Source organism: Nerophis lumbriciformis, linkage group LG11 (assembly GCF_033978685.3).
Source record: "Nerophis lumbriciformis linkage group LG11, RoL_Nlum_v2.1, whole genome shotgun sequence".
NCBI lineage: Eukaryota > Metazoa > Chordata > Actinopteri > Syngnathiformes > Syngnathidae > Nerophis > Nerophis lumbriciformis.
In genome coordinates, this window is record NC_084558.2 from 47,078,201 (window position 1) to 47,222,379 (window position 144,179).

At 38.5% G+C, this 144,179-nt stretch overlaps 5 protein-coding genes across 8 annotated transcripts in view; 2 read left to right on the forward strand and 3 right to left on the reverse strand.

Annotated features, from left to right (window-relative positions):
• rai14 (retinoic acid induced 14) overlaps positions 1–15,749 on the reverse strand; it is a 67,777-nt gene extending 52,028 nt beyond the window's left edge. Inside the window, exons 1-3 of one of the 2 annotated variants that reach the window (XM_061966478.2) lie at positions 15,675–15,749; positions 15,439–15,480; positions 10,216–10,287 (exon numbers count right to left, since the gene is read on the reverse strand). In XM_061966478.2, the coding sequence (XP_061822462.1) occupies positions 10,216–10,251 (36 nt within the window). In that variant the 5' untranslated portion in view covers positions 10,252–10,287; positions 15,439–15,480; positions 15,675–15,749. Of the gene's footprint in view, positions 1–10,215; positions 10,288–15,438; positions 15,481–15,655 lie in introns of both variants that reach the window. The other variant, XM_061966476.1, reaches the window with a different exon arrangement.
• Positions 15,750–22,611: 6,862 nt separating this feature from the next.
• On the forward strand, positions 22,612–55,039 carry scarb2c (scavenger receptor class B, member 2c). The gene is made up of 12 exons (XM_061966475.1): positions 22,612–22,796; positions 25,072–25,229; positions 30,327–30,471; positions 30,554–30,745; positions 36,773–36,864; positions 39,264–39,383; positions 39,703–39,881; positions 47,775–47,893; positions 49,777–49,850; positions 52,129–52,180; positions 52,307–52,459; positions 54,569–55,039. Exons 1-12 carry the CDS (start codon positions 22,677–22,679, stop codon positions 54,605–54,607), a joined length of 1,443 nt encoding a protein of 480 aa, XP_061822459.1. The 5' UTR covers positions 22,612–22,676; the 3' UTR covers positions 54,608–55,039.
• noc4l (nucleolar complex associated 4 homolog) lies at positions 52,341–93,290 on the reverse strand. Of its 2 annotated transcripts, XM_061966474.2 has the most exons (16): positions 93,082–93,290; positions 85,203–85,323; positions 85,031–85,137; positions 78,552–78,659; positions 78,326–78,475; positions 78,155–78,257; positions 78,044–78,078; positions 77,894–77,944; positions 74,320–74,431; positions 74,090–74,150; positions 71,494–71,604; positions 67,049–67,212; positions 66,815–66,897; positions 66,635–66,748; positions 63,522–63,649; positions 52,341–52,488 (listed from the first exon to the last, which is right to left on the reverse strand). In XM_061966474.2, the coding sequence occupies exons 1-15, from the start codon at positions 93,232–93,234 to the stop codon at positions 63,533–63,535; spliced, it is 1,590 nt and encodes a 529-aa protein (XP_061822458.1). In that variant the 5' UTR covers positions 93,235–93,290; the 3' UTR covers positions 52,341–52,488; positions 63,522–63,532. The 2 variants fall into 2 exon arrangements, with proteins under 2 accessions (XP_061822458.1, XP_061822457.1); XM_061966473.2 differs by lacking the exon at positions 52,341–52,488 and having other exon boundaries at positions 63,222–63,649.
• Positions 93,291–95,711: 2,421 nt separating this feature from the next.
• pus1 (pseudouridine synthase 1) lies at positions 95,712–108,884 on the reverse strand. 2 transcript variants are annotated; one of them, XM_061966472.1, is made up of 7 exons: positions 108,536–108,884; positions 104,185–104,276; positions 103,901–104,118; positions 103,702–103,839; positions 103,543–103,645; positions 95,941–96,638; positions 95,712–95,872 (listed from the first exon to the last, which is right to left on the reverse strand). In XM_061966472.1, the coding sequence occupies exons 3-7, from the start codon at positions 104,087–104,089 to the stop codon at positions 95,849–95,851; spliced, it is 1,152 nt and encodes a 383-aa protein (XP_061822456.1). In that variant the 5' UTR covers positions 104,090–104,118; positions 104,185–104,276; positions 108,536–108,884; the 3' UTR covers positions 95,712–95,848. The 2 variants fall into 2 exon arrangements, with proteins under 2 accessions (XP_061822456.1, XP_061822455.1); XM_061966471.1 differs by lacking the exon at positions 104,185–104,276.
• Positions 108,885–114,804: 5,920 nt separating this feature from the next.
• atp2a2b (ATPase sarcoplasmic/endoplasmic reticulum Ca2+ transporting 2b) overlaps positions 114,805–144,179 on the forward strand; it is a 48,526-nt gene continuing 19,151 nt past the window's right edge. The window contains exons 1-9 of the mRNA XM_061966470.1: positions 114,805–115,349; positions 115,548–115,565; positions 115,653–115,735; positions 128,480–128,584; positions 136,121–136,259; positions 138,927–139,007; positions 143,481–143,566; positions 143,636–143,791; positions 143,872–144,013. Of these exons, the coding sequence (XP_061822454.1) occupies positions 115,232–115,349; positions 115,548–115,565; positions 115,653–115,735; positions 128,480–128,584; positions 136,121–136,259; positions 138,927–139,007; positions 143,481–143,566; positions 143,636–143,791; positions 143,872–144,013 (928 nt within the window). The 5' untranslated portion in view covers positions 114,805–115,231. The remainder of the gene's footprint in view (positions 115,350–115,547; positions 115,566–115,652; positions 115,736–128,479; positions 128,585–136,120; positions 136,260–138,926; positions 139,008–143,480; positions 143,567–143,635; positions 143,792–143,871; positions 144,014–144,179) is intronic.

The following is a 144,179-nucleotide window of genomic DNA, read 5'->3' on the forward strand; positions in this document are numbered from 1 at the left end:
TAAAAACTGTTATCGCGCGCTAATTCTCCACTTCGTGCGCGCGCGCGACACCCTTTTGCGCGCGCGCGGTGCCTTTCTGCGCGCGTGCCGTCTCGGTCTGTGCGCTCTCTGTGTACTCCTGGCATCTCTCCTCGCGCTGTCATGTTTCTTTTTGGCACTTTGGGGGCGGGTATGCTTAGACGGCCCCTCCTTTCTGATTGGCTCTGAGCATTTTTCAAATGACCAATCATTCTCCAGCGTAGAAACGTTGTTGCCATCTTACCTCGGACATCTAGCCTCAATCATTACATTGATGTCAATGGTACATGTACTAATTAAATTACCATAACTTGCTCGATTTTCAACCAATTTACAAATGGTTTGCCTTGTTACAAATCTTATTACATGTAGATATGACATAGGATGCTGTACCTGTTGAAATGACCTATTTCGCTTTTTTTTTAAATGACTTAATTGTGCAACATAGTTGTGTAGGGTCAGTGTTAGTCAGTTCTCTGATTATTTTAAACTGTTTCAGAATACATTATTAAAAGGCTATTTTTAACATTTTAAAAACAAAATTCAAAGATTATTTCATTAATTTTATGGCTGAATCAAAAGAAATTCCATAAATTAGAAAACAAATGTTCAAGAAGAAGTGAAAATATAAAATAATGTTATGGTTGGATGTTATTGCTGGTGGACCAGTTCTGGCTGAAAGATGTGATTATGGTGTTTGTTGTCTTATTATTTATTTGGGTCACATTTTGTATTACCCTGCATTGTATTTATGTGGTATGAAATAACCTTCATCAGCACGCGATATTTTTTTATCCACTTCTTCCTCCGTAAATCTTGATACATATTGACGATGACCCGCTCTGCTATATTTCTGATTGGCTCTGAGCATTTTTTGCCTGACCAATCAGAAAGAAGGGGCCGTCTAAGCATACCCGCCCCCAAAGTGCCAAAACGAAACATGACAGCGCACAGACCGAGACGGCGCGCGCGCAGAAAGTCACCACGCACGCGCAAAAGGGTGTCGCGCGCGTGGACAAAGTGGAGAATCAGCGCGCGATAACAGTTTTTATGCGCTCGGATTTTTGGCACTAATGTGACGCCATATTTAACTTTTAACTTTATATTGGCTTTTTTGCCGATATACGATATAACTCTTAATTACCGATACCGATATCAACCGATACCGATATACACAGTCGTGGAATTAACATATTATTATGCCTCATTTGGACAACCAGGTATGGTGAAGATAAGGTCCTTTTTTTTAATTAATAAAATAAGATAAATAAATTAAAAACATTTTCTTGAATCAAAAAGAAAGTAAAACAATATAAAAACAGTTACCGTATTTTTCGGAGTATAAGTCGCACCGGAGAATAAGTCGCACCTGCCAAAAATGCATAATAAAAAAGGAAAAAAACATATATAAGTCGCACTGGAGCCCGGCCAAACTATGAAAAAAACTGCGACTTATAGTCCGAAAAATACGGTATATAGAAACTAGTAATTAATGAAAATGAATAAAATTAACTGTTAAAGGTTAGTACTATTAGTGGACCAGCAGCACGCACAATCATGTGTGCTTACGGACTGTATCCCTTGCAGACTGTATTGATATATATTGATATGTAATGTAGGAACCAGAATATTAATAACAGAAATAAACAACCCTTTTGTGTGAATGAGGGAGGTTTTTTGGGTTGGTGCACTAATTGTAAGTGTATCTTGTATTTTTTATGTCGATTTAATAAAAATTTAAAAAATTTTTAAAAATTAAAAAAAAAAAACGATACCGATACCGATACCGATAATAAAAAAAAACTATACCGATAATTTCCGATATTACATTTTAAAGCATTTATGGGCCGATAATATCGGCAGGCCGATATTATCGGACATCTCTATTAAAATGTAATGTTGGCATGCAGTTAACATAGCTATGCCAGTTTTGCGAACCTAGCATGATGTTAAAATGTAATGTTGGCATGTAGCTAACATAGCTATGTTAGTGTTGCTAACTTACCATTGTGTTAAAATGTAATGTTACCATGTAGCTAACATAGCTATGTTAGTGTTGCTAACTTACCATTATGTTAAAATGTAATGCTACCATGTAGCTAACATAGCTATGCCAGTGTTGCTAACCTAGCGTGATGTTCAAGTGTAATGTTAGCATGTAGCTAACATAGCCATGTTAGTGTTGCTAACGTCGCATGATGCTAAAATGGAATATTAGCAAGTAGCTCAAATAGCTACATGCTAATAAATCTGTTTGTCCGAAATACAATAACCGGTGGCCTTTGCAAATTGTGTAACCAGGCTATTATATTTTATATCCATATATATCAGCACCCCAAAAGGGACAAGCAGTAGAAAATGGATGGATGGATATATATTCAGTGTTACATGCGGCCTTCATAAGTGTGACGTTTGACATCCCTGATGTATTATTATAATAATCCATGGCTGCAGCCCTACTTCATTTCCACTGAAGATCTGTGGAACGTTTTAATACCAAAAGAGGATAAACGAACAGTAAACATGTCCTGGAAAAGAAAGGGGAAGCCATATTTGTGAAGAAAGAAACAAAGTTGGTGTTAAAGTGCTGGCTGTGGGAGCGAGAACATTCCTCAGTACGTGGTCACCAACAAGCCAAAATAGAATTCTATTGTGGTTGTTTCACGCTGCCTGTGACTTCTCTTCAACTCGTGTTCCTCACGTCAACATTTAACTTAGCCTGCTGTAGATACACATGTAGGACACAACCTGGTGTAGATACACATGTAGGACACAACCTGGTGTAGACACACATGTAGGACACAACCTGGTGTAGATACACATGTAAGACACAACCTGGTGTAGACGCACATGTAGGACACAACCTGGTGTAGACACACATGTAGGACACAACCTGGTGTAGACACACATGTAGGACACAACCTAGTGTAGATACACATGTAGGACACAACCTGGTGTAGACGCACATGTAGGATACAACCTGGTGTAGATACACATGTAGGACACAACCTGGTGTAGATACACATGTAAGACACAACCTGGTGTAGATGCACTTGTAGGACACAACCTGGTGTAGATACACATGTAGGACACAACCTGGTGTAGACGCACATGTAGGATACAACCTGGTGTAGATACACATGTAGGACACAACCTGGTGTAGATACACATGTAAGACACAACCTGGTGTAGACGCACATGTAGGATACAATCTGGTGTAGATACACATGAAAGACACAACCTGGTGTAGATACACATGTAGGACACAACCTGGTGTAGATACACATGTAGGACACAACCTGGTGTAGATACAGCTGTAGAGCAAGTCCTGGTGTTGATACACATGTTGGACAAGTACTGGTGTAGATACAGTGTAGGACAAGTCCTGGTGTGGATACACATGTACGACAAGTACTGGTGTAGATACACATGTAGGACAAGTCCTGGTGTAGCTACACATGTAGGACAAGTCCTGCTGTTGATACACATGTAGGACAAGTCTTGGTGTATATACAGCTGTAGAACAAGTCCTGGTGTCGATACACATGTACGACAAGTACTGGTGTAGATACAGTGTAGGACAAGTCCTGGTGTAGATACACATGTAGGACAAGTCCTGGTGTCGTTACAGCTGTAGGGCAAGTCCTGGTGTCGATACACATGTTGGACAAGTACTGGTGTAGATACAGTGTAGGACAAGTCCTGGTGTGGATACACATGTAGGACAAGTACTGCTGTAGATACAGACGTAGGACAAGTCCTGGTGTAGATACACATGTAGGACAAGTCCTGGTGTATATACAGATGTAGAACAAGCCCTAGTGTAGATACAGATGTAGGAAAAGTCCTGGTGTAGATACACATGTCGGACAAGTACTGGTGTAGTTACAGCTGTAGGACAAGTACTGGTGTAGATTCAGCTGTCGGACAAGTCCAGGTGTAGATACAGTGTAGGACAAGTCCTTGTGTAGATACACATGTAGGACCAGTCCTGGTGTAGATACAGTGTAGGACAAGTCCTGGTGTAGCTACAGATGTAGGACAAGTCCTGGTGTCGATACACATGTTGGACAAGTCCTGGTGTAGATACAGTGTAGGACAAGTCCTGGTGTGGATACACATGTAGGACAAGTACTGCTGTAGATACAGACGTAGGACAAGTCCTGGTGTAGATACACATGTAGGACAAGTCCTGGTGTATATACAGATGTAGAACAAGTCCTGGTGTAGATACAGATGTAGGAAAAGTCCTGGTGTGGATACACATGTAGGACAAGTACTGGTGTAGATACACATGTATGACAAGTCCTGGTGTAGATACACATATAGGACAAGTCCTGGTGTATATACAGAAGTAGAACAAGTCCTGGTGTAGATACAGATGTAGGAAAAGTCGTGGTTTGGATACACATGTAGGACAAGTACTGGTGTAGTTACAGCTGTAGGACAAGTCCTGGTGTAGATACAGTGTAGGACAAGTCCTGGTGTAGCTACAGCTGTAGGGCAAGTCCTGGTGTCGATACACATGTTGGACAAGTACTGGTGTAGATACAGTGTGGGACAAGTCCTGGTGTGGATACACATGTAGGACAAGTACTGCTGTAGATACAGACGTAGGACAAGTCCTGGTGTAGATACACATGTAGGACAAGTCCTGGTGTATATACAGATGTAGAACAAGTCCTGGTGAAGATACAGATGTAGGAAAAGTCCTGGTGTGGATACACATGTAGGACAAGTACTGGTGTAGATACACATGTATGACAAGTCCTGGTGTAGATACACATGTAGGACAAGTCCTGGTGTATATACAGAAGTAGAACAAGTCCTGGTGTAGATACAGATGTAGGAAAAGTCCTGGTGTGGATACACATGTAGGACAAGTACTGGTGTAGTTACAGCTGTAGGACAAGTCCTGGTGTAGATACAGTGTAGGACAAGTCCTGGTGTAGCTACAGCTGTAGGGCAAGTCCTGGTGTCGATACACATGTTGGACAAGTACTGGTGTAGATACAGTGTAGGACAAGTCCTGGTGTGGATACACATGTAGGACAAGTACTGCTGTAGATACAGACGTAGGACAAGTCCTGGTGTAGATACACATGTAGGACAAGTCCTGGTGTATATACAGATGTAGAACAAATACTGCTGTAGATACAGACGTAGGACAAGTCCTGGTGTAGATACACATGTAGGGCAAGTCCTGGTGTATATACAGATGTAGAACAAGTCCTGGTGTAGATACAGATGTAGGAAAAGTCCTGGTGTGGATACACATGTAGGATAAGTACTGGTGTAGATTCAGCTGTCGGACAAGTCCAGATGTAGATACAGTGTAGGACAAGTCCTTGTGTAGATACAGTGTAGGACAAGTCCTTGTGTAGATACACATGTAGGACCAGTCCTGGTGTATATACAGCTGTAGGACAAGTCTTGGTGTAGATACAGTGTAGGACATGACCTTGTGTAGATACAGTATAGGACAAGTCATTGTGTAGATACACATGTAGAACAAGTCCTGGTGTAGATACAGATGTAGGACACAACTTGGTGTAGATACAGTGGTAGAAAACAACCTGGTGTAGTTACGGATGTAGGACAAGTCCTTGGTAGATACATATGTAGGACAAGTACTGGTGTAGTTACAGATGTAGGACCAGTGCTGGTGTAGTTACAGATGTAGGACAAGTCCCGGTGTAGATACATAAGTAGGACAAGTCCCGGTGTGGATACAGATGTAGGACAAGTCTTGATGTAGATACAGATGTAGGACAAGTCCTAGTGTAGATACAGATGAAGGACCGGTCCTGGTGTAGTTACAGATGTAAGACACAACCTGGTGTAGATACAGATGTAGGACACAACCTGGTGTAAATACAGATGTAGGACAAGTCCTGGTGTAGCTACAGATGTAGAAGCTGGTGAAAGGTGGTCTCTATTGAGAGGTTGCAGCTTTTCTCAACAATGGAGGTGCTTGTTCTCCCCTCACATAGCAGGCTGAATCAGCAATGATTGACTTTCATTGGACAACATTCCAGGCTGAAGTCACAGTCATGAATATTAGCAACATGAACATGTGTTATGGTTTATATCAAAGTGCCCAACTGACCTACACTACAATTTAAACAATCACTGGAACACTCTGTGCTCTTTCCTCCCAGGCGTCATCCATTACCTGATCTATGACTTCCTGTTTGGGATTGTTACTTCTGATTAAGACCAACTGCTGGCAAAAATAAACACGTGGAACCTCCAGCATTTGATTTGTGACTCAGGAACATCTTTGTCACCGACAATCTACTCTGATGCTGGAATTTACACAGCAAAGGAGATTTTTGGAAGCCCTGCTCGAAACACATTGTTCAGGGTGTGTGTGTGCATGTGTGTGTGTGTGTGTGTGTGTGTGTGTGTGTGTGTGTGTGTGTGTGTGTGTGTGTGTGTGTGTGTGTGTGTATTGTTATGCTAATGAGCTGTGTTGGAACTTGTCAAACATAATATATGTCATATATTATCACATACAACAATGTAATAGATGTCATATATCACATACAACAACGTAATATATGTCATATATCACATACAACAACGTAATAGATGTCATATATCACATACAACAATGTAATAGATGTCATATATCACATACAACAATGTAATAGATGTCATTTATCACATACAGCAATGTAATACATGTCATATATCACATACAGCAATGTAATACATGTCATATATCACATACAACAATGTAATAGATGTCATATATCACATACAACAACGTAATATATGTCATATATCACATACAACAACGTAATAGATGTCATATATCACATACAACAATGTAATAGATGTCATATATCACATACAACAATGTAATAGATGTCATTTATCACATACAACAACATAATACATGTCATATAGCACATACAACAATGTAATACATGTCATATATCACAACAACGTAATATGTGTCATATGTCACATATAACAATGTAATAGATGTCATATATCACATCCAACAATGTAATAGATGTAATATATCACATACAACAATGTAATAGATGTCATATATCACACACAACAATGTAATAGATGTCATATATCACATCCAACAATGTAATAGATGTCATATATCACATCCAACAATGTAATATATGTAATATATCACATACAACAATGTAATAGATGTCATATATCACACACAACAATGTATGTCATATATCACATACAGCAATGTAATACATGTCATATATCACATACAGCAATGTAATACATGTCATATATCACATACAACAATGTAATAGATGTCATATAACACATACAACAATGTAATATATCACATACAACAATGTAATAGATGTCATATATCACATACAACAATGTAATAGATGTCATGTATCACATACAACAACATAATACATGTCATATATCACATATAACAATGTAATAGATGATATATATCACATAAAACAATGTAATAGATGTCATAAATCACATATAGCAATGTAATATAAGTCTTATATCACATACAACAATGTAATAGATGTCATATAACACATACAACAATGTAATAGATGTCATGTATCACATACAACAATGTAATACATGTCGTATATCATATACAACAATGTAGTAGATGTCATATATCACATACAACAATGTAATAGATGTCATATATCACATACAACAATGTAATAGATGTCATATAACACATACAACAATGTAATAGATGTCATATATCACATACAACAATGTAATAGATGTCATATATCACATACAACAATGTAATAGATGTCATATATCACATATAGCAATGTAATAGATGTCATATAACACATACAACAATGTAATAGATGTCATATATCACATACAACAATGTAATAGATGTCATATAACACATACAACAATGTAATAGATGTCATATATCACATACAACAATGTAATAGATGTCATATATCACATACAACAATGTAATAGATGTCATATATCACATATAGCAATGTAATAGATGTCATATAACACATACAACAATGTAATAGATGTCATATATCACATACAACAAAGTAATAGATGTCATATAACACATACAACAATGTAATAGATGTCATATATCACATACAACAATGTAATAGATGTCATATATCACATACAACAATGTAATAGATGTCATATATCACATATAGCAATGTAATAGATGTCATATAACACATACAACAATGTAATAGATGTCATATATCACATACAACAATGTAATAGATGTCATATAACACATACAACAATGTAATAGATGTCATATATCACATACAACAATGTAATAGATGTCATATATCACATACAACAATGTAATAGATGTCATATATCACATACAACAATGTAATAGATGTCATATCACATACAAAAATGTAATATATGTCATTTATCACATACAACAATGCAATAGATGGTATATATCACATACAACAATGTAATAGATGTCATATATCACATAGCAAAGTAATATAAGTCATATATCACATACAACAATGTAATAGATGTCATATATCACATACAACAATGTAATAGATGTCATATAACACATACAACAATGTAATAGATGTCATATATCACATACAACAATGTAATAGATGTCATATATCACATACAACAATGTAATAGATGTCATATATCACATATAGCAATGTAATAGATGTCATATAACACATACAACAATGTAATAGATGTCATATATCACATACAACAATGTAATAGATGTCATATAACACATACAACAATGTAATAGATGTCATATATCACATACAACAACATAATACATGTCATATATCACATACAACAATGTAATACATGTCATATATCACAACAACGTAATATGTGTCATATGTCACATATAACAATGTAATAGATGTCATATATCACATCCAACAATGTAATAGATGTAATATATCACATACAACAATGTAATAGATGTCATATATCACATAGCAAAGTAATATAAGTCATATATCACATACAACAATGTAATAGATGTCATATAACACATATAACAATGTAATAGATGTCATATATCACATACAACAATGTAATAGATGTCATATATCACATACAACAATGTAATATATGTCATATATCACATACAACAATGTAATAGATGTCATATATCACATCCAACAATGTAATAGATGTCATATATCACACACAACAATGTAATATATGTCATATATCACATACAGCAATGTAATACACGTCATATATCACATATAACAACATAATAGACGTCATATATCACATACAACAACGTAACATTAAGGAGGACAGGACACAAATGTACCTATGTGAGCTACATGCTAGCGTTACACAGGTTAACATCATGCCAGTTAAGTTTATCCACAGAAGAAAAACATAATGATCAAACTTACAACTCATACTACGTTTATAACTGACTGACAGATAGTTGGCTGCATTTGAGGAAGTGTAGCAAAGCCTGCTTTTTACACACACCGTTCAAGCCTCATCTGAAGACATAGTGTAAGAAGTGGAGAGTGTCGATTACAAGGAAGTGGTTGATGAGTATAATACATGACATCATGTAAAATGATGTCCCACAGGGGAGTCTTAAGATGGTTGTCATGACTACCGCTGAGTAAAAGAGTTCAAGTACTGCTAACAAGCCTCAAGAAGGTGATGTGATCACGTCCTGTAAACACGCTCGACTCTAATCCTCCACTTAAACTCCCTCTTCAAGCCTCAATCCGCCGGAAACTTCCAGACCGTTCCTGTCATGGCGGTGACAGCAGATGAGTCCCACTTCCTGTGCGTGTACAAAACGTCGCACCCTGAAACAAGACGGCTTCCTCCTCTGCAGGATACTAAATGTCCAACTGCTGCAGACCTCCAGCACAGCCACAGTGTGGTTATTGTTAAGTGCGAGACAGAAAGTATGGTTTGTGTGCTGGCCGCGCTCACGCCATAAATCACGGCTTCTCCGACCTCGTCTGTCAACCCTGACCTCAACTTTGTGGAGGTGCGAACCTTCTCATGGCAGCCACCGACAAGGCACGCCATCTTTCCCCAGCATGCAGCCTACTGGGATTGTTATTATTATGATTCAAAAGCCTCTGGCTTCATTTGCAAAAGATCAATCATCGGCGAGGGAGGGCGTGTCATCAATCCGCCTGCTGAGTCAGCAGCATGTGTTTTAGTACTTACATCAGTTTTCCTGAACTTGGCTTTTAGGCTCTTCATGTTCGGTCTAGTCCATGTAGTCGCTCACGCTCACAGCTGGAGAAGGAGACAAATGAAAACCCACGTTGAAGCGCGACACGACTTTCTGCAACATACTTTTATCAAGTCAAACCAGGTCAATGAGGGAACGTCGCAATGTCACACTTACAAGCAGGAAGAACAATCTGAAAATGACTTTTAAAACCTAATCAATCACAGTTACTTGTTACTTTACCAAAAAAAGTATTTGAATTACTCGCGGAATTACTCTTTAATACATGTAATTAATTACTAGAGAAAGTAATGAATGTGTCGCTTAAAAAAAAACCCTGAAACAACAAAAAGAGTCGTTTCATGAGAGCAGAGCGTGTGTTTGCCTTTAAAATGCAGCGAGAGAGCATGTTTGTTAGCTTAGCAGCGGACGTTTGATTCTGTTGAGTCGGATTGTGTCCCCTCTGGTAAAGAACGAGATTAAAAAATGGGACCCATTACCTCCCTGCTTGGCACTCAGCATCAAGGGTTGGAATTGGGGGTTAAATCCCCATAAATGATTCCCGGGCGCGGCCACCGCTGCCGCCCACTGCTCCCCTCACCTCCCAGAGGGTGATCAAGGGTGATGGGTCAAATGCAGAGAATAATTTCGCCACACATAGTGTGTGTGTGACAATCATTGATACTTTAACTTTAACTTAACTTTAAATGTGCTCCCAGGGCTCCTTGTCCACAAACGGGGTATTGTAGGATTGCGCTTTAATCATTGATGTTTTGATTGATTGATTGAAACTTGTATTAGTAGATTGCACAGTACGGTACATATTCCGTACAATTGACCACTAAATGGTAACACCCGAATAAGATTATCAACTTGTTTAAGTCGGAGTCCACGTTAATCAATTCATGGTGTTGTTCATTATTCCTTCACAGTAGTAGCAGTGTGTGCATGTTGTTTGCTGTGGGATGTTGCCTTCTTCTATTTGATATCAAGTTCAATTTAGTGTGCTGCTTGTTGCTTTCATTAAGAAAAAGTTACTTCCTGTATTGTGCTTCTGACGCTGTCATGTTGACATACAACCACGTCAAAAGTAGAGTGCCACGTTTGTGTATATATATATATATATGTATATCCATCCATCCATCCATCCATCTTCTTCCGCTTATCCGAGGTCGGGTCGCGGGGGCAGCAGCCTAAGCAGGGAAGCCCAGACTTCCCTCTCCCCAGCCACTTCGTCCAGCTCTTCCTGTGGGACCCCGAGGCGTTCCCAGGCCAGCCGGGAGACATAGTCTTCCCAACGTGTCCTGGGTCTTCCCCGCGGCCTCCTACAGGTCGGACGTGCCCTAAACACCTCCCTAGGGAGGCGTTCGGGTGGCATCCTGACCAGATGCCCGAACCACCTCATCTGGCTCCTCTCGCTGTGGAGGAGCAGCGGCTTTACTTTGAGCTCCTCCCGGATGGCAGAGCTTCTCACCCTATCTCTAAGGGAGAGCCCCGCCACCCGGCGGAGGAAACTCATTTCGGCCGCTTGTACCCGTGATCTTGTCCTTTCGGTCATAACCCAAAGCTCATGACCATAGGTGAGGATGGGAACGTAGATCGACCGGTAAATTGAGAGCTTTGCCTTCCGGCTCAGCTCCTTCTTCACCACAACGGATCGATACAGCGTCCGCATTACTGAAGACGCCGCACCGATCCGCCTGTCGATCTCACGATCCACTCTTCCCTCACTCGTGAACAAGACTCCGAGGTACTTGAACTCCTCCACTTGGGGCAAGATCTTTTCCAAATATATATATATATATATATATATATATATATATATATATATATATATATATATATATATATATATATATATATGCACCAAATGAAAATATAAATACATTTAATAAAGTCAAATACAAAGAAGGCAACAAGAGAAGTATCCCGCACTTCTCTTTTGTAAAGTAAATTTGTACAGCCGATATGGGCATCTACATCAACTATATGATTTGCCTGAGAAGCTGGACAGGACAAAAACAAATAAATACATTTAAAAAATTTAAAAATCTAAATAATTATCGATACCGGCTAATATAAGACGGAAATGCATATTCCTTTTTAAAATTTAAACAGAAAAATATATTTAATTGTTTTCTATTTAGACTGGAAAATATATTATTTTTTCCATTTAGACAGAAAAACATATTCCTTTTTTTTACATTTAGACAGAAAAATGTTTTCTTTTTTTCTATTCAAACAGAAAAATATATTCCTTTTTTTCATTTCGACAGAAAAATATATTCTTTTTTTTACATTCAGACAGAAAAATATATTCATTTTTTCCAATTATACAGAAAAATACACTGATGTTTTCTATTCAGACAGAAAAATACATTCTTTTTTTCCATTAAAAAAAATAAATAAATAAAAATAATTATCGATACCGGCTGATGTAAGACAGAAATACATATTCCTTTTTAAAATGTAGACAGAAAAATATATTTAATTGTTTTCTATTTAGACTGAAAAATATATTATTTTTTCCATTTAGACAGAAAAACATATTCCTTTTTTTTACATTTCAACAGAAAAATATTTTCCTTTTTTCTATTCAAACAGAAAAATATATTCCTTTTTTTAATTTCGACAGAAAAATATATTCTTTTTTTTACATTCAGACAGAAAAATATATACATTTTTCCAATTAGGCAGAAAAATATATTGATGTTTTCTATTTAGACAGAAAAATACATTATTTTTTTTTTCCATAAGAAAAATTAAAAAATCTAAATAATTATAGATACCGGCTGATAAAAAACGGAAATACATATTCATTTTTAAAATTTAGACAGAAAAATATATTTAATTGTTTTCTATTCAGACGGAAAAATATGTTATTTTTTCCATTTAGACAGAAAAACATATTCCTTTTTTTTACATTTAGACAGAAAAATATTTTCCTTTTTTCTATTCAAACAGAAAAATATATTCCTTTTTTTAATTTCGACAGAAAAATATATTCTTTTTTTTACATTCAGACAGAAAAATATATTATTTTTTTCCAATTAGACAGAAAAATATATTGATGTTTTCTATTTAGACAGAAAAATATATTATTTTTATTTTTCATTAAAAAAAAAAAAAAAAATCTAAATAATTATTGATACCGGCTGATATAAGACGGAAATACATAGTCGTTTTTAAAATTTAGACAGAAAAACATATTTAATTGTTTTCTATTTAGATGGAAAAATATATTATTTTTTCCATTTAGACAGAAAAACATACTCCTTTTTTTTTACATTTATACAGAAAAACATTTTCCTTTTTTCTATTCAAATAGAAAAATATATTCCTTTTTTTCCATTTCAACAGAAAAATATATATATTTTTTTTATATTCAGACAGAAAAATATATACATTTTTTCCAATTAGGCAGAAAAATATATTGATGTTTTCTATTTAGACAGAAAAATACATTCTTTTTTTTCCATAAAAAAAATTAAAAAATCTAAATAATTATAGATACCGGCTGATAAAAGACGGAAATACATATTCATTTTTAAAATTTAGACAGAAAAATATATTTAATTGTTTTCTATTCAGACGGAAATATATGTTATTTTTTTCCACTTAGACAGAAAAACATGCTCCTTTTTTGTCCATTTAGACAGAAAAATATTTTTCTTTTTTCTATTCAAACAGAAAAATATGTTCCTTTTTTTCATTTCGACAGAAAAATATATTCTTTTTTTTACATTTCGACAGAAAAATATATTAATTTTTTCCAATTCGCCAGAAAAATATATTGATGTTTTCTATTTAGACAGAAAAATACATTATTTTTTTTCCATTAAAAAAATCTGAATAATTATTGATACCGGCTGATATAAGACGGAAATACATATTCCTTTGTCAAATTTAGACAGAAAAATATATTTAATTGTTTTCTATTTAGACGGAAAAATATATTATTTTTTCCATTTAGACAGAAAAACATATTCCTTTTTTTTCCATTTAGACAGAAAAATATTTTCCTTTTTTCTATTAAAACAGAAAAATATATTCCTTTTTTTAATTTCGACTGAAAAATATATTCTTTTTTTACATTCAGACAGAAAAATATATTATTTTTTTCCAATTAGACAGAAAAATACATTGATGTTTTCTATTTAGACAGAAAAATATATTCTTTTTATTTTTCATTAAAAAAATAAAAAAATCTAAATAATTATCGATACCGGCTGATATAAGACGGAAATACATATTCATTTTTAAAATTTAGACAGAAAAACATATTTAATTGTTTTCTATTGAGACGGAATAATAAATTATTTTTTTCATTTAAACAGAAAAACATATTCCTTTTTTTTACATTTAGACAGAAAAATATTTTCCATTTTTCTATTCAAACAGAAAAATATATTCTTTTTTTAACATTCCGACAGAAAAATATATTAAATGTTTCCAATTAGACAGAAAAATATATTGATGTTTTCTATTCAGACAGAAAAATACATTCTTTTTTTTCCATAAAAAAATTTTTTTAATCTGAATAATTATCAATGCCGGCTGATATAAGACGGAAATACATACCGGTATTAATTTTTAAAATTTAGACAGAAAAATATATTTAATTGTATTCTATTTAAACGGAAAAATATATAATTTTTTCCATTTAGACAGAAAACCATATTCCTTTTTTTTACATTTAGACAGAGAAATATATTCTTTTTTTTTACATTCCGACAGAAAAATATATTATTTTTTTCTAATCAGACAGAAAAATATATTGCTGTTTTCTATTTAGACAAAAAAATACATTCTTTTTTTTTCCATAAAAAAAATAAAAAAATCTAATTAATTATCGATACCGTATGATATAAAAACATTTACATCCTGATACGGTTTCCAGCCATATTGTCAGGCACCATGTTTGACCCTGGAACAGACCAATTTGACTATTTCTTTTGGAAAAACTTGCTTTCAAACTATTATTTGTATGGTTACTCCTGACTTGTTACAGCATTTAGAGACGTCATTTTGACATGGACATTTGCATTACTAGCAGACATGAAGGGCTGCAAACCAGTTAGTTAGTTAGTTAGTTAGTTAGTTAGTTAGTAGGTTGTTGCATGGTCCCAGCTAGCAGTGTCAATGAAGTGTTTATATGCTTGATGAGCAAGCAAATGCAGCAGACATTCCACATGTGAAATCATGTCCTTACTTACTTTGCCTCCTTTTGGACAGGAATCGCAGAAGGGCTGGAATCTCTTTTTGGAACCACACACACAAAAAAAGAAGCGGATTAGCCAACAAACAAAGCTGCTGCTTTGGGGCAGCGCTGATGTTGTTGTGCGGCGTGTGAAGATGCACAAAGAAAGAAAGCAAGAGGTGGAAAAAAAACAATAAAGAAAGGAGGAGGAAAAGAACAAAGTGCTAGCTTACATCAAGTCTGCTAGCTTACTTTACTAACTTATGCTGTTCATCATGCTCGCTCTCTCTCTCTCTCTCTCTCCCGCTCTCCTCGCTCCACCAACACTCCATCCCGCTGTGACGTCACAGCAGTGCCTGCAGCGGGTGAGCGATACTGCACATTTTGTTATCGATGCGATACCGAGTCAACACAGTACGTTCATACCATAACCGGCAGTGATATCGATACTCCTTACTTGAAATTTAATTTATGATTTCCATATATATATATATATATATATATATATATATATATATATATATATATATATATATATATATATATATCAGTGACGTGCGGTGAGGTTGATGGCTGGTGAGGCACTGACTTCATCACAGTCAGATTTACAAACATATGAACCCTAAAGAGTATCTTATTCACCATTTGATTGGAAACAGTTAACGGGTTATGTTTAAAAGCTCATACCAGCATTCTTCCCTGCTTGGCACTCAGCATCAAGGGTTGGAATTGGGGGTTGAATCACCAAAAATGATTCCCGGGCGCGGCGCCGCTGCTGCCCACTGCTCCCCTCACCTCCCAGGGGGTGATCAAGGGGATGGGTCAAATGCAGAGGACAAATTTCACCACACCTAGTGTGTGTGTGACAATCATTGGTACTTTAACTTAAAGGCCTACTACAGGGGTCGGCAACCCGCGGCTCTTTAGCGCCGCCCTACTGGAGCTTTTTCAAAAATGTATGAAAAATGGAAAAAGTTGAGGGGAAAAAAACAATTTTTTTGTTTTAATATGGTTTCTGTAGGAGGACAAACATGACACAAACCTCCCTAATTGTTATAAAGCACACTGTTTATATTAAACATGCTTCACTGATTCGAGTATTTGGCGAGCGCCGTTTTGTCCTACTAATTTTTGCAGTCCTTGAACTCACCTTGGTTTGTTTACATGTATATCTTTCTGCGACTTTCTAGGACGTGTTTTATGCCACTTCTTTTTCTGTCTCATGTTGTCCACCAAACTTTTAACGTTGTGCATGAAGCCACAAAGGTGAGTTTTGTTGATGTTATTGACTTGTGTGGAGTGCTAGACATATTTGGTCACTGCATGACTGCGAGCTAATCGATGCTAACAAATGCTATTTAGGCTAGCTATATGTACATATTGCATAATTATGCCTCATTTGTAGCTATAATTGAGGTCATTTAGTTTCCTTTAAGTCATATTAATTCAATTGATATCTCATGACACACTATCTGTATGTAATATGGCTTTTAATTTTTTGCGGCTCCAGACAGATTTGTTTTTGTATTTTTGGTCCAATAAGGCTCTTTCAACATTTTGGGTTGCCTACTGAAATGCGATTTTCTTATTTAAACGGGGATAGCAGGTCCATTCTATGTGTCATACTTGATCATTTCGCGATATTGCCATATTTTTGCTGAAAGGATTTAGTAGAGAACATTGACGATAAAGTTCGCAACTTTTGGTCGCTGATAAAAAAGCCTTGCCTGTACCGGAAGTAGCAGGCGATATGCACGTGACGTCACAGGTTGTGGAGCTCCTCACATCTGCACATTGTTTACAATCATGGCCACCAGCAGCGAGAGCGATTCGGACCGAGAAAGCGACGATTTCCCCATTAATTTAAACGAGGATGAAAGATTTGTGGATGAGGAAAGTGAGAGTGAAGGACTAGAGGGCAGTGGGAGCGATTCAGATAGGGAAGATGCTGTGAGAGGCGGGTGGGACCTGATATTCAGCTGGGAATGACTAAAACAGTAAATAAACACTAGACATATATATACTCTATTAGCCACAACACAACCAGGCTTATATTTAATATGCCACAAATTAATCCCGCATAACAAACACCTCCCACCTACCGTCCATATAACCCGCCAATACAACTCAAACACCTGCACAACACACTCAATCCCACAGCCCAAAGTACCGTTCACCTCCCCAAAGTTCATACAGCACATATATTTCCCCAAAGTTACGTACGTGACATGCACATAGTGGCACGCACGCACGGGCAAGCGATCAAATGTTTGGAAGCGTACTCACGGTACCGCGTCTGCATATCCAACTCAAAGTCCTCCTGGTAAGAGTCTCTGTTGTCCCAGTTCTCCACAGGCCAATGGTAAAGATTGACTGTCATCTTTCGGGAATGTAAACAGTGAAACACCGGGCGTGTTTGTGTTCCTGAAGTCGGCCGCAATACACCGCTTCCCACCTACAGCTTTCTTCTTTGCTGTCTCCATTGTTCATTGAACAAATTGCAAAGGATTCACCAACGCAGATGTCCAGAATACTGTGGAATTTTGCAATGAAAACAGACGACTTAATATGGCCACCATGCTGTCCCAAAATGTCCATCATCATACCGAGACGTTTTCAGCAGGATATGTCGCGCAAAATTTAAAATTGCACTTTAGTAAACAAACCAGGCCGTATTGGCATGTGTTGCAATGTTAAGATTTCATCATTGAAATATAAACTATCAAACTGCGTGGTCGGTAGTAGTGGGTTTCAGTAGGCCTTTAACTTTACTTTAACTGTAGCACACAAAAAAAGCACATTTAATTAAAAAAAACGTTATTATGGTCTTACGTTTACTTATAAATGAAGTCCATGCGCCGCTCCTTCTGAACAAAAGCATTGATAACTTGTTTATAGAAATCTTCCTTATCTTTCTTCAGTTTTAAAAGTCTGGAGATCTTCCTTTAATTATTACCTCCTGCTTCGATTGAAAGTCCAGTTTAGAAAACTGTTCTGCCCTAACTATATGTGTTGAGGTTATACAGCTTGGCAGACAGCTAACAACCAATCCAAGACGTTCTAATAAAGAATCCATTTAGGCTCTTTATTGTTGTTGATCTTGCTTTGTCTTGCACTGGACTTTTATTTTATTTTTTTTGTAAAACTGAAATACACAATGTATAAGCTATATGATTCAATCAACACACTGAAATGCAATACACAATATGTAAACATCAGCTCCACACAAATATACAGTACTATCATCAAACAAACACTGCTGAGTGTTGGAACTATTTCTATGGTGGAAATACATGACCGGCAGCTATTTTAAGTCCTCAAACATCCATTAAATTAGTGCACAAAAATAGTTTTTTCAATATGCATCTTACTATCAAATTTAGCCACTTTCCACCTTCATATAAACAAATTAAAAAGTTTACTTACAGACTTATCTTTTCCAAGGCTTGTAAGAGGTAACACAACTTGTCTACTTCTTATTGTCTCATGAACTGAACTAACATCGTAAACCGGAAGTGCCCAAACTGATGACGTGCAGCATTTTCCCATCGCCACAAGGTGTCAGTAATAGTCCAAAATCAAACGGGCGTAACAAAAACTGTTTTATTTTAGATATGTAATCCTCCATGTTAAAAATCCAGGCGAGAGGAAAAAATAAACGATCGCTAACTGTTGCTGCTTGTTGTCACTTATTCTGCGCCCTCTACCAGCATGAGGCGGGATTACCGCCAGCCTCAGCCAGTGCGTCTTCACAGCCGTTTTATGATTGCTCAGCACAATAAATACATTACACACATACAGTTGTTGACAAAATACACTGTACATTATATACCTCAGCTAACTAAACTATGAAAATGTATAATATAATTCATACAGCAATACGGTCTCACTGCACAGCAGGCCAGCAGTTAGCCGAGTCATTGCGCAATCCATGGTGAGGCTCAACTGGCTGGTGACTCACCGCAAGTCTCTTCTCAGTATTTGAACGGCAAATGTGAAAATTCTGCGATTTTGAATAAAAATAATCTAAAACTGGTGAAGTTAAATGGAAAATAACTTTATAGTATAATCATATATATATATATATATATATTATATATATATTTATAGTATAATACATATAACAATTTAATTAATTTTTTTTCTTTTTACATTTTTTTTTGTCTTTTGACAAAATTGGTGCAGTTCAGCTAAATTTGTGTCACGACGGGGTTTTCACTTACTGCGGGGTCATTCTCCCAGGAAGGCAAACGGACGACTCCGGACAGGACTTGCAGGTAGGAATATGATTTAATTTTAAGAAACACTCAACGAAGTACAAAACAGAGAACAACCCGAAGGCAAACGTGCCTATCGCACGCGGAAACTAAGGCAAAAACTTAGGACATGAAACAATAGACATGAACCTCACGAAACTGTGGCATGAAACAACTAGCATTAACTATGGCATAGAACAAACACGAAACTGTGGCATGAAACCAATGATGACGCCAGAACGACTGACTGGCAAAGGCAGGCTTGAATAGTTCTCTGATTAGAAGCAGGTGCGCGTCCCGAACACCAGAGGCAGGTGAAAATCATAAGTAGCCATGGTAACTAAAACAAACTCAGGTGTCAAACAGGAACTGAAAGAGTCCAAAACTAACAGAACATAACAAAAACATGATCCGGACCACGGATCATGACAATTTGTTGGTTTTCTGACATGGACTTGTTTCTTCAGCATTGTCCACACATTTAAGTCAGGATTTTGGGAAGGCCATTCTAAAACCTTAATTATAGCCTGATTTAGCCATTCCTTTACCACTTTTGATGTGTGTTTGGGGTCATTGTCCTGTTGGAACACCCAAATGTGCCCAATGCGCTTGTGCAGCCCTTTGAGACACTTGTGATTTAGGGCTATATAAATAAACATTGATTGATTGATTGATTGATTGATTGAAGACCCAACCTCCGGGCTGATGATTTTAGGTTGTCCTGAAGAATTTGGAGGTAATCCTCCTTTTTCATTGTCCCATTTACTCTCTGTAAAGCACCAGTTCCATTGGCAGCAAAACAGGCCCAGAGCATAATACTACCACCACCTTGCTTAACGGTAGGAATGGTGTTCCTGGGATTAAAGGCCTCACCTTCTCTCCTCCAAACATATTGCTGAGTATTGTGGCCAAACAGCTAAATTTTTGTTTCATCTGACCACAGAACTTTCCTCCAGAAGGTCTTATCTTTGTCCATGTGATGTCAGTACAGGCCAAAAGTTTGGACACACCTTCTCTTCATTCAATGTGTTTTCTTCATTTTCATGACTATTTACATTGTAGATTGTCACTGAAGGCACCACAACTATGAATGAACACGTGGAGTTGTGTACTTAACACAAAAAGGTGAAAAAACTGAAAACATGTTTTATATTCTAGTTTCTTCAAAATAGCCACCCTTTGCTCTAAAAAAAAACTGCCTTGCACACTCTTGGCATTCTCTGGATGAGCTTCAAGCACACCTGTGAAGTGAAAACAATTTCAGGTGACTACCTCTTGAAGCTCATCGAGAGAATGCCAAGCGTGTGCAAAGCAGTAATCAGAGCAAAGGGTGGCTATTTTGAAGAAACTAGAATATAAAACATGTTTTCAGTTATTTCACCTTTTTTTTTTGTTAAATCCACATGTGTTCATTCATAGTTTTGATGCCTTCAGTGACAATCTACAATGTAAATGTTAATGAAAATAAAGAAAACGCATTAAATGAGAAGGTGTGTCCAAACTTTCGGCCTGTACTGTACATGCAATATAACAATATGATATTCACGGTTCATAACGTTTTCTTGTATTTAAAAAAAACAACCAGAGATGTTGTCTTAATTTCTGCGCTTCAATTGCATCAACGTCGCGGTTCTGAGAGTTGTTTATAAAGATGAAGCTTAGTTAGTCATTTGGAGCGCAAATAAATATGTGACTATTAAAATGGTTTACTGTTTTAACAAAGTGTCTGCTCCGGTAAAGTTTTTGAGCCTTACTTTTTTCAAAGTTAACAGTCTCGTCTTGCTCTAACACGCCCACAGTCAAGAGCTCTCTTTTTCCCACCAGTCCCACACTTGTGGCCTTCACAATTACATTGCTACATGTCCAATGTCCAATTAGAATGTTGATTAATAATATTAATGACAGTAAAAGTGTTGGGATCAGCGAGGACCATTGTGTGGCTTTAATGTGCAGCTATCAATATGATAAATGACCATGTTGTTTTCGTTATGGCGGGGCCCCGATGACTAGTTTTGCCTCGGGCCCCCAAGTGACTAAATACACAAATAGGTTTGTACATGTTTATCTCTTAGCTTTTATGCTGCAACTGCAAACATGTTTTAATGCAAGCAGCAACGTGCCACAGCTGTAAGATTGTGTTGCTCTGATGTGGGAAGATAGTCTCAAAATATGTCATTAAAAAGATAAAATAACTATTAAGACACTGACATCTAGTGGAACCAATTTTTACTGCACATTAAAAAAAACTTTCACTATTAGCTTGTGAAGGTTCGCCCATGGAGCACTAATTATAAAATGTATTTAGCATATAATTTCATTAAATATTAAAAGCAACACAATTATTTGGGGTAAAAAACCCAGGGAAACAAAAAGGTATGTAACGGAAAATAATAGAGTGGAACCTATTTACAATAAGAGACACTTTTGGGAAAGTTCACAGCAGAAAATGATGTGAATAAATGACCAAAAATAAAATAAAATAAAATTAAATTTAGCTCGGCTACATTAGAAAGATGGAGACAAGGGCTCTAAAACAAACACCTGTGATGAAAAACGTAAATCCATAGATGGTAAATGATCAAAAATCTTATTTATACTAATTTGTTCGCTATAAGATTAGTGTAAGTTAAATTTAACACTTTTAAAGCTGATGTTTTTTTAGTCGAAAAAACAAATGGTCGCCGTTAGACGAAACCGGAAGTTAGTTGAAGAGAACTATCTGATTCCAGGCATGAGGAAAATAGGATTTGCAACAAAAGCACCGGCAAAATGTATTTATTTATCTATTTATTTTACTTCCATTTATTTTTTTCAATGTTTTATTTGTGTAGTCCCTTGTCTTTCCGGACTTCCACGTAAAGTTGTTTAAAATAAATAAACAAATTTAAAAAATCCGGAAGTCAACGTTCTACGTCACTTCCGGGAATAGCAAAACAAACAGGACGGTCACAGGGGCGTTGGTGACATTTTGGCGACTCTTGTCCTGCGTGGCTCCATCATGCTAAAGCCGTGTATTGTTTACGCCACGGGGTTCTTTTCCTTCGTCTTCCTCGTCGTGGGCATTTCACTGGCCTTGACCAACGTCTTTCCAGGTCTTGTGCAGTCAGAGGCGAAAAGGGTAAGCAAACAAACCTTTTCTTCATATGTTGGCTAACCAGATAAGATTTTGGATGACAGCTAGCTAATTTATGAATAAAAAACATTTTAGTTGGGGAATAAAGTTCAATACTGTACGAAAACAACAACAACAACACTGCACCATTTTCTAAAAGTAAACAAAGTGCAGCTCTTAACTCCTTTATTATTCGGCTATCTTTTTCTTTTTTCTTTTTTTTTTCCATTCATTTATTTATTTCAGGCAATGACATAAAAAAGTAAAAAGTTGACAACACATAATAATATAAATTAATATAGTGCAACATGTAATGTATTAATTGTCCAGTTTTGCCTGAAAGGGAGTGGGAAGAAGATAATTTATTTAATCTAGGGCTGCAACTAACAACTAATTTGATAATCGATTAATCTGTCGATTATTACTTCGATTAATCGATTAATAATCGGATAAAAGAGACAAACTACATTTCTATCCTTTCCAATATTTTATTGGGGAAAAAACAGCATACTGGCACCATACTTATTTTGATTATTGTTTCTCAGCTGTTTGTAAATGTTGCAGTTTATAAATAAAGGTTTATAAAAAAAAGAAAAAAAAGTAGCCTCTTCGCATGTGCATAGCATAGATCCAACGAATCCATGACTAAATTAATCGCCAACTATTTTTATAATCGATTTAATCGATTAGTTGTTGCAGCCCTAATTTAATCCCACCCCCAGTTCTCCATTCAGTGATTATTCACGTGAGTTTCACTCTTACTTTGTTCAGGATTATAATACAGGTGGTGTATCATAGTGGCATTACCACAGGTAACAATAGTTATTACACTAACAATAATTTGTATCAACGATGGTAATAGACAACATAGCAATAATGGTAAGGAAACATTGAGAACATGTTAACACTTTGAGACAGAGTATAGCAGCAGGTCAAATTAAAGACCCTCATCTCTATATTTGAACCAGACCCCATATTTGGACCAGAAGTGTTCAAAGTGCACCCCGGGGGTCATTTGCATATTTAAAAAATGCTATAATGCACACAAAAAAAATGGTTGAATTAATTACTGACCTATTTAAGGCTCTTTACATCAAATATTCCACTTAGAATTAAAAAATAAGTTTTCTATGACAAAGGGGCAGTACACAAAAAATCACGAATAAATAATTAGACTTAGACTTAGACTTCCTTTTTATTGTCATTCAAATTTGAACAGATAAGAACGAAATTTCGTTACATAAGCTCAGGATTTAAAAAAAGCAATAAGGTGCATATATAAATAAATAAATATATATATATATATATATATATATATATATATATATATATATATATATATATATAAATATACAATAAATACATATATATATAAATAAATAAATAGATTACTGTACAGATATATATTGCACTTTTTCACATGCGTCCACGTTTATGGATGTATGTTGTATTGTCTTTTTTATTCCAGCGAGTTAATCCATTTTGGGGGGAGTTGAGGGCATAATTTAATTATGATGCGTTCAAGAGTTTAATAATAACTTCTAATCGAGGGTTGATTGAAAGATTTAAATGTTGAAAGTAAAAAATCATTTTCAACACTTTTGTGAGTCTTTGGATCCCTCTGCAATTGCTCAAAAAATCATAATAAATCAAAACCAGCGTTGTTATGAATTATTGACCTACCGTATTTTTCGGAGTATAAGTCGCACCGGAGTATAAGTCGCACCTGCCGAAAATGCATAATAAAGAAGGAAAAAAACATATATAAATCGCACTGGAGCCCGGCCAAACTGTGAAAAAAACTGCGACTTATAGCCCGAAAAATACGGTATTTAAGGCTCCAATTACTCACATCAAATATTACACTTTGAAATCTGACTTATTTTGTGTGTTTGCCATAGAAGAAATGGTTTTCTTTGACAAAAAGGGCATTAAACGTGTATTTACCTTCATATCGACAGACCGATCTGAAGTTGAAATATATATATATAAGTTAGTTTTAACATTTTTATGGCTGAGACCCTTCCAGGTCCCAGGGGCCAAACTTGAGGGGAGCCCTAAAGGTAAAAAAAAATACATATCTTTTGAGTAAGAGACATATCAAAATGGCCCCTGAATGCTTACATTTTTCAGTGTGAGTGGATTGGAAAAGTTATTTTCTGAGCGGTGCAGGGCCCTACGTGGAACATGACCTGTAAATCACATGCTCCCACTTTCAGCTCAGTCAGCAGCAACCTGACTTCTTGCACATTTTTACACGCTTTTACTGCGCCGCAAACAGGAAGTGGTGTTGCGCAATGGCACGGTGGCGTTCGACGCCTGGGAGAATCCGCCGGCACCGATCTACATGCAGTTTTATTTCTTCAATCTGACCAACCCCCTGGAGGTGCTGGACGGGGACAGGCCTGCAGTGGTGGAGATTGGACCGTACACGTACAGGTGCAACTGCTCATTTGACTATTTGGGGGGGGTGGGGGGAAGACAAAAACACACATGCATTCTAACTTGTAAATAAAGGCTAGCAAAAGTCAGCTAACAATGTAGCTAATAGAAGTTCTCTAAATAACATCCACAAACTTCCATCAAGGTTTTATATTCAGTGGCCTAGTGGTTAGAGTGTCCGCCCTGAGATGGGTAGGTTGTGAGTTCAAACCCCGGCCGAGTCATACCAAAGACTATAAAAATGGGGCCCATTACCTCCCTGCTTGGCACTCAGCATCAGGGGTTGGAATTGGGGGTTAAATCACCAAAAATGATTCCCGGGCGCGGCCACTGCTGCTGGCCACTGCTCCCCTCACCTCCCAGGGGGTGAACAAGGGGATGGGTCAAATGCAGAGGACACATTTCACCACCCCTAGTGTGTGTGTGACAATCATTGGTACTTTAACTTTATATACACCCTGTGAATGTAGTAACATTCATGATAACATATAATATTTACATATTTTGATCATTTTTAGCATATGTGGCGTATTAATTTTTACAGACCCATCACAACGTTCACTATTCCAACAACAACACTAATAATAATATATTTTATTTGTAAAAAAAAAAAAACTACTTTACATTGAGTAAACAACCTCAAAGTGCTACAGTGTATTTAAAAAAAACTAAAAAAAAAAAAACTAGAACAGCCAAATAGCTAAAACTAGTATGCATGTATCTAAAAAAAAAAAGGCTTTTTTAAAAAGAAGGATTTTTAATTTTTTTTTAAAAGCATCCACAGTCTGTGGTGCCCTCAGGTGGTCAGGGAGAGCGTTCCACAGACTGGGAGCGGCGAAGCAGAAAGCCCGGTCTCCCATTGTGCGTAGCTTTTGTCCTCGGCGGTTGGAGAAGATTAGCCTGCTAACACTAAGCATCATGCAGCAGTATTATTGCGAGATATCGAGCGATGTGTTTTTTTCAGGGCCGATACCAATGATTCGATTATTTATGTTATATAATCAACATTGTGGAGGGAGATGTTGTCAGCGCTGCCTGCAGGAGCAAAGGCCACCGCCTCTGTCCTAGGTGCTGAGGACAGAGCACCATCAGACAGGGGGCGTGGCAGTGCTGACGGCGAGACACAGCCGGCAGGTGATTAGATTTCACAGGTGGTACGTGTTAATCTAATCATCTGTTGTCCTTAACAGTAAGCGGCCGGGAGCAGGAGGGGCGAGAGGATACGGACGTGACTGAAAGGTCGCGTTCTGCTGGAGAAAACTTTAGTTAAAAACCTACGTTTATTAAAACCTTGTGCCGTGTCTGACAGTGGAGCTGCTAGGAGGCAACCTCCACAAACATATAAAAAAATTGTTATATTGTATTGTGTGTTATATTTGTACATACCCAGCTACACAAATGTAAAAAAAAATATAAACTTATATAGATTTCACAGCTGGGTTATAATAGTCAAGGAGGCCAATATCGGGAGCCGATGTTTATTTCCTGGATGTTACAAAAAGTATGAGAATGTGTGAGCTGCTGCCTGCTCTTTTTTTTACGTATATAACAATCTCATATTTGTCAAGATATCTACACAAAGTTTGGATTTTTTTTAGCAGAGCTATGTTTTCTGTCGTCTTCAAGTCCGTCCGTCTCTAGTGACAATGCTGTTTGATTGAATGACGGAACATGAAACTCGTGGCGCTCCTATAATGAGCCCACGCTGCCAGTGTTGCGGACGGAGGCTCGTTGAGCGACTCCATCGCTGCAGTAGCCAAAACAGACAGAACGGGAGGAGGACGCCAAGAAAGAAGGACAAAAACTGGAATTCCCGGCTAAAAAAATTGAAGTTTTGATAAGTTAATTTAAGCAAAGGAGACACTAATTATCAATTTGTTTATACTAAATACTGGTATTATATGTGTATATACTGTATCTTCAAATTTAGTAAAATAAGGCAATATCGGCGCCGATAATCAGTTGTTCCCGACTAAGTATAATAAAACAATATCATACTGTACAATGTCTGCTCTCACTGGGATAAAGACTGATGGGATGTTTATATCTTCCCCTTTACATCAACAAGTCATCATCATCCTCACTAAGGGTTAAAAAAGCGAGCGTCTTTTCGTGTCTTGACCAACTTGCGGGTTTATGTCCACAACCTTCTACTATCCAGGTGAGAGGAATGATTTATCATTTAGAATTATATTTCACCAACTCGGAGGCCATGCAGCAGCTCAACATGTCAATATAGCAGCATAAGCCAGTTAGCGCCGCTAAAAGTAGTTCCTCTGCGCTAGCGCTTGTAATAACAATATATATAATACTCGTTAATATTCAGGTCATGACATGTAAATGGAGTATTGTTGGCGCTTTTTGGGTGTTTTTTAGTGGCTTCAAGGACACAATAGTGTGCTGCATTGTTAGCCACCTCTTACTTGCCATATTTCACGAATTAGAATGCATAAAAAAACATGTGTGTTCTTGTCTTACATAAGGATTGTGAATGATTGAAGTCCATGCTTTAGATCAGTGTTTCTCAACCTTTTTTTGAACCAAGGCAAATTTGTTGCGTTGAAAAAATGCGCAGGCACACCACCAGCAGAAATCATTAAAAAAAACGAAACTCAGTTGACAGTAAAAAGTCGTTGTCGCAATTGTTGGATATGACTTTAAACCATAACCAAGCATGCATCAATGTAGCTCTTGTCTCAAAGTAGGTGTACTGTCACCACCTGTCACATCACGCCTTGACTTTTTTTCTGTTTTCCTGTGTGTAGTGTTTTAGTTCTTGTCTTGCGCTCCTATTTTGGTGGCTTTTTGTCTTTTTTTGGTATTTTCCTGTGGCAGTTTCATGTCTTCCTTTGAGCGATATTTCCCGCATCTACTTTGTTTTAGCAATCAAGGATATTTCAGTTGTTTTTATCCTCCTTTGTGGGGACATTGTTGATTGTCATGTCATGTTCGGATGTACTTTGTGGACGCCGTCTTTGCTCCACAGTAAGTCTTTGCTGTCGTCCAGCATTCTGTTTTTGTTTACTTTGTAGCCAGTTCAGTTTTAGTTTCGTTCTGCATAGCCTTCCCTAAGCTTCAATGCCTTTTCTTAGGGGTGCTCACCTTTTGTTTATTTTTGGTTTAAGCATTCGACACCTTTTTACCTGCGCCCTGCCTCCCGCTGTTTCCGACATCTACAAAGAAATTAGCTACCGGCTGCCACCTACTGATATGGAAGAGTATTACACGGTTACTCTGCCGATCTCTAGACAGCACCGACACTCAACAACAACACATCATTTGCAGACTATAATTACTGGTTTGCAAAAAATATTTGTAACCCAAATAGGTGAAATTAGATAATCTCCCACGGCACGCCAGACTGTATCTCACGGCGCACTAGTGTGCTGCGGCACAGTGGTTGAAAAACACTGTTTTACAAACCCTGTTTCCATATGAGTTGGGAAATTGTGTTAGATGTAAATATAAACGGAATACAATGATTTGCAAATAATTTTCAACCCATATTCAATTGAATGCACTACAAAGACAACATATTTGATGTTCAAACTCATTAACTTTATTTTTTTTTTTGCAAATAATAATTAACTTAGAATTTCATGGCTGCCAACGTATTTGGGAAAGGGCATGTTCACCACTGTGTTACATGGCCTTTCCTTTTAACAACACTCAGTAAACGTTTGGGAACTGAGGAGACACATTTTTTAATCTTCTCAGGTGGAATTCTTTCCCATTCTTGCTTGATGTACAGCTTAAGTTGTTCAACAGTCCGGGGGTCTCCGTTGTGCTATTTTAAGCTTCAAAATGCGCCACACATTTTCAATGGGAGACAGGTCTGGACTACAGGCAGGCCAGTCTAGTACCCGCACTCTTTAACTATGAAGCCACGTTGATGTAACACGTGGCTTGGCATTGTCTTGCTGTAATAAGCAGGGGCGTCCATGGTAACGTTGCTTGGATGGCAACATATGTTGCTCCAAAACCTGTATGCGCCTTCACAGATGTGTAAGTTACCCATGTCTTGGGCACTAATACACCCCCATACCATCACACATGCTGGCTTTTCAACTTTGCGCCTATAACAATCCGGATGGTTCTTTTCCTCTTTGGTCCGGAGGACACGACGTCCACAGTTTCCAAAAACAATTTGAAATGTGGACTCGTCAGACCACAGAACACTTTTCCACTTTGTATCAGTCCATCTTAGATGAGCTCAGGCCCAGCGAAGCCGACGGCGTTTCTGGGTGTTGTTGATAAACGGTTTTCGCCTTGCATAGGAGAGTTTTAACTTGCACTTACAGATGTAGCGACCAACTGTAGTTACTGACAGTGGGTTTCTGAAGTGTTCCTGAGCCCATGTGGTGATATCCTTTACACACTGATGTCGCTTGTTGATGCAGTATAGCATGAGGGATCGAAGGTCACGGGCTTAGCAGCTTACGTGCAGTGATTTCTCCAGATTCTCTGAACCCTTTGATGATATTACCGTAGATGGTGAAATCCCTAAATTCCTTGCAATAGCTGGTTGAGAAAGGTTTTTCTTAAACTGTTCAACAATTTGCTCACGTAATTGTTGACAAAGTGGTGACCCTCGCCCCATCCTTGTTTGTGAATGACTGAGCATTTCATGGAATCGGCTTTTATACCCAATCATGGCACCCACCTGTTCCCAATTTGCCTGTTCACCTGTGGGATGTTCCAAATAAGTGTTTGATGAGCATTCCTCAACTTTATCAGTATTTATTGCCACCTTTCCCAACTTCTTTGTCACGTGTTGCTGGCATCAAATTCTAAAGTTAATGATTATTTGGAAAAAAAAATCAAATATGTTGTCTTTGTAGCATATTCAACTGAATATGGGTTGAAAATGATTTGCAAATCATTGTATTCCGTTTATATTTACATCTAACACAATTTCCCAACTCATATGGAAACGGGGTTTGTAGATCAACACCTGCTTCGTTCTGTAGCAGCTGGTGAAAAGTCTGGATGAGCACTTTTGATTTCTGATAGAAAAAAAACTGTATTTATTGAGGTGTAGGAGAAGAGAGGCAACAAGGAGGAAGGTGTTGTCATGTATTACTTGAAACACAGGGAGTACCGGCCTATGGAGGAAGTGAGCTTCGACGCTAACGGCACCACCGTAGCGGCCGTCAACACGAAGACCTACATATTCCAGGCCAACATGTCCCGAGGTCTGCAGACTGACCTGATCCGGACCGTCAACATCCCCGCCATGGTGAGTATACGCCCCCCCCCACCCCGTTGCCGCAGCTCATTTGTGCACTTCACCGCCTGCTTCTGTCCTCCCTGCACCACAGACGGTGATGGAGCGCTTCAAGGACCATCCTTCCCTCGCCCGCCTGATCTCGGACTTCATGAGGGACAAGGAGGAGGGTCTGTTCACCACGAGGACCGTGGGACAGCTCCTGTGGGGCTACCTGGACCCGCTGCTCCAAGCTGTCCATGTGTTCCAACCTGATGTGGATCCTGTTTTTGGACTCTTCTCCAAGGTTCACGCACACACACAGACACACACACTGGTTATCATTTGGAATGGGGACCAAGTTTTTGATCATGACTTGTGGGGACCACTACAGGTTGTGGAGGCATAAAAAAAATGGTGTAAAATAGTTAATATGGTTCATGGGGAATAAATTTAAATCATTTTGCATAATTCACACAAATTTGTACTTGACTTCTGAGGACCATTAAAAAAAAAAAACAACAACAAACAAACAAAAAAAGTTCAAATTAAATATGACATGATCCTCAGAATACAGCACTACAGCTGTCCTCTTATAGGAAGTTCCACCACTTAAATGTTAAAGCAAATCCTGTGCTCCTGCAGAGCAGCGAGTGCAGTACCAGCTACAGCCCGATGAGGGGGCTGCTGTGCAAATGTCTCACACTCAAACTAACCAGTAAACATGTTTTATGGGCCAAAGCTTAAAAATCACTTAGGCATCTTCAGAATGGATCTGACTATCATTTAAAGGAGAACATTATCACAATTTCAGAATGCTTAAAACCATTAAAAATCAGTTCCCAGTGGCTTATTATATTTTTCGAAGTTTTTTTCAAAATTTTACCCATCACGCAATATCCCTAAAAAAAGCTTCAAAGTGCCTGATTGCGTTTTGGACCAGTTGTTCCTCCCAGGGAATTCAAGTCACAAGTCGCTCCCAAGCTCTTTACGACACTTAAAGCTGAGTAGAAAAACCACCAGAGACAGAATAGGTATTTTGTAATATATTTGCAAAGCTTTGCATATATACATTGAGACCAGTCCAGCATAGAACATTCAATCGCGCCGCTAAGATGGTCTGCCCCCTTGACCAAACCCCCTCTCCTCTTAAGTCTCTCTTCCTCCCCCCCTGGCAGTCATGTCTCTCTAGCCAAAACACATGCTTATTATCTCTCTCTCTAACATTCCTCACTTCAAGGTTAAGCACACAGTTTTGCAGACAACCAAAAGACCACATTTGGAAGAAAAACACTAGCTGTTTTGTAATATGATTATGAAATAAAAAGAAGTAACACTTAAATTCGGATATATGTAAATATCTGCCTCGGACACCACCCGTCCATTTTCCTGTGACGTCACATAGTGAAGCCAACACAAACAAACATGGCGGAAAGAACAGCAAGCTATAGCGACATTAGCTCGGATTCAGACTCGGATTTCAGCAGCTTAAGCGATTCAACAGATTACGCATGTATTGAAACGGATGGTTGTAGTGTGGAGGCAGGTAGCGAAAACGAAATTGAAGAAGAAACTGAAGCTATTGAGCCATATCGGTTTGAACCGTATGCAAGCGAAAACGACACGACAGCCAGCGACACGGGAGAAAGCGAGGACAAATTCGGCGATCGCCTTCTAACCAACGATTGGTATGTGTTTGTTTGGCATTAAAGGAAACTAACAACTATGAGCTAGGTTTACAGCATATGAAATACATTTGGCAACAACATGCACTTTGAGAGTGCAGACAGCCCAATTTTCATCAATTAATATATTCTGTAGACATACCCTGATGTCAGCAGGCCAGGGAAGCTAGGGTCGATATTCTTCTCTTGATCATCTTCGGGACGGTGTGAGCCAAGACATCCAGGGGGTTTAGCTCGCTCGTCTGCGGGAACAAACTGCCGCCATTGCTTACCGTGCTACCGAGGTCCTTTGTCCCTGAATTGCTCACACACTCCGGCAGATTCAATGGGGATCTGGCGGCAGATTTCTTTGACTTTATGGTTGGAAATGCATCTGCTTTGAGTGTCGCAGGATATCCACACATTCTTGCCATCTCTGTCGTAGCATAGCTTTCGTCGGTAAAGTGTGCGGAACAAACGTCCAATTTCTTGCCACTTTCGCATCTTTGGGCCACTGGTGCAACTTGAATCCGTCCCTGTTCGTGTTGTTACACCTTCCGACAACACACCGACGAGGCATGATGTCTCCAAGGTACGGAAAACAGTCGAAAAAACGGAAAATAACAGAGCTGATTTGACTCGGTGTTTGAGAAAATGGCGGATTGCTTCCCGATGCGATGTCACATTGTGACGTCATCGCTCCGAGAGCGAATATTAGAAAGGCGTTAAATTCGCCAAAATTCACCCAATTAGAGTTCGGAAATCGGTTAAAAAAATATATGGTCTTTTTTCTGCAACATCAAGGTATATATTGACGCTTACATAGGTCTGGTGATAATGTTCCCCTTTAAAAAGGTTTCCCTTTAGGGCAGCCCTGGGCATTCTGCGGCCCGCGGGCCACATCCGGCCCTTTGTGCGTCCCTGTCCGGCCCGCCCGAGGCCAATCATAAATTACAAAATACATTTTAAAAAAGTATTTATGTCGAGTGTGCAATACAACGGTGCTGCTTTTATTTTGAAAAGTGTTATTTATGGACCTGTGTAACCTGTGAGTGAAGGTACACAGCGACAAGTGATGCCCGGTTAACACCGAGATGTCAGTTCACGCTAAAAAGAGAATAGTTGATGACGAATGGCGTGTTTTCAACAAGATGTGGACTGTCTAGTATTTCTTTACAGAAATTAAAGGTAAAGCCGTGTGCTTAATTTGTGGTACACGGGTTGCTGTGTTTAAAGAATATAATTTGAATCGCCACTACACGACGAAGCACGAGGAAAAATACACTGTAATCTGTCTAATGAAGAGCGCGCAAGGGAGGCTGATGCGTTGATGGTAAAACTGCAAACCCAACAAGGACTTTTTGCCATATTTCACACGCCCAGAAATGCAGCCGTCAGGACAAGTTTCGTAATTTCTCACAAAATCACCAGAAAAAGTAAGGCGTTTTCTGACGGAGTTTATTAAGGAGTGCTTATTGGACTCTGTTGCGCTGATGTGCCCGGAGAAGAGGGGCGCATTTGAGAACGTGTCACTCTCCCGACGCACTGTAACGAGGCGGGTTGAGACATTTGCTGGAAACTTGGAGCTTCAGCTGACTGACTGTTTTTCGCTGGCTTTGGATGAGAGCTGCGATGTACGTGACACCGCCCAGCTGCTCATCTTCTTACGTGGGATAACTGCAGACTTTCAAATCACAGAGGAGCTGGCAGCTATGCAGTCAATTACCGTATTTTTCGGACTATAAGTCGCAGTTTTTTTCATAGTTTGGCCGGGCTCTAGTGCGACTTATATATGTTTTTTCCCTTTTTTATTATGCATTTTCGGCAGGTGCGACTTATTCTCTGGTGCGACTTATACTCCGAAAAATACGGTAAAAGGACAACCACAGGTAATGACTTGTTCACATAGGTCAAATGCGTGTTTGGACATGTTAGGACTGAAATGGGACACGCTGGCAGGTGAGACAACAGATGGTTGTCCAAATGTGATGGGTTAAAAATGTTGGACTTTTAAAGAGGATGCAGGATAAAGGGACAGAAATTAACCCTGTGCGGAAATGGACATTTTTGCATTGTATTATACATCCGGAAGTGTTGTGGAAGACAGTGTTAAAAATAAAACCATCAAAAGCAATCTGCTTTTGTATAAAGTTAAGTTGGGTTAAATGAAATGATTATTATTATTATTATTAATTATTATTATTATTATTATTATTTATCTTACGGTACATCAAAAATAATATTGAGCAAAATTTAATTGAAATATTGTCGATGTGGCCCTTCCAACAGTGAAGTGAATTATATTTATATAGCACTATGTAAAGTGTTACAGTTTTCTTATAAAATTGGGACTTTTGGCGAGTAAAGTTACGACTCTTTTCATAAAATTGCCAAAAGCTTTTCTGGTAAAATTGCGACTGTTATTGAGTAAAATTCCAACTTTCAAAAATAATATTGCACAAATGTTCCGTTTTCTTGTCAAATTTGGTTTAATATTATAATATTGCCAACATTTTTAAGTTTTCTTGTAAATTTATGACTTTTGTCAAATTTTTGCCATGTAAAATTCCAATTATTATTATGATATTGCCAACATTTTAAAGTTTTCTTATAAAATTTTGACTTTTGTCGAGTAAAGTTACGACTCTTTTCATAAAATTGCCAAAATGTTAAGCTTTTCTGGCAAAATTGCGACTTTTGTCGAGTAAAGTTACGACTCTTTTCATAAAATTGCCAAAATGTTAAGCTTTTCTGGTAAAATTGCGACTGTTATTGAGAAAAATTCCAACTTTCAGCATAATATTGTACAAATGTTCTGTTTTTCTTGTAAAATTTAGATTATTATTATGATATTGCCAACATTTTTAAGTTTTCTTATAAAATTATGACTTTTGTCATATTTTTGCCAAGTAGAATTCCGATTATTATAATGATATTGCCAAAATGCTAAAGTTTTCTTTTAAAATTGTGACTTTTGTCGAGTAAAGTTACGACTGTTTTCAGAAAATTGCCAAAATGTTAAAGTTTTCTTATAAAATTGTGACTTTTGTCGAGTAAAGCTACGACTCCTTTTAGAAAATTGCCACAATGTTCGGCTTTTCTGGTTAAATTGCGACTGTTATTGAGTAAAATTCCAACTTTCAAAATAATATGGCACAAATGTTTTGTTTTTCTTGTCAAATTTGGATTATTATTGTAAAATTTCCAACATTTTTAAGTTTTCTTACAAAATGATAACTTTTGTCATAATTTTGCCAAGTAAAATTCCGATTATTATTATGATCTTGCCAAAATTTGACAGTTTTCTTATAAAATTGGGGCTTTTGTCGAGTAAAGTTACGACTCTTTTCATAAAATTGCCAAAATGTTAAGCTTTTCTGGTAAAATTGCGACTGTTATTGAGTAAAATTCCAATTTTCAACATAATATTGCACAAATTTTCAGTTTTTCTTGTACAATTTTGATTATTAATATAATATTGCCAACATTTTTAAGTTTTCTTATAAAATGAAGACTTCTGTCATAATTTTGCCAAGTAAAATTCCGATTATTATTATGATATTGCCAAAATGTTACAAGTTTTCTTATAAAATTGGGGCTTTTGTCGAGTAAATTTACGACTCTTTTCATAAAATTGCCAAAATGTTCAGCTTTTCTGGTAAAATTGCGACTGTTATTGAGTAAAATTCCAACTTTCAAAATAATATTGCACAAATGTTTTGTTTTTCTTGTCAAATTTGGATTATTATTATAACATTGCCAACATTTTTAAGTTTTCTTACAAAATGATAACTTTTGTCATAATTTTGCCAAGTAAAATTCCGATTATTATTATGATCTTGCCAAAATGTTACAAGTTTTCTTATAAAATTGGGGCTTTTGTCGAGTAAAGTTACGACTCTTTTCATAAAATTGCCAAAATGTTAAGCTTTTCTGGTAAAATTGCGACTGTTATTGAGTAAAATTCCAATTTTCAACATAATATTGCACACATTTTCCGTTTTTCTTGTAAAATTTTGATTATTAATATAATATTGCCAACATTTTTAAGTTTTCTTATAAAATGAAGACTTCTGTCATAATTTTGCCAAGTAAAATTCCGATTATTATTATGATATTGCCAAAATGTTACAAGTTTTCTTATAAAATTGTGACTTTTTTCGAGTAAAGTTACGACTCTTTTCAGAAAATTGCCAAAATGTTAAGCTTTTCTGGTAAAATTGCGACTGCTATTGAGTACAATTCCAACTTTCAACATGATATTGCACAAATGTTCCGTTTTTCTTGTCAAATGTTGACTTGCGTCGAGTAAAATGACGACTTTTATCATAATACTGCCAAAATTCCAAGTTTTTCTTGTGAAATTCCAACTCATTTTTCACAACAAGCTTTTTTATATTTGCATAGTATGTATATATTATTAATGTTGTAAATACAAATCTTTATATATCTTTACATAGTGCTCGGATTGCTCATGCGGCCCCCGGTAAAAATTAATTGCCCAACCCTGTTATAGGGGACCTGTTTTTTTGTCCCCATACCGTCAGAGGTCCCCTAAAGGTGACTGTGTAAACAGAGCCATGTCCCCATTAAGTAAGCATATCCAGAACACACACACACACACACACCAGGTTGATATCACCAGAACTAACGCGGTGGTTTGATTGCAGAGCAACGCTTCCAGTGACGGTCGCTACGTCTTCTTCACCGGCCAGCAGAACTACAAGGACTTTGCCCGGGTGGACACGTGGAACAATGAAAGGTAAACAAGATGCTTGATTGGTCCCACTGTAAACGTGATACCCGATTGATCCAATCAGCTGCCAGTCAATCAGCAATACAGCTCACTCACATGAGCTTTGATTAAAGAGGAACTGCACTTTGTTTGGCATCATTTCAATCTGTATGTAAGACAAGAACACATTTTTCTTTTTTTATGCATTCTAAGTCGTAAAATATGGCAAGTAAGAGGTGGCTAACAATGCAGCTAATGGGAGTACACTATTGCGCCCTTGAAGTCCTCTAAAAAAACATCCGACAATACTCCATTTACATATAAACAAGTATTAGTTGTTTATATACCTCAAAGAACTACTCACCCCCAAATCCTCCACACGACACCTCCGCTCCGTATAGGCTAACCTCCTCCAACCTCTGAGGACAAAGTTACGAACAATTGGAGATCGGGCTTTCTGCTCCGCCGCTCACAGTCTGTGGAACGCTCTCCCTGACCACCTGAGGGCACCACAGACTGTGGATGCTTTTAAAAAAGGCTTAAAACCCCTTCTTTTTTTTAAAACTTTTTTTAGATATATGCATACTAGTTCTAGCTATTAGACTGTTCTAGTTTTTATTTCTATTATCTTTTTTTTTTTTTTTTTTTTTTATACACTGTATTACTTTGAGGTTGTTTACGCAATGTAAAGTGCTTTTTACAAATAACATCTAGTATTATTGTTATTATTAGTGATATCGCTATTATAAGCGCTAACGCCGAGGAACTACTTTTAGCAAAGCTAACCAGCTCATGCTGCTATATTGACATATTGAGCTGCTGCATGGCCTCTGAGTTGGTGAAAGTTAATCCTAGGTGATAAATCATGCCTCTCACCTGGATAATAGATGGTTGTGGACATGAAAACCCCAAGTTGGTCTACTTTGACATCCAACCTAGACCCGGAGATGGCCAGAAAGACACGAAAAGAAACACTTGTTTTTGGTACGGATTATGATAAATTGTTGATGTAAAAGTTTTTATCCCAGTGAGAGCAGACATTGTACAGTAAGTGGTTGTTTTATTACGTTTGTATATATTGTTTTAGCACTTAGTGATACTGCTACACGATGCTTTGTGTTTGACTAAAGCTGCATCTGTTTAGTTTCAAAAACTTGCAGATCATCCTCCTTGTATTCAGACTCAAAAATAGAACTTTCCGGGTCATCATTTGTCCAAAAGTAGTCTTTGTTGTCTCTCATCAAGTCTGCCATGATTAGTAGTCTTGTTACAAATGTTTCTATGCTATGTAATGCTTCAAATTATGAATATATATAAATATTACATGTTGTTATGAATGTTACTAGATACTACATATATACTTAGTGTGTATATAAAACCGTGATGAAGGTTTTTTTAGAGCGTTTTATAGGTGCAATAGAGCGACTCCTACTACCTCTATTGTTAGCTGACTCTTGCTAGCATTTATTTACGATTTACAATGCACAAAAAAAAGAAAAACATGTCTTACATACATACTTGCCAACCCTCCCGAATTTTCCGGGAGACTCCCGAATTTCAGCGCCTCTCCCGAAAACCTCCCGGGATAAATATTCTCCCGAAAATCTCCCGATTTTCAGCCGGACCTGGAAGCCACGCCCCCTCCAGCTCCATGCGGACCTGAGTGAGGACAGCCTTTTTTCATGACGGGAGGACAACAGGGTGACAAGTACTAAATCATCCAGACTAGAGATAAATTGTATTATTATGTTTATCTTACCTAAAAATAAATATATTTGTTAATTAAAAAAATAAATAAATTTTTACTATATTTTGCTAAAAACATCAAAATTAATTGTATTTTTATTTGTATTTTTTCCTGACTCCTTATTACATCCAGCCATAGAATTATACATTAAAATAAACATATTTGAAACAATTTATTTTAAATTAAAATGACCATATTTAATTATTAAAACAATTGCTTGTTTATCAACAACTCTAGCATTTTATTCATTACATTTTAAAACTCTCAGAAGCCAAGTTATGTTATATTCCTTAATATTTATTTATGCAAGTTTGAAGTATCAATTATCTAAACACAGTTTTGTTTGCATATTTTCAGGATGTAGATATATATATATATATACATATGTGTGTATGAAATACTTGACTTGGTGAATTCTAGCTGTCAATATACTCCTTACCTCTTAACCACGCCCCACGCCCCACCCCCCACCTCCTGAAATCGGAGGTCTCAAGGTTGGCAAGTATGCTTACATAAGGATTGTGAATGATGTGCAAAACTAAAACAATAGTTCAGTTCCTCTTTAAGTCATTATCATATTTCAAATCGTCCAAAGCCTTTTATTATTCATCTGTTTAAATTTGGGTAAATAAAGTCATTTTTCCACGAATTGACATTTCCTCCCGCGTGTCACATGCAGCTCACTAAAGTGGTGGACGAGCGAGGAGTGCAACATGATCAACGGCACCAACGGGGCGTCCTTCCATCCCGTCATCACAAAGCAGGAAAGGCTCTACATGTTCTCCTCGGACCTCTGCAGGTGCGTTTCATCCTCCGGTGTGAAACATTCGTCATTGCACACAACAGTCAAAATATATTCAAATAAACCAGTCGTTTTTTTGTTTTTCAATGTCCATTTATAGAAAGAAAATTCCAATACCAAAACAAATAATGACCAAAAAGTGCCAGAAATAATTGATTTCCTTCCTTTGAGTTACTCCTCGGCGTGCTTTAGTAGCACATGCTCTGGAGCAGTTTTAGTAGTCATGTAGTCCTCAGGAGGTCACGTATGGTACGACTTGAGAGGCCGTTGTGTCTTAGTCAGTGAAGTGTTTCCCATCATGCCGCCTCTCCCCCAGGTCTATTTACGCCGTGTTTGAGGAGGACGTAGCGGTGAAAGGCATCCCCGCGTATCGCTTCTCCCCCCCCAGCCAGGTGTTCGCCAACCACACCGTCAACCCGGCCAACGCGGGCTTCTGTGTCCCCGCCTCCAACTGCCTGGGCTCAGGTGTGCTCAACGTGAGTCCGTGCAAGCAAGGTGACCTCTCTCACACACACACACACACACACACACACACACACACACACATATTCATGTATTTCTTACCTTCTTGAGACCTCAGAAAAATGCCTACCTCGTTAGGACCAGCCTTTCTAGATATATAAAGATTTGTATTTACAACATTAATAATATATACATACTATGTAAATATAAAAAAGCTTGTTGTGAAAAATGAGTTGGAATTTCACAAGAAAAACTTGGAATTTTGGCAGTATTATGATAAAAGTCGTCATTTTATTCGACGCAAGTCAACATTTTACAAGAAAAACGGAACATTTGTGCAATATTATGTTGAAAGTTGGAATTTTACTCAATAACAGTCGCAATTTTACCAGAAAAGCTTAACATTTTGGCAATTTTATGAAAACAGTCGTAACTTTACTCGACAAAAGTCACAATTTTATAAGAAAACTGTAACATTTTGGCAATATCATAATAATCTGAATTTTACTTGGCAAAATTATGACAAAAGTTATAATTTTGTAAGAAAACTTAAAAATGTTGGAAATGTTATAATAATAATCAAAATTTTACAAGAAAAACGGAACATTTGTGCAATATTATGTTGAAAGTTTACTCAATAACAGTCGCAATTTTACCAGAAAAGCTGAATATTTTGGCAATTGTATGAAAAGAGTCGTAATTTTACACAATAACAGTCGCAATTTTACCAGAAAAGCCGAACATTTTGGCAATTTTCTAAAAGGAGTCGTAGCTTTACTCGACAAAAGTCACAATTTTATAAGAAAACTTTAACATTTTGGCAATTTTCTGAAAAAAGTCGTAACTTTACTTGACAAAAGTCACAATTGTATAAGAAAACTTTAGCATTTTGGCAATATCATTATAATAATCGGAATTCTACTTGGCAAAAATATGACTAAAGTCATAATTTTATAAGAAAACTTAAAAAGTGTTGGCAATATTATAATAATAATCCAAATTTGACAAGAAAAACGGAACATTTGTGCAATATTATGTTGAAAGTTGGAATTGTACTCAATAGCAGTCGCAATTTTACCAGAAAAGCTTAACATTTTGGCAATTTTCTGAAAGGAGTCGTAACTTTACGCGACAAAAGACGCAATTTTACCAGAAAAGCTTAACATTTTGTCAATTTTCTAAAAAGAGTCGTATCTTTACTCGACAAAAGTCAAAAATTTATAAGAAAACTTTAAAATGTTGGCAATATCATAATAATAATTGGAATTTAATTGGCAAAAATATGACAAAAGTCATAAATTTACAAGAAAACTTAAAAATGTTGGCAATATTACAATAATAAACCAAATTTGACAAGAAAAACGGAACATTTGTGCAATATTATTTTTGAAAGTTGGAATTTTACTCAATAACAGTCGCAATTTTACCAGAAAAGCTTAACATTTTGTCAATTTTCTAAAAAGAGTCGTATCTTCACTCGACAAAAGTCAAAAATGTATAAGAAAACTTTAAAATGTTGGCAATATCATAATAATAATTGGAATTTAATTGGCAAAAATATGACAAAAGTCATAAATTTACAAGAAAACTTAAAAATGTTGGCAATATTACAATAATAAACCAAATTTGACAAGAAAAACGGAACATTTGTGCAATATTATTTTTGAAAGTTGGAATTTTACTCAATAACAGTCGCAATTTTACCAGAAAAGCTTAACATTTTGGCAATTTTCTGAAAAGAGTCATAACTTTACTCGACAAAAGTCACAATTTTATAAGAAAACTAACATTTTGGCAATATCATAATAATCTGAATTTTACTTGGCAAAATTATGACAAAAGTTATCACTTTGTAAGAAAACTTAAAAATGTTGGAAATGTTTTAATAATAATCCAAATTTGACAAGAAAAACGGAACATTTGTGCAATATTATGTTGAAAGTTGGAATTTTACTCAATAACAGTCGCAATTTAATCAGAAAAGTTTAACATTTTGGCAATTTTATGAAAAGAGTCGTAACTTTACTCGATAAAAGTCCAAATTTATAAGAAAACTTTAACATTTTGGCAATTTTCTGAAAAGAGTCGTGACTTTACTCGACAAAAGTCAAAATTTTATAAGAAAACTTTAAAATGTTGGCAATACCATAATAATAATTGGAATTTTACTTGGCAAAAATATGACAAAAGTCATAAATTTACAAGAAAACTTAAAAATGTTGGCAATATTATAATAATAAACCAAATTTGACAAGAAAAACGGAACATTTGTGCAATATTATTTTTGAAAGTTGGAATTTTACTCAATAACAGTCACAATTTTACCAGAAAAGCTTAACATTTTGGCAATTTTATGAAAAGAGTCGTAACTTTACTCGACAAAAGTCTCAATTTTATAAGAAAACTGTAACGTTTTGGCAATATCATAATATTAATCGGAATTTTACTTGGCAGAATTATGACAAAAGTTATCATTTTGTAAGAAAACTTAAAAATGTTGGCAATATTATAATAATAATCAAAATTTGACAAGAAAAACTGAACATTTGTGCAATATTATGTTGAAAGTTGGAATTTTACTCAATAACAGTCGCAATTTTACCAGAAAAGCTTAACATTTTGGCAATTTTATGAAAAGAGTCGTAACTTTACTCGACAAAAGTCACAATTTTATAAGAAAACTTTAACATTTTGGCAATATCATAATAATAATCGGAATTTTACTTGGCAAAATTATGACAAAAGTTATCATTTTGTAAGAAAACTTAAAAATGTTGGCAATATTATAATAATAATCAAAATTTGTGCAATATTTTGTTGAAAGTTGGAATTTTACTCAATAACAGTCGCAATTTTACCAGAAAAGCTTAACATTTTGGCAATTTTCTGAAGAGTCGTAACTTTACTCGATAAAAGTCACAATTTTATAAGAAAACTTTAACATTTTGGCAATATCTTAATAACAATCGGAATTTTACTTGGCAAAAATATGACAAAAGTCATAATTTTGTAAGAAAACTTACAAATGTTGGCAATATTATAATAATAATCAAAATTTTACAAGAAAAACGGAACATTTGTGCAATATTATGTTGAAAGTTGGAATTTTACTCAATAACAGTCACAATTTTACCAGAAAAGCTTAGCATTTTGGCAATTTTATGAAAAGAGTCGTAACTTTACTCGACAAAAGTCCCAATTTTATAAGAAAACTTTAACATTTTGGCAATTTTATGAAAAGAGTCGTAACTTTACTAGACAAAAGTCACAATTTTATAAGAAAACTTTAACATTTTGGCAATATCATAATAATAATCGGAATTTTACTTGGCAAAATTATGACAAAAGTCATCATTTTATAAGAAAACTTAAAAATGTTGGCAATATTATAATAATAATCAAAATTTGACAAGAAAAACTGAACATTTGTGCAATATTATGTTGAAAGTTGGAATTTTACTCAATAACAGTCGCAATTTTACCAGAAAAGCTTAACATTTTGGCAATTTTATGAAAAGAGTCGTAACTTTACTCGACAAAAGTCACAATTTTATAAGAAAACTTTAACATTTTGGCAATATCATACTAATAATCGGAATTTTACTTGGCAAAATTATGACAAAAGTTATCATTTTGTAAGAAAACTTAAAAATGTTGGCAATATTATAATAATAATCAAAATTTGTGCAATATTTTGTTGAAAGTTGGAATTTTACTCAATAACAGTCGCAATTTTACCAGAAAAGCTTAACATTTTGGCAATTTTCTGAAGAGCCGTAACTTTACTTGATAAAAGTCACAATTTTATAAGAAAACTTTAACATTTTGGCAATATCTTAATAACAATCGGAATTTTACTTGGCAAAATTATGACAAAAGTTATCACTTTGTAAGAAAACTTAAAAATGTTGGAAATGTTTTAATAATAATCCAAATTTGACAAGAAAAACGGAACATTTGTGCAATATTATGTTGAAAGTTGGAATTTTACTCAATAACAGTCGCAATTTAATCAGAAAAGTTTAACATTTTGGCAATTTTATGAAAAGAGTCGTAACTTTACTCGATAAAAGTCCAAATTTATAAGAAAACTTTAACATTTTGGCAATTTTCTGAAAAGAGTCGTGACTTTACTCGACAAAAGTCAAAATTTTATAAGAAAACTTTAAAATGTTGGCAATACCATAATAATAATTGGAATTTTACTTGGCAAAAATATGACAAAAGTCATAAATTTACAAGAAAACTTAAAAATGTTGGCAATATTATAATAATAAACCAAATTTGACAAGAAAAACGGAACATTTGTGCAATATTATTTTTGAAAGTTGGAATTTTACTCAATAACAGTCACAATTTTACCAGAAAAGCTTAACATTTTGGCAATTTTATGAAAAGAGTCGTAACTTTACTCGACAAAAGTCTCAATTTTATAAGAAAACTGTAACGTTTTGGCAATATCATAATATTAATCGGAATTTTACTTGGCAGAATTATGACAAAAGTTATCATTTTGTAAGAAAACTTAAAAATGTTGGCAATATTATAATAATAATCAAAATTTGACAAGAAAAACTGAACATTTGTGCAATATTATGTTGAAAGTTGGAATTTTACTCAATAACAGTCGCAATTTTACCAGAAAAGCTTAACATTTTGGCAATTTTATGAAAAGAGTCGTAACTTTACTCGACAAAAGTCACAATTTTATAAGAAAACTTTAACATTTTGGCAATATCATAATAATAATCGGAATTTTACTTGGCAAAATTATGACAAAAGTTATCATTTTGTAAGAAAACTTAAAAATGTTGGCAATATTATAATAATAATCAAAATTTGTGCAATATTTTGTTGAAAGTTGGAATTTTACTCAATAACAGTCGCAATTTTACCAGAAAAGCTTAACATTTTGGCAATTTTCTGAAGAGTCGTAACTTTACTCGATAAAAGTCACAATTTTATAAGAAAACTTTAACATTTTGGCAATATCTTAATAACAATCGGAATTTTACTTGGCAAAAATATGACAAAAGTCATAATTTTGTAAGAAAACTTACAAATGTTGGCAATATTATAATAATAATCAAAATTTTACAAGAAAAACGGAACATTTGTGCAATATTATGTTGAAAGTTGGAATTTTACTCAATAACAGTCACAATTTTACCAGAAAAGCTTAGCATTTTGGCAATTTTATGAAAAGAGTCGTAACTTTACTCGACAAAAGTCCCAATTTTATAAGAAAACTTTAACATTTTGGCAATTTTATGAAAAGAGTCGTAACTTTACTAGACAAAAGTCACAATTTTATAAGAAAACTTTAACATTTTGGCAATATCATAATAATAATCGGAATTTTACTTGGCAAAATTATGACAAAAGTCATCATTTTATAAGAAAACTTAAAAATGTTGGCAATATTATAATAATAATCAAAATTTGACAAGAAAAACTGAACATTTGTGCAATATTATGTTGAAAGTTGGAATTTTACTCAATAACAGTCGCAATTTTACCAGAAAAGCTTAACATTTTGGCAATTTTATGAAAAGAGTCGTAACTTTACTCGACAAAAGTCACAATTTTATAAGAAAACTTTAACATTTTGGCAATATCATACTAATAATCGGAATTTTACTTGGCAAAATTATGACAAAAGTTATCATTTTGTAAGAAAACTTAAAAATGTTGGCAATATTATAATAATAATCAAAATTTGTGCAATATTTTGTTGAAAGTTGGAATTTTACTCAATAACAGTCGCAATTTTACCAGAAAAGCTTAACATTTTGGCAATTTTCTGAAGAGCCGTAACTTTACTTGATAAAAGTCACAATTTTATAAGAAAACTTTAACATTTTGGCAATATCTTAATAACAATCGGCATTTTACTTGGCAAAAATATGACAAAAGTCATAATTTTGTAAGAAAACTTACAAATGTTGGCAATATTATAATAATAATCAAAATTTTACAAGAAAAACGGAACATTTGTGCAATATTATGTTGAAAGTTGGAATTTTACTCAATAACAGTCGCAATTTTACCAGAAAAGCTGAACATTTTGGCAATTTTCTGAAAAGAGTCGTAACTTTACTCGACAAAAGTCACAATTTTATAAGAAAACTTAAACATTTTGGCAATATCATAATAATAATCGGAATTCTACTTGGAAAAAATATGACAGAAGTCATAATTTTATAAGAAAACTTAAAAATGTTGCCAATATTATAGTAATAATCAAAGTTTTATTTGGCAAACTTTGGAAACTTGGAAAATATCATAATAGTAATCGGAATTTTACTCTCCAAAAATGTCACTATTTTACAAAAACAACAACAAAATTGGCAATACTATGATAAAAGTCTGAATTTTAGATGACAAATGTCACCATTTTGCATTAAAAAGTAATAATTTTACATAAAAAAAGTAATAATTTCATGAGAAAATATTGCAATATTACAGAAACTTCAAACTCAAAAATGTGTTTCACAAACTGAAAAGAATGTTTCACAAACTCTAAAAAATGTTTCGCAAACTCAAAAATGTTTCACAAATTCAATAAAAAATGTTTCACAAACTCAAAATTGTTTCACAAACTCAAAACAATGTCTCACAAACTGAAAAAATTGTTTCACAAACTCAAGTGTTTCACAAACTGAAAAAAATGTTTCACAAACTAAAAAAATGTTTCACAAACTCAAAAATGTTCCATAAACTCAAAATTGTTTCACAAACTCAAAAAAAAGTTTCACAAACTCAAAAATGTTCCACAAACTCAAAATTGTTTCACAAACTCAAAAAAAAGTTTCACAAACTCAAAAATGTTCCACAAACTGAAAATTGTTTCACAAACTCAAAAAAAAGTTTCAAAAACTCAAAAATGTTTCACAAACTCAAAAATATGTTTCACAAACTCAAAAATGTTTCATTAACTCAACAAAAATGTTCACAAAATGAAATATTTTTTTCACAAACTCAAAAATGTTTTTACAAACTCAAAACTGTTTCACAAACTCAAGTTTTTTTTTCCCGCAAACTCGAAAATGTTTCTTTAAAAACTTTAAAATGTTGGCAATATTATTATAATAATCGAAATTTTACTTGGCAAAAATATGACAAAAGTCATAATTTTGTAAGAAAACTTTAAAATGTTGGCGATGTCATAATAGTAATCGGAATTTTACTCTGCAAAATTATGACCAAAGTCATCATTTCACTCCAAAAATGTCACTATTATACAGGAACAACAACAAAAACTGGCAATGTTGTGATAAAAGTCTGAATTTTAGATGACACATGTCACCATAATTTTACATTAAAAAAAAGTGATAATTTCACGAGAAAATATTGCAATATTACAGAAACCGACAGAACATGAGAAATTGTTCCCAATTTTATAAGAAAAAAGTCGACACATTGTGAGAAAAAGACTTGTTTTGAATTTATTGATGGTAATTGATTTTTAATCTTCATTATTTACGTCGTTATTACAGTATGTCTCTATATACATATTTTTTTTGTTAATTTTGGCCAAAGGGGGGCATTTAAATTCTTACACACACTTATTACATATGTTGGCCAGAGGGGGAGCACTTCAATTTTTTACACACACTTGTTTTTTCATATGTTGACCAGAGGGGGAGCACTTGTAAAACCGACACACGGTCAATTTGAAAAAACCCTCCTTTTTGGGACCACCCTCATTTTGATAGATTTCACCACCAGGGGATGCAAATGAGACATTATCTATTAGATGCAATGGTTTTCCATAATGGGACCATGATTTATGTCATCACTTGTTCACATATGCAAGGTACTTTTCCTTCTTGATATCTCAAGAAGGATAGAAATAAAAGAACACACAAGTCAAACATTTGTCTGCTTGTTGTGGTGACGGAGATTGTCTTGTGCCTTGCTCAGGGGCGCCCATCATCATGTCCTCGCCACACTTCTACCAGGGAGACCCCAAGTTTGTCCAAGGCGTGTTTGGCATGAAGCCCAACAAGGACGATCACCAGACCCTCATAGACGTCCACCCGGTGAGACCTTCCTTTTCCTTCCATGCAACTCCTCAGTGTGACCACAAGATGGCGCACTACACGTCACAATCACCCCCTCCATTTTTGACCACTGAGTGTTAGTGTTAGTTAGTTCCCTAAACACCAACGTACACTAGATATTATGCTGACATGGATGACGTCATTGTCTAATTTGCATAATTGGCCATGTCGCATTTGAAAAGGTACGGTGGCTTGGAAGTGCAAAACACTTATGAAACAAATTACAATTACACAAAACACCTAAGAAAAGACAAAATAATTTAAAATGACACGAAACAAATAGACAAAACATTTTAAATTACATAAAACAAATTAAAAAAAATTACATTAAATAAACCAAAGACAAAATGATTTAAAGTTACATAAAACACATAACAAAAGACAAAGAATTTTAAATTACATAAAACAAAGAAAACAAACATTTTTAAATTACAGTAAATAAATAAAAGACAACATGATTTAAAATTACATAAAACAGATAACAAAAAACATTCAAAAATACACAAAACAATTTAAGATTTCATCAAGCAAATAACTGAAGACAAAATAATTTAAAATTATACCAAACACAACAAAAAAAGCATTAAACAAATAAAGGACAAAATCATTTAAAATTAAATAAAACAAAAGACAAAATCATTTAAAATTACACTAAACAACTAACAAGACACAATAATTTAGAATTACATAAAATAAATAAAAGACAAAATAATTTAAAATGACATAAAACAAAAACCAAAAGATTTTTAAATTACACAAAACACAAGTAAAAACGATGACATAAAATAACCAAAGACAAAACCATTTTAAATGACATAAAACAAATAACAAAAGATTTAAACTCACACAAAACAAATAAAAGACACAAATATTTAAAATGTCATAAAACGATTTAAAATGACAAAACAAATTAAATGACATAAAACAAATAAAAGACAGAACCATTTAAAATTACAGCAAACAAATACATCCCGGGCTCGGGATCTTTCTGTGTGGAGTTTGCATGTCCTCCCCGTGACTGCGTGGGTTCCCTCCGGGTACTCCGGCTTCCTCCCACCTCCAAAGACATGCACCTGGGGATAAGTTGATTGGCAACACTAAATTGGCCCTAGTGTGTGAATGTGAGTGTGAATGTTGTCTGTCTATCTGTGTTGGCCCTGCGATGAGGTGGCGACTTGTCCAGGGTGTACCCCGCCTTCCGCCCGATTGTAGCTGAGATAGGCTCCAGCGCCCCCCGCGACCCCAAAGGGAATAAGCGGTAGAAAATGGATGGATGGATATAAGAAAAGACAAAATACTACAAAATTACACAAAACAAATAAAAGACAAAACCATTTAAAATGACATGAAACGAGTAAAAAAAATAAACAAATAAGACAACATAACTACAAATTACATGAAACAAACTATTTGATTTAAAATGACAAACAAGACAAAATAATGTAATATTACACAAACAAATAAAAGACAAAAACATTCAAAGTTACACAAAACAGATAACAAAAGACATAACAAAGAGATAACAAATTACACAAAATAAGCCAATAAAAGACAAAATATTTTCAAATTACACAAAACAAATAAAAGACGAGACTATTAAAAAGAATCATGAAATGTTAAATTGTTTTGCGCTTTCATGCCAAAATAAAAAATGGGCAGGAAAAAAAGTTTGTTGCTTATTTATGTTGCTCATTAAATGTAATGAATTATATTTTAGAGGTGGGGAAGGAGTCAGGGGAAGCAGGTGTGCGTGCGTGCGTGTGTGTGCATCATAATGCAATTTGCAGCATGGAACAATATTGAAAGTAGCAGATACTTTTTTTGTTATGTGTAATAAAAAAAAATTACAACATATTTTGCAGCTTACTGGAACCATCTTGCAAGCTGCAAAACGTCTCCAAATCAATGTCTACGTCCAGCAAATACCCACATTCACGTAAGGCACCTTTTTTGTTTTTTATATCACATTATATTTGAATATATATACATACATACATATGTGTATATATATATGTGTATACTTGTATACATACACATATATACATACATATGTGTATATATATATGTGTATACTTATATACATACACATATATACATACATATGTGTATATATATATATATATATACATATAAGTTTATATACATACACATATAGATGTACAAACCCCGTTTCCATATGAGTTGGGAAATTGTGTTACATGTAAATATAAACGGAATACAATGATTTGCAAATCATTTTCAACCCATATTCAGTTGAATATGCGACAAAGACAACATATGTGATGTTCAAACTGATGAACTTTTTTTTTTGTTGCAAATCATTAACTTTAAACCGACATCAATCTCTAAAGGATATCACCACATGGGCTCAGGAACACTTCAGAAAACCCATCCATCCATCTTCTTCCGCTTATCCGAGGTCGGGTCGCGGGGGCAGCAGCCTAAGCAGGGAAGCCCAGACTTCCCTCTCCCCAGCCACTTCGTCCAGCTCCTCCCGGGGGATCCCGAGGCGTTCCCAGGCCAGCCGGGAGACATAGTCTTCCCAACGTGTCCTGGGTCTTCCTCGTGGCCTCCTACCGGTCGGACATGCCCTAAACACCTCCTTAGGGAGGCGCTCGGGTGGCATCCTGACCAGATGCCCGAACCACCTCATCTGGCTCCTCTCGATGCGGAGGAGCAGCGGCTTTACTTTGAGCTCCCCCCGGATGACAGAGCTTCTCACCCTATCTCTAAGGGAGAGCCCCGCCACCCGGCGGAGGAAACTCATTTCGGCCGCTTGTACCCGTGATCTTGTCCTTTCGGTCATAACCCAAAGCTCATGACCATAGGTGAGGATGGGAACGTAGATCGACCGGTAAATTGAGAGCTTTGCCTTCCGGCTCAGCTCCTTCTTCACCACAACGGATCGATACAGCGTCCGCATTACTGAAGACGCCGCACCGATCCGCCTGTCGATCTCACGATCCACTCTTCCCTCACTCGTGAACAAGACTCCGAGGTACTTGAACTCCTCCACTTGGGGCAAGATCTTCAGAAAACCACTGTCACTAAATACAGTTGGTCGCTACATCTGTAAGTGCAAGTTAAAGCTCTACTATGCAAAGCGAAAGCCATTTATCAACAACATCCAGAAACGCCGCCGGCTTCTCTGGGTCCGAGATCATCTAAGATGGACTCATGCAAAGTGGAAAAGTGTTCTGTGGTCTGACGAGTCCACATTTCAAATTGTTTTTGGAAACTGTTGACGTCGTGTCCTCCGGACCAAAGAGGAAAAGAACCATCCGGATTGTTATAGGCGCAAAGTGTAAAAGCCAGCATGTGTGATGGTATGGGGGTGTATTAGTGCCCAAGACATGGGTAACTTACACATCTGTGAAAGCACCATTAATGCTGAAAGGTACATACAGGTTTTGGAACAACATATGCTGCCATCTAAGCGCCGTCTTTTTCACGGATGCCCCTGCTTATTTCAGCAAAACAATGCCAAGCCACATTCAGCACGTGTTACAACAGCGTGGCTTCGTAAAAAAAAAAAAAAGAGTGCGGGTACTTTCCTGGCTCGCCTGCAGTCCAGACCTGTCTCCCATCGAAAATGTGTGGCGCATTATGAAGCGTAAAATACGACAGCGGAGACCCCGGACTGTTGAACGACTGAACCTCTACATAAAACAAGAATGGGAAAGAATTCCACTTTCAAAGCTTCAACAATTAGTTTTCCTCGGTTCCCAATCGTTTATTGAGTGTTGTTAAAAGAAAAGGTGATGTAACACAGTGGTGAACATGCCTACTTTGGCACGTGTTGCACCCATGAAATTCTAAAGTTAATTATTATTTGCAAAAAAAAATAAAGTTTGAGTTTGAACATCAAATATGTTGTCTTTGTAGTGCATTCAACTGAATATGGGTTGAAAAGGATTTGCAAATCATTGTATTCCGTTTATATTTACATCTAACACAATTTCCCAACTCATATGGAAACGGGGTTTGTATACGGTATATACCTATATGTATGTATGTATATATATATATATATATATATATATATATATATATATATATATGTGGTCAAAAGTTTACATACACTTGTAAAGAACATAATGTCAAAGCTGTTGTAGAATTTATTAGATTTTTTTTTTTTTAGGTTTCCTGCAATTTAGAACATTTCTGTCATTTTCTCACTGGATGGAAATGTATATTATGTTTCTTTTTTTTAGTCAGACGGGGAACGTGAGCACGGTGATCTTTCCTGTCCTTCACCTGAATGAGGTAATCCTATTGTAAAAAAACATTATTTTATTCACTATTTAATATGTTCCTGTCCTTTATTTGAATGAGAAAAGTGAATATCATCACTTGTATTCAATGTGACACAACTTTCCTCGTCTCCTAAAGAGCGTCGTCATCGACGACGTCTCCGTAAAGAAGGTGGCGGCCGCGGTCTTCCAGCAGAACTTGGTGCTAAACATTCCCTTCATGCTGATCGGGGTCGCCATCCTACTGGGCGGCGTCTTCATGTTGCTCGTGTGTCGCCAAAAGATCCCCGAGGTGAGTCGTTCCCCGTAACCTCACGTAACCTGATGTTTGTTACACAGCATGGCTTTATTGAGGAACTCAAAAACTTCAATGTCATAGCATAACATAACATGTTACTTGACGTCACATAGCTTAGCATTATGTAGCATAGCTTTATGTAGCATAACATAGCATAGTTTTATGTAGCATAGCATTATGTAACAGCATATAATTATGTAGCATAGCATTATGTAGCATACCATTTCATTACGTAACATAGCATTATGTAGCATAACATAGCATAGTATTATATTTTGTAACATAGCAAATAATTATGCAGCATAGCATAGCATTATGTAATATAGCATTATGTAGCATAGCATGGTATTATGTGACATAGCATTATGGATTATAGTGTAGCATTATGTAGCATAGCATTATATTACATAACATAGCATAGTATTATATTTTGTAACATAGCATATACCTATGTAGCATAGCATTATGTAATATAGCATTGTGTAGCATAGCATAGTATTAAGTGACATAGCATTATGGATTATAGCATAGCATAATGTAGTATAGCATTACATAATAGCACATAGCATTATGTAGCATAGCATTATTGATTATAGCATAGCATTACGTAATAGCGCATAGCATAGTATTATGTGACATAGCATTATGGATTATAGCACTGCATTATGTAGCATAACATAGCATAGTATTATATTTTGTAACATAGCATATCATTATGTAGCATAGCATAGCATTATGTAATATAGCATTATGTAGCATAGCATTATGTAACATATCATAGCATCATGGATTATAGCATAATATGTGATATAGCATTATAGCACTCCATTATGTATCATAGCATAACATTGGATTACGTAACATAGCATTATGTAGCATAACATAGCATAGTATTATATTTTGTAACATAGCAAATAATTATATAGCATAGCATTATGTGAGATAGCATTATGGATTATAGCATAGCATGGTATTACGTGACATAGCATAACGTAATAGAGCATAGCATTATATAGTATAGCATTATGTAACATATCATAGCATTGCATTATGTAGCATAGCATAGCATTGTGTAGCATAGCATTATGTAAGAGCATATAATTATGTAGCATAGCATTATGTAAGAGCATACAAGTATGTAGCATAGCATTATGTAAGAGCATATAATTATGTAGCATAGCATTATGTAGCATAGCATATAATTATGTAGCATAGCATTATGTAGCATAGCATTATGTAAGAGCATATAATTATGTAGCATAGCATTATGTAGCATAGCATTATGTAAGAGCATATAATTATGTAGCATAGCATAGCATTATGTAGCATAGCATTATGTAAGAGCATATAATTATGTAGCATAGCATAGCATTATGTAGCATAGCATTATGTAAGAGCATATAATTATGTAGCATAGCATAGTATTATGTGACATAGCATTATGGATTATAGCACTGCATTATGTAGCATAGCATTATGTAGCATAACAGCATAGTATTATATTTTGTAGCATAGCATAGCATTATGGATTTTAGCGTAGCATAGCATGGTATTAAGTGACATAGCATTATGGATTATAGCATAGCATTACATAATAGAGCATAGAATTATGTAGCATAGCATAGCATTATGTAACATCATAGCATCATGAAACGTAGCATAGCATAACATTGCATTACGTAACATAGCATTATGTAGCATAACATAGCATATAATTATGTAGCATAGCATTATGTAGCATAGCATGGTATTAAGTGACATAGCATTATGGATTATAGCATAGCATTACATAGCATTATGTAACATCATAGCATCATGAAACATAGCATAGCATTATGAATTATAGTGTAGCATTATGTAGCATAGCATTATATTACATAACATAGCATAGTATTATATTTTGTAGCATAGCATAGTATTATGTAATATAGCATTATGTAGCATAGCATAGTATTATATTTTGTAACATAGCATATAATTATGTAGCATAGCATAGCATAGTATTAGATAGATAGATAGTACTTTATTGATTCCCTCAGGATAAATCATAGCATTATGTAGCAAAGTATTATGTAGCCTAACATTGTAACATTTTTTCCCCAGAGTACTGCAGCAGAACGGCAGCCGCTGCTTGCATCCTAACAGCCCGAATAGGAAGTGACGTGTGAACCTCGGCCGTGCTTCCTGCACTACTCAAGTATTCATCTGCACGTCGGAGCTCCAAGTACAAGTTTCTTAGTTTTTTTTAAATACCCTCCCAGCTATCTGGAAACTTTTTAGAATGTGTGGACGAATGTTCATTTTTTAAACATGTTCTACGTCGGGTTGGACTGAAGTAAGTAAGAGTATTGCAGGCACTAACAACATGAAGGGAATTGAACACATCTCCTAAACAACTGGTGTGTTTCTCAATCCTGCTGACAACCACGCCCTTAAAGGGGACCTACTATATTGTTATGATTTTTATACAAGGGCTTTGGATTCTCCTACATTTCCCACAATGCTTTGCTGTTGGCCATATTACAAACCCCGTTTCCATATGAGTTGGGAAATTGTGTTAGATGTAAATATAAACGGAATACAATGATTTGTAAATCCTTTTCAACCCATATTCAATTGAATATGCTACAAAGACAACATATTTGATGTTCAAACTCATAAACATTGTTTTTTTGGCAAATAATCATTGACTTTAGAATTTGATGCCAGCAACACGTGACAAAAAAGTTGGGAAAGGTGGCAAAAAAGACTGATAAAGTTGAGGAATGCTCATCAAACACTTATTTGGAACATCCCACAGGTGAACAGGCAAATTGGGAACAGGTGGGTGCCATGATTGGGTATAAAAGTAGATTCCATGAAATGCTCAGTCATTCACAAACAAGGATGGGGCGAGGGTCACCACTTTGTCAACAAATGCGTGAGCAAATTGTTGAACAGTTTAAGAAAAACCTTTCTCAACCAGCTGTTGCAAGGAATTTAGGGATTTCACCATCTACGGTCCGTAATATCATCAAAGGGTTCAGAGAATCTGGAGAAATCACTGCACGTAAGCAGCTAAGCCCGTGACCTTCCATCCCTCAGGCTGTACTGCATCAACAAGCGACATCAGTGTGTAAAGGATATCACCACATGGGCTCAGGAACACTTCAGAAACCCACTGTCAGTAACTACAGTTGGTCGCTACATCTGTAAGTTCGAGTTAAAACACTCATATGCAAGGCGAAAACCGTTTATCAACAACACCCAGAAACGCCGTCGGCTTCGCTGGGCCTGAGCTCATCTAAGATGGACTGATGCAAAGTGTAAAAGTGTTCTGTGGTCTGACGAGTCCACATTTCAAATTGTTTTTGGAAACTGTGGACGTCGTGTTCTCCGGACCAAAGAGGAAAAGAACCATCCGGATTGTGGTAGGCGCAAGGTGTAAAAGGCAGCATGTGTGATGGTATGGGGGTGTATTAGTGCCCAAGACATGGGTAACTTACACATCTGTAAAGGCGCCATTAATGCTGAAAGGTACATACAGGTTTTGGAGCGACATATGTTGCCATCCAAGCAACGTTACCATGGACGCCCCTGCTTATTTCAGCAAGACAATGCCAAGCCACGTGTTACATCAACGTGGCTTCATAGTAAAAGAGTGCGGGTACTAGACTGGCCTGCCTGTAGTCCAGACCTGTCTCCCATTGAAAATGTGTGGCGCATTATGAAGCCTAAAATAGCACAACGGAGACCCCCGGACTGTTGAACAACTTAAGCTGTACATCAAGCAAGAATGGGAAAGAATTCCACATGAGAAGCTTCAAAAATGTGTCTCCTCAGTTCCCAAACGGTAACTGAGTGTTGTTAAAAGGAAAGGCCATGTAACACAGTGGTGAACATGCCCTTTCCCAACTACTTTGGCACATGTTGCAGCCATGAAATTCTAAGTTAATTATTATTTGAACATCAAATATGTTGTCTTTGTAGCATATTCAACTGAATATGGGTTGAAAATGATTTGCAAATCATTGTATTCCGTTTATATTTACATCTAACACAATTTCCCAACTCATATGGAAACGGGGTTTGTAGAAGTCTTTGTTTGTAAACACGCTCATTGTTGCTGGGCATTCATCCAGCGATACTCATGATATCCACGACATGTGCGGGTGTTAACTGCCACAATGGAGGTGGGAGGGAAAGAAGTAGCTTTTATCTTGTCCATAAGCCTATTTCTGGACAAACGGAAGTGGCGGAAACGAGGAGTTAAGAGGCTAAGACGCGCATGGATTGCAGCAATCAACCGAGACCATTTCATTTCAGGTAACTAAGAATATTTTGTAAGTAGAAATGACAGCCCCGACTTTGCAGGGACTTGATAATGGCTACTGTACTCCTCTCATTAGGACACGTGAAAGAACACATGAGACCTGTCATTCTCCCAATCCTGCCATATGTTTTTGGAATGTCTCATCTTCAACAAACACATGTCCAGAGAAACACTAAGGTCTTTTTTAAGTATTTCTTTGACTACTCAAATAACATCAGATTATAAAGGAGAAATGTTTTTTGCTGCTACAGAAAGAAAAAGGGGGAGAGAGAGAGAGACTACTCAAATAACATCAGATTATAAAGGAGAAATGTTTTTTGCTGCTACAGAAAGAAGGGAGAGAGAAAGAGAGAGAGACTACTCAAATAACATCAGATTATAAAGGAGAAATGGCTTTTGCTGCTACAGAAAGAAGAAGAAGGGAGAGGGAGAGAGAGAGAGAGAGAGAGAGACTACTCAAATAACATCAGATTATAAAGGAGAAAAGGCTTTTGCTGCTACAGAAAGAAGAAGGGAGAGAGAGAGAGACTACTCAAATAACATCAGATTATAAAGGAGAAATGGCTTTTGCTGCTACAGAAAGAAGGAGAGAGAGAGAGAGACTACTCAAATAACATCAGATTATAAAGGAGAAATGGCTTTTGCTGCTACAGAAAGAAGAAGGGAGAGAGAGAGACTACTCAAATAACATCAGATTATAAAGGAGAAATGGCTTTTGCTGCTACAGAAAGAAGAAGAAGAAGGGAGAGAGAGAGAGAGAGAGAGAGACTACTCAAATAACATCAGATTATAAAGGAGAAAAGGCTTTTGCTGCTACAGAAAGAAGAAGGGAGGGAGAGAGAGAGAGAGACTACTCAAATAACATCAGATTATAAAGGAGAAATGGCTTTTGCTGCTACAGAAAGAAGAAGGGAGAGAGAGAGAAAGAGAGAGAGACTACTCAAATAACATCAGATTATAAAGGAGAAATGGCTTTTGCTGCTACAGAAAGAAGAAGGAGGGGAGCGAGAAGTGCAAACACACTTTATCTGATTGTGATATTAGCAAAAACCTGGAACGTTTAGGCAAAACATTGGGTAAGGTGGTTACGGCTCAGTGGCCTTGTGGTTAGAGTGTCCGCCCTGAGATCGGTAGGTTGTGAGTTCAAACCCGGCCGAGTCATACCAAAGACTATTAAAAAAAAAAAATGCAACCCATTGCCTCCCTGCTTGGCACTCAGCATCAAGGGTTGGAACTGGGGGTTAAATCACCAAAAATGATTCCTGAGCGCGGCCCACGCTGCTGCTCACTGCTCCCCTCACCTCCCAGGGAGTGAACAAGGTCAGATTTCACCACTCCTATAGTGTGTGTGACAATCATTGGTACTTTAACAACACCAGTCATTAAAAGAAAACCATTTAGAGGGTAACATCTGACAAACAACATCACAGCAGAGAGCGTGGGGGGTTGGGAGACATCTCCAGTGGGCTCCAAATATGCATAGGCCATAAAAGTGTCTTATCTCTGGGAAAGAAAACAGGGACAGACAGTTAAGGCAAAGAAACCACGACACAAACACTTAAGAGTGGTTTTGACAGGAAATTACTACAATATTTATTTTCTATCAGACTGAGATGACCGTCTGTGGTTATTCAGGGTGTCAGGGTGGGAAATCAAGTGGTCATGACACGATGTCCCTTCTTTGTACGGTCTTACATCCAAATGTTAGTTTGCTCCTTACAACCACGGAGGGACTTCTTTGCTTTTCTAACCACTCACAGTATTTTCCGTATCAGTGTTATTTTCCACTCAATAGTTCGGAAATATTACGTGTAGCGCCACCACGAACGAGGACGTGGCTTCTGGCAATGCATTGTGGGATACTTTAGCCAAGCCCTTCATAGCAATTACACAACTACGATAGTAACGAAGCAGTTAGTGAGGTAAATATCAACAACACAGAAATGACAATAAACATGATTGCACTACAAATGGAACTGGAATTTGCAATTTTGGTAGGAATGTCCCGAAATTGAAGCTGAACTTAGACGTAGAATGACTGTTGGAATAGTTTGAATACAGAAAGTGTTTGAAATGCTGAAGAGTTGACGCTGACCTGAAATTGAGTGTCACTAGCTATGATTTTTAGGTGTAAACATGTGAAATTAGCTAAGAAAGCTAGCATACTTCCAAGATGGTTAAAAGTATCAAAATTCATGATTTTTAGGTCTAAACATAAGAAAAAATGTCAGCATGCTAACGTGCTCGTAAATATGATAACAGTTGACGTGCTAGCGCAACATGACATTATGCAACACAGCACACTGAGGGGCCACGATGGACCGGGTGTGGGGACAAGACCCAGCAGGACCCAAAGGAGCAGGGCATAGAGAGGGGGTTGGACGGCCGGACCCAGGACACCAGTCCCCAATGCGCAAAGAAGACAAAAAGTAATAACTACACATTCATGTGTGAAACAATAGGTCCCCTATAAATATTTACTCATAAAACAGGTCCCCTATAAATATTTACATGTCAGACAATAGGTCCCTTATAAATATTTACATGTCAAACAATAGGTCCCCTATAAATATTTACATGTCAAACAATAGGTCCCCTATAAATATTTACATGTCAAACAAGTCCCCTATAAATATTACATGTCAAACAATAGGTCCCCTATAAATATTTACATGTCAGACAATAGGTCCCCTATAAATATTACATGTCAGACAATAGGTCCCCTATAAATATTTACATGTTGAACAATAGGTCCCCTATAAATATCTACATGTCAGCCAATAGATCCCCTATGAATATGTACATGTCAAACAATAGGTCCCCGATAAATATTTATGTCAAACAATAGATCCCCTATAAATATTTACATGTCAAACAATAGGTCCCCTATAAATATTTACATGTCAAACAATAGATCCCCTATAAATATTTACATGTCAAACAAGTCCCCTATAAATATTACATGTCAAACAATAGGTCCCCTATAAATATTTACATGTTGAACAATAGGTCCCCTATAAATATGTACATGTCAAACAAGTCCCCTATAAATATTTACATGTCAAACAATAGATCCCCTATAAATATTTACATGTCAAACAAGTCCCCTATAAATATTACATGTCAGACAATAGGTCCCCTATAAATATTTACATGTTGAACAATAGGTCCCCTATAAATATCTACATGTCAGCCAATAGATCCCCTATGAATATGTACATGTCAAACAATAGGTCCCCTATAAATATTTACATGTCAAACAATAGATCCCCTATAAATATTTACATGTCAAACAAGTCCCCTATAAATATTTACATGTCAAACAATAGGTCCCCTATAAATATTACATGTCAGACAATAGGTCCCCTATAAATATTTACATGTTGAACAATAGGTCCCCTATAAATATCTACATGTCAGCCAATAGATCCCCTATGAATATGTACATGTCAAACAATAGGTCCCCGATAAATATTTATGTCAAACAATAGATCCCCTATAAATATTTACATGTCAAACAATAGGTCCCCTATAAATATTTACATGTCAAACAATAGATCCCCTATAAATATTTACATGTCAAACAAGTCCCCTATAAATATTACATGTCAAACAATAGGTCCCCTATAAATATTTACATGTTGAACAATAGGTCCCCTATAAATATGTACATGTCAAACAAGTCCCCTATAAATATTTACATGTCAAACAATAGATCCCCTATAAATATTTACATGTCAAACAAGTCCCCTATAAATATTTACATGTTGAACAATAGGTCCCCTATAAATATCTACATGTCAGCCAATAGATCCCCTATGAATATGTACATGTCAAACAATAGGTCCCCTATAAATATTTACATGTCAAACAATAGATCCCCTATAAATATTTACATGTCAAACAAGTCCCCTATAAATATTTACATGTCAAACAATAGGTCCCCTATAAATATTACATGTCAGACAATAGGTCCCCTATAAATATTTACATGTTGAACAATAGGTCCCCTATAAATATCTACATGTCAGCCAATAGATCCCCTATGAATATGTACATGTCAAACAATAGGTCCCCGATAAATATTTATGTCAAACAATAGGTCCCCTATAAATATGTACATGTCAGACAATAGGTCCCCTATAAATATTACATGTCAAACAATAGGTCCCCTATAAATATTTACATGTTGAACAATAGGTCCCCTATAAATATCTACATGTCAGCCAATAGATCCCCTATAAATATGTACATGTCAAACAATAGGTCCCCGATAAATATTTATGTCAAACAACAAGTCCCCTATAAATATTTACATGTCAAACAATAGGTCCCCTATAAATATGTACATGTCAGACAATAGATCCCCTATAAATATCTACATGTCAAACAATAGATCCCCTATAAATATTTACATGTCAAACAATAGGTCCCCTATAAATATTACATGTCAAACAATAGGTCCCCTATAAATATTTACATGTCAAACAATAGGTCCCCTATTAATATTTACTCATAAAACAGGTCTCCTATAAATATGTACATGTCAGACAATAGGTCCCCTATGAATATGTACATGTCAAACAATAGGTCCCCGATAAATATTTATGTCAAACAACAAGTCCCCTATAAATATTTACATGTCAAACAATAGGTCCCCTATAACTATTTACTCATAAAACAGGACGCCTATAAATATTTACATGTCAAACAAGTCCCCCTATAAAAATTTACATGTCAAACATAGGTCTTCTACTAATATCTACATGTCAAACAATAGGTCCCCTATAAAAATTTACATGTCAAACATAGCTCTTCTACTAATATTTACATGTCAAACAATAGGTCCCCTATAAATATGTACATGTCAAACAATAGATCCCCTATAAATATTTACATGTCAAACAATAGGACCCCTATAAATATCTACATGTCAAACAATAGGTCCCCTATAAATATCTGCATGTCAGACAATAGGTCCCCTATAAATATTTACATGTCAAACAATAGGTCCCCTATAAATATGTACATGTCAGCCAATAGATCCCCTATGAATATGTACATGTCAAACAATAGGTCCCCGATAAATATTTATGTCAAACAAGTCCCCTATAAATATTTACATGTCAAACAATAGGTTCCCTATAAATATTTACATGTCAGACAATAGGTCCCCTATAAATATTTACATGTTAAACAATAGGTACCTGCTGAATATTTACATGTCAAATAGGTCCCCTATAAATATTTACTCATAAAACAGGTCCCCTATAAATATTTACATGTCAAACAATAGGTCCCCTATAAATATTTACATGTCAAACAATAGGTCCCCTATAAATATCTGCATGTCAGACAATAGGTCCCCTATAAATATTTACATGTCAAACAATAGGTCCCCTATAAATATGTACATGTCAGCCAATAGATCCCCTATGAATATGTACATGTCAAACAATAGGTCCCCGATAAATATTTATGTCAAACAATAGGTCCCCTATAAATATGTACACATCAAACAATAGGTCCCCTATAAATATTTATATGTAAAAAAAAATGTATATGTTACTTTTAATGACCACTAGGAATGTGTACCTTTACCACTCTTCCTACTTTGTCACATCAGTACAAGTATCTTTTAACACCTCTGATAACATTTGGACACAATACCACATTAACACAATACTACAATACCACATTAACACAATACTACATTAACACAATACTACAATACCACATTAACACAATACTACAATAACACAATAGTACTACAGTAACACAACATGATGGCCAATGTTTTCCTGTAGTTCAGTGTGCAGTCAAACATAAAACTGTTGTGTTGTGTATTTGTGGTTTGCCGTGAAGTTTTCCTAATAAAGGTCAGCGTGCTTCACGTGAGCGCCTCGTGTTTTCCAAAGTCTGTTGGCTCAAACTGTGCAAGATAAAACTGTCAGCAAAACGTTCCGGGAATATGCAAGTGAAGTACAGCCATATGAAGGCGGAGAACGAGGCACGGGAGAAGCCGGAGACAACCAAGAGTCCACACCCACTGCCCCATCAGTGTTGTGGTTTTAAAAAGGCAGTGACACGACACACTCTACCTGTCAGCTTGAAATGAAAAACATGAATCGTTATATTATTCTATTCATGTTAGCATTTAAGCTAGCTAGCCATTAGCGCTCCAGTTTCCAGCCAGCAGTTGTCACAAAATATTCCACTTTGAAATATTTTTTGGGGGTAAATATTGCATATTTTGTGTGTTTGCCAAAAAAACTGTGTTTTTTAACAAAAAAGGACAAAAAACATTTATCTACATAACTAAATTCTACATTATATCAATATAAAGACCGGAAGTTGATCTAGAGATTTAAGCATTGAGTAAAAAAAATGTATAACATTTTTACGACAGAAAAGCCGGAAAGATTTAAAAAAAAATCTGTTTATTGTATTTTTTATTTTTTTAATAAAAAATATCAAAAATGTTCCCTGCCTGTTTTCATTTCTCAGTGTAAAAAGTTTGGACACCGTGTGTTACAAAACGTTATGCAGAAACTATTTGGTTTCAATAATAATGCGACCATGGAGGAAAACCATGAAAACGCCACTCTACTCTACTCTACTGTATTCCATCTTCTTGCCATTCTTCCACATGTTATATGGGGTGAGTCAAATATTCTGATTAAACATCTGAGTTGGTATAACAGATTTTACTGCAGTAATAATAATAATAATAATGATGAATACCAAGGCTGTTTTCAGTGCAGACAGAAGTGTCGTCCCATTACATCTTTGTCTGCGTCCAGCAGCCGTGTCGCACCTTCAAACTCCAGCGGGACCTTCTTGGAGGACACCTTCAGGTCTTTCTCCATCAGCTGGGAGGACACAAGGACATGTTAGCGATAGCAGGATCATGACCAGGAACGTAGCAATGGGTTCTGCCTCATTAACACATGATGATGGGACTGTAAACACTGCCCGTGTGCGCTTGGTCTGCCAGAGAATAAGACGGAGCAACATTTATACACAACTGTATTAGGTTGTGCCTCGTTAACACATGATGATGGGACTGTAAAGACTGATCGTGTGCGATCTGAATAAGAAGACGTAGCAATATTTATACACAACTGTATTAGGTTGTGCCTCATTAACACATGATGATGGGACTGTAAACACTGCCTGCGTGCGCTTGGTCTGCCAGAGAATAAGACGGAGCAACATTTATACACAACTGTATTAGGTTGTGCCTCATTAACACATGATGATGGGACTGTAAAGACTGATCGTGTGCGATCTGAATAAGAAGACGTAGCAATATTTATACACAACTGTATTAGGTTGTGCCTCATTAACACATGATGATGGGACTGTAAACACTGCCTGCGTGCGATTGGTCTGCCAGAGAATAAGACGGAGCAACATTTATACACAACTGTATTAGGTTGTGCCTCATTAACACATGATGATGGGACTGTAAAGACTGATCGTGTGCGATCTGAATAAGAAGACGTAGCAATATTTATACACAAATGTATTAGGTTGTGCCTCATTAACACATGATGATGGGACTGTAAAGACTGATCGTGTGCGATCTGAATAAGAAGACGTAGCAATATTTATACACAACTGTATTAGGTTGTGCCTCATTAACACACGATGATGGGACTGTAAACACTGATCGTGTGCGATTGGTCTGCCAGAGAATAAGACGACGTAGCAATATTTATACACAACTGTATTAGGTTATGCCTCATTAACACACGATCATGGGACTGACTGTAAACACTGATCGTGTGCGATTGGTCTGCCAGAGAATAAGAAGACGTAGCAATATTTATACACAACTGTATTAGGCACTGCTTCATTAACACATGATGACGGGACTGTAAACAATGATCGTGTGCGATTGGTCTGCCAGAGAATAAGACGACGTAGCAATATTTATACACAACTGTGTTAGGTTATGCCTCATTAACACATGATGATGGGACTGACAGTAAACACTGCTCGTGTGTGCTCGGGCCGCCAGAGAATAGGAAGACGGAGCAATATTTATACACAACTGTATTAGGTTCTGCCTCATTAACACATGATGACGGGACTGCAATCACTGATCGTGTGCGATTGGTCTGCCAGAGAATAAGAAGACGGAGCAATATTTATACACAATTTTATTAGGTTCTGCCTCATTAACACGTGATGACGGGACTGTAATCACTGCTCGTGTGTGCTCGGTCTGCCAGAGAATAGGAAGACGGAGCGATAGTTATACACAACTGTATTAGGTTTTGCCTCATTAACACATGATGATGGAACTGTAAACACTGATTGTGTGCGATTGGTCTGCCAGAGAATAAGAAGACGGAGTAATAATCACCAAAATGATTCCCGAGCGCGGCCACCGCTGCTGCTCACTGCTCCTCTCACCTCCCAGGGTAAGGCAGAGGGTAATTTCACCACACCTAGTGTGTGTGTGACTATCAGTGGTACTTTAACTTAATATATAAACACAACTGTATGAGGTTCTGCCTCATTAACACACGATCATGGGACTGACTGTAAACACTGCTCGTGTGTGCTTGGCCTGCCAGAGAATAAGAAGACGGAGCAATATTTATACACAACTGTATTAGGTTCTGCTTCATTAACACATGATGATGGGACTGTAAACACCGATCGTGTGCGATTGGTCTGCCAAAGAATTAGAAGATGTAGCAATATTTATACACAACTAAATTAGGTTCTGCCTCATTAACACATGATGATGGGACTGTAAACACTGATTGTGTGCGATTGGTCTGCCAGAGAATAAGAAGACGGAGCAATAATCACCAAAATGATTCCCGAGCGCAGCCACCGCTGCTGCTCACTGCTCCCCTCACCTCCCAGTGGGTGAACATGGAGATGGGTCAAATGCAGAGGGTAATTTCACTGTGACTATCAGTGGTACTTTAACTTTAACTTAATATTTATACACAACTGTATGAGGTTCTGCCTCATTAACACATGATCATGGGACTGACTGTAAACACTGATCGTGTGCGATTGGTCTGCCAGAGAATAATAAGACGGAGCAATATGTATACACAACTGTATTAGGCTCTGCCTCATTAACACATGATGATGGGACTGTAAACACTGATTGTGTGCGATTGGTCTGCCATAGAATAAAAGATGTAGCAATATTTATACACAACTAAATTAGGTTCTGCCTCATTAACACATGATGATGGGACTGTAAACACTGATCGTGTGCGATTGGTCTGCCATAGAATTAGAAGATGTAGCAATATTTATACACAACTAAATTAGGTTCTGCCTCATTAACACACGATGATGGGACTGTAAACACTGATCGTGTGCGATTGGTCTGCCAGAGAATAAGACGACGTAGCAATATTTATACACAACTAAATTAGGTTCTGCCTCATTAACACACGATCATGGGACTGACTGTAAACACTGATCGTGTGTGCCTGGTCTGCCAGAGAATAAGAAGACGTAGCAATATTTATACACAACTGTATGAGATTCTGCCTCATTAACACATGATGACGGGACTGTAAACACTGATCGTGTGCGATTGGTCTGCCAGAGAATAAGAAGACGGAGCAATAATCACCAAAATGATTCCAGAGCGCGGCCACCGCTGCTGCTCACTGCTCCCCTCACCTTCCAGTGGGTGTGTGACTATCAGTGGTACTTTAACTTTACAGATAACGTACTTTATTGACGCAGATTTCCAGGCTCTCGGGGGCCACCCGGGCCTTGACTTTGACACCTAGGCCCAGTACTCTCTGCAGCTGAGCACTTAATGGCCGGGCCATGAGAAAGTGGATGATTTAGAGGCGTCACATCACCTGGTACGTGGTGGTCTCCAACAGCCGGTTGATGTCATCCTCTCTTTCTGACAGCGGCGTGTTAAACAACATGGCGGCTTTGGCCACGTCGGGATGGTAATGTCTCTGCAGCGTCTGCACACAAACCATGTTTAGATGGTCCAAAGCAAAGTTGCCGGTGACGAGGGAACGCTGGAGGACCTTGATCTCCCACAGGCTGCTGTCCAGAGCGCCGCACTGAGCAGGTTCTTCTTCCTCCATCACGAAAGGGTCTTCCACGGCTTCTGTCGTGTGAAGAAACGCCAGTCAACACCTTCTCACCGCCCTCGCAGACGCCATCTTTGTTTGTTCTCTTTTGTTCAAATCAAATCATGAAAAGAAAGGAGCAGGAGGAAGTAAAAAGGTGTGATGTCTGCCCCCGCATCGTCGCCTTACCGTCGTCTGCGCCGGGCTTGTGGAGGAGGACGCGGCACGAGGGGTGGCGACGCACCAGGTTGGCGATGAAGGGCAGCAGGATGAGGAGCGCCGTGGGCGGAGCTAGGAGGGCCAGGCGGGCCAGGCGCTTGGCAAAGGCGGCCACCAGGTAGAGCGGCAGGTGACTGAGCACACACAAAGCATCAGACACGCTCTCGCACACATTCCCATGGGTTCAAAGTAGAGATGTCCGATAATAGCCTTTTTGCCGATATCCCGATATTGTCCAACTCTTAATTACCGATTCCGATATCAACCGATACCGATAAATACAGTCGTGGAATTAACACATTATTATGCCTCATTTTGTTGTGACGCCCCGCTGGATGCATTAAACCAGGGGTGCTCATTACGTCGATCGCGAGCTACCGGTCGATCTCGGAGGGTGTGTCAGTCGATCACCAGCCAGGCATTAAAAAAATAGTCCTAAAAATGAGCGATCATAAATCTTCACTATGACGTCACTTAGTGATGTCATCTTAGTGACATCATGCACAAAAGTGCACTAACAGCTTGTTTTTAAAATGTCTGACAATTTTGCACTTTCTGTTTTGGAAATGACATGAATGTTTGTGCCACTGCTTAATAACTGGTTAATAAATACACTTTTAGTTGTGATTTCCCTCTCTGCATGAAAGTTTAAAAGTAGCATATATTAATGCAGTATGAACAAGAATGTTTTAATGTAGACACATAGAATCGTCATACTGCTGTGATTATATGCATCAAGTTAGGGCTGGGCGATATATCGATATACTGGATATATCGCGGGTTTGTCTCTGTGCGATATAGAAAATGACTATATCTTGATATTGGAGTATACGTTCTCACACAGTTGGTTTTAGCTGCTGGCATTACACTACATGCTCTTCTCACTCTTTCTAGTCTCTCCTTCTCACAGACAGACAAGCGCACATTCTTACATACGTCACATACTGTCACGACATATACGTATACGCCCTTGCGCAGCAGAGAGGTAGCAGCAAGGCTAAAGTTAGCTGTGGTGCGAGTGGTAATACGAGAGAAAGAAGGTGCGAATCTGGTAACAAATGAAGGAAGAATTAATTCCCAAGAAAAACAGCACGGGGTCCATCGTCTGGCGGTGGTTTGGCTTCAAGCGGGAATATGTCGAACAGACAACCGTAATTTGTCAAGTGTAGGGCGAAAGCGTTTCTACAAAAAGTAGCATTACTGCTAATATGTAGCATCATTTGAAAAGTCACCCGCTAGAGCAGGGGTGCTCATTACGTCGATCGCGAGCTACCGGTCGATCGCGGAGGGTGTGTCAGTCGATCACCAGCCAGGCATTAAAAAAATTGTCCTAAAAATGAGCGATCATAAATCTTCACTATGACGTCACTTTCGTCACTTGATTGACATTCACGGCACCCGAGGGTCTTCTGAGATGACGCTGGCTGCTGCGGGCTCATTCAAATTACCGACTGGAAGGTGAGAAACACTTTATTTCAACAGACTCTGGCGCCGTACCTGTCGTCAAAACTCCAAAGACCGACTGCACAGTTGCGCTAACAAAATAAGAGTCTCAGAAAGCTGGCGTGCACAAGCTACGGAGTTTGCCGACAATGTATTTATTGTAAAGTGTATACAGAGGAGTACAGAAGCTGGACAAATAAGATGCCAAAAACCAACCACTTTCATGTGGTATTGGACAGAAAGGAGGACTTTTTTCTCCTCCATTCGAAAATGCGGACGTCATCAGCACCACTGTCTGATTCCAATCAATGCAAGTCATCAGCATCAGGTAATACACCAACTTATATTCTTGTCTTCATGAAAGAAAGTTATCTATGTGTTAAACATGCTTGTATTATCTTTAAACACCTTTAACTTATTAACAATATTAACTATATGTGTTAAACATGCTTGTATTATCTTTAAACACCTTTAACTTGTTAACAATATTAACTATATGTGTTAAACATGCTTGTATTATCATTAAACACCTTTAACTTGTTAACAATATTAACTATGTGTTAAACATGCTTGTATTATCTTTAAACACCTTTAAGTTGTTAACAATATTAACTATATGTGTTAAACATGCTTGTATTATCTTTAAAAACCTTTAACTTGTTAACAATATTAACTATATGTATTAAACATTCTTGTATTATCATTAAATACCTTTAATTTATTAACTATATGTATTAAACATTCTTGTATTATCATTAAACACCTTTAATTTTTTAACAATATTAACTATATGTGTTAAACATGCTTGCATTATCATTAAACACCTTTAACTTGTTAACAAAAACATATATTTCATAAATAAGTAAATATAAATTATATATATGAATGAGGTAGATCCCCACGACTTGATCAATTGAAAAGTAGCTCGCCTGCAAAAAAAAGTGTGAGCACCCCTGCATTAAACAATGTAACAAAGTTTTCCAAAATAAATCAACTCAAGTTATGGGGGAAAAAAATGCCAACATGGCACTGCCATATTTATTAATGAAGTCACAAAGTGCATTATTTTTTTTTAACATGCCTCAAAACAGCAGCTTGGAATTTGGGACATGCTCTCCCTGAGAGCATGAGGGGGGCTGGATTGAGGTGGGGGGGGTAGGGGGTAGCGGGGTGTGCATATTGTAGCGTCCCGGAAGAGTGAGTGCTGCAAGGGCTTCTGGGTATTTGTTCTGTTCTGTTACGGTGCGGATGTTCTCCCGAAATGTGTTTGTCATTCTTGTTTGGTGTGGGTTCACAGTGTGGCGCATATTTGTAACAGTGTTAAAGTTGTTTATACGGCCGCCCTCAGTGTGACCTGTATGGCTGTTGACCAAGTATGCAATGCATTCACTTGTGTGTGTGAAAAGCCATAGATATTATGTGACAGGGCCTGCACGCAAAGGCAGTGCCTTTCAGGTTTATTGGCGCTCTGTACTTCTCCCTACGTCCGTGTACCACTCCGTACAGCGGTGCTTAAAGGGGAACATTATCACAATTTCAGAATGGTTAAAACGATTAAAAATCAGTTCCCAGTGGCTTATTATATTTTTCGACGTTTTTTTCAAACTTTTACCCATTACGCAATATCCCTAAAAAAAGCTTCAAAGTGCCTGATTTTAACCATCGTTATATACACCCGTCCATTTTCCTGTGACGTCACATAGTGAAGCCAACACAAACAAACATGGCGGAAAGAACAGCAAGCTATAGCGACATTAGCTCGGATTTCAGCGGTTTAAGCGATTCAACAGATTACGCATGTATTGAAACGGATGGTTGTAGTGTGGAGGCAGGTAGCGAAAACGAAATTGAAGAAGAAACTGAAGCTATTGAGCCGTATCGGTTTGAACCGTATGCAAGCGAAACCGACGGAAACGACACGACAGCCAGCGACACGGGAGAAAGCGAGGACGAATTCGGCGATCGCCTTCTAACCAACGATTGGTATGTGTTTGTTTGGCATTAAAGGAAACTAACAACTATGAACTAGGTTTACAGCATATGAAATACATTTGGCAACAACATGCACTTTGAGAGTGCAGACAGCCCAATTTGCATCAATTAATGTATTCTGTAGACATACCCTCATCCGCGCTCTTTTCCTGAAAGCTGATCTGTCCAGTTTTGGAGTTGATGTCAGCAGGCCAGGGAAGCTAGGGTCGATATTCTTCTCTTGATCATCTTCGGTGGCATAAGGGACGGTGTGAGCCAAGACATCCAGGGGGTTTAGCTCGCTCGTCTGCGGGAACAAACTGCCGCCATTGCTTGCCGTGCTACCGAGGTCCTTTGTCCCTGAATTGCTCACACACTCCGGCAGATTCAATGGGGGTCTGGCGGCAGATTTCTTTGACTTTATCGTTGGAAATGCATCTGCTTTGAGTGTCGCAGGATATCCACACATTCTTGCCATCTCTGTCGTAGCATAGCTTTCGTCGGTAAAGTGTGCGGAACAAACGTCCAATTTCTTGCCACTTTCGCATCTTTGGGCCACTGGTGCAACTTTAATCCGTCCCTGTTCGTGTTGTTACACCCTCCGACAACACACCGACGAGGCATGATGTCTCCAAGGTACGGAAAACAGTCGAAAAAACGGAAAATAACGGAGCTGATTTGACTCGGTGTTTGAGAAAATGGCGGATTGCTTCCCGATGTGACGTCATCGATCCGAGAGCGAATATTAGAAAGGCGATTAATTCGTCAAAATTCACCCATTTAGAGTTCGGAAATCGGTTACAAAAATATATGGTCTTTTTTCTGCAACATCAAGGTATATATTGACGCTTACATAAGGTCTGGTGATAATGTTCCCCTTTAAAAAAGTCATAAATTTTGCTTTTTCAAACCGATCATTTCCGATATTACATTTCAAAGCATTTATCGGCCGATAATATTGGCAGTGCGATATTATCGGACATCTCTAGTTCAAAGGTTACCTGGAAGTCAGGAAGATATCCAGCAGGTGAAAAAAACGTGCTCGGTACTTGACGTGGAAGATGGAAGGCTCCAGAAGGTTATACAGTTTCTTGTAGAAGTCAGGGTAATCTCTGGAACAAGGCAAAACAGTAAGTCAGCCGGGATCCCGCACCAACCCGCTTAAGTTGACCCACCTCGACATAACCAACTAACCACCGCGTGAATCTAGTCTTTGACTTTAGCCACAAACTTAATACCCTTTTTTCCCCAGGGTAGAGCGCACCGCTACATAAGGCACACCCGCCACAGTTTAGATCATGGGTGTCAAACTCTGGCCCGCGGGCCAAAATTGGCCCGCCGTGTAATTCCACTTGGCCCTTGAGGCGATATCAAATTAACACTAGAGCTGGCCCGCCGATTTAATACAGCGGCGGTGCCGCAGTAACAACACATTCACCGCAAATTCTCATACTTGCCAACCCTCCCGGGAGACTCCCGAGTTTCAGTGCCCCTCCCGAAAATCGTCACGTCCGCTTTTCACCCGGTCCAACGAATGCTGGCCCAGTCGCATAATATGTGCGGCTTCTGCACGCAAACACACGTGAATGCAACGCATACTTGACCAACAGCGATACAGGATTCACTGAGGGTGCCCGTATAAACAACTTTAACACTGTTAGAAATATACGCCACACTGTGAATCCACACCAAACAAGAATGACAAACACATTTCGGGAGAACATCCGCACCGTAACACAACATAAACACAACAAAACAAATACCCAGAATCCCATGCAGCCCTTACTCTTCCGGGCTGCAATATACACCCCCGCTTCCACCAAACCCCGCCCACCTCAACCGACGCACGGAAGGGGAGGGGGGTGTATATTGCAGCCCGGAAGAGTTAGGGCTGCATGGGATTCTGGGTATTTGTTTTGTTGTGTTTATGTTGTGTTACGGTGCGGATGTTCTCCCGAAATGTGTTTGTCATTCTTGTTTGGTGTGGATTCACAGTGTGGCGCATATTTGTAACAGTGTTAAAGTTATTTCTACAGGCACCCTCAGTGTAACCTGTATCGCTGTTTGTCAAGTATGAATTGCATTCACATTTTGTACAGAAGCCGCACATATATTGTGACTGGGCCGGCACGTTGTAAGAATGAATAAAAAGCAGACGTGACGACAGCTCGTAGAGGACGTTAAACGCAGTGCCTTTAAGGCACGCCCCCAAGACTGTGGTCCGGGTGGACTACGAGATATTATGACTGATGAACAACTTTGTTCGATAATGAAGGTTGCCTCAGCTCAAAACCTGAGCCTCGACATTAATGAACTAGCATCCAAGAAAAGATGCCAGGTATCTGGCTTAGGCATATTAGATTAGATCAGTGTGTTGCAAACTGAGCGGTTTAAAGTCCTGAGTGATTGATTTATTCGTTGTGATTTTATTTTCTAATTTATTAGCCTGTGGAAAAAGTTAATGTTGATATTAACCTCAGAAGGCTGCAAATAGAAAAGAGGCATTACATTTTTATTTAAATTGTATTTGATATGCCATTGATATTTTTTAATTATTATTATTTGAAACTCGATTTTGGATGTCACTATAAAGTTATATAAGCCTTGCTTGTTCAATATTCAATGCAAAACTTGTTTGGGTCCCTATTAAAAGGTTAAACATTAACCTTGGCCCGCGGCTTTCTTCAGTTTTAAATTTTGGCCCACTCTGTATTTGAGTTTGACACCCCTGGTTTAGATTATAGGTGTCAAACTCAAGGCCCGCGACATCATTTTATCTGGCCCGCAAACACCTGGAAATGATATGTGTCAATAAACTACTTAATATTTTCTCACTAAATGTAATGGATTTTTTTCATTTCGACAGAAAAAAAATATATGTACTGCTTGAAGTCGCATACATTTTAAACTTTAATAGTATCCAATATTGCAAGAAATATTACAGTATATTATCATACTTTCCAAACATCCATCCATTTTCTGCCGCTTGTGCCATGTTTTTGTCTAAATAAAAATAAATAATAAATACTTAACTTTACAGCAAACTACCCATCAAATTAATAAAAATGACAATACAATTTACGTTGTTCTTTACAGCATATTACTGTAAATTTTAAAAAATGACTACTGTTTTTTGCGTTAAACTTGTGTTGACTGAGCTGCTAGTTTTTGATTGTAAAATCTACGGTTGTTTTTAACGGTGTATTGCTGTAAATGGAAAGACGTACATTTGTTTTTTACGGTATAAAAACTGGCAGCTATGTTAAACTGGCAGCTAAGTTAAAAAAAGTAAAACAAATAACTTGTACGGTTTTTCCATTAACTATATAATGTTGTAAAGACCAATATCATCAATCAATCAATCCAATATCAATTTAACACCTGGGGGAGGTAACAAAGCTTTCCTACAAGCTCAGAAAATGTGTTATAATGTAAGATGCTTTTATTTTGAAGCTGAACAGGAAGTCACCGTGCGCGCCTTTTAATGCAGTCTAACTGGACTCGGCGACGTTGATTGAAGTTGACAATAGCACAACACCACTTGTCCAGGTGGTCAACATAAGCGGGCTGCACCGCTGAAGTGGTCTTGGTACTTACAGGTTGTGTTGATGGATGAGGACAAACAGTGCGTTCAAAGCCAACAGGCTGATGGCGCCACCTGTGCACCAAAACACACGTGGTTTTGTAGACCGCAGTACAGTACGTGTGCTAGTACACACATACACTACAGTACAGTACGTGTGCTAGTACACACATACACTACAGTACAGTACGTGTGCTAGTACACACATACACTACAGTACAGTACGTGCGTAATGTAAACGTACCAACATCGTAGGCTGCAGTCAGGAAGTCGATCATCAGCGTGGGTGTTCTCAGGTGAGGCAGGATGGATTCGTGCAGGATGACCAGGATCTTTTTGTACATACTACTTGGTAACTGTTAACACACATACACACATACTGCACTTTTTTTCGATAAAAAATTATGTATATGTAATTAATAACACAAATCGGGTTAATCCGTGCCAGGCAGACGCCAATTTTGTACTTTGCAACCAGTTCTTTTTGGAATCCATTAGTGTTTCTCACCTTCTTTATCACACTGCTAACGCACATCTTTATTTGGTCCAATGCCAGATTATTTACTGGTGTACTTAATACACAAGTAAGAGACTGAATCACCAACAAGTGAAATCCTTTGTTGGGACACTTGATTCTATAAAATAAGTAGATTTTAATGTACAATGTTTGATACAAGTAAATGTATTACAGTAGATTTTAATGTACAATGTTTGATACCAGTACATGTACTACACTAGATTTTAGTGTACACTGTTTGATACAAGTAAATGGACTACAGTAGATTTTAATGTACAATGTTTGATACCAGTACATGTACTATAGTAGATTTTAATGTACAATGTTTGATACAAGTAAATGTACTATAGTAGATTTTAATGTACAATGTTTGATACCAGTATATGTACTATAGTAGATTTTAATGTACATTGTTTGATACAAGTAAATGTACGGTACTACAAAAGATTTTAATGTACAATGTTTGATACAAGTAAATGTACTACAAAAGATTTTAATGTACGGTAAAATGCTTGATACACTGGTAAATGACTACAGTAGATTTTAAGGTGCAATGTTTGATACACAGGTAAATGTACTACAGTAGATTTTAATGTACAATGTTTGCCGTACTGCGTATTGCTATGCTATATTACTGTATATTACTATGCTACCATACTGCATATTACTATGCTACCTTACTGTATATTACATTACATTATCTTCACTGTATATTATGCTACCTTACTGTAAATTGTGCTACCTTACTGATATTGTTCTACCTAACTGTGTACTATGATACTACCTTACTGTGTATTAAGATGCTATTTTACTGTATATCACTATGGTACCATACTGTATATGATATTACAATACTGTATATTAATTCACTACCTAAATGTACATTATGCTACCTTACTGTACAACATTGTGCTACTTTACTGTAAACCATGCTACCTAACTGGATATTATGCTACCTTTCTGTACATTATGCTAATCTTTAGTGTACATTATGATGCTACCTTCCTGTATATTATGCTAGCTTATTGTACCTTATGCTACCTTACTGTTTATTATGTTGCTACCTTACTGTATAAAATGCTACCTAACTGTATATTAGGGTGCTATCACTCTCTATAATATGCTACCTTACTGTATAAAATGCTACCTAACTGTATATTAGGGTGCTATCACTCTCTATAATATGCTACCTTACTGTATATTATGGTGCTACCTTACTGTATATTATGATGCTACCTAACAATATTATGGTGCTACCTTACTGTATATTATGATGCTACCTAACAATATTATGGTGCTACCCTACTGTATAATATGCTACCTAACTGTATATTATGTTACTTTATTGTATATTACGATGCAACCTCACTGTAGATGATGCTACCTTACTATATATTATAATGCTACCTAATTGTATATTATGATGCTACCTAACTATACATTATGGTGCTACCATACCATAGAATATGCTACCTTACTGTATATTATGATGCTACCTCACTATATGTTATGGTGCTACCCTACTGTATAATATGCTACCTAACTGTATATAATGGTGCTAACTAAATGTATATTATGCTACCTAACTGTATATGATGGTGCTAACTAAATGTATATTATGCTACTTTACTGTATATTATGATGCTACCTAACTATATTGTGGTATAATATGCTACCGAACTGTACATTATGCTACCTTACTATATATTATGCTACCCGTGTATTATGTTACCTAACTGTATATTATCATGCTACTTTATTGCGTATTATGATGCTACCTCACTGTACAATATGCTACCTTACTGTATATTATGCTGCTACCTTACTGCACCATATAATATTGAAAATAATAATGGATTGAATTTAAATGGCACATTTCTCGACACTAGACACTCAAAGCGCTTCACAGAGGAGTGAGAGGCCATCATTCATTCGCTCCACATTCACGTTGGTGGTGGTAAGCTACAATGTAGCCACAGCTGCCCTGGGGTAGACTGACGGAAGCGTGGCTGCCGATTTCTCTGACCACCACCAAGCATTCATACACCAGTGAGAGCAAGGGTGAAGTGTCTTGCCCAAGGACCCAACGAGAGTGCATTGGATGGTAGAAGCGGGGATCCATGCTCGAACCCTCAAGTTGCTGGCACGGGCGTTCTACCCATCTCACCACCCAGTCCCTATCATGCGATCTTACTGTATAATATGCTACATCCCTGTACACGACGGCGCCAACTTACCGTACACGACGCTAACTTGCTGTACATGATGCTGCATAACTGTACAGGATGCTACCTTAATGTACATGATGCTACATTAGTATACACGACGCTACCTTACTGTACACGAAGCCACCTTACTGTACATGGTGCTACCTTACTGAACATGACGCTACCTTACTGTACATGCTACCTTACTGTACACGACGCTACCTTACTGTACATGCTACGTTATTGTACATGCTACATTATTGTACATGGTGCTACCTTACTGTACATGCTAGATTACTGTACATGGTGCTACCTTACTGAACATGATGCTACTAAACTATGCATGCTACCTTACTGTACACGACACTACCTTACTGTACACAACGCTACCTTACTGTACAAGATGCTACCTTAATGTACATGATGCTACATTACTATCCACGACGCTAACTTACTGTACACGACGCCACCTTACTGTACATGCTGCATAATTGTACATGGTGCTACCTTACTGTACACGACACTACCTTACTGTACACAACGCTACCTTACTGTACAAGATGCTACCTCAATGTACATGATGCTACATTACTATCCACGACGCTACCTTACTGTACACGACGCCACCTTACTGTACATGCTGCATAACTGTACATGGTGCTACCTTACTGTACATGGTGCTACCTTACTGTACATGACGCTACCATACTGTACATGCTACATTACTGTACACAACGCTACATTACTGTAAACTACGCTACCTTACTGTACATGCTACATTATTGTACCTGGTGCTACCTTACTGTACATGCTACATTACTGCACATGGTGCTACCTTACTGAACATGATGCTATCAAACTATGCATGCTACCTTACTGTACATGTTACCTTTCTTTACATGCTACCTTACTGTACACGACACTACCTTACTGTACATGCTACATTACTGCACATGGTGCCACCAAACTATGCATGCTACCTTATTGTACACGACGCTACCTTACTGTACATGCTGCCTTACTGTACACGACGCTACCTTACTGTACATGACGCTACCTTACTGTACATGCTACATTACTGTACAAGATGCTACCTTATACTTGAGCAGGCCCAGCCACATCCACTCAAAGTTTCTCTTGTGTTCCTGCGAGGGCAAAGAAGACGTGAAGAAAGATTATTATCAATATTATTACTATGATTATCGTTATTATTAATATAATGCTGCTCTGCGATGTTTACGTACGATCAGTTTGGTTGCTTTCCAGTCTTCGTGTTTGGCTGGAAAAGCACAAGGTGGTCAACATCGTCGTGGTTGTGGTATTCATGGTGAGATGATGAAAAACATGAGCCTCACCTTCCTGCGGGAGCATGAAGTTGCAGAGCTCCGCCTCCTTCTTGGGCATGCTGATGTTGCACATGAGGCTGAAGACATTGTTGAGATAGGCGGCCATGTCTTTCTGAGCAGGAACAACAAGGAAGAGTTAGGTGACATATAATAATATACATCATGAGTTATCAGACTTACTCCGTTGCTGTGATCCATGACTCGGACCAAGTTCTGCCTGACGCAGCCCATGACGTAATAGCGCACGTCGTCCTTCTCCAGGAACTCCTGGAACCTGGAGATCAGCAGAGACTTGTCTGCGGTCCGTGAGACGAGTCTATCCACCACCGCCTGCCCCGCACGCGGAAACGAGAGGACATGTTTCCCGCTCCAGAGCATAAGCGTCATTTGCAGCGCCGACACATACCTGCAGGAGTTTCCCCGGGAAACTAAAATGTTGACTCCAGTCCAAGTCCTCCAAGGGATGCTGTCCTTGACCCGCCGCAAACTTCATGAGGCAGCACAGGGAAACTTCCTGTTTGGAACGCAACACAATTAGAAGAACGTTGACTTTTTCCTCAACATGCTAACTTTCCTGTAGGGTTGCATGGTACACCGTATACTAATAAAGTACTAACAAAGCACCACGCTACTAATGAACTACAAAACTCCCAAAGAAATTTGGATGGGCCTGCTATCTATGCCCTGAACCCCTGGTCCAGGGTTGATCAAAGTATCTAAATCAGGGGTGCTCATTACGTCGATCGCGAGCTACTGGTCGATCTCGGAGGGTGTGTCAGTCGATCACCAGCCTGGCATTAAAAAAATAGTCCTAAAAATGAGCGATCATAAATCTTCAGTATGACGTCACTTTCGTCACTTGATTGACATTCATGGCACCCGAGGGTCTTCTGAGATGACGCTGACTGCTGCCAGCTCATTAAAATAACCGACTGGAAGGCGAGAAACACTTTATTTCAACAGACCCTGGCGCCGTACCTGTCGTCAAAACTCCAAAGACCGCGACTGCACAGTTGCACAGTTGTGCTAACAAAATAAGAGTCTCAGAAAGCTGGCGTGCACAAGCTAGCAAGCTACGGAGTTTGCCGACAATGTATTTCTTGTAAAGTGTATACAAAGGAGTACGGAAGCTGGACAAATAAGATGCCAAAAACCAACCACTTTCATGTGGTATTGGACAGAAAGGAGCCTTTTTTTCTCCTCCATTCGAAAAAATGCGGACATTATCAGCACTACTGTCTGATTCCAAGCAATGCAAGTCATCAGAATCAGGTAATACACCAACTTATATTCTTGTCTTCATGAAAGAAAGGAATCTATATGTGTTAAACATGCTAGTATTATCTTTATACACCTTTAACTTATTACCAATATTAACTAGAAGTGTTAAACATGATTGTATTATCTTTAAACACCTTTAACTTATTAACAATATTAACTATATGTGTTAAACATGCTTGTATTATCTTTAAACACCTTTAAGTTGTTAACAATATTAACTATATGTATTAAACATTCTTGTATTATCGTTAAACACCTTTCATTTTTTAACAATATTAACTATGTGTTAAACATGCTTGTATTATCATTAAACACCTTTAACTTGTTAACAATATTAACTATATTTATTAAACATACTTGTATTATCATTAAACACCTTTAATTTTTTAACAATATTAACTATATGTGTTAAACATGCTTGCATTATCATTAAACACCTTTAACTTGTTAACAAAAACATATATTTCATAAATAAGTAAATATAAATTATATATATGAATGAGGTAGATCCCCACGACTTGATCAATTGAAAAGTAGCTCGCCTGCAAAAAAAGTGTGAGCACCCCTGATCTAAATCCATGATTTTTTGGTTTAAACATACTAAATTAGCTCATAAGCTAGCATAAAGTGTTAGCATGCTAATATAAGAGACATTAACATCCTTTCAAGATGGCGTCAAATATTAAAATCCATGATTTTTATGCTGACACAATCAAAATTAGTTAAATGAGTTAAAAAGTAGAGGTAATAGCTTTTTTGCCAATATCCGATATTCCGATATTGTCCAACTCTTAATTACCGATACCGAAATCAACCGATACCAATATATACAGTTGTGGAATTAACACATTATTACGCCTACCGCCCGAATGCAGCTGAGATAGGCTCCAGCGACCCCCCCAGCGACCCCCTGTCACCCCAAAAGGGACAAGCGGTAGAAAATGGATGGATGGATATGCCAAATTTTGTTGTGATGCCCTGCTGGATGCATTAAACAATGTAACAAGGTTTTCCAAAATAAAAGAACAACTTCAACTCAAGTTATGGAAAAAAGTGCCAACATGGCACTGCCATATTTATTATTTAAGTCACAAAGTGCATTATTTTTTTTAACATGCCTGGAAGAGTTAGTGCTGCAAGGGGTTCTGTGTATTTGTTCTGTTGTGTTACGGTGCGGATGTTCTCCCGAAATGTGTTTGTCATTCTTCTTTGGTGTGGGTTCACAGTGTGGCGCATATTTGTAACAGTGTTAAAGTTGTTTATACGGCCACCCTCAGTGTGACCTGTATGGCTGTTGACCAAGTATGCAATTGCATTCGCTTGTGAGTGTGTCTAAAGCCGTAGATATTATGTGACTGGGCCGGCATGCAAAGGCAGTGCCTTCAAGGTTTATTGGCACTCTGTACTTCTTCCTACGTCCGTGTACACAGCGGCGTTTTAAAAAGTCATACATTTTACGTTTTGAAACTGATACCGGTAATTTCCGATTTTACATTTTAAAGCATTTATCGGCCGATAATATCAGCAGTCCAATATTATCGGACATCCCTATTAAAAAGCTAGCATAAAACGTAAGCATGCTAAAACAAGAGACATTAGCATACTTCCAAGACGGCGCCAAGTATCCACGCCGTGATTTTTTAGGGATTTCAAATGAGTTAAAAAGCAAGCATAAACATAAGCATGCTAAAATAAAAGATGTAAAAATACTTCTAAGATGGCGTCAAGCATCAACATCTTAATTTTTAGGGTTTACAACCATAGACATCTAAGTAGACGCAGCATCAAGCGCTACTGCCTACTGGCGCTGACGAGACGCGGGGCCGCCATCTTGGAGTGGTGATCCGCTCCACTCAGTGCAATTCATTTGTCAGGAGCAATGAACTGTCAGCGCATTTAATTCATTTTACCTCACTGAATACCACTGATTTAAATAAATAGCTCGGTTCGTAGAGCGGCCGTGCCAGCAACTTGAGGGTTGCAGGTTCAATCCCCGCTTCCGCCATCCTAGTCACTGCCGTTGTGTCCTTGGGCAAGACACTTTACCCACCTGCTCCCAGTGCCACCCACACTGGTTTAAATGCAACTTAGATATTGGGTTTCACTATGTAAAGCGCTTTGAGTCACTTGAGAAAAAGCGCTATATACGGTAAATGTAAATCACTTCACTTCACTTCACATTTTAACATGTCATACGTGTAGCTATGATAAAGGACACGTTTTGGCGTGTTTTATTATTCATAGTTTGCTTAACAGTAATAGAATATTCTTATATGCTATAAGTGACCAGACGTCCGAGATCAAAACTGGGAATATAATCCCAGAGGAGGGGGAAAAAAACGGTCAGCTATTTTTAAATTGAAGAAACAATATGATTAGGTTATATACACATGTGTATATCCTACATAAACAATGTATGAATACATTAGATATCTATTAGAGATGCGCGGATAGGCAATTACTTCATCCGCAACCGCATCACAAAAGTCGTCAACCATCCGCATCCACCCGAACTAACATTTAATCAAAACCGCACCCGCCCGCTGTTATATATCTAATATAGACGATGCAAGGCATTAGTGAGGTTATAAAGCTTTTGCCTGTTAAAGAAAGGAGACTGATCCAATGTAGCAGAGACATTCAATGCGTGCCACGCTGTCACGGCCCAGACGCACACCAGTGCGCAATCATCTGGGAGCCGCGCTGAGCGCACCTCCATCAGCGCGCTCGCGCCACTCAAACTGCTGCAGGCAGCTGCGTTCTATCTTGTTTTAACATCTTGTGGCACTCTTCTGGGATCACGGCGGACGGAACTGCTCATGCTCAGGGTGTTTGTGGAGGTTCGGGGTTTTGCACAAATGTGATGCACCATGTTAGATGTCCCGGTTTTGTGACTGTCGTAGACATAAACAGCGTCGCAGCTCTTGCAAATCACGTAGCCAGCATTACTATCATCCTGATTTACAACCTCATAAAAACGAGTCCACGCTGAACTTTTCTGGCCTTTTTTTCCCCTGGTCCTTAGTATTCCCTTTTTTAGTTTGTCGCGTACCACGTTTGCTGCCGGCGTTGCCATCTCTTTTTTTTTTCTTCTTCTGTTGTGGCATATGCTGCAGGTGCCTGCTCGTTCGTGGGTAACAACATTTAACTACCGTATTTTCCGCACTATAAGGCGCACCGGATTATTAGCCGCACCTTCAATGAATGGCATATTTCATAACTTTGTCCACCAATAAGCCGCCCCGGACTATAAGCCGCGCCTACGCTGCGCTAAAGGGAATGTCAAAAAAACAGTCAGATAGGTCAGTCAAACTTTAATAATATATTGAAAACCAGCGTTCTAACAACTCTGTCCCAAAATGTACGCAAATGTGCAATCACAAACATAGTAAAATTCAAAATAGTGTAGAGCAATAGCAACATAATGTTGCTCGAACGTTAATGTCACAACACACAAAATAAACATAGTGCTCACTTTCTGAAGTTATTCTTCATTCGTAAATCCTTCGAATTCTTCGTCTTCGGTGTCCGAATTGAAAAGTTGGGCAAATGTGGGATCCAAAATGGCCGGTTCCGTCTCGTCGAAGTCATCGGAGTCAGTGTCGCTGTTGTTGTCCAGTAGTTCTGTGAATCCTGCCTTCCGGAAAGCTCGGACCACAGTTGTGACCGAAATATCTGCCCAGGCATTTACGATCCACTGGCAAATGTTGGCGTATGTCGTCCGGCGCTGTCTGCCTGTCTTAGTGAAGGTGTGTTCGCCTTCGGTCATCCATTGTTCCCACGCCGTTCGCAGTCGTGATTTGAATGCCCTGTTGACACCAATATCCAGCGGTTGGAGTTCTTTGGTTAATCCACCCGGAATGACGGCAAGTGTTGTATTTGTGTGCTTCACTTGTTTTTTGACACCATCTGTGATGTGGGCGCGCATAGAGTCGTATATCAACATGGACGGAGCTGTGTGAAAAAAGCCACCCGGCCTCTTCGCGTAAACTTCCCTTAACCACTCGCTCATCTTTTCTTCATCCATCCATCCCTTCGAGTTAGCTTTTATGATGACGCCGGCTGGAAAGGTCTCTTTTGGCAAGGTCTTCCTTTTGAATATCACCATGGGAGGAAGTTTCTGGCCATTAGCATGGCAAGCTAGAACCACAGTGAAGGACGACTTCTCATTCCCTGTGGTGCGAATATTCACCGTACGTGCTCCCGTTATATCAACAGTGCGGTTCACAGGAATATCAAAAGTCAGTGGAACCTCGTCCATGTTGATAATGTGCTCTGGCCGGATCTTTTTTTCAGCTATCTTGTTTTTACAATATGCACGGAAAGTAGCCAGCTTTTCTTTAAAGTCGTTAGGCAGTTGCTGTGAAATAGTGGTCCTTGTGCGGATGGAGAGATTGCGTCTTTTCATGAACCGGAAACACCAAGAAGCACCACCTTTAAAATCATCCAGGTGAAGTTCGCTTGCTAGCGTTGTTGCCTTCATTCGAATAGTGATGGTGCTGACACTTCTGCTTGCTGCTCTCTGCTCAACAACCCACTGTTCGAGTTTGTCCTCCAACAGTTGCCATCTTGCTTTGTTCCCTCGGAAACTCTGTTTTGTCTTCTTTACCTGGCGCAGGTCATCTTCTTGCTTCCTCCACCTACGCACCATTGATTCATTTATGTTATATTCTCTTGCTGCTGCTCTATTTCCGTGTTCTTCGGCATGACTTATTGCCTTAAGTTTAAATTCTACGTTATACGCGTGTCGCTTAGTAGGAGCCATTTTGTAGTCTGGTCTTTACAGATGTAAACACACAAAGGAAATGAAACGAAAATCCGCGCGCTTCTTCTTCTTCCGGGGGCGGGTGGTAGCTTACAGTAGAAGAAGAAGCGCTTCCTGTTCTATGGGGGCGGGTGCTTACCTTGGCGGTTGCTTGCGTAGAAGAAGAAGCGCTTCCTGTTCTACCGGGAAAAAAGATGGCGGCTGTTTACCTAAGTTGCGAGATCGAAACTTTATGAAAATGAATCTTAATATTAATCCATATATAAAGCGCACCGGGTTAAAAGCCGCACTGTCAGCTTTTGAGTAAATTTGTGGTTTTTAGGTGCGGCTAATGGTGCGGAAAATACGGTATGTATATATATTTCCGAATTGGTTTAACTGCCACCCGCCTGAATCTATTTAAAATCTAATTTTTTTTTATTTCAACCGCCCGACCCGACCCGCGGATAAAATCTAAATTTTTTTTATTTCAACCGCCCGACCCGCGGATAATCCGCGGACTCCGCGGTTGTGTCCGCAAACCGCGCATCTCTAATATCTATATATCTTAGTGACCTATAGACATAAAGTTTATAGGTTCCTAAAATATATATTGCTGCTCACAACAAAATTAGGCATAATAATGTGTTAATTCCACGACTGTATATATCGGTATCGGAATCGGTAATTAAGAGTTGGACAATATCGCATATCGGCAAAAAAGCCATTATCGGACATCTCTAATTGAAATGCACTGTTATCAGGCGTAAACATACATCAGCTAAATCCTTTTATTTTGAAAAGTATCGAAACACATGTCGGTGCCGATAGCAAAAACCACCGGTATCGGCGCTCCTCACCTGCACGCCATGGAGTTCGTGACTGAGGTGTTCCAGCAGCATCTCCACGCAGCTGTGGTAACGGTGTCTCATGAAGATGCGGTACTTGTCCTCTGCACTGTGTGGACCTGAGGACACGTTTGAGGTTTGGGGTCGTGGAGATCATGGAAATGTCTACAAAAGTGTCACTTACCTTTCAGCGCCTCTTCTTCTTCTGGTAATTTGCCTATGTACAGCCGTCTGGTCTCCAGCAGCTGACAAAACAAATGACCGCAGGCATCGACGGCCTTGATGACGTCTTGCTCTTCTTCGGACTGCGAGACATAAAACAATTAGACGGTGCGATAGAAGAGATCAAATTTGGTATTTTTTGTAAACGACTGTAACATAGAAATGTTTGTCTATTTCTGTGTGAATGTGAGTAGAGATGTCCGATAATATCGGACAGCCGATATTATCGGCCGATAAATGCTTTAAAATGTGATATCGGAAATTATCGGTATCGGTTTCAAAAAGTAAAATGTATGACTTTTTAAAACGCTGCTGTACGGAGTGGTACATGGACGTAGGGAGAAGTACAGAGCGCCAATAAACCTTAAAGGCACTGCCTTTGCGTGCCGGCCCAATTAGGGCTGGGCGATATGGCCTTTTTTTAATATCGCGATATTTTAAGGCCATATCGCGATATATATGTGGATATTTTGCCTTAGCCTTGAATGAACACTTGATGCATATAATCACAACAGTATGATGATTCTATGTGTCTACATTAAAACATTCTTCTTCATACTGCATTGATATATGCTACTTTTAAACTTTCATGCAGAGAAGGAAATCACAACTAAAAAAAAAATCACTATTTTTTTCTTACGGTGTTGATCTGGAAATGTTTGCCTCGGCATTTTGATGGTGTGGACGTGTGGCACCGAACGGAGATGTTGACGTGCAGAGTACGTAAATATTGTTTTTAATATTGTTGTGCAGCACTTTGGAAACATTTTTGTTGTTTAAATGTGCTATATAAATAAAGTGGATTGGATTGGAGTGAGCACTCTTCATTCACTAGCAGGGGACTTTTCAAATGATGCTAAATATTAGCAGTAATGCTACTTTTTATAGCAACGCTTTTGCCCCACACTTGACAAATTACGGTTGTCTGTTCGACATATTCCCACTTGAAGCCAAACCACCGCCAGAAGATGGAACCCCTGCTGTTTTTTGGGGAGAAATTAATTCTTCCTTCATTTGTTAACAGATTCGCACCTTCTTTCTCTCGTATTACCACTAGCATCACAGCTAACTTTAGCCATGCTGCTACCTCTACGCTTCGCGAGGGCGTATACGTATGTGACGTATGACGTGACAGTATGTGACGTATGTAGAAGCTGCGCTTGCTGTCTGTGAGAAGGAGAGACAAGAAAGAGCGAGTAGAGCATGCAGTTTAATGACAGCAGCTAAAAGCAACTGCGTGAGAACGCATACTCGAATATCACGATATAGTCATTTTCTATATCGCACAGAGACAAACCCGCGGTATATCGTGCATATCGATATATCGCCTAGTCCTAGGCCCAATCACATAATATCTACGGCTTATCATACACACAAGTGAATGCAATTCATACTTGGTCAACAGCCATACAGGTCACACTGAGGGTGGCCGTATAAACAACTTTAACACTGTTACAAATATGCGCCACACTGTGTACCCACACCAAACAAGAATGACAAACACGTTTCAGGAGAACATCCACACCGTAACACAACATAAACACAACAGAACAAATACCCAGAACCCCTTGCAGCACTAACTCTTCCGGGACGCTACAATATACACCCCCCGCCTCAACCCCGCCCACCAAACTCTTGTTTTGAGGCATGTTAAAAAAAATAATGCCCTTTGTGAATTCAATAATAAATATGGCAGTGCCATGTTGGCATTTTGTTCCATAACTTGAGTTGATTTAGTTTGGAAAACCTTGTTACATTGTTTAATGCATCCAGCGGGGCATCACAACAAAATTAGGCATAATAATGTGTTAATTCCACAACTGTATATATCGGTATCGGTTTATATCGGAATCGGTAATTAAGAGTTGGACAATATCGGAATATCGGCAAAAAAAGCCATTATCGGACATCTCTAAATGTGAGTGTGAATGTTGTCTGTCTGTCTGCGTTGGCCCTGGGATGAGATGGCGACTTGTCCAGGGTGTACCCCGCCTTCCGCCTGAATGCAGCTGAGATAGGCTCAAGCAGCCCCCGCCACCCCAAAAGGGACAAGCGGTAGAAAATGGATGGATAGGGATGTTGATTTATGAAAGTAAGGCCTATATTTTCTAATTGGCTTAATAGTTAGGGCTGGGCGATATACTCGATATATCGGGGGGTTTTCTCTGTGCGATATAGAAAATGACAATATCGTGATATTTGATACTCTCCTTCTCACAGAGACTTAAAACAAGCGCACCTTCTCGCACACGTCACGCGTGCAACGTCACACGCTCCCGCGGAGCAGACAGGTAGCGACATGGTAACGTTAGCTGTGATGCTAACGGTGCGGTGCGGGTAGTACGGTAATACGAGAGAGAGAAGGTGTGAATCTGTTAAAGGGGAACATTATCACCAGACCTATGTAAGCGTCAATATATACCTTGATGTTGCAGAAAAAAAGACCATATATCTTTTTAACCGATTTCCGAACTCTAAATGGGTGAATTTTGGCGAATTAAACGCCTTTCTATTATTCGCTCTCGGAGCGATGACGTCACAACGTGGCGTCACATCGGGAAGCAATCCGCCATTTTCTCACTTTCGTCGGTGTGTTGTCGGAGGGTGTAACAACACGAACAGGGACGGATTCAAGTTGCACCAATGGCCCAAAGATGCGAAAGTGGCAAGACATTGGACGAAATGTGTTCAAAATACGAGGTTGTGGGGAAAGCCGACGAAATGGTCAGTCGTGTGGATATCCTGCGACACTCTAAAGCAGATGCATTTCCAACTTCCCTGGCCTGCTGACATCAACTCCAAAACTGGACAGATCAGCTTTCGGGAAAAGAGAGCGGATGAGGGTATGTCTACAGAATATATTAATTGATGACAACTTTATTCATTACTCGCGGTTTTACGTAAATTATTATACATAAACTGTGTTTACCAATAATGTAGCTTAAAAACATTTATTTTTTTCAATCATTCGAGTACATTCGGGTAGTCTTGTGTAATGCAGTATTTTGTGTCTATTTAGGTATGGTTAACTTGAGTGCTGAAATCGTGGAAAAATGTATGTTCTTAGCGCGCCTAAAATGGGCTGTCTGCACTCTCAAAGTGCATGTTGTTGCCAAATGTATTTCATATGCTGTAAACCTAGTTCATAGTTGTTAGTTTCCTTTAATGCCAAACAAACACATACCAATCGTTGGTTAGAAGGCGATCGCCGAATTCGTCCTCGCTTTCTCCCGTGTCGCTGGCTGTCGTGTCGTTTTCGTCGGTTTCGCTTGCATACGGTTCAAACCAATATGGCTCAATAGCTTCAGTTTCTTCTTCAATTTCGTTTTCGCTACCTGCCTCCACACTACAACCATACGTTTCAATACATGCGTAATTTGTTGAATCGCTTAAGCCGCTGAAATCCGAGTCTGAATCCGAGCTAATGTCACTATATCTTGCTGTTCTATCCGCCATGTTTGTTTGTATTGGCATCACTGTGTGACGTCACAGGAAAATGGACGGGTGTATATAACGATGGTTAAAATCAGGCACTTTGAAGCTTTTTTTAGGGATATTGCGTGATGGGTAAAATTTTGAAAAAAACTCCGAAAAATAAAATAAGCCACTGGGAACTGATTTTTAATGGTTTTAACCCTTCTGAAATTGTGATAATGTTCCCCTTTAACAAATGAAGAATTAATTCCTAAGAAAAACAGCAAGGGGTGCATCGTCCGGCGGTGGTTCGGCTTCAAGCGGGAAGATGTTTTACAATTATGCGGTAAAACCGTTGCTACAAAAAGTAGCAGCTCTACTAATTTGTAGCATCATTTGAAAAGTCACCAGATAGAGAATAAGGAGTGCTTGAAACTCCGCATGTCAACATCTCAGTTCGGTGCCACACCAACAAAATGCCGAAGCAACTATTTCCACATCAACACCGTATGAAAAAAATAGTCAACAACACCGCAGGAACCTACCACATAGCGAAGGACGTACACTATTTGATTTCCTATTATGCAGCTCATTTTTATTTAGACAGTTATTGAAATATCTTGTGTGACATCATGCACAAAAGTGCACTTTATTTGTTTTAAACTATTGTAGCGTTCTGTACAAAAAGTGCACTTTAATTTAGTGTTGTTTTGATATGTCATCTTAGTGACATCATGCACAAAAGTGCACTAACAGCTTGTTTTTAAAATGTCTGACAATTTTGCACTTTCTGTTTTGGAAATGACATGAATGTTTGTGCCACTGCTTAATAACTGTTTAATAAATACACTTTTAGTTGTGATTTCCCTCTCTGCATGAAAGTTTAAAAGTAGCATATATTAATGCAGTATGAAGAAGAATGTTTTAATGTAGACACATAGAATCGTCATACTGCTGTGATTATATGCATCAAGTTAGGGCTGGGCGATATATCGATATACTGGATATATCGCGGGTTTGTCTCTGTGCGATATAGAAAATGACTATATCGTGGTATTGGAGTATACGTTCTCACACAGTTGGTTTTAGCTGCTGGCATTACACTACATGCTCTTCTCACTCTTTCTAGTCTCTCCTTCTCACAGACAGACAAGCGCACATTCTTACATACGTCACATACTGTCACGACATATACGTATACGCCCTTGCGCAGCAGAGAGGTAGCAGCAAGGCTAAAGTTAGCTGTGGTGCGAGTGGTAATACGAGAGAAAGAAGGTGCGAATCTGGTAACAAATGAAGGAAGAATTAATTCCCAAGAAAAACAGCACGGGGTCCATCGTCTGGCGGTGGTTTGGCTTCAAGCGGGAATATGTCGAACAGACAACCGTAAATTGTCAAGTGTGGGGCGAAAGCGTTTCTACAAAAAGTAGCATTACTGCTAATATGTAGCATCATTTGAAAAGTCACCCGCTAGAGCAGGGGTGCTCATTACGTCGATCGCGAGCTACCGGTCGATCGTGGAGGGTGTGTCAGTCGATCACCAGCCAGGCATTAAAAAAATTGTCCTAAAAATGAGCGATCATAAATCTTCACTATGACGTCACTTTCGTCACTTGATTGACATTCACGGCACCCGAGGGTCTTCTGAGATGACGTTGGCTGCTGCCAGCTCATTAAAATTACCGACTGGAAGGTGAGAAACACTTTATTTCAACAGACTCTGGCGCCGTACCTGTCGTCAAAACTACAAAGACCGACTGCACAGTTGCACAATAAAAGCTCTGCTTCATCCTGCCTGCCTGCCTGCGCTAACAAAATAAGAGTCTCAGAAAGCTGGCGTGCACAAGCTAGCAAGCTACGGAATTTGCCGACAATGTATTTCTTGTAAAGTGTATAAAAAGGAGTACGGAAGCTGAACAAATAAGATGCCAAAAACCAACCACTTTCATGTGGTATTGGACAGAAAGGAGGACTTTTTTTCTCCTCCATTCGAAAATGCGGACATTATCCGCACCACTGTCCAATCAATGCAAGTCATCAGCATCAGGTAATACACCAACTTTTATTCTTGTCTTCATGAAAGAAAGGAATCTATATGTGTTAAACATGCTTGTATTATCTTTAAACACCTTTAACTTGTTAACCATATTAACTATATGTGTTAAACATGCTTGTGTTATCTTTAAACACCTTTTAAGTTGTTAACAATATTAACTATATGTATTAAACATTCTTATATTATCATTAAACACCTTTAACTTGTTAACAATATTAACTATATGGGTTAAACATGCTTGCATTATCTTTAAACACCTTTAACTTGTTAACAATATTAACTATATGTATTAAACATACTTGTATTATAATTAAACACCTTTAATTTTTTAACAATATTAACTATATGTGTTAAATATGCTTGCATTATCTTTAAACACCTTTAACTTGTTAACAATATTAACTATATGTATTAAACATACTTGTATTATCATTAAACACCTTTAATTTTTTAACAATATTAACTATATGTGTTAAACAAGCTTGCATTATCATTAAACACCTTTAACTTGTTAACAAAAATATCCATCCATCCATCCATTTTCTACCGCTTATTCCCTTTGGGGTCGCGGGGGGCGCTGGAGCCTATCTCAGCTACAATCGGGCGGAAGGCGGGGTACACCCTGGACAAGTCGCCACCTCATCGCAGGGCCAACACAGATAGACAGACAACATTCACACTCACATCCACACACTAGGGCCAATTTAGTGTTGCCAATCAACTTATCCCCAGGTGCATGTCTTTGGAGGTGGGAGGAAGCCGGAGTACCCGGGAGTACCCGGTCTATAATTACATTTAAATGGCATTGCATAGATGTAAAATTAAATGCTATTTCACATGATTTGACCAGTAGCAGTTACACTCATCTGAACAGGTCAGCCACCTGTTTAAAGCCCGATCACAGTTGAAATCTTGAAATTATATGGTCTTTTTTCTGCAACATCAAGGTATATAATGACGCTTACATAGGTCTGGTGATAATGTTCCCCTTTAACAGATTCACACCTTCTCTCTCTCGTATTACCACCCGCACCGTTAGCATCACAGCTAACGTTACCATGTCGCTACCTGTCTGCTCCGCGGGAGCTGTGACGTTGCATGCGTGACGTGTGTGAGAAGGTGCACTTGTTTTAAGTCTCTGTGAGAAGGAGAGTATCAAATATCACGATATAGCAAAGTAACAAAAACATATATTTCATAAATAAGTAAATATAAATTCTATATATGAATGAGGTAGATCCCCACGACTTGATCAATTGAAAAGTAGCTCGCCTGCAGAAAAAGTGTGAGCACCTCTGCGCTAGAGAATGAAGAGTGCTTACTCCGCATGTCAACATCTCCGTTCGGTGCAAACATTTCCAGATCAAAAAAATCAACAAAAGGAGATAATGTCGTGGAATACGCCCGACTTAAACATGTTGAAAAACGTATTCAGGTGTTACCATTTAGTGGTCAATTGTATGGAATATGTACTGTACTGTGCAATCTACTAATAAAAGTTTCAATCAATCAAAAAGTCCGCAGTAACCTACCACATAGCGAAGGATGAACACTATTTGATTTCCTATTATGTAGCTCCTTTTTATTTGACACTAATTGAAATATCTTGTGTGACATCATGTTTTAAACTATTGTAGTGGCGTTCTGTACAAAAAGTGCACGTTAATTTAGTGTTGTTTTGATATGTCATCTTAGTGACATCATGCACAAAAGTGCACTCATAGCTTGTTTTTAAAATGTCTCTGACAATCTTGCACTTTCTGTTTTGGAAATGACATGAATGTTTGTGCCACTGCTTAATAACTGTTTTAATAAATACACTTTTGCTAAATTGACTTAGTTGTGATTTCCCTCTCTGCATGAAAGTTTAAAAGTAGCATATATTAATGCAGTATGAAGGAGAATGTTTTAATGTAGACACATAGAATCATCATACTGCTGTGATTATATGCATCAAGTGTTCATTCAAGGCTAAATATCGCGATAAGTATTGTGTATCGTGACATGGCCTAAAAATATCGAGGTATTATTAAAAGGCCATATCGTCCAGCCCTACTTAATGGGTTACATTTATCAATCAAATCTTGGAGAATGATTAAGAGTACAAAAGCCCTTAAATTGATATATTTGTTAAAAAAAACAACATTTAAAGTGATTTAGGTAGTCCTGGTTGTCTTTTTTTTTTTTTTTTCATATTTTTTAGTATTATTACTCACTGTATTTGCTTTCTTTCCTTGATGTTGAAAGTGCCTTGTATTTTGTGTGAATTATGAATGTATGTTTGTTGCTCAATAAAAAAAAATTAAAAATAAAATAAAATAAAAAATAGACGGTGCTAGTGGAAGCGCCGTTATAAGTGCCATTTAATTACCTGGAGGAACTCGAATATGTCGAAAACGTCATTGGCGTTTTTTCTGCTCTCGAGTATTCCCTCGACTTTGCTGTTTAGGTCAATTTTCGTCGTTTTCAGACTTGGTTGTGATGAGTTAGCGAGCTTCACGTTGCGCTTCTTGCCGGGCGCCATGTTTCAACTTCTTTTTCCGGTTTGTCGGACTTCCTGTCTGCAGGCGGAGCGTTACTGCCACCCTCAGGCCGTTCTTGGCACTGTCTAATACGTCTACCGTTGATATATACATAGGTGTGATGCAATAGAAAAATGTACATTTATTTTGGGAGGAAGACAAGGCATACTGGTGATGTGCGGGTCGATACCGCCGATACCAGATCTTTATGCACTAAAAATCAATACTCAAATCAAAATATCGGTACCTTACCTTAGTTCAGGGGTGTCCAAACATACATTGTTGGTATATTGTGTATATATATTCAGAATCAGAATCAGAATAGTTTTTATTGTCATTGTTTGAGAACGGGTTCACAAGTATCCCACACTTCCCTTTTGTAAAGTAAATCTGTACAGCAGATATAGATCATCTACATCAGGGGTCCCCAAACTTTTTGACTCGGGGGCCGCATTGGGTTAACACAATTAGGGCCAGGCTGTGTATATATATATATATATATATATATATATATATATATATATATAATACAGTGTTTCCCACAGAACAGGCATCTATTTGTGGTGGTGTGGTCGAGGGGCGGGGGGTGGCGGCGGCAGCAGCGATGACCAAGAAGAACGCAGATTTGGAATATAATTACAACACTTTATGTACATATTTATATACAGATTTGAACAATTAGTTATTCACTGAAATATATTTATTAATTGTGGTTCTTACAAAAAATATATTTTATAAAATATAAAAGCTAAAATGTCTCTTAAAGCTCTGCCCCTTTAATTAGCGAATACTAAATAATTTAACTTTAGCCTACTACTACAACCATATTATTTACCAGCAACATGAAGTGAAACAGAGGCAGAGGTGTCCTGCCACAGTCAGTCAACCTCCTCCTCCTCCTCCTGCTGCTGCTGAACAGGTCGCACCTGTGGTCCGGACTGTAGGCCTACTCAGTGGCCTAGTGGTTAGAGTGTCCGTCCTGAGATCGGTAGGTTGGGAGTTCAAATCCCGGCCGAGTCATACCAAAGACTATAAAAATGGGACCCATTACCTCCCTGCTTGGCACTCAGCATCAAGGGTTGGAATTGGGGGTTAAATCACCAAAATGATTCCCGGGCGCAGCCACCGCTGCTGCCCACTGCTCCCCTCACCTCCCAGGGGGTGATCAAGGGTGATGGGTTAAATGCAGAGAATAATTTCGCCACACCTAGTGTGTGTGTGACAATCATTGGTACTTTAACTTTAAGTTTAACTTTTAACTTTACCTCCTCTCCAAGTCGAGCCCTTTTCGGCCGTTGAAAATATTTTTCTATACTCATCTGTGTGAAGGAGTGAACATCCAACATTAGAATTTATTACTAACGAGCAGAAGCGCTCTATGTACAGTGCCGTCTAACCTTAAGCGGCAGCAGCTCAACACATGCAGGGTTCAACGTTAAGGTTTTTTTCTACTTGCCCGACTTCTCAAATCTACTTGCCCCAATATTTGTACTTGTCCTGCCTAGGTTTTTTTCTGGCTGTGTAGTGCTCATGGCTTGTATCTTACTAAAATCCTTCCCGTTGACTATTTACAACACTACACAGTATTTATTATTATTATTATCTATAATTACATTTAAATGGCATTGCATAGATGTAAAATTAAATGCTATTTCACATTATTTGACCAGTAGCAGTTACACTCATCTGAACAGGTCAGCCACCTGTTTAAAGCCCGATAACAGTTGAAATCTTGAAATGAAGGGCCTTTAATGGCCAAAACATTAACCTGGACAACATTTTAACAGCTGGTTGGCTCAGATGTTATTCTTTTCATTGCATTCACATGCTGCAGTGGACAGTGGACAATTTAGCTTCAGTCCATGTGTGTTTATTGACAACAGGGTTATAACCTGGACACGTTAGCTCGTCGGTATGAAAATAGGTGACTGTTACTACGTGCGTCTGCCCCCGGCCCCCGAGTCAAACAGCAGCGGTGTTAATGAAGCAGCGTCAGGCTGCTCACCGTCAGTGAAACGCTTGGTGAAATTGCGGATTAACGTCAAATATATGACGAGCCGCGAGCGATGCAGCTATAACCTATCTACCTATAACCTATATTACCCTCGTATTTTGATCCTTCGTCGTCGTCGTCTTCTTCTTCTTCTTCTGGCCCACCAGGTGAATTAAGTGCTATTGGCGGAGTTACAATGCATAGTAGGCTTCCGCCACCTACTGCACCGGAGTTGTAACTACAAGGTACATTCACAGACAGAGTCCCATTGCTTTTATGAGCGGTCGAGCGAGTCAAAAGCCGAAAAACCCATTTGGGGCGGACGTAATTCTTTCGTGGCGGGCCGCCACAAATAAATGAATGTGTGGGAAACAATGTATAGTGAATATATTTTGTGAATATATATTGTTTGTATATTGTGAATATATATATTGCGAATACATATTGTGAATATATGTTGTTGGTATGTTAAATGAAAAAAACAAATGAAAAAAAAGCTTTTATTGTTGTGATGTGTACAATAATGCGTATTAGAGCAAGGAAAAATGGTAACTAATGAACAATGGTGAGTAATTTCAAGTGTAAGAGGAAGAAATTTTTTCATGTGAGAACCAGAAGTCTTCTTAATCCGAATGATTTGCATCTTCCTGGAGGGGAGAAAGAAGGAGTGATGTTGGCAGGAATGAAAGCAGGACCTTCATGATGGGAGACTTACTAGAAGCTGCTGGCTGTCCTGAGTGGCGGTGGCGGTGGCGTGGAAGTCGTGTATGGGCAGCGTGGCCATCCAGCTGAGCATGGAGCCCTCCTGGCACTCCGTCTCCACGATGCTGGGGTAGATGTGCGCCTTCTTGAAGGCTTTAATGGCGTCCTCTTCGTCCTCCCATTCCAGGCGCTCGTGCAGGCCGTCCCCGCCGAAGCGCTTGTTGTACGTGTCGAAGTGGACCCTCTCCAGGACCAGGCCCAGTCCCGGAGCTTTGGGCACGTCCACCTTCTCCTGCCCCCAGCTGCGCTCCAGCACGTCCTCCGGCGCGTACCCTTTCACCACAGCGATCACCAGCCCGATCATCTTGCGGATCTGGTGCATCATGAAGCTCTGGCCTCGCACCTTGATGACGGCGAACTCGGCGCCGTCAAGGACAAAAGGCTCGCCGCAGGACATCTCCATGATGTAGCGCTGGGCGCTGGGGTCGCTCGGCGCCTTCTGAGACGTGAAGTTGTGGAAGTTGTGCGTTCCGTGGTAGCACGCAAACAAGAAGTTGACGCGCTGATGCGTGGGCGGGTCCAGGCGGAAGGCCGACGCCTCGGCCGTGTCGAAGTCTTTGGGGGAGAAGGCCACGGTGGGCAGCATGTAGGAGTACGTGCGGGCGTCACATTTGTTCTTAGAGTTGAAGCCTTGGGTCACTCGCTTCACACCTGGAAGGCGACACAATCATGGTCTGTGCATGTCTCAGCAGGTCAAACGTAAGACTTTAAGACCATCGGGAATATAACTGAAGACCATTCCCACTAGCAGACGGACTAAAAGTACAAAGACACCAAAGGAATGAATAGTAAGTCTGAATTATTTCCACTGCTACGTCATATTGGAAACTAAATGGTTCAACTAAATACACCAGAAGACTATTGTCAACCAATTTAACAACCATATTAGCAAACAGATTTGTTGTAAACGTGTTTTCTTGCATATCAAGTCTTTTCATATAACAAGCAGAACAATATATTGTCTGTGAAAGGGACTGTTAGCATCTCTGCTAGGGTTGTACAGTATGTATACTAATAAGGTACCACGATACTAATTGATTGAAATCCGTACTATACTGCCTTTGAAAAGTACCAGTACCGTTCTCTTATCTGAATGCTGCTGTGCGGCGGTAACTATAGAGCCGAGGCGTATGATGGAGAGTGTGTCAAAACCCACACACCAAGTGCATACAAGCAATAACATCGTGGTGGGGAAGAATGGCAAAAAAAGGACAATTCTACTGGTTAATAAAGAGGGTGGTGAAGTACAATATGGAGGTACAGTATTTGGGCTTCAAAACTAACAATATGGAGGTATTTGGGCTTCAAAACTAATAATATGCAGGTATTTGGGCTTCAAAACTAACAATATGCAGGTATTTGGGCTTCAAAACTAACAATATGACGGTATTTGGGCTTCAAAACTAACAATATGGCGGTATTTGGGCTTCAAAACAAACAATATGGCGGTATTTGGGCTTCAAAACTAACAATATGGAGGTATTTGGGCTTCAAAACTAACAATATGCAGGTATTTGGGCTTCAAAACTAACAATATGGAGGTATTTGGGCTTCAAAACTAACAATATGCAGGTATTTGGGCTTCAAAACTAACAATATGGAGGTATTTGGGCTTCAAAACTAACACTATGGAGGTATTTGTGTTTTCTAACAAATAATATGCAGGTATTTGGGCTTCAAAACAAACAATATACAGGTATTTGGGCTTCAAAACTAACAATATGGAGGTATTTGGGCTTCAAAACTAACAATATGGAGGTATTCGGGCTTCAATATTAACAATATGGAGGTATTTGGGCTTCAAAACTAACACTATGGAGGTATTTGAGCTTCAAAACTAACAATATGCAGGTATTTGGGCTTCAATATTAACAATATGGAGGTATTTGGGCTTCAAAACTAACAATATGGAGGTATTTGGGCTTCAAAACTAATAATATGCAGGTATTTGGGCTTCAAAACTAACAATATGGCGGTATTTGGGCTTCCAAACTAACAATATGGCAGTATTTGGGCTTCCAAGCTAACGATATGGAGGTATTTGGGCTTCAAAACTAACAATATGCAGGTATTTGGGCTTCAAAACTAACAATATGGAGGTATTTGGGCTTCAAAACTAACAATATGCAGGTATTTGGGCTTCAAAACTAACAATATGGAGGTATTTGGGCTTCAAAACTAACACTATGGAGGTATTTGTGTTTTCTAACAAATAATATGCAGGTATTTGGGCTTCAAAACAAACAATATACAGGTATTTGGGCTTCAAAACTAACAATATGGAGGTATTTGGGCTTCAAAACTAACAATATGGAGGTATTCGGGCTTCAATATTAACAATATGGAGGTATTTGGGCTTCAAAACTAACACTATGGAGGTATTTGAGCTTCAAAACTAACAATATGCAGGTATTTGGGCTTCAATATTAACAATATGGAGGTATTTGGGCTTCAAAACTAACAATATGGAGGTATTTGGGCTTCAAAACTAATAATATGCAGGTATTTGGGCTTCAAAACTAACAATATGGCGGTATTTGGGCTTCCAAACTAACAATATGGCAGTATTTGGGCTTCCAAGCTAACGATATGGTGGTATTTGGGCTTCAAAACTAACAATATGCAGGTATTTGGGCTTCAAAACTAACAATATGGCGGCATTTGGGCCTCAAAACTAACAATATGGGAGGTATTTGGGCTTCAAAACTAACAATATGGAGGTATTTGGGCTTCAATATTAACAATATGGAGGTATTTGGGCTTCAAAACTAACAATATGGAGGTATTTGGGCTTCAACAAGCAGAACAATATATTGTCTGTGAAAGGGACTGTTAGCATCTCTGCTAGGGTTGTACAGTATGTATACTAATAAGGTACCACGATACTAATTGATTGAAATCCGTACTATACTGCCTTTGAAAAGTACCAGTACCGTTCTCTTATCTGAATGCTGCTGTGCGGCGGTAACTATAGAGCCGAGGCGTATGATGGAGAGTGTGTCAAAACCCACACACCAAGTGCATACAAGCAATAACATCGTGGTGGGGAAGAATGGCAAAAAAAGGACAATTCTACTGGTTAATAAAGAGGGTGGTGAAGTACAATATGGAGGTACAGTATTTGGGCTTCAAAACTAACAATATGGAGGTATTTGGGCTTCAAAACTAACAATATGGAGGTATTTGGGCTTCAAAACTAATAATATGCAGGTATTTGGGCTTCAAAACTAACAATATGCAGGTATTTGGGCTTCAAAACTAACAATATGACGGTATTTGGGCTTCAAAACTAACAATATGGCGGTATTTGGGCTTCAAAACAAACAATATGGCGGTATTTGGGCTTCAAAACTAACAATATGGAGGTATTTGGGCTTCAAAACTAACAATATGCAGGTATTTGGGCTTCAAAACTAACAATATGGAGGTATTTGGGCTTCAAAACTAACAATATGGAGGTATTTGGGCTTCAAAACTAACACTATGGAGGTATTTGTGTTTTCTAACAAATAATATGCAGGTATTTGGGCTTCAAAACAAACAATATACAGGTATTTGGGCTTCAAAACTAACAATATGGAGGTATTTGGGCTTCAAAACTAACAATATGGAGGTATTCGGGCTTCAATATTAACAATATGGAGGTATTTGGGCTTCAAAACTAACACTATGGAGGTATTTGAGCTTCAAAACTAACAATATGCAGGTATTTGGGCTTCAATATTAACAATATGGAGGTATTTGGGCTTCAAAACTAACAATATGGAGGTATTTGGGCTTCAAAACTAATAATATGCAGGTATTTGGGCTTCAAAACTAACAATATGGCGGTATTTGGGCTTCCAAACTAACAATATGGCAGTATTTGGGCTTCCAAGCTAACGATATGGAGGTATTTGGGCTTCAAAACTAACAATATGCAGGTATTTGGGCTTCAAAACTAACAATATGGAGGTATTTGGGCTTCAAAACTAACAATATGCAGGTATTTGGGCTTCAAAACTAACAATATGGAGGTATTTGGGCTTCAAAACTAACACTATGGAGGTATTTGTGTTTTCTAACAAATAATATGCAGGTATTTGGGCTTCAAAACAAACAATATACAGGTATTTGGGCTTCAAAACTAACAATATGGAGGTATTTGGGCTTCAAAACTAACAATATGGAGGTATTCGGGCTTCAATATTAACAATATGGAGGTATTTGGGCTTCAAAACTAACACTATGGAGGTATTTGAGCTTCAAAACTAACAATATGCAGGTATTTGGGCTTCAATATTAACAATATGGAGGTATTTGGGCTTCAAAACTAACAATATGGAGGTATTTGGGCTTCAAAACTAATAATATGCATGTATTTGGGCTTCAAAACTAACAATATGGCGGTATTTGGGCTTCCAAACTAACAATATGGCAGTATTTGGGCTTCCAAGCTAACGATATGGTGGTATTTGGGCTTCAAAACTAACAATATGCAGGTATTTGGGCTTCAAAACTAACAATATGGCGGCATTTGGGCCTCAAAACTAACAATATGGGAGGTATTTGGGCTTCAAAACTAACAATATGGAGGTATTTGGGCTTCAATATTAACAATATGGAGGTATTTGGGCTTCAAAACTAACAATATGGAGGTATTTGGGCTTCAATATTAACAATATGGAGGTATTTGGGCTTCAATATTAACAATATGGAGGTAATTGGGCTTCAAAACTAACAATATGGAGGTATTTGGGCTTCAATATTAACAATATGGAGGTATTTGGGCTTCAATATTAACAATATGGAGGTATTTGGGCTTCAATATTAACAATATGGAGGTATTTGGGCTTCAATATTAACAATATGGAGGTATTTGGGCTTCAATATTAACAATATGGTGGTATTTGGGCTTCAAAACTAACAATATGCAGGTATTTGGGTTGCACAACTAACAATATGGCGGTATTTGGGCTTCAAAACTAACAATATGGCGGTATTTGGGCTTCAAAACTAACAATATGGCGGTATTTGGGGTTCAAAACTAACAATATAGCGGTATTTGGGCATCAAAACTAACAATATGCATGTATTTGGGCTTCAAAACTAACAATATGCAGGTATTTGGGCTTCAAAACTAACAATATGCAGGTATTTGGGCTTCAAAACTAACAATATGCAGGAATTTGGGCTTCAAAACTAACAATATGGAGGTATTTGGGCTTCAAAACTAACAATATGCAGGTATTTGGGCTTCAAAACTAACAATATGGAGGTATTTGGACTTCAAAACTAACAATATGGCGGTATTTGGGCTTCAAAACTAACAATATGGCAGTATTTGGGCTTCAAAACTAACAATATGCAGGTATTTGGGCTTCAATATTAACAATATGGAGGTATTTGGGCTTCAATATTAACAATATGGCGGTATTTGGGCTTCAAAACTAACAATATGGCGGTATTTGGGCTTCAAAACTAACAATATGGCGGTATTTGGGCTTCAAAACTAACAATATGGCGGTATTTGGGCATCAAAACTAACAATATGCAGGTATTTGGGCTTCAATATTAACAATATGGAGGTATTTGGGCTTCAATATTAACAATATGGAGGTATTTGGGCTTCAAAACTAACAATATGGAGGTATTTGGACTTCAAAACTAACAATATGGCGGTATTTGGGCTTCAAAACTAACAATATGGCAGTATCTGGGCTTCAAAACTAACAATATGCAGGTATTTGGGCTTCAATATTAACAATATGGAGGTATTTGGGCTTCAATATTAACAATATGGCGGTATTTGGGCTTCAAAACTAACAATATGGCGGTATTTGGGCTTCAAAACTAACAATATGGCGGTATTTGGGCTTCAAAACTAACAATATGGCGGTATTTGGGCATCAAAACTAACAATATGCAGGTATTTGGGCTTCAATATTAACAATATGGAGGTATTTGGGCTTCAATATTAACAATATGGAGGTATTTGGGCTTCAAAACTAACAATATGCAGGTATTTGGGCTTCAATATTAACAATATGGAGGTATTTGGGCTTCAATATTAACAATATGGAGGTATTTGGGCTTCAATATTAACAATATGGAGGTATTTGGGCTTCAATATTAACAATATGGAGGTATTTGGGCTTCAATATTAACAATATGGTGGTATTTGGGCTTCAAAACTAACAATATGGCAGTATTTGGGCTTCAAAACTAACAATATGGCGGTATTTCGGCTTCAAAACTAACAATATGGCGGTATTTGGGCATCAAAACTAACAATATGCAGGTATTTGGGCTTCAAAACTAACAATATGCAGGTATCTGGGCTTCAAAACAAACAATATGCAGGTATTTGGGCTTCAAAACTAACAATATGCAGGAATTTGGGCTTCAAAACTAACAATATGGAGGTATTTGGGCTTCAAAACTAACAATATGCAGGTATTTGGGCTTCAAAACTAACAATATGGAGGTATTTGGACTTCAAAACTAACAATATGGCGGTATTTGGGCTTCAAAACTAACAATATGGCGGTATTTGGGCTTCAAAACTAACAATATGCAGGTATTTGGGTTGCACAACTAACAATATGGCGGTATTTGGGCTTCAAAACTAACAATATGGCGGTATTTGGGCTTCAAAACTAACAATATGCAGGTATTTGGGCTTCAATATTAACAATAGGGAGGTATTTGGGCTTCAATATTAACAATATGCAGGAATTTGGGCTTCAAAACTAACAATATGGAGGTATTTGGGCTTCAAAACTAACAATATGGCGTTATTTGGGCTTCAAAACTAACAATATGCAGGTATTTGGGCTTCAAAACTAACAATATGAAGGTATTTGGGCTTCAAAACTAACAATATGCAGGAATTTGGGCTTCAAAACTAACAATATGACGGTATTTGGGCTTCAAAACTAACAATATGCAGGTATTTGGGCTTCAAAACTAACAATATTGAGGTACATTTTTCCCTAAAATGTCGTAAGGGGGGACCCTTACACAAAAATATTGTTTGTATATTGTGTATATATATTGTTTGTATATATATGTTGGTATATTGTGTGTATACAGTATATATACAGTATTGTTTGTATATTGTGTGTATATATATATATATATATATATTGTTGGTATATTGTGAATATATCCATCCATCCATCCATTTTCTACCGCTTGTCCTTTTTGGGGTCGCTGGAGCCTATCTCAGCTGCATTCGGGCGGAAGGCGGGGTACACCCTGGACAAGTCGCCACCTCATCGCAGGGCCAACACAGATAGACAACATTCACACTCACATTTCCATGCCGATACATATTTTTCTACAATGTAATTTTTTTACCCGATACCAAATCATACTGGCAGTGTTTTGGCTCCATCGCAACCTCGATGGCTTCTAGCTTACTTGTATCCTGTTAAAGTTCGGAGAATAACCAATACATTTTCTTTACAACCTATTTTTATTGATATTTCATAACACGGCGCAAGTGATATTTTGACGGGCAACTGACTGTTTAAAAAAGGCGGACGCGCACAAGTAAGACGTGAAATCTCACCAAGAATCCTGATTTGAGGTGGAAGATGCTCGTTGATCTTGTCCAAGATGTCCTCAATGAGTCGCACCTTCAGAGACACCACTTGGCCGGCCGCAGACACGCCCTAAGCGGTCCTCACGTTAGTGCTTGTGCCAGGGCAAGGGTCCGAAGGCAACATACCTTATCAGTGCGGGCACATCTTTGGAAAGACATCTTCTTCATCTCGTCTCCGTGGTTTTCGGGAATGCAGCCGGAATTGACGAGAGCTGTGACAAGTTCGTCTTCTATCGTCCTGAACTGAGTGTTCCCTGGATTCCTCTAAAAAACAACACCGTACTTAAGTAGACACATACAAAGTACTGGTAATGTGCTTATGTACCTGCATCCCATAGTAGCCCTTCCCACAGTACGCCATGAGGAGGGCCACTTTCTTTTTGGGGTATCGCTTTTCATCTTTGGCCTGTTCTCCCTCTGCTTTTATTCTTTTGTTGGCTTCGACGCCCTCATTTTCCTCTTTGGACCTTTTCAATAAATTGTCAGCCACTTCCTTTGGGGACGCCTCGCTCATGTTGCAACGGAAAGTAGGAAAAAGACCACCTGGGAGGAGAATACATTAGGTACGCTGACTACTTGGCTCTATTGCTGCGGGAAAAATCAACACACCAAATTCTACGTCACAAGACGGTCAGGAAGTGTACACGAAGATAAGTTCATATCACTTTACTCATATTGTCAGGTTCAACCCCAGATGACATCTATTAAACAAGACAAGAAGCAAGGAATTAAACAGAGACAGAATTAAATTTGGCTCAATGAGGAGAAACGCGTACACCTGTACCCTTGTACAGTGTTCCACGCTCTGACGAAAGATTGTTTTATTTGGACTTTCCTTGATTACGTGGCAACAGCTGTTTCTAAGGGGAAAGGGGGTCATAAACAGCTATCGCCTTTCATTAAAAACAGTTCAAAGAAAAGGTCCCTGGAGAGGAGTCAGGTCCTGCTTCCTCTTCGCTTTGTAGATCTCGGGTCAAGACAAAATCTTCCTGTGGATTACAATACATCAAAGAAACAGAACACCTTCATGTTGCTTCCCATCCTACACAGTGGAGTTTTACAAGCCTTCTTCTTGGTAGGATCAAAGACAGCTTTCGTCTTCTCGCCGGGAACTCTTGGCAACACAAAGTTTTGTGATAACTTAGATACAATTATTCTAACACATATACACTAGCGTTTGTATAGCGTATTTTCCGGACCATAGGGCGCACCGGATTATAAGGCACACTGCCGATGAGCGGGTCTCGTCAGGCTCACTAGTGCAACAACAACGCCGGAAATATGTCCCGTGAAAAACCCTCCGACCAGAACTCTCTAATAATTACAGTTCCTTGTGTGAATAATGTAAGCTCACGACACCGGTATGTTTTAGCGCTTTCATGGCGAGTTTACTGACAGATATAAGTTAGAAATTTACAGTACTTTATATTAGAAATGGCAACAGCGGAGGGTGAATGACTAACTAGAAGATAGAGAAGAAGAAGAAGCTTATTGACTACAAAGGCGGACGCGCGCATATTTTCAGGACTTATGCAGATCCCAAATACAGACCAGCAGGTACCAGAAGGTAAGAAATGTTGCTTTAGCATAACATTCTTTATAATAATCTTTCCTTATCTCTAAACTAAAACTGGGGAAATGCGTAGAGTCTTCTGGGCTTCAGTACAGTGTTGATCTCCTGAAGACATGATTTTATTTCACAATTCCTTGAGAGAAAAAAATGCCTGGTTAGGCGTGTGTGTATAGCCGTATGTATGCGGTATATAGTGACATGACATATAATCATGTCATGTGTGCCTTCCTTGGGTGAAGCCAGGTTTACAGCTAAGTTGTGACATGTTGTTATTATGAGGTTTGTTACTTATGTTTGTTATGTTGCAGCTATTTCAAATAGTTGTATCAATTTGTTCTGGCCCAAAATAAATTGGCCCTTTGAAACATATTTTTGTGTTTGTGTGTTGTATGTAGAGCACATTGCTTAGCAGAGTTCAGTGATGCAAATGCATTTAAGTTGATCAACAGATTGTATTATTCTCCAGTGCAATAACAGTGGAGAATAATGAAGGCTAAAAGGGCATTAATGGGAGCCTTCATTTTTTTTTTTTTTAAAGAAGTAACTAAAGTTACTTTTCACAGTAACGCATTACTTTTTGGTGTCAGTAACTGAGTTAGTAACTGAGTTACATTTGAAATAAAGTAACTAGTAACTGTAACTAGTTACGGGTTTTCAGTAACTAACCCAACACTACATGTATGTTGTATAGCTACCATGGTACATTTTAGTCCACTTTATACCTTTTGTTTTCGCCCTCTTTTTGTGCCCTTGCGTGCATTACCCTTTCCATCCTTTGTAACTGAGCTACTGTGTGGAGCAATTTCCCTTGTGGATCAATAAAGTTTGTCTAAATGTATTTTGCAGTATATAAAATTTGTAAATATTACATAGATGTTATATTGCTACTATGGTACATTTTAGTCCACTTTATACCTTTTGTTTTCGCCCTCTTTTTGTGCCCTTGTGTGCATTTCACTGCTGGACTCTAGAAAGAGGTTCCGCCGCCTCCGAAGCAGAACCTCCAGGTTCTGTAACAGCTTCTTCCCTCAGGCCGTACGACTCTTAAACGCATCATAATTAAATTATCCCCTCAACTCCCCCCAAAATGGATTAACTCGCTGGAATAAAAAAGACAATACAACATACGTGGACGCATGTGAAAAAGTGTAATATATTTATCTGTACAGTAATTTATTTATTTATTTATATATATTTATCTATTTTATATATATATTATATATATATTTATTTATTTATTTATATTTGCACCTTATTGCTTTTTTATCCTGCACTACCATGAGCTTATGTAACGAAATTTCGTTCTTATCTGTGCTGTAAAGTTCAAATTTGAATGACAATAAAAAGGAAGTCTAAATCTAAGTCTAATTACCCTTTCCATCCTTTGCAACTGAGCTACTGTGTGGAGCAATTTCCCTTGTGGATCAATACAGTTTGTCTAAATGTATTTTGCAGTATATATAATATGTATATATTACATATATGTTATATTGCTACTATGGTACATTTTAGTCCACTTTATACCTTTTGTTTTTGCCCTCTTTCTGTGCCCTTGTGTGCATTACCCTTTCCATCCTTTGTAACTGAGCTACTGTGTGGAGCAATTTCCCTTGTGGATCAATACAGTTTGTCTAAATGTATTTTGCAGGATATATAATATGTAAATATTACATATATGTTATATTGCTACTATGGTACATTTTAGTCCACTTCATACCTTTTGTTTTCACCCTCTTTTTGTGCATTACCCTTTCCATCCTTTGTAACTGAGCTACTGTGTGGAGCAATTTCCCTTGTGGATCAATAGTTTGTCTAAATGTATTTTGCAGGATATATAATATGTAAATATTACATATATGTTATATTGCTACTATGGTACATTTTAGTCCACTTTATACCTTTTGTTTTCACCCTCTTTTTGTGCATTACCCTTTCCACCCTTTGTAACTGAGCTACTGTGTGGAGCAATTTCCCTTGTGGATCAATACAGTTTGTCTAAATGTATTTTGCAGTATATATAATGTGTAAATATTACATACATGTTATATTGCTACTATGGTACATTTTAGTCCACTTTATACCTTTTGTTTTAGCCCTCTTTACTATGGTACATTTTAGTCCACTTTATACCTTTTGTTTTTGCCCTCTTTTTGTGCCCTTGTGTGCATTACCCTTTCCATCCTTTGCAACTGAGCTACTGTGTGGAGCAATTTCCCTTGTGGATCAATACAGTTTGTCTAAATGCATTTTGCAGTATATGTAATGTGTAAATATTACATACATGTTATATTGCTACTATGGTACATTTTAGTCCACTTTATACCTTTTGTTTTCGCCCTCTTTACTATGGTACATTTTAGTCCACTTTATACCTTTTGTTTTTGCCCTCTTTTTGTGCCCTTGTGTGCATTACCCTTTCAATCCTTTGTAACTGAGCTACTGTGTGGAGCAATTCCCCTTGTGGATCAATAAAGTTTGTCTAAATGTATTTTGCAGGATATATATAATATGTAAATATTACATACATGTTATATAGCTACCATGGTACATTTTAGTCCACTTTATACCTTTTGTTTTTGCCCTCTTTTTGTGCCCTTGTGTGCATTACCCTTTCCATCCTTTGCAACTGAGCTACTGTGTGGAGCAATTTCCCTTGTGGATCAATACAGTTTGTCTGAATGCATTTTGCAGTATATGTAATGTGTAAATATTACATACATGTTATATTGCTACTATGGTACATTTTAGTCCACTTTATACCTTTTGTTTCCGCCCTCTTTTTGTGCCCTTGCGTGCATTATCCTTTCCATCCTTTGTAACTGAGCTACTGTGTGGAGCAATTTCCCTTGTGGATCAATACAGTTTGTCTAAATGTATTTTGCAGGATATATAATGTGTAAATATTACATATATGTTATATTGCTACAATGGTACATTTTAGTCCACTTTATACCTTTTGTTTTAGCCCTCTTTTTGTGCCCTTGTGTGCATTACCCTTTCCATCCTTTGTAACTGAGCTACTGTGTGGAGCAATTTCCCTTGTTGATCAATAAAGTTTGTCTAAATGTATTTTGCAGGATATATAATATGTAAATATTACATATATGTTATATTGCTACTATAGTACATTTTAGTCCACTTTATACCTTTTGTTTTCGCCGTCTTTTTGAGCATTACCCTTTCCATCCTTTGTAACTGAGCTACTGTGTGGAGCAATTCCCCTTGTGGATCAATACAGTTTGTCTAAATGTATTTTGCAGTATATATAATATGTAAACATTACATACATGTTATATTGCTACTTTAGTACATTTTAGTCCACTTTATACCTTTTGTTTTCGCCCTCTTTTTGTGCCCTTGTGCCATTTTTGACGCTGCCAATCTTACCTTTCGCTGCTAAAGTCCGTGTACTGCAAACCAGGGAGCTGAAAGGCAGTCTGGAAACAAACATGCCCTCCTAAGTCATCTGACAACAATAACTAGACAATAAAATAAATAAGTAAAAACAAAACAAAAAAGGAAAGTGATGCTAGCACGGAATAGCACAGGGTATCGTAATAAAAAAAGCGACCGAAATGGCTCCGAGTAAAACTGTTCAAAGTGTGTTAAGCAATACCAAGTTCCCCTACAACTTAAAATTAACAGTTTATCACAGAAAAGAGCTTATAAACGTCGTATTCGTGTGGTTGAATTCATGCTACCATAACACCGCCATCTTCGCACATGGAAGACGGTGTCAACTTTGACCCCGGAGGCAAACCTCGCGGGACCTTTGTGTTATCGCGTGACTTTGGAGGCGGAATGCTGAAGTAACGACCGTGTCGTAGTCGATTAGTTATTTTTTTTAATTTTTTAATTTATTTTATTTTTTAATTTATTTATTTTATAAACCTTTATTTATAAATTGCAATATTTACAAACAATTAATCAAAATAAGTACAAAAACAGTACAAAAACAGTACAAAAACAGTACAAAAACAGCGCCAGGGGGTTGTAAACACAATAAAGTAACTAAAATAGAATGCAATATATATAAATATATATCCATCCATCCATCCATCCATTTTCTTCCGCTTATCCGAGGTCGGGTCGCGGGGGCAGCAGCCTAAGCAGGGAGGCCCAGACTTTCCTCTCCCCAGCCTCTTCGTCCAGCTCCTCCCGGGGGATCCCGAGGCGTTCCCAGGCCAGCCGGGACACATAGACTACCCAACGTGTCCTGGGTCTTCCCCGTGGACTCCTGCCGGTCGGACGTGCCCTAAACACCTCCCTAGGGAGGCATTCGGGTGGCATCCTGACCAGATGCCCTAACCACCTCAACTGGTTCCTCTCCATGTGGAGGAGCAGCGGCTTTACTTTGAGCTCCCCCCGGATATATATATATATATATATATATATATATATATATATATATATATATATATATATATATATATATATATATATATATATATTAGTTGTGTGGGGAAAAATCGATTCGAATTGCGATTCTCACGTTGTGCGATTCAGAATCGATTCTCATTTTTAAAAATCGATTTATTTATTTATTTATTTATTAATAATTTTTATTTTTTATTTTATTTTTTTATTAATCAATCCAACAAAACAATACACAGCAATACCATAACAATGCAATCCAATTCCAAAACCAAAACCGACCCAGCAACACTCAGAACTGCAATAAACAGAGCAATAGAGAGGAGACACAAACACGACACACAACAAACCAAAAGTAGGGAAACAAAAATGAATATTATCAACAACAGTATTAGTTACAATTTCAACATTGCAGTGATTAAAAATCTCTCATTGACATTATCATTAGACATTTATAAAAATAATAAAAAAGAACAATAGTGTCACAGTGGCTTACACTTGCATCGCATCTCATAAGCTTGACAACACACTGTGTCCAATATTTTCACAAAGATAAAATAAGTCCTATTTTTGGTTCATTTAATAGTTAAAACAAATTTACATTATTGCAATCAGTTGATAAAACATTGTCCTTTACAATTATAAAAGCTTTTTACAAAAATCTACTACTCTGCTTGCATGTCAGCAGACTGGGGTAGATCCTGCTGAAATCCTATAAATTGAATGAATAAAGAATTGTTTTGAATCAGGAAAAAAATCGTTTTTGAATCGAGAATCGTGTTGAATTGAAAAAAAAAATCGATTTTGAATCGAATCGTGACCCCAAGAATCAATATTGATTCGAATCGTGGGACACCCAAAGATTCACAGCCTTAATATATATATATATATATATATATATATATATATATATATATATATATATATATATATATATATATATATATATATATATATATATATGTCTTAATAAGGTTATCCAAAAAAATAGTGCTCGATACCGTAGTAGAGCGCAATATATGTATATGTGGGAAAAAAATCACAAGACTACTTCATCTCTACAGGCCTGTTTCATGAGGGGTTCCCTCAATCATCAGGAGATTTTTTATTTCATATATATATATATATATATATATATATATATATATATATATATATATATATATATATATATATATATATATATATATATATATATATAAATATATATATATATTTAAAAAAAAATATATATATATATATATATATATATATATATATATATATATAACAAAGTGCAAAGCCATAGGCTCACACAAGTTCAGTAAATAATTTAAATTTGGAACAACACAGCATCATCGTTTTCACAGCTTTTTGGTTGTTAGAGGTAGAGAGTGTTTTAAAGTAGAGTTCTAATTCTTTTTTTAAAGGCACAAAAAACAGGTCGGGTATCGAGAAACTTACATTTATGAATATAGAACTTAGCCAATAGTATAATGAGGTTGCAAAGGTAAAATTCCTTTTCACATTTTTTTTTCATACAGTCGTCGTATTCGATTAGTAAATGTATCTGTACTGCTATAAAAGACGCGAATTGCTTAAATTATGGAATGTGATGCTGTTTTTTTTGTTTTTGGAGGAGATCAGAGATTGACTTAAATATAAAGTTGTAGAGATGTCCCCATTTACGATAAAAACACATTACATTTGCTATATTTATAAAAGATGGTAACCTAGTCAATAATATTATAAATAGTAAAATGTTATACATAAATGTCGATTTCTAAATTTTCACATTGGCGCAGGGATTTTAAAGTATTAATAAAATCTTAGAAAATGGTTAAAAGTAGAAAAGCCCTTAAATTACTGTCTTTATTGGACAAATTTAAGTTGTTTTGGATTAGCCCAATTTTTTTGTCTTTTACTTCACTTTCTTTGACATGTTTTGTTTGGATAAAGATGATAATTGCTCAACCTGCTGGATATTTAAACATGCATTGAAAGTGCCTTCATTTGTTTGAACATTGTTAATATAAGTGGCGGGCCGTGCGTTTCCCACCTCGGCCTTCAGTGATGTCCTACTAAGCCCGACTTCACCTCTCAAAGTACTGTAATTGATGTCACCGCACGGACACGGCTGGAGATACTATACAGAAACACGCTTGCACACTACTGGGCATTGAAATCCCTTCAACAGTGTACAAAACGGTCTATTTTTCGGCGCATTCAACATTCAATAAACCTGCTTCAGCAATTAAAACATATTGTGGAGGGAGGTGTAGTCAGCTCTGCCTGTAGGAGCAAAAGTCACCGCCGCTGTCCAGGGTGCTGAGGACGAGCACCATCGGGCAGGGGCGGGGCATGTGCTGACGGCGAGACACAGCTGGCAGGTGATTGGATTTCACAGGTGGTACGTGTTAATCTAATCATCTGTTGTCTTTAACAGTAAGCGGCCGGGAGCAGAAGGAGAGAGGATACGGACGTTGGACACCCTTATGTTTGAACCTGGTGTTTGTTATGGACAATCCGTGACGAGCACAAAAGTCCAATAACAAAACACCACTCAGGTTCAGATCCGGGTGGCCATTCTTCCCAATCACGCCTCTCCAGGTTTCACTGTCGTTGCCAACATGAGCGTTGAAGTCCCCCAGCAGAACAAGGGAATCACCCGAGGGAGCGCTTTCCAGTACTCCCTCAAGGGAATCCAAAAAGAGTGGGTACTCTGAGATGCTGTTTGGTGCGTAAGCACAAACAACAGTCAGGAACCGTCCCCCCACCTGAAGGCGGAGGGAAGCTACCCTCTCGTCTACTGGGTTAAAGTCCAACGTGCAGGCTTTGAGCTGGGGGGGAAACAAGAACTGCCACCCCAGCCCGTCGCCTCTCACTGCATACAACGCCAAAGTGGAAGAGAGTCCAGCGCTGAGCCTATACCAGCTGCAAATATTACATGTTATTATGAATGCTACTACATGACATATATTCTTATAGCGTGTATAAAAAACCTTGATGGAAGTTTTTTTTAATGTTTTTTAGAGCGTTTTGTAGGCCGAATAGAACAACTCCTATTACCTCCATTGTTAGCTGACTTTTGTTAGAGTTTATTTACGAGTTAGAATGCATAAAACAAGAAAAACATAAGGATTGTGAATAATAGACCACATTCCAAAACAGTGCAGTTTTCTTTAAGTGAAGGCAAATGATACCTAATGTCGTATCCAATGAGCATTACTACTCTAAACCAGTGACGTGCAGTCACTAGAGGCAGGTGAGGCAGGGCCTCACCTGCCATCATGGAAAGAAAAAAAATGTAAAAAGACATTTTTTTTATTAAATTGTTATATGTATCCAGTGATTATACTATAAAGTTATTTTCCATTTAACTTCACCCGTTTTAGATTATTTTTTATTTAAAATCGCTGAATTTTCACATTTGCCGTTCAAATACTGAGAAGAGACGGTGCGGTGAACAGCAGCCAGTTGAGACACGTCACTGCGTTGTGCCTCACCATGGATTGCGGACTCGGCTAACTGCTGGCCTGCTGTGCAGTGAGACCGTATTGCTATATGAATTATATTATACATTTCCATAGTTTAGTTAGCTGAGGTATATAATATACAGTGTATTTTGTCAACAACTGTATGTGTGTAACGTATTTCTTGTGCTGAACGATCATAAAACGGCTGCAAAAGACGCACTGGCTGAGGCTCGCCTCCTGCACCCCCGCCGTAGAATGCACGGCAACCCCTGACGGGAGTGTTATATCAACTAAAGCCCACACTTAAACTTTCCACGTGCAAGATTGAATCTATTTTAAAAAGTTATTTCATAGGAAGCCAAAAAGTGCAAAAACAATAATGTTCGTGTTGGAGGAGTTGTGAATGACTGCAGGGCCACAACATTAGGTACACCTGCAGACTGCAGGTGTATCTAATTCACACCTCCTCCAACACGAACATTATTGTTTTTGCACTTTTTGGCTTCTTATTAAATAACTTTTGTAACCTATTTTTATGGGCTTTCCTCTTTGTGATGTTAAGTTCCTGTTATGCGCTGTTATACAGTATATGCCTTGAGCTCTTATTTTGAAGGTGCTAAGAGCGGAAGTGATGACACGTTGGAGTGGAGCGGAAGTTTTTGAAAGAAGGTAAATAAAGTGGTCCTCGTGTAAACTGGAGCCTCCGTGTTTGTTATTTTGTAGTTTCATATAGTATAGGCGACATTTATAAACCCTCGGTTACACTTTTTGAAATAGATTCAATCTTGCACGTGGAAAGTTTAAGTGAGGGCTTTAGTTGATATAACACTCTCGTCAGGGGGTGCATTAATCCAGCACAACAGCGGCTCATGGACTTATTTTATAAGTAAAGGTAAGACCATAATAACCTTTTTTTTTTTTAATTAAATGTGCTTTTTTGTTTTTTGTGTGCTACAGTTTGTATGTGTAAAGTTAAAGTTAAGTTAAAGTACCAATGATTGTCACACACACGCTAGGTGTAATGAAATGTGTCCTCTGCATTTGACCCATGCCCTTGATCACCCCCTGGGAGGTGAGGGGAGCAGTGGGCAGCAGCGGCGCCGCGCCCGGGAATCATTTTTGGTGATTTAATAACCCCCAATTCCAACCCTTGATGCTGAGTGCCAAGCAGGGAAGAATGCTGGTATGAGCTTTTAAACATAACCCGTTAACTGCTGCCAATCAAATGGTGAATAAGATACTCTTTAGGGTTCATATGTTTGTAAATCTGACTGTGATGAAGTCAGTGTCTCACCAGCCATCAACCTCACCGCACGTCACTGCTCTAAACTGAGCTGTTTATGAGTAAAACACAACATAAAAATGCCATTTACAGCAATAAAGAAACACCTCAATAGTAAGTTATTATTATGAAATAAAAAAGAAAATCGAAATTATGAGATAGGAAATTCGAAAATATTGGACAACAAATCCTAATTATGAGTTAAAAATTCATAACTATGAGATTAAAAGTCTATTTTTAATCTCATAAATCTGACGTTTATGTCATGAGTTTGACCTTTTTATCTAATAATTTAGATTTGATAATAATCTAATAATTATGACTTTTACCATTTAGTGGCGAAAACGGGCTAATCCATGCTTGGGTGATAGGCCAACATTAAACTATATTTACAAAATGATTATAGCATAATGCATAGGAAATATATATATCAATAAACGTTGATCGTCTCGAAAAACCATGACGTCAAATGCAAACGATGACGTCAGAGCATTTCCGGCTGCGCCGACCAATCAGAAGGCTCCACATGCGGACACCGAACACCGCATTCGAGTTGCGGCGGAGGTTACCGAAGAGGACGCTGGTGATTCCGCAATAATACACTCGGGCAGAGCAGGCTAGAAAGCAAGCACATGTTGATTTAATCTATTTTGTGGCGCTTCCGTCGTCGTTTTTTTTTTCTACAAGCTTAGACGAAGCGTTAATTCAAAGACAGCTACGTTAATATGGAGCTTTATCGGGAGTACTAGTTCACAACGCAGCCGGCAACATCTAGCCATAGCATTGTTAGCTTAGCATTAGCGGCTAACAGGTTGCTAGCTCCCCCGAGACGCAAATCCGCCGTTTTGTTTGTTTCCTATTATTGACTTCACTTTGTTAAAGGAGTATTCAGTCGCTGTTTCATTATCGCTTTATTCTGCTGCGACCGAGAAGAGAGAGGACCAGCGTCAGGTGGGGAGTCCAGTCATCATCATGGACAACGCTCACACAAAGACGGTGGAAGAAGTGTACACTTTCTTCAATGTCAACGAAAGCACCGGACTGAGCTTGGAACAGGTCAAGAAGCAACGAGAACGATTCGGACCTAACGGTAAGACCAAACGATTCACCGTGTAGCCACAGTATAATGTTAGCGTGTAACGGACGTGACGTCACCAGGGTGCTTTAATCGCATTTCCTTTGATCAGCGCTTTTTGGGATGCTAATTGTACATCCTTTGATCTTTGCCGGCTGACCATTGTTGTATAATAACCTCATTTTCTCTCTCACCTGTGACGATGATGTGCAGAGTTGCCGGCTGAGGAAGGTGAGTGAACAATCAACCGTCTAATAAAAGACTTAACTTTGATGAAACGTGGCTCATTTTCAACCGTGGTTTTGTTTTTTTGTAAAGGCAAATCCCTTTGGGCACTGGTGGTGGAACAGTTTGAAGATTTGCTTGTGAGGATCCTGCTACTGGCTGCCTGCATATCCTTTGTAAGTTGTACTCAAATTTGTTTGCGTCATTTCAAAATAAGGCCGCACACAAAATCTCACTTCAATTTAAAACGGAGCATCACACCGAGTCGCGAACGCGTCCTTCTTAAAGGGGAACAATATCACAATTTCAGAAGGGTTAAAACCATTAAAAATCAGTTCCCAGTGGCTTGTTTTATTTTTCGAAGTTTTTTTCAAAATTTTACCCATCATGCAATATCCCTAAAAAAAGCTTCAAAGCTTGTTGAGTGTTATCATTTTCCACCACTAGAGGGTCCTACCCAATGTCAGTTCGGACAATCCAACATTTTACAAAGATCGGAGCATGTGGAAGGAAGTTATGATAAATGGGTTGTACTTGTATAGCGCTTTTCTACCTTCAAGGTACTCAAAGCGCTTTGACACTACTTCCACATTTACCCATTCACACACACATTCACACACTGATGGAGGGAGCTGCCATGCAAGGCGCTAACCAGCACCCATCAGGAGCAAGGGTGAAGTGTCTTGCTCAGGACACAACGGACATGACGAGGTTGGTACTAGGTGGGGATTGAACCAGGGACCCTCGGGTCGCGCACGGCCACTCTTCCACTGCGCCACGCCGTCCCTTTATGACGTTATAATTTTTCACCACAAGGAGGAGATATTGGGGACCAAATAAGCAGTAGAAAATGGATGGATGGATACCGTATTTTCCGGACCGAATTATAAGGCGCGCTGCCGATGAATGGTCTATTTTCGATCATTTTGCATATATAAGTTGCGTCTGATTATAGGGCGCATTAAAGGAGTCATATTATTATTATTATTTTCTAAATGGCAAACACGTTGTACTCTACTTTGTTTGCGTCATTTCAAAACTGAGCATCACACCCCGGTGTAACTCGGGGTCCACGTGAGTCGACGGGAACGCATAATGTACGCGAACCCGTCCTTCTTAAGGCACCCGACCCAACATCAAAAAAATTAGGACAATTAGAGCGTGCGGAAGTTTTGACTTTTATCATTTTCCACCACTAGAAGGTCCCACCCAATGTCGGGTCCGACTATCCAAAATTTTAACAAAGATCGGAGCATGTGGAAGGAAGTAATGACATTATAATTTTTCACCACAAGGAGGAGATATTGGGGACCATACACCGTATTTTCCGGACCATAGGGCGCACCGGATTATAAGGCGCGCTGCCGATGAATTGTCTATTTTCGATCATTTTTCATATGTAAGGCGCATCTGATTTATAGGGCGCATTAAAGGAGTCATATTATTATTATTATTATTATCTAAATGGAAAACACTTCTTTGTGGTCTACATAACATGTAATGGTGGTTCTTTTGGTTAAAATGTTGCATAGATGATGTTTCACAAATCATCTTCAAGCCGCTTTCTGACAGTCGTTTCAGGATGCGCCGTTTTGTGGGCGGTCTTATTTACGTGGCTCACCTTCGGCAGCGTCTTCTCCCCGTCATCTTTGTTGTAGTGGTGTAGCGTGCAAGGACGGGAGTGGGAAAAGTGTCAAAAGATGGAGCTAACTGTTTAAATGACATTCAGACTTTACTTCAATCAATATCGGAGCAGCGTCTCCTCATCCGCCGGAAATGTGTCCCGTGAAAAACCGTCCCACCGGAACTCTCTAATAACTAAAGTTCCTTGGGTGAATAATGTGAGCACACTACACCGGTATGTTTTAGCGCTTACATGGCGAGTTTACTGACAGATATAAGTAAGAACATTACACTACTTTATATTAGAAATGGCAACAGCGGAGGATGAATGTCCCATAATAAGAAGATAGAGAAAAAGAAGAAGCTTATCGACGACAAAGGCGGACGCGTGCAGTTTTTCAGGACTTATGCAGATCCCAAATACAGATCAGCAGGTACCATAAGGTAAGAAAAGTTGCTTTTGCATAATATTGTAAAACAAAACGCCAGAAAATGTCTTACCTTTTACACACACCATAATAATACTCCTATGTTTAACCAAAGTCGTACTGAAACATTTTGATAGATTTTTGAGAGCCGTGTGTAATGTTCTATATTTTCAATGGAACATATAAAATGTTGGTGTTGTTTACTTGAGTCATATTGCAGTCTACACATATCTCTTATGTGTGACTGCCATCTCCTGGTCACACTTATCATTACACCATTTACCAAATCAAATACCTTTAAGGTCGGCAAGCAAAACCAGAATTATTCCGTACATTAGGCGCACTGTCGAGTTTATTTTAAAAAAAAAAGGATTTTAAAGGGGAACATTATCACAATTTCAGAAGGCTTAAACCATGAAAAATCAGTTCCCAGTGGCTTATTTTATTTTTCGAAGTTTTTTTCAAAATTTTCTCATCACGCAATATCCCTAAAAAAGCTAAAAAGTGCCTGATTTTTAACCATCGTTATATACACCCGTCCATTTTCCTGTGACGTCAAACAGTGATGCCAATACAAACAAACATGGCGGTTAGAACAGCAAGCTATAGCGACATTAGCTTGGATTCAGACTCGGATTTCAGCGGCTTAAGCGATTCAACAGATTACGCATGTATTGAAACGGATGGTTGTAGTGTGGAGGGAGGTAGCGAAAACGAAATTGAAGAAGAAACTGAAGCTATTGAGCCATATCGGTTTGAACCGTATGCAAGCGAAACCGACGAAAACGACACGACAGCCAGCGACACGGGAGAAAGGGAGGACGAATTCGGCGATCGCCTTCTAACCAACGATTGGTATGTGTTTGTTTGGCATTAAAGGAAACTAACAACTATGAACTAGGTTTACAGCATATGAAATACATTTGGCAACAACATGCACTTTGAGAGTGCAGACAGCCCAGTTTTCATCAATTAATATATTCTGTAGACATACCCTCATCCGCTCTCTTTTCCTGAATGCTGATCTGTCCAGTCCAGTTGGAAATTATCTGCTTTGAGTGTCGCAGGATATCCACACATTCTTGCCATCTCTGTCGTAGCATAGCTTTCGTCGGTAAAGTGTGCGGAACAAACGTCCAATTTCTTGCCACTTTCGCATCTTTGGGCCACTGGTGCAACTTGAATCCGTCCCTGTTCGTGTTGTTACACCCTCCGACAACACACCGACGAGGCATGATGTCTCCAAGGTACGGAAAACAGTCGAAAAAACGGAAAATAACAGAGCTGATTTGACTCGGTGTTTGTAATGTGTTTGAGAAAATGGCGGATTGCTTCCCGATGTGACGTCACGTTGTGACGGTAATCGCTCCCAGAGCGAATAATAGAAAGGCGTTTAATTCGCCAAAATTCACCCATTTAGAGTTCGAAAATTGGTTAAAAAAATATATGGTCTTTTTTCTGCAACATCAAGGTATATATTGACGCTTACATAGGTCTGGTGATAATGTTCCCCTTTAAGTGCGACTTATAGTCCGGAAAATACGGTGATCATGACTAATGTCTAGTCATGATGAGTTCTCAATCAGCCTCATATCAGATTGAAAAGACGTCATTTAAAGTCAAGTAACGGCCGGTCGGTGGCAAGGAGCCGTTTTCACCGCCAGGCTCCGCCCACTATGAATGGGTATGAACAGCTGGCACTTCACGGTGTCGTCATCATTTGTACCAATTAGAGTTGTACGGTATACCGGTACTGGTATAGTATCGCGGTACTAATGAATAAAAAACGATACTACACTCTGTTTGAAAAGTACCGGTTACCGGGCATGACGGCGCGTCGTCATGACATTGCTGGCTTTGCGAGCAGAGGAGCGTGTTCGGCAGCGCACGCACACGGAGTACTTACAGACACAGTGTGTAGACAGAAAAGGGAGAATGGACGCATTTTGGCCTAAAAACTAAGGATAAAGGTGAAGCTATAACACTGAAACGCCCTCAGGAAGAGGTGCTTTAAGACATGGCAAGCTCGTTAGCGGCGAACGTCCATCCGCGGTCGGCAGTGTTTTAGCTACTTCTAAATCACTATTCCTCGCCTCCATGACGACGAATAAAGTGAGTTTCTTGCAAGTATCATCCCTGCAGGACGAGGAATAGCTAAACATGCTTTACTACACACCGTAGCTCACCGGCGTCACCATGTAAACAAATGCCATGGGTGGATCTACTCCTGACATCCACTGTAATGATACCAAGTACAGAAGCGTATCTAGTCGATACTACTATAATTACATCTGTATTTTTTATCGTCACACAATCTTTTTTCCTTTTTTTAAAATTCATATTATGTTTATTAACGCAGGAAATACGTTCTTGGACACATGAGGACTTTGAATATGACCAATGTATGATCCAGTAACTACTTGGTATCGGATCGATACCTAAATTTGTGGTATCATCCAAACCTAATGTAAAGTATTCAAACAACAGAAGAATAAGTGATTATTACATTTTAACAGAAGTGTAGGTAGAACATGTTGAAACAGATAAAAACAGATATTAACAGTAAATGAACAAGTAGATTAATAATCAATTTTTACAGCTTGTCCCTCATAATTTTGACAAAAATAATAGAATAAGAAATGACACAATATGTCACTGCATATGTCAGCAGACTAAATTAGGAGCCTTTGTTTGTTTACTTACGACATGTGGCAGTACGTGAAACTGGTGACACGGGCTGATTTCTTTTTCTCACTTTCAAGGGGGCGCTGGAGAGCCAATTTTGAAATGTAGTATTTTTGGGACCCCAAAAATATAAAACATTTTCTTGCCGGATTGAATATGTGAGTTTGGTGCCTCAAAAATGCGATGGAATTGGGAGAATATTAATAAACGAAGCAATTCCAATAGGGTTTGCTGCTCGCGCCATAATCAGAATCAGAAATACTTTAATAATCCCAGAGGGGAAATTAACATTTTCAGCACAATCCCATTCAAGAGCAGACAAACATTACAGGGAGACAGAACAGGATCGCAGACAGGTAATAATAAGCAATCTCATAAATATTGCAGATTTGTTTTTATTTTGCGTTTAGAGCTGCACCACGCTCCCCGTCTTGCATTAGGCCACTTGTGTTCAAATGTAATAAGCACTTATTCTTCTGGTGTATGATACTTTACATAAGGTGTGGCTGATACCACACATTTGGGTATGAATCCAACACCAAGTAGTTAGAGGATCATACATTGGTCATAAAGTCCTCCTGTGTCCATGGATGTATTTCCTTGCTTTATAAACAATGAAAAATGTATGTTGTGATTAAAAAAAAATATTGATGTCATAATCATTGTTGTATCGACTATATGCGGCGGCTCTTGTAATTGGTATTGTTACAGTTGACGTCTGTGGGGATCCACCCATTTGTTTACATTGTGGAGCGCTAGCTTGCTATTAGCAGTTAGCTATTGCATCCTACTACTCAGTGGCCTAGTGCAGTGGTTCTCAAATGGGGGTACGCGTACCCCTGGGGGTACTTTAAGGTATAAAAGTTAAAAAAAAGTTAAAGTACCAATGATTGTCACACACACACTAGGTGTGGCGAGATTATTCTCTGCATTTGACCCATCACCCTTGATCACCCCCTGGGAGGTGAGGGGAGCAGTGGGCAGCAGCGGTGGCCGCGCCCGGGAATCATTTTGGTGATTTAACCCCCAATTCCAACCCTTGATGCTGAGTGCCAAGCAGGGAGGTAATGGGTCCCATTTTTATAGTCTTTGGTATGACTCGGCCGGGGTTTGAACTCACAACCTACCGATCTCAGGGCGGACACTCTAACCACTAGGCCACTGAGTAGGGGTACGTGAGATTTTTTTAAATATTCTAAAAATAGCAACAATTCAAAAATCCTTTGTAAATATAAATTAAAAAAACTATCTTTTTTTCCAAATAGTTCAAGAAAGACCACTGCAAATGAGCAATATTTTGCACTGTTATACAATTTAATAAATCATAAACTGATGACCTGTGATGAGGTGGCGACTTGTCCAGGGTGTACCCTGCCTTCTGCCCGATTGTAGCTGAGATAGGCTCCAGCGACCCCCGCGACCCCGAAGGGACTAAGCGGTAGAAAATGGATGGATGGATAAACTGTATTTTACTTCTTTATCTCTTTTTTTCCAATCAAAAATGCTTTGCTCTGATTAGGGGGTACTTGAATTAAAAACATTTTCACAGGGGGTACATCACTGAAAAAAGGTTGAGAACCACTGGCCTAGTGGTTAGATTGTCCGCCCTGAGATCGGTAGGTCGTGAGTTAAAATCCCGGCCGAGTCATACCAAAGACTATAAAAATGGGACCATTACCTCCCTGCTTGGCACTCAGCATCAAGGGTTGGAATTGGGGGTTAAATCACCAAAAATGATTCCGAGCGCGGCCACCGCTGCTGCTCACTGCTCCCCTCACCTCCCAAGGGGTGATCAAGGGTGATGGGTCAAATGCAGAGAATAATTTCGCCACACCTAGTGTTGTGTGTGACAATCATTGGTACTTTAACTCCTACCAGGCATGTGATTTTTCCGTCTATAGTCGAAAATCGGTCTTTTTTTTTTTTTTTCTGTAAAAATACTAAAAAAATTCCCCGACCTACAATGTGTGTTAAAATCTTGATCCGTCTCTGTGCCATACCTGCCAACAGCTACAGTTTTCCTGTAATGAGTACGGTTTTTGATAGTCCAGTGGTAAAAACTACGGTTTTCCATTAAAAAGTATTAACTTAAAAATGGAAGCTACGCAGCAAAACAACTCCACGGGCAGGGGACAAACTATACGGGAAACATCGATGATTGGTTGGTTTACGTAGAAGAACATCCATGATTGGTTGGTTTACTATGATGAGTCACGATTGGTTAAGATTATGGCAAAACATTACGGACAGGCCAATAAGAGGCAAGATAGGGCGGGTCATCAAACCAGGAAGGGAAATCACAACAGACATCCCAAATGACGACGAGAGAGTCGGAGAAGAGACGAGGGAATATTCAAGCGGGCGATTTATATATTTAAAGGGGAACATTATCACAATTTCAGAATAGTTAAAACCATTAAAAATCAGTTCCCAGTGGCTTATTATATTTTTCGAAGTTTTTTTCAAAATTTTACCCATCACGCAATGTCCCTAAAAAAACCTTCAAAGTGCCTGATTTTAACCATCGTTATAAACACCCGTCCATTTTCCTGTGACGTCACATAGTGAAGCCAACACAAACAAACATGGCGGAAAGAACAGCAAGCTATAGCGACATTAGCTCGGATTCAGACTCGGATTTCAGCGGCTTAAGCGATTCAACAGATTACGCATGTATTGAAACGGATGGTTGTAGTGTGGAGGCAGGTAGCGAAAACGAAATTGAAGAAGAAACTGAAGCTATTGAGCCATATCGGTTTGAACCGTATGCAAGCGAAACCAACAAAAACGACACGGGAGAAAGCGAGGACGAATTCGGCGATCGCCTTCTAACCAACGATTGGTATGTGTTTGTTTGGCATTAAAGGAAACTAACAACTATGAACTAGGTTTACAGCACATGAAATATATTTGGCAACAACATGCACTTTGAGAGTGCAGACAGCCCAATTTTCATCAATTAATATATTCTGTAGACATACCCTCATCCGCTCATCAGCAGGCCAGGGAAGCTAGGGTCGATATTCTTCTCTTGATCATCTTCGGTGGCATAAGAGACGGTGTGAGCCAAGACATCCAGGGGGTTTAGCTCGCTCGTCTGCGGGAACAAACTGCCGCCATTGCTTACCGTGCTACCGAGGTCCTTTGTCCCTGAATTGCTCACACACTCCGGCAGATTCAATGGGGGTCTGGCGGCAGATTTCTTTGACTTTATCGTTGGAAATGCATCTGCTTTGAGTGTCGCAGGATATCCACACATTCTTGCCATCTCTGTCGTAGCATAGCTTTCGTCGGTAAAGTGTGCGGAACAACCGTCCAATTTCTTGCCACTTTCGCATCTTTGGGCCACTGGTGCAACTTTAATCCGTCCCTGTTCGTGTTGTTACACCCTCCAACAACACACCGACGAGGCATGATGTCTCCAAGGTACGGAAAACAGTCGAAAAAACGGAAAATAACAGAGCTGATTTGACTCGGTGTTTGAGAAAATGGCGGATTGCTTCCCGATGTGACGTCACATCGCTCCGAGAGCGAATATTAGAAAGGCGTTTAATTCGCCAAAATTCACCCATTTAGAGTTCGGAAATAGGTTAAAAAAATATATGGTCTTTTTTCTGCAACATCAAGGTATATATTGACGCTTACATAGGTCTGGTGATAATGTTCCCCTTTAAAAAAAAAAAACTAGTGGAAGATGGCAGAGGGATTCTCTTCCTTAGATTTTTCTTTTAGCGATGTAAACGACGTCCAGGAAACCCACAGTGTGTCTACTTGGCCACATTTGGACAAACGTATGCGTCTGGATAAAACAATGCATCCATTTTAGTTGTTTACCATGTAAGCCCAGATCAAAACTGCTCTCGACATGGAACACACATTTAAGAACACACATGATTGTGGCAGATATGTGATGACTGGCATGATGTACTTCTTCCTGAAAATAGCCAAATTTCTGTGTAAAATGTGTTGGTTAGAGATTTGTTATTGACAAAACGCTGTATTTGTTAAAAAAAATTTAACAAACAAAAAACCGCAAATAAAAATACATTCTAAAAAAGAAAACATCACTAAAATCACTATCAATACATGTATAAAAAATGTTTAAAAAAAGGATTAAAACTTGTTTACCTATATCGTTAGTTTTAAAGCCAAAATACGTCCATTCTCCCTATTCTATGTCGACACTGTTTCTGCTTGTAAGTGCTTTGTGTGTGTGTGTTGACTCATTTTTCCAGTAATGTAACCATCATCGTGTCCATGAAACATTCAAGTACCGGTATTTTTCAAAGGCTGTATAGTATTTTATAATTAATCAGGAGCGCGGTACTTTATGAGTACAGGTGTTTCGTACAACTCCAGACCAGGGATTAGCAGGACCACGGACACTTCCTCTTTCCGTCCGCCGGCCAGTTTGACGCAATCGGATGAAATGGCCATAAGTCAAGAGTTTAGTTGCAATGAGGGTGAATCAGTCAGGATGTTGATTGGTTTGCAGATGAAAACATCACTAACATGCTGAGAGCCACAGCCTGCTTTACTGGAAAGCTAGTGAAGAAAAATTTCACTTTTTTTTGGAAAAAGAAGAATTTTGTCCGTCAGCCATAATCCTTATGTCAGGCAAGAACCCACACATTTCCTTTTTCTGTGAGTTCTAGATATTAGCAATGCAAGTAATGGGGATTCTACTGTTGGGACTATAACGTTCTCTTCACATGGCGGCCTACATATTCACCAAGCTACGGCGATATTGTTATTGTAAGAGCGAACACCGAGGAACTCATTTTCTTGCTTGGTAACACAGCACCTTGCTCACAGCATTATCGAGAGATATGCCAATGCTAGCCACAAGAGCTGCTGCATCTCTGAGTTATAAAAAGTTAATGAATCATGACTCTCTCACATGCATCGTAAAAGGTTGTAGCGATAAGTTGAGAGGAGTGACGCTGCGGTTACTGGCTCTTAACTCCCATTCGACTTCCCTAGGAAGGGTCAAGATGCTTGTTTGCTCAGCATTTTCTAGCCGAGGAGTGAGGATTATGTGGAATTTAGCAGCTAAACAGTCTAGTGTTGAAAGGTACAACCAGCCCATTAGTCTTTATCCCAGGGAGAGCAGACATTGTACAGTTAGTGATTGTTTTAATGTGTTTGTATATCTTGTTTAACACTTAGCAATACTGCTACATGATGCTTCGTGTTTAGCACACAGCTTCTAAAACTTGTAGATCATCCTCTTTATATTCAGGCTCAAAAATAGAAGTTTCTGGATCATCATTTGTCCCAAAATAGGCGTCGTTGGTGCATTAGTGGCTATGCCCCCCTGTGGAATCAATGTGCCTAATGTGGTAATGCTTAAAATGATCAAACTATGTTAAATATTAAATGTTAGGATTTCAAGGGGACTATAGGCAGACTCGATTAATTCTTGTTACCTGCATTGTTAGCTGCCTTGTGCTTGCAGTTTTTTTTTTACTATTTAGAACGTACAGAAAAGGGAAATATGTTTTTTTTCTCGCATAAGGCTTGTAGATGAAAAACTAGTTTTTTCTTTCAGTCTGTGTGAAACCAGTTTTCTTTGAGGGCCACATCGCAATTGAGGCTGTCCTAGGAGGGCCACTTGTAACAGAATAATATATGACAGGCATGTGATTTTTCCGTCTAAAGTCGGAATTCCGTCTTTTTTAATCTCGGGGGGGGGGGGGAAATTATCTCCCGTTTTTCCGTTTTTTTTCCCGACCCTAAATCAAGATTCGAGACGTAGTTTATATTACGCCGTAGTTGATTGGTCGATATGTTCCTTGTGACCAATCAGGACATCTGTTATGAATGATGACGTTAATAACGTCATCATTCATAATGGTTATTGCCGCCATTTTCCATATGTAAACGATGTCGGTTCTCGAGAGAAAGGATGCTTTACGAGTAAAAGAAATTGATAAACATGTCAAAAATAAGTTTCGATGGGACTGGATGGAAAGGGAAATAATTGATACTGTTGGGAAGAAGGAAGTTACGACTTTGTTCGGTGATTTTATTCGGAAAATCGATCGTCCCGGAAAGGTTTTGTGCACGTGGTGTCATGATAATATTGACTATGGATCACGAGGTTTGAAGGCTTTGGAAGTACATGCGAAACGCCAAAAACATATGAAATAACTTGAAGCAAGGTATGTTCTATTAATGATGTTTTCATGTCTTTAAACACTAAAATATTTTCTTCAAATGGTGCTGTCTTTGTTAATTTTAGCATGTTAAATTGGTGAATAACCAAACCTGGACCTGGCTGGGGGCCTTCGTCCCCCAGACCCCCGGAAATGTTTTCAGTCTTTTTCATTGTGGTCAAATCACATGCCTGATATGAATATAAAGGATGATATTGTTAAACAATTTCCTATGCATTTGATGATTTTTTTTACTTACACTGTAAAAAAAAATGCTATAACTTTTAGGCTATTAACGATTGTTTTAACAGAGTATTACCGCAAATGGGAAAATGTTACCACTGAATTTTACAATAACATTTTGGTAACTGAGCTGCCATTTCTTTACCATAACATTTACGATTGTTGTTTTCACAGTGTATTGTTGTAAATGTAACAACAGCACCTTTTTTCTGCCACTGAGCTGCCAGTTAGTTTTTTTTAATCATAAAAACTATCGCCATTTAGCTAGTGTACCATTTTAAAGTTAACTAAATACAGAGTATCAAAATACATATTTAAGCTTTTTTTTTTTTTTTCAAATGTATGATGATATAATATTTGTCTTACCGTGTTTGCTGGAGTATAAAGCGCACCGCACCCACTAAATTTTAGTAGGAGAAAAAAAATTTTTTTTCCATATATTAGCCGCACTGAACTATAAGCCACAGATGTATAAATTGTGAACTTAGTTATTTACACAGACATATTTAGTAAATGTTTATTTACAATAATTGTTTCCAAATGGTGTCTGTAACACGGCAGTAAAATGGGTCATCAAACAAAACAGAAGTCATCGTCATGGCTGCGGAAACTAGCTCTCCAATCAACTAAATAGACTCCATAACGCCACCTTGACATTTTGGTGAATTTACTGGGGAATATGTGAAACTGAAACAATACTAAAAGAATGTCATTTTTTTTAGTTAATAATACTAACACAGACACGAGTAAACATCTTGACATATTAACGTAGGCTAACGACACTAGCTTGATGACATTACGATAGCACGTATAAATGTGCATGAAAACACTCCTATAGACATCACACATGGGACGTTTTAGTAAGTAGGAATTGTTTTAGTTATATTGTAAAACTTACAAATGTTGCTTGGAGTGATGAATGAAGAATCCATATGAATAGAAACGCTATGGACGACCAGAAGATGCAACAACACTTTTACTTCCGGTTCAAGCAGGAAAAACTTGCAGGCATTCACCCAGCTGCACTTATAGTGAGCATACTCGTCCAAAAGATAACACACCATTTTAGTGTTTAATGAAAAATGATTGAACACAAAACAATCATGTTAGCGAAGAAAAATCCATTAAGTAGCCGCACGGCTTTATTAGCCACAGGGTTCAAAGCGAGGGAAAAAAGTAGCGACTTATTGTCCAGAATTTACTAATAGTAAAGTATAAAATATATGCAGCACATGTATTATTTCTGTCAAAATGGAGATAGATAGAAAGTACTTTATTGACTATTTTTAGTCTTAGGCGGGCCATATAAAATGATGTGGCAGGCCAGATCTGGTCCTTGGGCCTTGAGTTTGACATCTGTTCTTTAAGAGGTGGAGTTGAGATGCATATCAGAGCCCATAGCTTTGAGTTGGATGAACATTGCTTCCAAATGTCCAGGGGGTTCTAACATAGACGTCAAGTGAGTCGGGTCCTTTTTGAGACATTGCGCATGGCATGGCTCACTTGCTTGACGGATGCACTTTCATCCGCTTGGTTCCCCGAAAGAGTCGTGTAAGCCAGTGTTGACGATCCTGTGGCACTTCTTCTTCTGGCTGCTGGCCCATTGGCTCAGATTCTCCTCGGTCACTATGGTTACCAAGCTCCTAAATCACCTGACTCCCATTCAGCGCACGCAGACATGTTTACTAGACGTTTTTGTTCAGCCAGGAAGCAGGAAAGTCCACTTCATTCCACCCTAGTTGAGACGTACTATGCCTTTAATGATCATTTTCTTCATTCCTAGGTGCTGGCCTGGTTCGAAGAGGGAGAGGAAACGGTCACGGCCTTTGTGGAGCCTTTTGTCATCCTACTTATTCTCATCGCCAATGCCGTTGTGGGAGTCTGGCAGGTCAGTTTGTCACTGAACAAATTACTTTATTGTCTCGCATGCAGCGTCTAACAACAAACAAAGAACAGGAAGTGGAGCCAGTGTTTGTTTGAACATTCAGTGTGCTGCATGTCTTTTTGCAATCGTTAAAGGGGAACATTATCACAATTTCAGAAGGGTTAAAACCATTAAAAATAAGTTCCCAGTGGCTTATTTTATTTTTCGAAGTTTTTTTCAAAATTTTACCCATCACGCAATATCCTTAAAAAAAGTGCCTGATTTTAACCATCGTTATATACACCCGTCCATTTTCCTGTGATGTCACATAGTGATGCCAACACAAACAAACATGGCGCATAGAACAGCAAGCTATAGCGACATTAGCTCGGATTCAGACCCGGATTTCAGCGGTTTAAGCGATTCAACAGATTACGCATGTATTGAAACGGATGGTTGTAGTAAGGAGGCAGGTAGCGAAAACAAAATTGAAGAAGAAACTGAAGCTATTGAGCCATATCGGTTTGAACCGTATGCAAGCGAAACCGACGAAAACGACACGACAGCCAGCGACACGGGAGAAAGCGAAGACGAATTCGGCGATCGCCTTCTAACCAACGATTGGTATGTGTTTGTTTGGCATTAAAGGAACAACTATGAACTAGGTTTACAGCATATGAAATACATTTGGCAACAACATGCACTTTGAGAGTGCAGACAGCCCAATTTTCATCAATTAATATATTCTGTAGACATACCCTCATCCGCTCTCTTTTCCTGAAAGCTGATCTGTCCAGTTTTGGAGTTGATGTCAGCAGGCCAGGGAAGCTAGGGTCGATATTCTTCTCTTGATCATCTTCGGTGGCTTAAGGGACGGTGTGAGCCAAGACATCCAGGGGGTTTAGCTCGCTCGTCTGCGGGAACAAACTGCCGCCATTGCTTGCCATGCTACCGAGGTCCTTTGTCCCTGAATTGCTCACACACTCCAGCAGATTCATAGGGGTTCTGGCGGCAGATTTCTTTGACTTTATCGTTGGAAATGCATCTGCTTTGAGTGTCGCAGGATATCCACACATTCTTGCCATCTCTGTCGTAGCATAGCTTTCGTCTGTAAAGTGTGCGGAACAAACGTCCAATTTCTTGCCACTTTCGCATCTTTGGGCCACTGGTGCAACTTGAATCCGTCCCTGTTCGTGTTGTTACACCCTCCGACAACACACCGACGAGGCATGAAGTCTCCAAGGTACGGAAAACAGTCGAAAAAACGGAAAATAACAGAGCTGATTTGACACGGTGTTTGAGAAAATGGCGGATTGTGACGTCATCGCTCCGAGAGCGAATAATAGAAAGGCGTTTAATTCGCCAAAATTCACCCATTTAGAGTTCGGAAATCGGTTCAAAAAATATATGGTCTTTTTCTGCAACATCAAGGTATATATTGACGCTTACATAGGTCTGGTGATAATGTTCCCCTTTAAGACTTTGGTTAAAAAAGGCTCATTAGTAGTTGGGAACAAAAAAATGTAAATTCCTAATTATTGGGATGGCTTGGCGGAGTTGGTAGAGTGGCCGTGCCAGCAATCGGAGGGTTGCTGGTTACTGGGGTTCAATCCCCACCTACCATCCTAGTCACGTCCGTGGTGTCCTTGGGCAAGACACTTCACCCCTTGCTCCTGATGGCTGCTGGTTAGCGCCTTGCATGGCAGCTCCCGCCATCAGTGTGTGAATGTGTGTGTGAATGTGGAAATACTGTCAAAGCGCTTTGAGTACCGTATTTTCCGCACTATAAGGCGCACCGGATTATTAGCCGCACCTTCTATGAATTACATATTTCATAATTTTGTCCACCAATAAGCCGCCCCGGACTATAAGCCGCGCCTACGCTGCGCTAAAGGGAATGTCAAAAAAACAGTCAGATAGGTCAGTCAAACTTTAATAATATATTAAAAACCAGCGTTCTAACAACTCTGTTCACTCCCAAAATGTACGCAAATGTGCAATCACAAACATAGTAAAATTCAAAATAGTGCAGAGCAATAGCAACATAATGTTGCTCGAACGTTAATGTCACAACACACAAAATAAACATAGCGCTTACTTTCTGAAGTTATTCTTCATTCGTAAATCCTTCGTCTTCGGTGTCCGAAGTGAAAAGTTGGGCAAATTTACGATCCACTGGCAGATGTTGGCGTCGTCTGGCGCTGCCTCCTCGTCTTAGTGAAGGTGTGTTCGCCTTCTGTCTTCCATTGTTCCCACGCAGTTAGCAGTCTAGCTTCGAATGCCCTGTTGACACCAATATCTAGCGGCTGGAGGTCTTTTGTCAATCCACCCGGAATGACGGCGAGTATTGAATTAAGCGCGTCAGCGTGTCTCTCAATGTGCTGTTATGAGCTAGCAAATATAACAACTACACTACCCAGCATGCAACGATAGTTACGAGCATACGCGGTAGCCCTGAGAAGTTCCCACGCAGTTAGCAGTCTAGCTTCGAATGCCCTGTTGACACCAATATCTAGCGGCTGGAGGTCTTTTGTCAATCCACCCGGAATGACGGCGAGTATTGAATTAAGCGTGTCAGCGTGTCTCTCAATGTGCTGTTATGAGCTAGCAAATATAACAACTACACTACCCAGCATGCAACGATAGTTACGAGCATGCGCGGTAGCCCTGAGAAGTTCCCACGCAGTTAGCAGTCTAGCTTCGAATGCCCTGTTGACACCAATATCTAGCGGCTGGAGGTCTTTTGTCAATCCACCCGGAATGACGGCGAGTATTGAATTAAGCGCGTAAGCGTGTCTCTCAATGTGCTGTTATGAGCTAGCAAATATAACAACTACACTACCCAGCATGCAACGATAGTTACGAGCATGCGCGGTAGCCCTGAGAAGCGTTGTTGTATGCTGGGAGTTCGAATGTGGTTATGAGCACGCTGTGAGAAAACGTTGAGAACTCAGTTAACACGCCTCGTCTGCATTATTTATAATTAGACAGACAACACACTTAATAGGAGCCATTTGGGGTCTTTACATAAACACACAAATGGAAATGAAACGTCACATATCCCAGCATGCACCGCGCGCTTCTTCTACGGGGAAAAAAGATGGCGGCTGTTTACCGTAGTTGCGAGACCTAAACTTTATGAAAATGAATCGTAATAAAGCGCACCGGGTTATAAGGCGCACTGTTAGCTTTTGAGAAAATTTGTGGTTTTTAGGTGCGCCTTATAGTGCGGAAAATACGGTACCTTGAAGGTAGAAAAGCGCTATACAAGTATAACCCATTTATCATTTATTTATTTATCCTGATTTTAACTCGGGGATGTCAGGCCCGCGAACAGGTTTAATCCGGCCCGCGAGATGAGTGTAAAGTTGAGGTGCATTTTTAAATTAAAGAAACTGCTGTTCTAAATGTGTCCACTGGATGTCGCAATAGCAATTCTGTTTGGCAAGCAAATAGTTATTATATACCAAGCAAGAGGTACACTGTAAAACAGGGCTGCGGCGACTCCTCCTCGACCCAACAACAAACCGCTCTATTTAGTTTTTTGTTCAACCCAAAATGGGCTGAGATGAAGTCTAAATTCATGGTGTTTTTGAAACTGCACCAATTTTTTTCCTCTGCATTTTAAACAAACTTGAATGTTTTGTCAAGAGGATTATTTGTGATGTGTGCATTTTCGGAATGGGCTTGTTCTATTTTGGGCCGAAGCAAAGTAAAGAAAACACTCTGAAGTTGTTGTTTTTTTTAAGTTATCATGCCATGAATTTAACCGTCCGGCCCGCGTGGGAATAGATTTTCCTCCATGCGGCCCCTGAGCTAAAATGAGTTTGACACGTCTGTTCTAACTCGATTCATGATTTTGAAGAATTGGTTTGAAACTAAAACCTGCAACCAGAAGATGGTTTTCTAGCCTGTAGCCTGTTTTGCAAAAGTTTCATTATAACTATTCTACCTATTATTACAATGCGAGGATCTGTTTTAATCAAGAATCATGTTGAATCGATTCTGAATCGAATCATCACACCGGGACTTGGATTGATTCGTTAAGTGCCAAAGATTCACAGCCCTCATAGGGGTGCACAAAACAATCGATTCACATCTGAAGTTGGTCTGGACAATGAATCCAATTTTAATTTGGATTAAGGCTTCTCACGATCATGAAAACACAATCATAGAAAACAAACTAATGTGCCCCGCTGTTGTGTTGTTGTGAACGACATCATGGATGTAGCATCAATGTACAAACAATCCATACACACACAACTCATCTCATCTGTTGTGTTGTTGTGAACAACATAACATCATGGATGAAACATCAATGTACCAACAATCCATACACACACAACCCATCTCATCTGTTGTGTTGTTGACCACAAATCATGGATGTAACATCAATGTACAAACAATCCATACACAACACATCTCATTTGTTGTATGGTTGTGAACGACATCATGGTTGAAACATCAATGTACAATCAATCATACACACACAACACATCTCAACTGTTGTGTTGTTGTGAACGACATCATGGATGTAGCATCAATGTACAAACAATCACACACACAACATATCTCAGCTGTTGTGTTGTTGTGAACGACATCATGGATGTAACATCAATGTACAAACAGTCCATACACACACAACACATCTCATCTGTTGTGTTGTTGTGAACAACATAACATCATGGATGAAACATCAATGTACCAACAATCCATACACACACAACCCATCTCATATGTTGTGTTGTTGACCACAAATCATGGATGTAACATCAATGTACAAACAATCCATACACAACACATCTCATTTGTTGTATGGTTGTGAACGACATCATGGTTGAAACATCAATGTACAATCAATCATGCACACACAACACATCTCAACTGTTGTGTTGTTGTGAACGACATCATGGATGTAGCATCAATGTACAAACAATCACACACACAACATATCTCATCTGTTGTGTTGTCTTGAACGACATCATGGATGTAACATCAATGTACAAACAATCATACACACACAACACATCTCATCTGTTGTGTTGTTGTGAATGACATCATGGATGAAACATCAATGTACAAACAATCATATAGACACACACAACACATCTCATCTGTTGTATTATTGTGAATGACATCATGGATGTAACATCAATGTACAAACAAACATACACACAAAACACATCTCATCTGTTGTGTTGTTGTGAACGACATCATGGATGTAACATCAATGTACAAACAATCATACACACAAAACATCTCATCTGTTGTGTTGTTGTGAACGACATCATGGATGTAACATCAATGTACAAACAATCATACACACACAACACATCTCATCTGTTGTGTTGTTGTGAACGACATCATGGATGTAACAACAATGTACAAACAATCATATAGACACACACAACACATCTCATCTGTTGTATTATTGTGAATGACATCATGGATGTAACATCAATGTACAAACAAACATACACACAAAACACATCTCATCTGTTGTGTTGTTGTGAACGACATCATGGATGTAACATCAATGTACAAACAATCATACACACAAAACACATCTCATCTGTTGTGTTGTTGTGAACGACATCATGGATGAAACATCAATGTACAAACAATCATACACACACAACACATCTCATCTGTTGTGTTGTTGTGAACGTCATCATGGATGTAAGACCTTTTAATAAGTGCTTCCATCTACACTTCTTAAACTTTAGTAAGCACTAATTCTGCTCTTGTGTCAAGCTAGCTTAGTTTAGCTGTTAGCGTGCCTGTTCCTGGCTTGTTCTAGGTGTTTCCAGTGGCTATAGTACTATAAAATGTTGTTTATTTGCCATAATGAAGGTAATTTTTTTTAACTTGGAGTGGCTCCACACTTTATGGAGACACATAATTAGCTGCTAGCCGCTTGTCAGCCGGGGGACTAACAATAAATACAGTTCCCGCCAGAGGGGAAGTGTTAGTCATTAATCGGCAATGGTGACCACAAACTTTTTTTTTTTACAAAAATTAGTCTCTAGTTTTGTGTCGATGTAAGATAGTTTTGTATCATTAGCCTGCCACACAAGCTATGTCACCAATGAAACTAAAAATACGCCCACAGAAGTGTAACAGGAGGATGTGAGGTTACCTGAACTGATCACTTTGGGGGAATTTAATTTTAAAGGATCGGGAAACTGTTTCAATTGGGCATTGTACTTGTTTTTAAGTACTTTTTACTGAAACATTGTATACGTTGTTTTTATGTTAACATATGGAATTTATATGTATTTCTGTAACTTTGTTTTTGCTGCCTTCTTGGCCAGATCTTATCTGTGCTGTAAAGTTCAAATTTGAATGACAATAAAAAGGAAGTCTAAGTCACTCTTGGCAAAGAGATTTTAAAGGGGAACATTATCACAATTTCAGAAGGGTTAAAACCATTAAAAATCAGTTCCCAGTGGCTTAGTTTTTTTCAAAATTTTACTCATCACGCAATATCCCTAAAAAAAGCTTCAAAGTGCCTGATTTTAACCATCGTTATATACACCCGTCCATTTTCCTGTGACGTCACACAGTGATGCCATTACAAACAAACATGGCGGTTAGAACAGCAAGGTATAGCGACATTAGCTCAGATTCAGACTTGGATTTCAGCGGCTTAAGCGATTCAACAGATTACGCATGTATTGAAACGGATGGTTGTAGTGTGGAGGCAGGTAGTGAAAACGAATTTGAAGAAGAAACTGAAGCTATTGAGCCATATCGGTTTGAACCGTATGCAAGCGAAACCGACGAAAACAACACGACAGCCAGCGACACGGGAGAAAGCGAGGACGAAATCGGCGATCGCCTTCTAACCAACGATTGGTATGTGTTTGTTTGGCATTAAAGGAAACTAACAACTATGAACTAGGTTTACAGCATATGAAATACATTTGGCAACAACATGCACTTTGAGAGTGCAGACAGCCCAGTTTTCATCAATTAATATATTCTGTAGACATACCCTCATCCGCTCTCTTTTCCTGAAAGCTGATCTGTCCAGTCCAGTTGGAAATGCATCTGCTTTGAGTGTCGCAGGATATCCACACATTCTTGCCATCTCTGTCATAGCATAGCTTTCGTCGGTAAAGTGTGCGGAACAAACGTCCAATTTCTTGCCACTTTCGCATCTTTGGGCCACTGGTGCAACTTGAATCCGTCCCTGTTCGTGTTGTTACACCCTCCGACAACACACCGACGAGGCATGATGTCTCCAAGGTACGGAAAACAGTCGAAAAAACGGAAAATAACAGAGCTGATTTGACTCGGTGTTTGTAATGTGTTTGAGAAAATGGCGGATTGCTTCCCGAGAGCGAATAATAGAAAGGCGTTTAATTCGCCAAAGTTCACCCATTTAGAGTTCGAAAATTGGTTAAAAAATATATGGTCTTTTTTCTGCAACATCAAAGTATATATTGACGCTTACATAGGTCTGGTGATAATGTTCCCCTTTAACCTCAGTGGGTTTTCACCTGCCTAAATAAAGGACATTGATTGACTGAACTTGTGTTCAAATTCCACCATCAGGAGCGAAATGCAGAAAATGCGATCGAGGCCCTTAAGGAGTATGAGCCAGAGATGGGCAAGGTGTACCGCCAGGACAGGAAGAGTGTCCAGAGAATCAAGGCCAGGGACATTGTGCCTGGAGACATTGTGGAGGTCGCAGGTAAGAAAATGATGTTTCCATAATAATAACATCTCTGCTTTGCACTGTAAATAAAACATTATCTAGTAATTAGCATGCCCTTCCAGTATTGTCAAGTGTCCCCACTTCAAGTATTGCTCTATTATTGGAGAGTGCTGGCAATGTTCATAATGTGTGATTTGTGCCGCCATATTTCCGTTCATAAAGGAGGACAAATGGTCTCTTGAGGACCCAGTGAAAGGTCGCTGCAGGCTAAAGGCCTCCGTGTTGTGTGTAGGAGGAGCTGCTCAGTCTTCTCTATGCCTGTTGTAGGCTGTGACATGTTAAAATCAGAACTATTGTTTAATCCAAGTTAAGAAGCAGGAAACTTTGACTAAGACGATCAACAATTTGTCTTACACTCCCGAGGATTAGGCTCAAAGGTAATCCGCTGTGCTCACACGGGGTGCAGATAACTCCCCATCCTTTTAGGCTGTGCGCTCTTCCAGGAATTCTTCTAGCTCCAAGTCTGGAAGGAACATTTTGATGTACTACATCAAGGATCTTATGGCTAGTGGTGGAATTCATCTAATCATAAGACTTGTTATCTTTAGTCTGTTCGTGGGCTGGAGGTAGGAAGATGGTGATGAAGTGCTTTTGACAGATTGGAGAATAGTACAAGACCATATTTGGCAGTCTTGTCTCCTGGAGGAGTGTACCTTTCCTCCAAAACCTAGAAATTGTACCCTTAAGTGACATATTTCTCTAAACATCATCCCCTGCCTTGGCTGAAAGTGATCATGAATGCTGGGATGTTGACACGGACAAGAAAGTCCAACATGTGCAGCTGATCAAAAATAGTTTTCCCATTTAAGGATGTGTTTCATGGAGTCTAATTCTCCTGTCATCCCTCCCACGACGGCCGCTTGTTTTTTCCTCACTGTCCACTCAAAGCGTGCAGCCATCGGATCGCAGTAGTACGTATCCTTCTGCTCCAAGTCACATATTCATAATACCGGAGGCCAGCATCCCCTTTTTAGCCGAGCAAGTCTTTGTGTTTGATAGCCTCTTAAGCAAGATTGTAAATGTCAGTGACTTGATTGGCGCTCTACTTCCCTCTCACACTCGTCCTCGCAATGCGCGTGTATTTACATTTGACTTTTACGAGGGACCGCTGAAGTCTGCTGCTTGCAAAACGAGGACCAGGAATGTATATTCTGATGTAGGGCTGCAATGAATCGACATCGATGTTTTAATTAGTGCGGTAAATAACTGCAAGAGGCTGAGGTTTTTTTGTTTGTTTTGTTTTTCCTCAAATTTCCCACAAAGATAGATATCTTATTTGTCTTTCTTGTTGAATTACATATAACAACATCACAATGTACTACTAAGGTAATATTTTTAAAGATGTTTTCATTTAATTATTAATAGAAATGTCTCCTCAAAAAATGTCCATCCTATTATTTTTATTATTTTTAAATAATCCCTCACCTCTACATTATAGCAGATGTTTTAAAATACGTTGTACTTTCAAACGTACATGTAAATATTATGTGGAATATCATTTAGGATAGCTGACTGTATTTTGTATTATTTGCAATTAAGGCAGGAAAGGAATTTTGCACATTGTTTATACATTTATACAAGTCCAAATACTATATACAATAAGACATGAGTCCACCTATTTAGGTGTAAATGTAGAGAGGAAAAGATAGATCAGATGTAAGGCTTTACTTCCAAACGCTGAAAAACGTTCAGTACATGAAGTTGTCTCCACAGCCTGAATATGAGGCTCCCTCCTGGGGGAACAAGAGGAAGAAATGCCGGAGGTTTATTACAATAGTGGAAGTGTCGTATTAAAAAACAAATGAGTAAGTCATGTCATGCCAACCTTTACATTAAGTTAAAGTACCACTGATAGTCACACACACATTCGGTGTGGTGAAATTGCTCTCTGCATTTGACCCATCCCCTTGTTCCACCCCCTGGGAGGTGAGGGGAGCAGTGAGCAGCAGTGGTGGCCGCGCTCGGGAATCATTTTTGGTGATTTAACCCTCAATTCCAACCAATGCTGAGTACCAAGCAGGGAGGTCATGTCTGCTGTTAAATGTTTTTAATGAATATATATATATACAGCTACATTTACATTTTAAAGTCCAAAGTATTGTTCCATATGGAGTTTTGCCAAGTATCACGGCTAAATGGAGACAAACATGGGTCATTTCGAAATACATCATCAATGTATATACCGCTTATATAACATCCTCAAAGTATGTCTAGATTAACACGAAGATATCATCTCAATTTTACACGGGCTAAAACTTTGGCAGTATTTTTAAACCGTAAAACAAGAAGAGAAACCGAAAAAAAGAAATTAACCCTTAAAAAAGAGAGGCGATTATAAAAATGTATAAATGGATGGATGGATGGTATCGAAAAAATCTACCAAAAATATTGTATTTTTTCAATGTTTGTATTTATTTGTTTCCAAAACTTGTTTCATTGCCAGTACAACTTTTTGTACAATGTCAATTTTTTTCCCCGATACCATATCTTACTGCCGGTGTTCTGGTTCCATAAAAAAATATTTTTGTCTCAAAATCGTGTAGCTTTATTCTGATGCTGAATGCAAATTCAGTAGTACTGACTGACGTGTTGAAAAGACACAACTTCCATTATACGCACGCTGTGCTCTGTTTTTGTCCACAGTTGGCGACAAAGTGCCTGCAGACATCAGGCTCACCTCCATCAAGTCCACCACGCTGAGGGTCGACCAGTCCATCCTAACAGGTGCAACCATTCACTACTCTCATTAAGGGACCTCATTTATCTACAACAGTGTTTTTCAACTACGGTGCCGTGAGATATTGACTGGTGTAACGTGGGAAATTATGCAACTTCACCTAATTGGTCCCAAAAATATTTTTTTCAAATTAATGATTATAATCTGCAAATTAAAGCTGCAAGCAGCGATGGACGGGACCGAATTTGAGGGCTCATAAAATCCAAACCGGAGCAGTAATTAAAACTCTTTAATCAACTTTTAATCAGAAGGGTTCAATCCCTCTCTTGTACTAATTTGAAGCCGACACGACAAACGCGCTCAGAGGAGATAATGTTTGAAAAAAGGTGACTGTTTTTACACAACTTTTGTTTTGAAGGGGGAATTGCAAACTTTCTGTTGATTTTTGCTGGGGGTTGTCAGTGTATGAAATATAGGTCTAAGTGAGACCTACATAGAGGTTTTTGTATCATGTCTCTACGACATTCCTACTGGGAGTTACAGGCAGTTTTGTCTGTGTTTTCTTCCTAGGGGGCGCTAGAGCGCAATTTTTAGTTTTTTTTTTATTTTATTTTTTATTAGATCGCAATTTTCGCCAGTCCTGATGTGTGTGTCCAATTTGGTGAGATTTGAAGCATGTTAAGGGGGTCAAATTACAGCTCAAAGAGGCGGCGGTATAATAATAAAACGCTAGAAATACAATAGGGTCCTCTGTCCCTAAGGGACTCGGTCCCTAATAATGTGCCGTTGCTTAGTGTCTGTGCTGTGTAAAGGTGTTCTAACGTTGTTCTAAATGTGTCCTAAATGTGTTCTAAAATGTGTCCTAATGGTGTTCTAAAATGTGTCCTAATGGTGATCTAAAAGGTGTCCTAAAGTTTGTATAAAAGGTGTTTTTTAAAAGGATGTCCTAAAAGGTGTTTTAAAGGAGTCCTAAAAGGTGTCCTACAGATGTCCTAAAGTTTGTATAAAATGTGTTTTAAAGGGATGTCCTACAGATGTTTTAAAGGTGTCCTACAGATGTTTTAAAGGTGTTCTAAAACGTGTCCTACAGATGTTTTAAATGTTTCCGACAGATGTTCTAAAGGTGTTCTAAAACGTGTCCTACAGATGTTTTAAAGGTGTACTACAGATGTTCTAAAGGTGTTCTAAAACGTGTCCTACAGATGTTTTAAATGTGTCCAAAAGATGTTCTGAATGTGTTCTAAAGGTGTTCTAAATGTGTCCTAAAGGTGTTCTAAATGTGTCCTAAAGGTGTTCCCTTTAAAACACCTTTTAGACAAACTTTAGAACACCTTTAAGACACATTTAGAACACCTTTAGGACACATTTTAGAACATCTTTAAGACACATTTTAGAACACCTTTAGGGCACATTTAGAACACTAAGGCACAAAGTGCTTAGCCAGCATTAATAGCGCGGATGAGTACATTCATTGTAAACAGTAAGCAAGTGTTAAATCAGGAACGCTCACTGGATGCTGACTGCTCATCATGTGACTACTGCCATCTTTTGACGCCCATAAGTCAATCGAGCGGTTACCTACAGCCACAGCTGTTTGGTTCTGGCGCTAATAGGACACTTGCGGCTTTTTGCTTTTGTAATCAGGCGCCTGCGAGTTAATCAGATAGGTGCTATCTATAGTGTCAGTAGAACATAGGTTGGTAGTTTTGGACATCCTGTGGTCATGGCTACTCGCTGGATACAAAACAGATGTGAGCCGTGTGGATGAAAGGACAACATGGAAAATATTCAAAGTGCTCTTTAAGGATGGATGCTGCATGAGTTTTATGTGAATCGAGACCTTAAAACACATGTCCTTCCCAACTGCCTTAATTGGTTGCAAACTCTTATCGGGTATTTTTAGTGTTTTGGCTGGTTCCCGCCCCTCCCGCCCTGCACGCCACTTCTTTACTTCTTTTCGCCATTTATGGCCAAACGGACTCTATCAGAACACGTGAGAACACCCTGATGACAGAGCGACACCTTTGCTGTCATGTAGCCCCTCTGAGAGGAAGGTGACGTGTCTTTGCCGTCATGTAGCCCCTCTGAGAGGAAGGTGACGTGTCTTTGCCGTCATGTAGCCCCTCTGAGAGGAAGGTGACGTGTCTTTGCTGTCATGTAGCCCCTCTGAGAGGAAAGTGACGTGTCTTTGCCGTCATGTAGCCCCTCTGAGAGGAAGGCGACATGTCTTTGCTGTCATGTAGCCCCTCTGAGAGGAAGGTGACGTGTCTTAGCTGTCATGTAACCCCTCTGAGAGGAAGGTGACGTGTCTTTGCTGTCATGTAGCCCCTCTGAGAGGAAGGCGACATGTCTTTGCTGTCATGTAGCCCCTCTGAGAGGAAGGTGACGTGTCTTTGCTGTCATGTAGCCCCTCTGACAGGAAGGTGACGTGTCTTTGCTGTCATGTAGCCCCTCTGAGAGGAAGGTGACATGCCGTTGCTGTTATGTAGCCCCTCTGACAGGAAGGTGACATGTCTTTGCTGTCATGTAGCCCCTCTGAAAGGAAGGTGACGTGTCTTAGCTGTCATGTCGCCCCTCTGAGTGGAAGGTGACGTGTCTTAGCTGTCATGTCGCCCCTCTGAGAGGAAGGCGACATGTCTTTGCTGTCATGTAGCCCCTCTGAGAGGAAGGTGACGTGTCTTTGCTGTCATGTAGCCCCTCTGAGAGGAAGGCGACATGTCTTTGCCGTCATGTAGCCCCTCTGAGAGGAAGGTGACCTGTCTTTGCTGTCATGTAGCCCCTCTGAGAGGAAGGTGACGTGTCTTTGCTGTCATGTAGCCCCTCTGAGAGGAATGTGACGTGTCTTTGCCGTCATGTAGCCCCTCTGAGAGGAAGGTGACGTGTCTTTGCTGTCATGTAGCCCCTCTGAGAGGAAGGTGACATGTCTTTGCTGTCGTGTAGCCCCTCTGAGAGGAAGGTGACGTGTCTTTGCTGTCATGTAGCCCCTCTGAGAGGAAGGCGACGTGTCTTTGTTGTCATGTAGCCCCTCTGAGAGGAAGGTGACATGTCTTTGCTGTCATGTAGCCCCTCTGAGAGGAAGGTGACGTGTCTTTGCTGTCATGTAGCCCCTCTGAGAGGAAGGCGACGTGTCTTTGCTGTCATGTAGCCCCTCTGAGAGGAAGGCGACGTGTCTTTGCTGTCATGTAGCCTCTCTGAGAGGAAGGTGGCGCTTGATGGTTGTCATTAGGACCGTGAATCTTTGGACACCACATGATTTGATTCGATTCGATTCTTAAGTGCAACGATTCCATTCGGAATCGATTCTCTATTCAAAATCAATACTTTTTAATAACAGTGGGTGCCAGTTCAATGGTTAATCATAAATTCCTGTATTAAAGAAAACTGGTTTTGTTTGATTAAAATTCTACCCAAACATTTGATAAAGTCAAATACAAATAAGTATCCCACTCTTCTCTTTTCTAAAGTAAATCGGTACAGCAGATATAGATCATCTACATCACATGTGTCAAACTCAAGGCCCGGGGGCCAGATGTGGCGCGCCACTTCATTTTATTTGGCCCTCGAAAGCCTGGAAATAATATTTTTCAACAAAGTACTGTAACTTTTCTCACAAAATGTATTCTTTCTTTCAATTTTGGGAGAAAAAATATATATATGTTCTTCATGTAATCGCAAATTATGTTCACTTAAATATTGTCTAATTATGCAGAAATCTATTATCAAACATTCAAACCATTTTTTAAATAGAAATAAATACTAATAATAATGATTTCAAAGCAAGTTATCCATCAAATTGTGCAATGTAAAAGTAGCAATAGATTTCATGGTAAAATTGTGAAATTTACGGTGGTTTTTACAGCATTTTTCTCTAAATGAAAAAAACAGTACTTTTATTTTTTTTTACTAATAAACTGTGGTGCTGTTTTGGCATTTTCAATATACAGCGAGAAATCTATAGTTGTTGATTTGCGGTAAAAAAAACTAAACAAAAAAAAACTGGCAGCTCAGGTGCCAAAATTTTACTGTAAAATTGCAGTTTTTTTTATCTCCAGTAAAAAAACTAATGTAAATGTTACACTAAAATTCTGGCAAGTGAGCTGCCTTTTTTTTACCGTGATAACAGCAGTACTGTTTTTCCATTTACACTAATATACACTAAATTTTGAGGTGAAATTATTGCAATTTACCATATTTTTTTTACATTTTAGATTAAAAAAAAATCTACTAATAAAATGCATGAAAAAAATTGTGTTAGAAACGGCCCTCTAACTGCGATGTGGCCCTCAGTAAAAACGACTTTGATCCCTCTGATCTACATCAACAATACGATTTGTCTGAGTGGCTGCACAGAACAGATTAGGAAAAAAAATAATTTACAAACTTGATTTAAAAAATTTTTTTAATCGATTAAGAATTGTTATTAATAAGAATCGCCATTAATTTCAATTGTTTTGTCATGCCTGCTTTGTTAAGAAAGCATGACAGCAAATTGACATATTTTTCCCTTGATGGACCTACAGGAGAGTCTGTGTCCGTAATCAAACACACGGACCCCGTGCCGGACCCTCGCGCTGTCAACCAGGACAAGAAGAACATGCTCTTCTCTGTAAGTCACCCCAGACGTCCATCGTTGGTCTCCAAGGAGACTTCCTTTCACCTAATGGCTTCCTCACAGGGCACCAACATCGCGGCAGGCAAGGCCGTAGGCGTGGTGGTGGCCACAGGCGGAAACACGGAGATCGGTAAAATCCGGGACGAGATGGCCGCAACGGAGCAGGAGCGCACGCCGCTGCAGCAGAAGTTGGATGAATTTGGACAGCAGCTCTCTAAAGTACTGGCATCGTGCCACGCTCCTTTGTGTGCCACCTGTGACAGCAACTCACGTTCATTATGTTTGCGCCTTCATTCCAGGTGATCACACTCATCTGCATCGCCGTGTGGCTCATCAACATCGGACATTTCAACGACCCTGTCCATGGAGGCTCCTGGATCCGTGGGGCCGTCTACTACTTCAAGATCGCCGTCGCTCTGGCAGTGGCGGCCATTCCTGAAGGTATTTCAGTGTTTCCCCAGCATACTTGTGGCGCTGCCTCTTTTGTGCTCTTATAGTTTGTGCGCTCATTGCTGTACAACAGCCATCGTGGCTTCATTGTCATACTTGCCAACCCTACCGATTTTCCCGGGTGACTCCCGAATTTCAGTGCCCCTCCCGAAAATCT

Excerpts from the sequence above, each read along its gene's own strand:
- noc4l (XM_061966474.2), bottom strand. The coding sequence starts at position 93,234 with ATGGCGCCCGGCAAGAAGCGCAACGTGAAGCTCGCTAACTCATCACAA. Across the intron at positions 67,213-71,493 it reads GATATCTTCCTGACTTCCAG|TCACCTGCCGCTCTACCTGG; the intron begins GTAACCTTTGAA and ends GTGTGTGCTCAG. Across the intron at positions 66,898-67,048 it reads CAAGCCCGGCGCAGACGACG|AAGCCGTGGAAGACCCTTTC; the intron begins GTAAGGCGACGA and ends TTCACACGACAG.
- pus1 (XM_061966471.1), bottom strand. The coding sequence starts at position 108,599 with ATGTTTGTTTCCAGACTGCCTTTCAGCTCCCTGGTTTGCAGTACACGG. Across the intron at positions 104,119-108,535 it reads ACGGACTTTAGCAGCGAAAG|GTGGTCTTTTTCCTACTTTC; the intron begins GTAAGATTGGCA and ends TTCTCCTCCCAG. Across the intron at positions 95,873-95,940 it reads AGGACAGCCAGCAGCTTCTA|GAAGATGCAAATCATTCGGA; the intron begins GTAAGTCTCCCA and ends TCTCCCCTCCAG.
- scarb2c (XM_061966475.1), top strand. The coding sequence starts at position 22,677 with ATGCTAAAGCCGTGTATTGTTTACGCCACGGGGTTCTTTTCCTTCGTC. Across the intron at positions 47,894-49,776 it reads CCCTCATAGACGTCCACCCG|CTTACTGGAACCATCTTGCA; the intron begins GTGAGACCTTCC and ends CATATTTTGCAG. Across the intron at positions 49,851-52,128 it reads CAGCAAATACCCACATTCAC|TCAGACGGGGAACGTGAGCA; the intron begins GTAAGGCACCTT and ends TCTTTTTTTTAG.